The following is a 144,179-nucleotide window of genomic DNA, read 5'->3' on the forward strand; positions in this document are numbered from 1 at the left end:
AGAAAGTAGTACATGTGACTATGGAAACAAGAGGTTAAAGTGATGTAGGCAAGAGGCCAAGGAATGCAGACAACTCTGAGAACCAGAAAAAGGCAAGGAAACAGATTCATTCCTTGAGTTTACAGAGGGAGTGTGGTTACCCTGCCAATACCTTGCTTTTAGCCCGGGGAAACCCATTTCAGACTTCTGACTTCCAGAACTGTAAGATAATAAATTCGTGTTGCTTGAGCCTCTACGTTTGTGGTAATTTGTTACAAGGAGCAGAGGAAGCTACTACAATTCACTCTCCCTATTTCCTTTTGACACACTTGACTCTTGACGGCAGACTTCATTATCACCTGTAGCTACTCTCAGAAAAGCTGGTCAGCATGTGGGCCTCGGATTCTTTCCAAAGAGGCTCAGCTGCTTTCCTTGCAGCAAAGAAAGCCAGCTCCAGCCTATGTATACTTCCTTCCGGCGGGGTCTGTTGACTGCTGAGGCTACTCAGTTGTCTGTGGTTATACCATGGGTTGGAAGCTGAGAAACACGACACTCTATCTTTCAGACACTGTGAGAATAATTTCATTCAAAATATTTAAGATATAACCTAGAAAATTGTTTTAACAGTTACAAATAACTGGAAAAAGTAAAGTTCAATATCTTCTAATCCGGTTGGTTTTACAAAGGGTGCTGACCCCTTGAGATCATATGTGACACTGGCTGACGAACTTGACATTTGTTAGTAATAGTCATGAAGCCACCATCTTATATGTGGAGAGCAATTTACAGTTTGTATATATTTCTTCATCTTCACTATAATCCTACTGGGGGGAAATATCATTACCCCCATTTTATAGACAAGGAAACAGAGGCTGAGGGAAAGTTTCCCAGTGTGTCAAAACCTAAGGAAGTCCCAGACCATGGACCCCAAACCTGGTGTTCTGACTACAAAGTACACAAACTAGTCACTATCCAAAAAGATAAGTGAGTTGCCCCCAGCATTTCTAGTGACAGGATGAATAATATTTTATGAATTAATATATACTTGCTTAAGCTACGATATTTTATGAATTCATATGTACTTGCTTCTTTGTTATCTTCACAACTCAAAATCACTTCACTGAAGAGGCACTGTCATGCTCTAGAAAGAAAGCAAAATGTAGAATAAGGCACATTGGCCTTGAGACCTGACTGTGCCTCTTTTTATCTGTATGATCATATGACATCCAAAAGGTCACTTCATCCTCCAGGCTTCAGTTTCCTACAAAGTGTGTAGTATGTGGATAATCAACCCCATTTTACAGATGAAGACATAAACTCAAAGAGGTTATTTCCCCAAGTTCATATAGCTAATAACTAGAAGAGGCGGGACATCAAAACAGATCTTTTGAAATCATTCGTTTATTAAACAAACCATTAATAAGCATCTATATCAAGGTAGGCCCCGGAAAGACAAAGAGGAAAGGCCAACAATGAAACACCCCTCATAGAGCTTACAGTCTGATAAGAAGGGACATAAAGGCTAACAGGCAATTAGAATGAAGTGTGGTAAGTCTCAGAGCCAAAGCATGTGGGAGGACTTCTCAGAAGAAAACACACAGAAATTGAGATGCAGAGAATAAAATGTGACAGGCAAAGTGGGAGAGGGGAGGGAAGGGTTTTCCAGACAATCCACACATCTTGTGTGCAAAGCCTATACACACTGCCCAGTGCACATTCTGACCTTTCAGCTTAAACAAGTGCTCCTAAACACAGTTTGGGATGGCAAGCAGGGCATTCCCATGAGCCCGTGACGTTTAAAACTGCCAAAATGCGTAGAGCACACAGAAAATCAGTTTGCTAGCTCTAAGTGTCATACATTCTCTTCTTTAAATTTGTTTAATATTTTTGAAAGAGAGAGAGAGAGACAAGAGTGCAAGCTGGGGAGAGATTCTGTGTCTCTGTAGCAGGCTCCAGGCTCTGAGCTGTCAGCACAGAGTCCCACGCAGGGCTCGAACTCACCAACCGCAAGATCATGACCTGAGCCGAAGTCGGATGTTCAACCGACTGAGCCACCCAGGCGCCCATATATTCTCTTCTTTAAATATTGTTTGTGGGATAGGGATACCAGTTGGCTATCACATTTTGAAGGGATACCACCTTTAAAAATCAATGACGACTAGTTTTGAAATCAAAGCAGACTGAACACAAACATTCAGAGAATTCATACCAAGAGGGAACAGTTTCTGATTTCTTCAATAGGAAAAGCAATTGCGACTGCTATTCAGGACCACCAGGTGGGCACCTGGGTGGCTCAGTCATTAAGCATCTGACTTCAGCTCAGGTCATGATCTCACAGTTCCTGAGTTTGAGTCCCACTTAGGGTGAGCTCAAGTGCTGCTTCAGTAAAGCCCCCCAGTGAGCCCCGTTTCTCTCTCCATCTCTCTCTCTCTCTGCCCCTTGCTCACTTGTGCCCTCTCTAAAAGACCACCAGAAATATTTTCTACTAAACAAGATGCAATACATAAAAGTATCTGGAAAAGTTAAAGACAGAACTCAATAATTTTCATTTTTCACATGAAGAACACATTTCTCTGCTTTAGACACTTTCCCATCAGATCCAAGACAAAAAATAAATCAACTAAAACACTTTTTTGAAAGGTTCAATGCATCATTCTAGTGGATGCCTTCTTTCATTGTGATCACATTATCCCCTTTTCAGTATGGTGCATATGCCCTCAAATTTCTGAAATATATCTTTAAATTATAAAAGTGTTTTTCCTTTCCATGTAACTGACTTGATTTAAAGATAGCAAATTCTATATTCCAGAGTAACATAAAAAAAAAAGGAAAGAAAGAATTAGAGCAAAGCAGCACTGATGTGTTCACTTCATTATTCAACCTAATTTCTTGAAAATGAATGATTTTTTTTAATAAAAATGTCCTTTTCCATGACTGAACCCTTTAACAGACTATATTTGACTTTTGAACATGTGCGATCTGAACTGAATATTGAACATCTGTTTAATCTCAGACCAACTGGAAAGCCATCAAAGCCACTCCTCTGTGTCTCTGCTTGCACAGAAAAGAAAATGAATTCTCCTTTTTTGAATACTAAGTGAAATGATCTTTCCTAGATTCTTTCCTATATCTTTCCTGGGTGCAAATGTGAATAGGCCAACAGTGTAATCCAACATTTACCAAATGCCAGAACAATCTCTGTCCTAATTCTAAAATTAGAAAAGCAAACAAACAAAAGACTTGAAGCCTACACAATGCTGATTAAAATATTCATATTTTTTTTCATCCTCCAATTCAGGGGTAAAACAGTGACGATTGTTATGAAAATGTATAGACCCAACTAAAGAAACATGCCTCATCAGACTCCAGACCACGAGCTGGCAGTTTGAGCAAGTTACAGGCGAGGCGGGTGGTATTTAGATGCAGCTGTTTTGAATGAGCCATTTTTTTTTGTCTTCCACTTTAACGCAATGATTTTGATGCCTGGAACAAACCATTAAACTTTCAGCTTAGAAAAATCACTAAATGCGTGAAGCGGATATCCTCACCTCATTACGTGGCTTCTCCTTCTGGCCTACCTCCATCCCAGAACATGAAAGAAGGATGCAGGACGGACTGAATCTCAGAGATGGGGTGAGGTAGGGGACGGAGAAATGCCACACGGGGTAGATATCATCTGGTAGATAACTCACATAAAACCAGGAATCATATGCTTACCATATTCACTCCTCGAGTGAAGTGTCATTTATCATTTTAGCAATTTCTCGGAACACAATGGTTTCTGGCATGGTCTGCATCTCACGTTTTCAGATTCTGCCTTTGAAGTTATAATGGTCACATGAAGTCATTTTCTGAATATAGATATGGATATACAGATAGAGGTAGGTGTGGAGACAAAGAGAGAAAATCTAGTTGTCCTAATGGAACTATTTATTTGAAAAGATTCCTGAATATGAAATTTTATCGGTCATATGTATGACAGTGGGATAGAAGTAGAGGTAGGAATGAGAAAAGCTATTTGGACCCCAATGTAGTCTCTTATTCTCTGCTCCTGAGGGCACAGGAAATCCTAACGTGAAATGTCTACCATTTCTCTCAGTACGCAAATCTCAGCCACAAACTCTTGTCTAGGAGATACAGAACTTTACTTTTCTTCAATTCAAGTTGATTTCTACTTTGCAACTTCCTTCTTCCCAGTTGGTAGAAATTTAATCTCAGTCAGTTCATGAGTCCATCTTCTTTCACCCCTGTCGTATCTGAGTTCTATAGGGACCTCTATTCCCACTCTGCCATAGTGGGGAGTCCCGCTAGTTTTACCAACATCTCCCCCAAATATTTTGTTTGTGCCAGGAATATTCTCTTCCCCTAAGACTTAGGCTTTTGTAAACCATAGTCAGTTACCTCCTTTGTTTCTACGGCCCACTGGGTCAAATCCTTCCCCTGAGGCAACTTCATTCAACAAGTATTTACTGAAGTTCCACTACATTCCAAGCACCATTCCAGCAGTGAACAAAATAGGAAAAAATAAATCCTTGCTCTCATAGGGACAAACAGAAACTCTGCACACGACTACACAAAATGCAGTGTCTCAGTTGCAGATGAGGGCTATAAAGAAAAATCAAGCAGGGGAGGGCTGAGGAATGGAGGGTGCAATTTTGTAACTTTAGATGAGCTGGAAGGCTTCACTATCAAAGTGGCATTTCAATAAAAACCTGAAGGAAGGGAGGGAGTGTGCCCATGTGACTATCTGGTGGAAGTGCATTCCAGACCAGCGACCAGCCAAGTAAAGCCGGGAACAGCGAGGAGAATGGAACAGGTCAGTGAGGCAGCAGAGGACCAGATGGGGGAAGCCATCCGCACAGTATGGTCTTGCCCAGCTCTGTGCAAAACAAGTATAATGCGAGCCAGATATTAAATTGTAAATGTTTTAGTAGCCACATTTTTTAAAAGGGTGGAGGGAGGTGAAATTAATTTCGATATATTTTATTTGATCTACTATATCCAAACTATTTCAACAGGTAAGCAATATAAAGATTATTAAAGAGCTACTTTGCTTTTCATACTAAGGCTTTACGACGCAGTATGTGTTTCACACTACTGGCACATCTCGGTTTGGACTAGCCATATTTCAAGTGCCCACTAACCACATGTGGCTTGCAACGATCATATCGAATCGTGCAGTTCTGGATACCTGAATGAGGAGAAGGGCAAAAAGGGGAAAGATTAAGGGAAAAAAACAATATATCATTGACATCGTCCTGTCTACATACTACTTTCTATTTCCATATTCCTTTATTTTTTTTAATGTTTATTTATTTTTGAGAGACAGACAGTGAGAGCCAGGGAGGGGCAGAGAGAAAGAGAGAGACAGAGAATCTGAAACAGGCTCCAGGCTCTGAGCTGTCAGCACACAGCCCGAGGCGGGGCTCAAACGCACAAATCATGAGATCATGACCTGAGCCGAAGTCGGACACTTAAGCGACTGAGCCACCCAGGCGCCGCTCCTTTTTCCTTTATGATGCGGGTCTAGAAGGTTAGGAGTACCACATTAGAGGCAGAATTTTCTTAAATCTTTTCCTTTTCTGAGTATAAAAGTCATATGTACGCATAAATATTCAAATAACACAGAAGTGAAAGTGGATATTTGTTCAAATCAGGTAAAGGGTAGGGATGGAATGAGGGTCAGGCAGCTCGCGGCACACATTACACGCTCAGTACCTGCAGCTTGACATGTTGACCCATTGTTTTGGCGTGACAGTTTCGATCCATTTTTTTAAAGTTAAAGTTGAGAGAGCCCAGGTGCTAGGGACAGAAAATCTTTAATGAGAGCATGTAAGTTGCCATTACGAAGACATACCTAAGTAACTGCAAACTGATATACTAGAGTATTATCTAGAGATCAAGATAGTATTTGCGTCTCCTCTTTTGCACATCTAATCCATTCGGGGCACCTCGGGCTCATGGAGGGGTGGACAGACGCTTAAGGTCGCCATGCCTAGAAGCCGGAGGTGTGTGAGGTGGTCAGGGGAGTCAAGCTGGAACTGCACTGCTCAGGAGCGAGCCCTGGATGCGTAACTGACCATCAAATGCCCAGACATGATCCCACTCTTTTCCTCCAGCAGGCCTGTTTCAAGCCTGCTTCTAGCTCCTCAAACCTTGCATACCCACTCTTCCACACTTAGCTCCACTAGAATTTACATTCCACAGGGACAGGGATTTTAATCTGTTTCATTCCCTGCATTCCCCAGAGCCTAATGCAGTGCCTGGCACAAAGCTGGTGCTCAAAAAATGTGTTAAGTGAATGCACAAAGCAGGTCGCTTTTGGCTTGAACTCCATCATCTTCCCATGGCCAAATCTGCAAACCCACCCACGGTGGCATCCTTTTCTATTTACTGTGGCCTCCCTAAGGTAACACTTCCACTGGGGTTACGGGTCCCATCCCTCTTCTGGGCTTCTTAAGGCCTTCAAGTCCTTCCCTAACCACCACCACACCCACCCCCCCACCCCCCCACTCTTTCTGGCATCAGTATCTCCCAACTTAATGAAAATCCCCGTCACAACTACATATTCCTCTCCACCACATGCTCCCAACTTCTCACCTCCCATTTAAAGCTAAAGTCTTCAAAAGATTTGTCTATATTCACTGTCTCCAGTTCTACTCCCATTCTCTCTTTAACCCACTCCTGTCTTTTGCCCACACCAAGGACACCCGGGCTACCACAGATCACCAGTGACATCCATATTGCCTAACCCAAGGGCTATGTCTCTCTACTCATCTTATATATCTCCTCAGAATCCCTGACAGAGGGAACCACACTGCTGATTTTCCTTTTATCTCAATAGCCACTCCATGCTCACATCCACTGGCTCTCCTCCTGCAGAGGTCTCTAGAGGTCGGGGTGCTTCCCCCACCCCCACAGTCATACTTCAGGGCTCTCTTCCTCTCACCACCATGTTCGACCCATTAGCAAGCCCTGTCACCTCTATTCCCAAAATAGACATAGATCCCGTCAGTGTCACTCCCTCTTCGCCACCACCCCTGTAGCCCAAGTCACCATCCTCCTCACCTCAGTTGCATCCTCCCATCTGTTCTCTCTCTGCTCCCATCCTGGCTCCCACAGTCTATTCTCAGCCTGCATGCAGTGATTTCTTTTAAAATCCAAGCCAGACCAGTCACCATCCCACTGCGTGGCTTCCAATGACTCCCTGTTATGATAAGAGTAAAATCCAGGGTCTTTACTGTGGCCCCTCCTATCTGCCCAGCCTCATCTCCTACCATTCTTCTCCCCTTGTTCATTGGACCCCGGCCGCACTTGGCATTCTTGCTATTCCTCAGAAACTCTAATCTCTTTCTTGTCTCAGAATTTTTGTATACACTATTCCTTCTGCCTGCAAGTCTCTTCCCATTTTCTCCGTCCGGCTGGCTCCTTGTCTCCTGCAACTCTCGGCACACGTGTTTGCTCTGCAGAGGCCTTACCTGATAACTTTAACTCCCCTCCACCCTCCAATCTTCCCTCCCGAGCTAAGCTGTTCATGTGTTAACTCCATAGAACTTATGATAATTCATAATCATGTCACTTGTTTTTTTCTCTGACTCTCCCACTAGACTGTCAGCTCTTTCAGGTCACTATCTCCCAATCTTGTTCACTGCTGTATTCCCAGTGTCTAGCTCAGTACTTGGCTCATTCCATTCTAGGTGCTCAGTAAATGCTTGTGGAATACATGAACAAATAAAGGAATGAATGGGCACGTGATGACCTAGAAAGGAACTGGGGGAAAGGGGGCAGAAGGGAAGGGCGCCAAGTTCCAAATTCAAATAGTTGATCTTCATCCCTGAGACTAGCCCTCGCATTTGGACTGTGACAGGAAATGCCAGAGCCAGTGGCTCAGTAGGAAAACTGAAATGAGCACCTATTAGCTATTCTCAATCAAGAGTAGACACAGTCCACGGGCCCTGCCTTTATCTCAAGCCTGCACCTATAAACTGTCCAGTCATAGTTTGATGGTATTACTAACCCATTGGTGCTTCAAAGCCTGGGCAACCAGATTGTTTAGACACCTGTCAAGACAGTTTCTGCCTTAGGACATTCATAGGCTATTCGAATCAGCAAACGGGACACGAGGCAAAGAGAAATGAGAGAGAGACTGAGACATCCTTAAGCTGGAGGTAAAGGAGATAGGCACACTCCTATCATGATTAAATTTCAAGAGAATGCCCTTTTAGAATAAAAAAGCAAAAGAATGAAGTGTCTAGGTTCACTCAGTAGTCAATCGGTGTTGCCTCTACTTCCCTAATGCATACTCTGCAAAATAGTGGCATTCGCTGACCTTAATATTTGTAATATGGAGTTCATAATAACAAGAGCTACCAAAGTCATGAAGATTGAGGTAATTCATGTAAAACAATTAGCACAGTGTTTGGTACATAACAAATGCTCAATAACATTTATAATTTTTGATTATTAGTAGTGGTAATAGATACACCAAATGGAACGTTTCTCATAGCATGAGACGCAACTAGATGATGACTGTAACTAACCTAACCGAATGCCTACCACGTAGTAAGTGCTCAACAGATGATAATAATCACTAATAATATTTACTTGTGTATTATTTTATTATTATTACTCTCTCAACAGACATGTGAAGTAGGTACGGGAGGTAATGCCATTTTAGATACGCAGAAACTGAGGCTTAAAAGGGTCACACAGTTAGTAGATGACAGAGCTTGGACACGAGTCCAGGTCTTAAGTCTCTCGGGCCAATGCCATTATGATTACTATGTGACTGTGTCACAGGTTATATCAGTCTGGCTGTCTTGTAAATAAAGTTTTACTGGCACACAGCTACACCCATTTGTTTACATATTACCTACGGCTGCTTTTATGCCACAACTGCAAAGCTGAGTAGTTGTGGCAGAGACCATATGGCCCAGACTGCCTAATTATATTTACTATCTGGCCCTCTCCACAGAAAGCACAGACCCCTGCTCTTCTAAAGTTTATTGGAAGACACTGTGAACAAACCTATACGTTGTAAACAATCTATACACAATCATTTTGTAAATTACCAATTACAAAATGAAGTATTAGAAATGGATCATCACCTAAATTCAGTCTTTTCCCCAAAGCACAACAGAATGTGATAACATCCCTTGAGGTCAGTGCCTCTTGATGCCAAGCAGGGAGAGCCAAAGCATAAACAACAGCATTTTTCCACGTAGACCTCTCAAGGCTTCTAGCCCTTGGTGACTGGAGGTGCCCTTTGACTCCAGGCATAAGCGCCGCCTGCTGCGAACCTTCTCAGACACACCTTCAGACTAAAATCCACGTCATCCCCCCCTCCTTTCATTCTATTCACTTTAACAGCAGTAGTAGTAGTCATCCCAGCTTGCTTGACCCCAGGACTCCCAGTTGGCAGCACTTATCACTTGGCCCCAGCAAAAGAGCAAGAAACAAAGAGCACTGTAATTTGTTGTAATGGTGCCGGTCGCTCGGTCCTAGATGCATAAAATGTTTTTGATTATTAACACAGGGCCCTGTCCCATCTGGAGGTCAAGAAGCCACAATTCAATTAAACGTTCTGAACCCACAGAGACCACACTGTTCCCATCAAAGAAGAGCTTTCCTGGCTTAGTGTAAAACAGACTTGGCCCTTCCTTGTACACAGCTGGGATGGAGAAAGCGTCTTATCAATCAAATGTGTAACTTCACCAGCGGCCCTAGACAGCAACTTATGAAGAGGGATCTATAAAGTTACTGAGAATGACTTTAACAAAAGTCATTATGATAAACCCACTGACAGTCAACATACAGCTTGGAGTGTTTGAAGCTGTGATATGCGTCACTGAGAGTGATATCCTTATCACTGTTATCGAGCTTTTCCTTTGGGAACTTCCTGTAATTGTGCTGCACAGGAAGCTATCTTCTTCACTCTAACACTCTCACAATCAACATGCAGTTGATTGTGTAAGGAATATGCGGGCTGGGTGTCTTTCCCCCTAAATAGGTCACTATAAGAGAAAGTTAATCTATTGGTAGTAGGGATGAGAAGGCCTTTTCTTCCTGGGTGAAGGAACATACCGATGTATGAACGCAGTTGAAATTGGAATGTTTACACTGACTTACACTCTGTGTGAGAAATTAGTACACTCAGAGAGATAGAGACTGAATTCTGTAGAAGGGCCATTCTTGAAAACATAAGAAAAATTAACTCCAAGTAAAAGACAGTATCAGACCCTCAAAGGGGTCATCTTTAAAAAATGCAATGCACTGAGATATTTTGATTCCTAAATATCAGTCATAATCCAGACATGGCACCACTAAGGAAGCAACTGAGTCATATTTTACACTAATTATCTGAGCAACATTCAGGCCTTTGTCACATTTATTTTATCGTACTTCTTGAGGGCTAAATTCTGGTTCAGCTTTTTTCTGCTAAAATGAGATGTCAACCAGAATAACATTCAGGAGCTCATCCACAGTCTCTCTCGTCGCCAACTCAGGTCAAGCACCCTCCCCTTTTTCTTATGTGTACAGAGACAAAGACTAACTTAAGAAGCAGCAGCAATGTGGTTTTCTTGGCAAAGACGTGTGCCGAGAATTGATGTTTTAGTCACAATTAACCTTTTGGAAGAAAATACACACTCCATTTAAAGAAACCCAGGTGTCAACAGTGAAACCGTGTGGGAATGCAACAGGCATTCGTCATCCTTTCTGGAAGTCCGGGATACGAACCCCCTTCCGATGTATGCTGGGAGGCAGGGCCCGCCTTTCCCTTAGAGAGGCTGGAAATGCCAGACATTTGTCTTACCAGGCTCCTTGCTGCTGGAGTATGGTCATGTGTCCCGGAAGAGTACTTTGCTAACTAATGATAAGAATCACCTGAAGTTCTGGGCACCTGGGTGGCTCAACCATTCAACTCTTGATTTCAGCTCAGGTCATGATCTCACAGTTTGTAGGTTCGAGCCCCACATCAGGCTCCATGGTAGCAGTGCAGACTCTGCTTGGGATTCTCTCTCTCTCTCCCTCTCTCTCTCTCTCTCTCTCTCCCCCCTTCCACCCCCCGCTCGTGTGCGCACTCTCTCATGCAAAATAACTAAATAAACTTAAAAAAAAAAAAAAGAATCACCTGATGGGGCACCCGGGTGGCTCAGTCGGGTAAGCGTCCGACATCAGCTCAGATCATGATCTCACAGTCTGAGAGTTCGAGCCCCGCGTCGGGCTCTGTGCTGACAGCTCAGAGCCTGGACCCTGCTTCGGATTCTGTGTCTCCCTCTCTCTCTGCCCCTCCCCTGCTCATGCTCTCTCTCTCTCTGTCTCAAAAATAAATAAAAACATTTAAAAATTAAAAAAAAAAAAGAATCACCTGAGGTTCTTGATAATAGCTACATGGACTCTTGTCATAGAGATTCGGACTTAGTGACTCTGGGATTAGGCCAGGGAATGTTTACCTTAACAAGCACTCAGGAGATTCTTCTGATCAAAAAAGCCTGGTAACCAAACATTGGCGTGAAGTAGACAAGTGGTTCTTTATCTTGAGTGCACATTAGATCCACCTGTGAAACTTTTCAAACCTAGGCTTCCTGGACCCCACCCTGGACCAACTGAATCAAAATCATCTGCAGGATGGAGGGGAGGAGAGGGGAGGGGACAGAAGTGGAGGGGAGGGGGAGACAGGGGTGGAGAAGAGAGTGAGAGAGGGAAGAAGAGAGACAGACACAGAGATGGAGCCAGAGAGACAAAACCGGGGGGGGGGGGGTAGGGAGGGGGAGAGAGAGAAAGAGAGAGAAGCTTCACAGATGATTCCACTGCACAGTGAAGTTTAAAAAACCCCTATTTTAAACCAATGTCACCAAACAGGTGCTGGGACTTTGCTGTAGGAGTGACTCCAGAGGAGAGTGCGGCTATGAGCAGGGATTAGTAGTGACTGCAGACAAGTGGGTTGCTGAGGTAGCAGGGATAGCAGTGCCAACGACAGCACCCATCCTCAGTGGTCCTGTGTTTGTGGACCTCAGTGAAAGCGACAGCATTCAGTAATGTCCTCACTCAGTCCATTCTTTGGTCTGGATTTGAGTGAGCATTGCTCATGGCTGCATAGTTCTGAGACTCATATTCCAACATTCCTAGTGATTAAATCCCTTCTCCGTCTAAATCTGCCGGAAGTGTTTCTGTTGCTTGCAAATAATGCAAAGTACTGCAAATAGGGGAGGCTCTGACTCTGCAGTAAGGGTACCTGAATTTGAATCCTATATGACCTCTCTCAGTCTCTGATTCCCTTATCTGTAACATGGAAATGCTAGTTAGTCTTACAGAGTAGTTGCGATGATTAAATTAAACGGTAACTCAAAGTATTGTTGGCAGGCCCCAGAATCTCTCTGAGAGGGGCTTAGGAACAGCAATCTGGAAAGGGGGTGAGGGATGTGTCTTGAAACTCTATTTGCACAGCAGACACAATATATTTACTTTGACCATATATTTACCTGCAGTGACTTTGAGGTGGTTTTTAGAGATTGGTACCCAAAGCCACACCAGAGAACTACCACTGGAAAGAGTTTGGCACAAGCCATTAAACGTTATTTTCCTTCTTTCATTCCTTAATACTTAACGTGCAAATCTAATCAAAGAACTAGATCCTAGGATAGTAGGATTTCAGAACTTGCAGGAAACTACTGTTAGTTACCTAGTCTACTGAACAGTTTTAAGTTACAAAAGTTCCAGTATACTTAAAGAACATAATTTACACACCCCACATATTTTCTCTAATATGCTTAACTATCATCCTATTTCCTATTTATAGCCCTTATTTATGTGATTTAGAATCCAATATGTGGCCAATGTCTTCTAATCAGAAGGCTATATTTTGACATATCAAACGATATTAACTCACTCAATAAGGTCCTGCCATTAGTTGGCTGTTGCTATAGCAAAATGGAAATTAAAACTTGAGAATTCTAAATCTGATATCTGCCAGACGGGTAGGATGCAGACAAAATATATTTCCATTATGATGATGATTTTTTTGTAACTTGGCTCTCTATTCCCTCTTCTCTCCCCCTCACTCCATATGATCCCCAGCCCCTCCTCACAGGAAGATAAACCACTTTAACCACCTAGAATTTGATCATCCATATTTTTCCCCACTCAGTTCTATACAAACACATGCCTATATATACATCTCATATAGAATTTTTTTTCTGTTGATGATTGTTTCACATAGATAAGATCATCAAAAGCATAGTCTTCTGCATCTCGCAATTTTCATTTAATATTACTCTGTGGAAACCCCTTCAAACATTTTTTCTTAACGGCTGCATAATATTCTATGATTTAGATATACCATATTTTATTCAGCCATTCCCCTATTGATAGATGTTTGTTTTTCTTCCACCTTTTTACATTATCAAAAAATTCAGTGCTTATGTGTGTGTATATATATATATATATATATATGTTCATATATTATATATATATATATATATACATATACATATATATATTCATATGTTCCTATATGTGGAGGTATCTAGTAAACCTAAAAAGCGAGAGTTGTTCAGGAGCTTGACACATCCCACTTCCATGGGGACAGAAGCTCCTATGCTCATGATCCTTCTAGACCTCACCTTATGTACCTCTTCATCTGGCTGTTCATCCTCTATAATAAACTAGTAAACAATCTTGTGCTCAAGATCCTTCTAGATCTCACCTTATGTACCTCTTCATCTGGCATGCATCCTTTATAATAAACTAGTAAACAATCCTGGAAAAGCCCAGGAACTAGAGATGGGAGGTATCACTGGTGGTAGGATGTGGAAAGTTCTGAAAACCAGAAGGATTAATTGAAAGTCTAATTGAGAAACCCTTACATATATTGACTGTGGTAGACTGTGGAGAATCTAGAGAAACTCTGGATTTTTAAACACCAATCAGAGCTAAGGATGGAAACACCAAAAGAGGAGGAGATTTAAGGAAAAGATAGCACCCTGAGCAGAGATACCCCACTATGGCTATCAATGAACAGCTAAGTAGCACCATACACTTGAAGAACATGAAAGGATCATACAAAAAGAATAATAAATTTAGAAGAAAGATGAAGAGGGGCACCTGGGTGTCTCAGTCGGTTAAGTGTCTGTCGACTTTGGCTCAGGTCATGATCTCACAGTTTGTGACTTCAAACCCCACATCAGTCTCTGGGCTGACAGCTCAGAGCCTGGAGCCTGCTTTGGATTCTGTGTCTCCCTCTCTCTATTCCTCTCCCCTGCTTGTGTTCTGTCTCTGTCTCTCTCTCTCTCAAAAATAAATAAACATTAAAAAAATTTTTAAAGGAAGATGAAGAAAAGAATGAATACAGGAAACAATATAAAATTATAAAACAAAAATAGAATCCTATAAGGCATATCCCAAAATAGCTTTAGGAAATTAAAATATGGTAACAGAAAGTTTAACAGTCGATAGAAATACTGGAAGATAAATCTGAGGAAATCTCCCAGAATCTATAACAATAAAGCCAAGACACAGAAAGTAGGCATTTTTCAGAATATGAGGTTGCAGAAGTTTAATTCCTTCAATAACTTAGGTGAAGCTACCAAAAGGAAATATACCTATCTTTTAAGAGAATATGATGGTATAACAGTGACAGGTATATGAGAGAAGAAAAGATAATTGTTAAATTCATGGAGATTAGAGAGTTACATAAGAAAGGAAATATAATCATAATATACTACATGATTTAACCATCATTAAAATTTCTATGATAATAATAATGTAAATAGGGACTATAAAATTAAATAGAATTGTAATATGACCATAGTAGAAGGATGGGATAGGAGATATGTATTAGGCTAGAAAGTCTGCAAGCTATGTAAGAAATTCAAGTCCTTTTATTCATATTTGGAAGTAAAAGAAAACATGTGAAACTTCAGTATAAAGAAGTATAAGTAGTACATGTTATTTATACATATGGAGATAAATATGACAAGAAAGAGCTAAAAGAGTTTAAATTAACTACATCTGGGAAATGGTAATGAGGTTTGGGAAATACTGGATAGTTGACTGCTATTTTTATAGAATTTATACAACTATTTGATTTTAAACTATAAGTACATAAAACTTTGACAAAAATAAAATGAATTTTCAAAATAACACTGAAAAGAAACAAACCAAAATGTTAATAGCATATATCTAGGTGGTAAGATTATGAGTATCTTTAATTTTCTTCATTATACTTCTCTGTATTATGAAATTTCTCTTTAATGAAACTGGATTATTATTATAAGCAGATAAAAAAGACTGAGAGAAAAACTGAGGAAACTCAGCAATTACAATTATGAATACCTTACTATTGGGGTTAATATACAAAATATAGTAAGAACTTATACAAGTCAACACCAAACAAACAATTCAATTACAAAACAGGCAGAGGACCCGAACACCTTTCCAAAGAAGACACATAAAAACATGCTCAACATCACTCGTCATCAGGAAAATGCAAATCAAAACCATAATGAGATATCACCTCACACCTCTCAGAATGCCCAGTATCCAAAAAACAAGAAATAACAAGTGTTGGCGAGGATGTGGAGCAAAAGGAACCCTCTTACACTCCTGGTGGGAGCGTTAAGTAGGTGCAGCCACTGTGGAAAACAGTATGGAGGCTCCTCAAAAAATGAAAAAAAGAATTACCATATGATCCAGCAATTCCACTACTGGGTATTTATCCAAAGAAAACAAAAACACTAATTTAAAAAGAGATATGCACCCCTATGTTTAGTGAAGTATTATTTACACTAGCGAAAATATTAAATATGGAAGCAACCTAAGTTGCCATCTATAGATGAAACGATAAATAATATGTGGCCCACACACAGACACACACACACACACACACACACACACACACACACACTGGAATATTGTGCACCCATAAAAAAGAATGAGATCTTGCCATTTGTGACAACATGGAGGGAATTAGAGGGTATTATGCGAAGTGAAATAAGTCAGATAAAGACAAATATCTTATTATTTCACTTATGTGTGGAATCTAAAAACCAAGACAAATGAACAAACAAAGCACATAGACCCATAAATACAGAGAACAAATGGTGGCTGCCAGATGGGAGGTGGGGGGATGGGCAAAATGGGTGAAGCAGAATGGGAGGTAGAGCTTCTAGTTGTGAAATGAGTAAATCATGAGGATTAAAGGTACAGTGTGGGAAATAGGGTCAATGATACTGTTACAACATTATATGGTGACAGATAGTAGCTACACTTGTGGCAAGCATAATATAACCTATACAGTTGTTGAATCACCATGTTGTACCCCTGAAGCCAGCATAACACTGTATGTAAACCATACTTCAATGAAAAAAATAAACTAAAAATGCCTTACTATTATGAGAAAATTATGATATTAAAGATGAGTATATTCTGAAAATAAAGAAATCTCTTGACTTTATTTTTTTTATTTTTTAACATTTATTTACTTTTGAGAGAGAGCACGAGCAAGGGAGGGGTAGAGAGAGAGGGACACACAAAATTTGAAGGAAGCTCCAGGCTCTGAGCTGTCAGCACAGAGTTGGATGCATGGCTTGAACCCATGAACTGTGAGATCATGACCTGAGCCAAAGTCAGACGCTTAACTGACTGAGCCACCCAGGTGCCCCAGAAATATGTCGATTTTTTTAAAAAGGAGTTGTTCAGGGGCACCTGGGTGGCTCAGTTAAGCATCCAACTCTTGGTTTCGGCTCAGGTCATGATCTCACACTTAGTAAGATCGAGCCCCGCGTCAGACTCTACACTGATAGCGTGGCGCCTGCTTGGGATTCTCTCTCCCTCTCTATCTGCCCCTCTCCCGCTCACACTCTATCTCTCAAAATAAATAAACATTTGGAAAAATGTAGGAAAAAAAGAGTTGTTCAATGTGTGATGCTTTTGGCTGCAAGTAACAGAACTCTAACCAACAACAGGTTATGCCAGGAAGACATTTATTGTTTACTGAACTAGAAATCTAGTGGAAAACAGTCCCAGGGTTTGAGCGCTCAAAGACATGATCCACAATTCAAGCCCTTTTTATCATCCTATCATACCATTCTCAGGTTTGTCGCCTCTTGGTCACAAGATGCATCCTCTAGCTCCAGACATTCATACAGGTTTCAAAGCACAATCAGAAGGAAGAGGGCTCCCCCCAAACCCTTTTTACACAACTCTGTATAAGGAAGAAAACTCTTTCTCACATGGCCCTTGTAATCTAGATGGCCAAAAACTGTGTCATACATACTTATCTCTAGATCTTATCTAGTCAGTGGTCAGTGGTAATTGGTTTAGACTGAGTCCATTATCCCCTGAACAAGACCCAGGATTCTGTTAGCAAAGGAAAACAAGGTGGGAGAAAGGACTGTCAGAAAGGACATCAAAAATGCCTGCCACGGTAAGGCATGGAGCTAATATACTATTTTAGAGATTCTCACTAAAATATCTAACCAATGTATATCTGGAAGAAAATGATGATTCCATTGCACCAAAAAGACACACACCAATATTTTAGTACAGCATGTTCTCTAGAGATTGAGAACATAAGGAACATTTCCTAAGGAACTGCTAACTGCAAGGCACTGTGCTAAGCTTATCGGTGGGAATAAAGATGAATAAGAAATAGTCCCTGTCCGACACAACCTCAGTATAGCTGTTCCAGAAGAGACATGATAGATCGAGTGATGGTTCTCAACCCTGGCTGCACATTCCAATCACATGGGAAGCTTGTAAAATTCTGACTCCAGGGCCATGCCCTAAATCAATTAAATAAAATCCACACAGGCAAAGTTGGGCCAAAGGTTAAAGCTCCAGGGCAATTTTAATGTACTGAGAACATGTACTAAGACTGAGAACAACAGCCCTTGCAACAGTCAAGAATCAAAGCTTTCTGGGACATCTGGGTGGCTTAGTTGGTTAGGTCATGATCTTGTGGTTTGTGAGTTTGAGCCCCATGTCGGGCTCTGGGCTGACAGCTCAGAGCCTGAAGCCTGCTTCGGATTCTGTGTCGCCCTCTCTTTCTGCCCCTCCTCTGCTCGTGCTCTGTCTCTCCCAAAAATAAACAAACATTAAAAAAAAAGATTTAAAAATTAAAAAAAAAAATCAATGCTTTCTATCTTGTTTTTACCCCTTTCCTCTACCTGGCACATCTCTTTATGAGGGGTTCTCACACACAACTTGGAACCCCCACCCCTGGTAATACCCCAGGATTTATTCACTTTCCAAACTCCCCAATCCCTTTCATCAAAATGACCTATCCTGTGGCCATGTCCTGTCACGCATGTGATGTAACAACAACTGACCTACTTCATTAATTCCCATTTTGCATTATATGGCTTACTGACAGAGTCAATGGGCACCCTTAGCCAAATGGTAGGAGCCAAGGGTAGGGCTTAGAGCTGGGTGAGGGAAAAGGTTGTGGAATGTGACTTGCCAGTGTTCAGGGCAGAGAGATTACTGCTGTTTGCTCTCAATGGATCAGTACTCTCCTGCTTTTCTTCCCCTGGCCGAGATTTTGCCCATCCGTCAGAGGATATTTCAGATAGACTGTGTGGCCTTTTGGATGACCCTCAGGCATGATTTACAATACCTTCCTCTCTGATCCCATAGCACTAAATTCCTAGCACTCAGCTCATGCTGTACCGCCACACTATAGCAGACTGTTGCCACCCACAGTAGGCTTCTTCCGGTAAAGACCTCCTCTCCCTGCTCTTTGTCCCCCATTCTAGTACTTCTGACCAAATTTCTTTTCTTTTTTTTTTTTTGTTGTTAACTTAGATTTTAAATCTCACCCTACACAAACTCTAAGATCTGACATCAACTCTCCAACCACTGTTATAGAATTCTCCACTGCAATAACAAATTTTTCTTTGCTCAAATTTTCTTTGAGATTCTCTTACTTCTTTCATAGGTTTTCTTAATTCTTATATTTTAATATCCAGCCGACTTCAGCAACATAAGAGGTGATGGGAGAAATGAGACATATGTTGCGAGAACTTGATAATTTTTGCATCTGACTAATCGGTATGTGTAGGTTTATTGTATATAATATTGTTATTTATTTATAATTACACATATCAATTTACATATAATATAAAATATTTAAGTATATGCTAAAATATATAGGGGTGCCTGGGTGGCTCTGTCAGTTAAGTGTCCAACTCTTAATTTCAGCTCAGGTCATGATCTCATAGTTTGTGAGTTCGAGCCCCAGATTGGGCTCCATGCTGACAATGCAGAGCTTGCTTGAGATTTTCTCTCTCTCCCTCCCTCTCTCTCTCTCTCTCTCTCACAAAATAAATAGTTTTTTTAATAATGAATAAGATACATAGAGTTAGATTTATAGATATAAATGTAAAATATATACATATATAAATAAAAATATACAACATATAAATATTTTCAAAATAAAATTATATATACAACATTTTGATAGTAAAATAATTTCTGTTCCTAGATACTTATAATTGCTTTCTAGTGTGTTAATACAAGTTATTTTATCAGTATTTACACAGTCTTATGACCTTTTTTTAATAGCTATATTATCTTTGGGGCTTAATTATTTTCTGCTAACTGTGTAAGGCTCAAAGGAGTTCTTGTCATTTTTTCTAGGTTTTAGGGATTTTTTTTCTTGGCGTTTTATTATTTCTAAATTACTTCTTAATCTCATAAGACATTATAAGCCTACTTTCTCTTTCGGGTTGTTTTTAGTAACACTGAGTAGATACAAAACTCTTATGAAACCTACATATAATGAAATAGAAGTTACCAAACACTGTCCATCACCTGATTTAAGTATCACTGATACTGATATTCCCTGTGGGATCCCCCCTGCTCTCCTCCCCCTCCCCTGGCCAGAGATAGCCACACATTGAATGTTGTGTTCATCATTCTCAGAATGATTCTTTACCGGTTAACCACATGTTTGTCTCTAAATAATATGTTGTTTAATTTTGCAGATTATGAATTTCCTGTAAAGAAATCTATACCATATGCATTCTTTAACAACTTGCCTTTGTTGCTCCAATTATGCTCTGTTGCTGCGTGAGTACTTTTATCTCTTCAAGGACAATGCATAAACTCTATACTAAGGTTTTTGGGTATTTCAATTACATGTATATTATATATGTGTGTGTATGGAATAGATATGCTACATATATATACATGCAATATGCTGTTATTATTGTTATTATACTCGCTTTAAAATGTTCATTCAGATTAACCAATGTTTTCTACTTTTATCATTCTTTATTCTTCCCTGCATCTCCACACCTTCATTGGGGATTATTTCTCTTCTGTATAAGTATTACCCTTTAAATCTGCTTGTAAGAGTTTCTTTGTTTTTGTTACTCTGAGATCTTTATTTTGTCTTTATTCTCTTTACATGTTTTGAAAAATTCTCAGCCATTATCTCTTCAAATATTGCTTTCTCCCGTTCTTGTTCTTGGACATCAATTTTGAATATATGTTCAAGCTTTTCTCTGTATCCTCTATATCCTATCATCTCTTCTATTTTCCATCTTTTTTGTTTCATTTTGGATAATTTCTCCTCAATCATTGTCTATTTCACTCACCAATTCTCTCTCTCTTCTAGATGTTAAATCAACAACTGTATAGCTTAATTTCACTTACTTTTTTTTCTGTTCTAGAATTTCTATTTGGTTCTCTTTCCAATATACATATATACATATATATTCTCATTTAATCTTCATATCAATCCTATATGGGAAATGCTGTGATTGTCCCTTATTTTATAGATAAAGTAACTAAAGCTCAGATGGTAAGTGATTTTTCTGAGGTCACATATCTTATATCCCCAAACCCATATGTAGCTACTCATTTCCCAATTTGTAGAGCTAAAAACCCTATCCTCAAGTATAAGTGAGAGTTAACTTCATATAGACTACCTAGAAATTGAAGTCATAACCTGAAATCTTACATGGCAATACATTAAAACCCATCTTCCTCCAGAACATCCAGTCCATGCCACAACCTAATGTATAACTATCTTCATCCCACCTAACAGCAATAGACAGAAACTGGCCACAGGCCTCCTCTGGGGAAAAAGAAAGCCCTAGCCTCTACTCATTATTTAGACAAAGAGTGGGCCCTGACTCATAACCAATAAATATATATTAACTGGTGTTGTATGAAAGTGCAATGATAATTCACTAGACCAATCAGTCTCATCCCCAGAATGGAAATTAGGAAAAAAAAAAAAAAACCAGGTAAAGCCATTTGGTACTTTATACATTCATTCAACAAATATTTATATTTATAAATTAGTTGCTGTATTCCAGGCATTCTTCTGGGAACTGGGTTTGCAATAGTTAACTTAAAAAAAAAAAAAAACAAAAAAAAAAACAAAAAAAACAAGATCTTCGACCTTGCAGAGCTCACTGTCTAATGGGAAAAAGAAAAAATAGCATCATAGGTGATATAAAAGCTATGGAGAAAAGGCAAAGAAAGTAGAGAGAGAGATCAAGAAAACTGGAGTGGACTAAGGTGGAAGTGGTAGGTGATGAAATGAAAACATTTGTTTTTAGGAGAGGTAACAGATGTCTTGTAGGCATTGTTGCCTGTTTGAGGTGGTAAGCTACTGGATGCTTTGGAGCAGGAGACTGATATGATCTGACTTAAAATTTAAAAAGATCACTGGATGCTACATTGAGTAGATTATAGACAGAAAAGGTAGAATAAAGGAGACACATCAGCAGGCTGTTACAATTAACTCAGAAAGAAAGTAGTGGACATTTGGACCAGAGTGGTCCCAGGGTAAGAAGTGGTTGAATTTTTGGGTTTCAACTGGCAGTAGAGACATAAGATTTGCTGACATATTGGATGTGGGATGTGAGAGAATAAAAAGAAGAGTGAGAATAATTCCAAGATTCTGGCCTATGCAACTAGAATAATGGGCTTACCATGTCCTGACTGTAAGAAATGCTACAGATTGCTCAAATTTGGAGCAGAACATCAGGAGTTCTGTTTTAGATGTTGTCTCACTCTGTTCAGGCTGCTATAACAGAATGTCATAGATTGGGTGGCTTATAACAAGAGACAGCTACTTCTCACAGTTCTGCAGGCTGGGAAGTCCAAGATCAAAGTGCCAGCAGATTTTGGTATCTAGTAAGGGTATCCTTCCTGGTTCACAGATAGCTTTCTTCTTACTGTGTCCTCACATAGCAGAAGGGCTGAGAAAGCTCTCTAGGGCCTCTTTTATAAGGCATTAATCTCACTCATGAGGCCTCTGCTCTCATAACCTAATCACCTCCCAGAGGCCTCACCACCAAATACCATCACATTAGGGATTTTGTTTCAACATATGAATTTTAGGGATACATAAACATTCAGTCAGTAACAGAAGAATAAAGTTTAAAACGTCATTATCTATTAATGTGAAGATGTCAAGGTCACTGGATACATGAGCTGAGCGATTAGGGAAGAGGTTTTGGGCTAGAGGTACAGATTTGGAAATCATTAGCATAGAGATGGTATTCTAAGCCATAGAAATGGATAAGTCAGGAAGGATTAATATACAGAGAAGAGATCTGAGGACTTAGTCCAAGGCAACCCAATCCTTAGGGGTAAGAGAAATAGAGGAATCAGCAATCAAAACGGATAAGGAGTGGCCAGTAAGATAGAAGGAAAACCAGGAAAGCACGAGTCCTGAAATCCAGGTTGAAGTGTTTCAAGGAAGAAGAAATGATTAACTGTATGAAATGCTACAGATAGGTCAAGCATAATGAGAAATGATAATTGACCACTGATTTCAATGAAAAGCTCTTTGACCTTGGCAACAGCTGTATTAGTAGAGTGCTGAGGATTAAACCCTAATTTGAGTAGGTTCAAGAGCAAATGTGAAGAAAGGAAATGAAGACAGTGAGCACGGGCAACTCTTTTCATGCATTTTTGCTACAAAAGAGAGCTGACAAATAAGACAATGTCTGGAGATGGAAGTAAGGCCAAGTTTGTGTTTTGTGTTGTTTTTAAGAATGGAGAAATTACAAGATATTTTTGTGCTCACAGGAATGATGCAGTTGAGCTGGGAAATGCTGATGATAAAAGGAAGAAAGGGAAAACTGATGGAACGTTGTCTCTGAGCAAGCAAGAAAAGCAGCACATATGGAAGGTTTGGCTGTAGTAGGAGCTCATGTGGGTCCTCCATCGTACCAAAAGGAGGCTGACTGAGTATATGGACACAGATACAGAGGCTGGGAGGTGGGGTTCATCAGATAGTCTATTCTGGCATAGGATAAAAGAGAAGCAAAAACTGAGAAAGTAGCAGAGTCTAGTTAACAACAGAGTTCTGGAGTGGAAATCCATGAATAGTTTCATCTAAGGGTGTATGACAAGAAAACCCACCCTTGGAGCAGCTTTCTTGGATACCGAGTGACAGCTGTCAGCCCAGTGAGGTTACTCCTAGTCTATAGTCTTACAACAAACCCTAATTACTTAAGGTATCTCAAGTGCTTCTCTGCTCTTCAAAATCAAGAGAGATTAACAGACCTGCAGAAACTTTAGTCCCAAGTGTGGTATCTGAGCCTGCCTATTCTCCACTCTACAGGATCTTGAATTGCATTTATCCCAATCCAATATGTTATGGTTTTAACACCAACCTAATAATGTTAACTGCATGACTTTTTGGCCCCTCCCAACCCTGTGAGACTTTGATACTAGGAATATCAGGCATTATAGCAGGTACATAATGAATTTAAATCTGCTATTCTGTTGTGGCTATTTTGGCACTAAGCTATTCTGAGTGCCACTGTACCCTTCTATTGCCATTATAATTTTGCCACAACTCTTCATGCAAAATAATTTTAAGAGATGAAAGTTTTTGTGCCCAGATTTTGATGATGGTGAAGTTCCCATAAATTTTGGCGTCTATGATAATAATTTTACACTAATACAGAGCTCTTTTAGTACACCAACAGCATCTGACATCTTTTATGCAACTCATCAGTGGTTTTCATATCAATTCACAGTGTATTAACAGCAATTTGGCACAAATTTTGACCATAAGTAAAAGGGAAAAATTAGTTGGTTCTGACCACGAATTAATGGGAAATTCTTTAGCCAACAGAGGTATCTGTTGCATTTCCTCTATGAGTTAAATAGTTGAAATTTTTAGGATCTGCATTTTAGTGTCACCACAAAGTAGGCATGAAAAATATGGTGTATGGTATTTTTTAATATAATTTATTGTCAAATTGGTTTCCATACAACACCCAGTGCTCATCCCAAGAGGTGCTCTCCTCAATGCCCATCACCCACTTTCCCCTCTCCCCCACCCCCCCATCAACCCTCAGTTTGTTCTCACTATTTAAGAGTCTCTTATGTTTTGCCTCCCTCCCTCTCTGTAACTTTTTTTTCCCCTTCCCCACCCCCATGATCTTCTGTTAGGTTTCCCAAGATCCACATAGGAGTGAAAACATATGGTATCTGTCTTTCTGACTTATTTCACTTAGCATAATACCTTATTTGGACCTCATCAAGATAAAAAGCTTCTGCACTGCAAAGGAAACAATCAACAAAACTAAAAGGCAACCGACAGAATGGGAAAAGATATTTGCAAATGACATATCGGACAAAGGGCTAGTATCTAAAATCTATAAACAACTCACCAAACTCCACACCCGAAAAACAAATAATCCAGTGAAGAAATGGGCAGAAGACATGAATAGACACTTTTCCAAAGAAGACATCTAGATGGCCAACAGAAACATGAAATGGTGTATGGTATTCTTATACATAGGATGACAATCAATGCCAATTAGCCTTCATCAAATACCACATTTCCTTTTCTTCTAATTTTTTTGAGTATAGTTGACATACAATGTTGTATCAGTTTCATGTGTACAACACAGTGATTTACCTTCTCTATATATTATGCTATGCTCACCGTACCTACCATCTGTCACCATAAAATGCTATTACAATATCATTGACTATATTACCTAAGTTGTCACTTTTATTTCTGTGACTTATTCATTCTGTAACTGAAAGCCTATATCTCTCACTTCCCTTCACCCATTTTGCCCACCTCCCCACCTCTCTCGCCTCTAGTAAACATCAGTTTGTTCTCTGTGTTTATAGATCCGATTCTGCTTTTTTTGGTTTATTCATTTGTTGTTTTTTTTCTTAGATTCCACATATGAGTGAGATCATATGGTATTTGTCTTTCTCTGTCTGAGTTATTTAACTTAGCATAATACCTTCTAGATCCATTCATGATGTCCCAAATGGCCCAATCTCATCCTCTTAATGACTGTGTAATATTCCATTCTGTATGGAACATCTTCCTTATCCATTCATCATCGATGGATATCTAGGTTGCTTCCATATCTAAGCTATTGTAAATAATACTTCAATAAACCTAGGGGTGTGTATATTTTTGAATTAGTGTTTTCATTTTCTTTGGCTAAACATCCAGTAATGGAATTATTGGATCATATAGTATTTCTATTTTTAATTTTTGAAGAATCCCCATACTGTTTTCCACATTGGGTATACCATTTGCATTTTCACCAACAGTGCATAAGGGCTCATTTTTCTCCACATCCTTACCTGCACTTTTTATTTCTTGTCCTTCTAAATTTAGCCATCCTGATATGTATAAGGTGATATCTCACTGTGCTTTGATTTCGATTTCCTGGAGGATTAGTGATGTTGGGCATCTTTTCATGTGTCTGTTGGCCATCCATATGTATTCTTCACAAAAATGTCTATTCAAGTCTTCTGCCCATTTTTTGATTGGATTGTTTGTTCTTTGCTGTTGAGTTGTATAAGTTCTTTATATATTTTGGATAGTAACCTCTTACTAGATATAACATTTGCAAATATCTTCTCCCATTCAGGTTGCCTTTTTGTTTTGTTGATAGTTTCCCTCACTGTGCAAAGCTTTTTATTTTGATATAGTCCCAATAATTTATTTTTGCTTTTGTTTCCCTTGCCTTAGAAGATAGGTCTACAAAAATGTTGCTATGGCCTATATCAGAGAAATTATTACCTGTGTTCTCTTCTAGGATTTTTATGGTTCCAGGTTTCAGATTTAGGTCTTTAATCTATTTTCAGTTTATTTTTGTGTATGGAATTAGAAAGTGGTCCAGTTTCACTCTTTTGCTCATAGCTGTCCAGTTTTCCCAGCACCATTTTTTAAAGAGATTATCTTTTCTTCATTGTATATTCTTGGTTCCTTTTTCATACATTAATGGAACATATAAATATAAGTTTATTTTGGGGCTCTCTATTCTGTTCCATTGAGCTATGTATCTGTTTTTGTACCAGTACCATTCTGTTTTGATTACTATAGTTTTGTAGTATATTTTGAAGTCTGGAATCGTGATACTACTGGTTTTGTTTTTCTTTTCACGATTGCTTTGGCTATTCATGGTCTTTTATGGTTCCATACAACTTTTAGTATTATTTGTTCTAGTGTGAAAAATGCTGTTGGTATTTTGACAGGGATTGCACTGACTATAGATTTCTTTGCATAATATGGACACTTTTACAATATTAATTCTTTTAATCCATGAGCATAGAATATCTTTTCCTTTATTTGTGTCATCTTTAATTTCCTTTATCAGTGCCTTATAGTTTGCAGAGTACAAGTCTTTCACCTCCTTGGGTAAGTTTATTCCTAGGTATCTTACTCTTTTTGGTGCAATTATAAATGAAGTTTTTTCTCAATTTCTCTTTTTGCTATTTTATTATTAGTGTATAAAAATACAACAGATTTCCGGGTATTAATTTTGTATCCTGCAACTTCAGTTAATTCATTTATTTCTTGTAGTAGTTTTCTGGTATAGTCTTCAGGGCTTTCTATGTATAGTATCATGTCATCTGCAAATAGTGACAGTTTACCTTCTTCTTTACCAATATGGATGCCTCTCATTTCTTTTTCTTATGTGATTGCTGTGGCTATGACTTCCAGTACGATGCTTAATAAAATTGGTGAGAGTGGACATCCTCGCCTCATTCCCAATCTTAGAGGAAAAGCTCTCAGTTTTTCACCATTAAGTATGATGCTAGCTGTGGGTTTTTCATGTATGGCCTTTATTACATTGAGGTATGTTCTCTCTAAACCCACTTTGTTAAGAGTTTTTATCATGAATGGATGTTGGATCTTGACAAATGCCTTTTCTCCATCTATGGAGATGAACATATGATTTTTATACTATTTTTTGTTGATGTGGTGCAAATACCAGATTTCTTTATTAGTGCAATAACACTAGGCTATGGTATCAAATATAATCCAAATTTCCATGTACTTAACACATCATAAGTTTATTTCTTATTCATATAATAGTGAAAAGTGAGCATATCTGTTTTTACTGACAGCTTTCCTCCATGCAGTATTGCAAGGACTTAGGCCTCTGCTAATCTGTGTCTCTGTCATCTTCAAGATCTTACTATTTGCATCTAGCCAATGAAAAAAGGGAAAGGATAGAAAAGTCATCCATTTCATAAAAGCCTTAACTCTAAAGTGAAATACATAATTTTCATTCCCATTCCAAATAATTAGTCAATGGCCACAAGAAGCAATGAATTCTAGAAAATACAGTTTCTGACTGGTCAGCTACCATTCAGCAACACCTGAAGGGATATAAATTGTGCTACCCAGCATGGTGGTTAATCCAGAGATGGCTCCAAATGAACAATTCTTCACATTACTCATGAATTTGGGTAGGCCCCACCCATAGCAAATCTGGGATGCTCTGTGTCTTGTTTTAATCAACAGAATACAGAAGTGACCCTGTACCTGTTCTGAAACAAAACCTTAAGAATGCCTTACTGCTTCTGCTTTTGTGCTCTCGGATGTACTGAGCCACCATGTAAGAAGTCCAGCAACCATGATGATGAGACCACATGAAAAGGCCATGTGGAGAATGGGTGACCTAGATGTCCCCTCAGCCCAGCCAAGCCCAGCCTTCAGCAATACCCATCAAGGTATCAGACTATGTAAGTTAAAACAGCTTGGATAATTTAGCCTCAACCATCATCTGACTGCAGTCATGTGACAGAAGCCAAGAAAGTCCAGCAGAAAAATCACTAGACTGAGCCTAATCAATCTACAGAGTCATGTGAAATAATAAGATGACTATTGTGCTAAGTCACTGAATAGGGGTAGTTTGTTATACAGCAATAGGTAATTGAAACACACAGCTAAGCTATCTTTGCTACAATTTCCAGACAAATGACCATCCTTTACTTGAAATGTTTTTCCTGACAAAGACCAAAGACCATATTTTTCTCAAGAGAGAATAAAAAAACTCTTCCTCCCCAGAATAAAGCTTCAGTATCACACAAAAGTACCAAAATACCCATGGCATCCAATGGCCACACCAAAATGTCCTTCTTTGGAGGGTCAGGCAGTTTTCTTTGGGAGCAGAGGGTCCTATTGATATTTTCTAGTACTACTTCACAGGTAGCTGAGTAAATTGCTTACTTGTAAGCCCAGTGAAGGAAAAAAGCAGCAGGGAAGAGAGAGAGAAAACAGGAGAAGAAGTAAGAAAGGGGGGAAGGAGAAAAGGACAGAGAGAGATCTCATGAATTGCCATGCAAATCTCCTGAGGAAGAAAAAGAAAAAAGAAAACCAAAGAAGAAAAGAGCTACCTATTGAGTCAAGAAGATGAAAGAAACTTAATGTCATGTTATGTAGTTCAACATGGGAGAGTAAAAGAAAGAGAAATAGTGTATTTTATTTATCTCCGTGTAGCCTGAGTTATAGTAATCTGAACCAAGTATGACATACACATTTCTCTGTAGTGTGTAATAATTTCCAGTAAGTATGCTCAATTTTGAGGGAATTTTCCTGTTGAAACTCTTTTAAGCCTGTTTAGCATTTCTCTGTAGCCTACTGCATGTTTGCCACAAATCTGAAACAGTAGAGCAGCTTCAGTTAAAATTCAAAGATTGACGATAATCCATGCACTGAAATCCCACAGCACCAGGATGAACCCTATGTGAAAAGTCCTACACTATACTCTGATAGGAAAAGCCCTATTAGACTAACATTATCTTGATGAATTACCAAGGTAGTTCAAATGTCTGGACTTCAATGTTCTAGACTCTGAAATTTGATTTTATCTTGTATTAGCCCACCTGAAATGGAATGGATTCATCTCCCCAGGGCAAAGCCACATTAAGCAAATCCACAGATACTGACTTATAAAACCAGAGGTCAATATACTAATTTATAAGGAATAATATGATTATCGCTAGTACATCTTTTGTTAAGCTTCTACCACTAACAACCCAAACAGCTTTTGTACATACACATTCTTTCATTTGATGTGTTACTATCAAGCTACATTCAAGTCCTGCTGGCCCCTGAATCATTGCATTACTTTAAGGTGACTTTGCATGCCATATCTCCTTTATTCAAAGGTACCTCTGATTGAAATGTACAATTGATTCAATAACAGCTCCTAGGAAATAAAAGAAACACTACATAGAATGTACACACTGTAAATGGCATGCAAACTTTCAGCTACATTATTTATACCTCACACTAGGTAAAGGGTTATTGGTTATATTTACCCAGTACATACTATGCACCAGATGTTTTACAAGGCTCTAAGCATAAAATATTGAGCAAGAATTTGCATGACCTCTGCCATCATGAAATTTATATCCTAGTGGGTGAGTTAGACATTATATCAATCACAACGTAGAGTAAGAAACTATAGTGAATGCCATGAAGGAAGCCAATGGAATGCTATGAAACATAAATTGACTGAATGGAGGCATAGACAAGTAAGCTATGGCCTAAAAGATAGGTAAGAGCCAGTGAGTAAAGAGCGTTTCTAAAATATGTTCTCCACAAAACTCCTGAGGCAGGAATTGGTCACCTTGAAGGAACTGAGAGGCAGCCAGTTTAAATGGACCAGAAAGGGCATGGAGGAGAGGATGGGAGTTAAAATGACCACAGGATAACTATGTAGGGATTTTGAGGGACTTTGGCTTTTAAAAACACTGAGTGAAATCAAGAGCCATGGCAGAGATCTGAGAAGTAACACGATCCTGACTGCAGTTGCTAAAGAATCCCTTGGCTACTCCATGCATGTTAGACTGAAGGGGCACAAATGAGGAAAAAGAAGTTTAGTGAGGAGGCCATTGCAGTAACTGTAAAAGAAATAATGATGGCTTAGAATATAAGGTTGAAAGAAGGTTAAGATGTGGAATGGATTTAAGATAGTTTCAGGAAGAAGTGACAAGCCAATATCCACTCAACTGATGCTAGAGGGAAATACTTGCTCAATCTTAACTAGTACCTTAGCTTCAATCCACTACTTGCAGCCTTGCAATTAGCAGGCATTCAAGAAATATTTATTGAGTTGAATCTCCTGAATATTAGGATCTACCCTTATAGCAGCATGTCTTCCTCACAAATGTAGGCTTAATGGCTTAGTGAAGGGTAGTGGGCAGAGAAGGCAGGAAAAATCTTTTCCTCCTTTTTCTTTCTCTCTTTTCTTCTTTCTTTCTTTCTTTCTTTCGTTGAGAGAAGGCACAAGTGAGCAAGGGGCAGAAAGATAGGGAAAGAAAGAGAGAAAATCCCACAAGGGGCAGAGAGAGAGAGAGAGAGAGAGAGAGAGAGAGAGAGAAGTGGAACTCGTGCTCACCCAATGTGGGACATGAACTCACGAACCGTGAGATCATGACCTGAGCCCAAGTCAGATGCTTAACTGACTGAGCCACCCAGGAGCACCCCCCTCTCCTTTTTCAAGGCACTGAAGTGAAAAGAGGGGCCTGTCCAGAGTCTTTCTGCTATCAAGTCTATCAAATTGTCTGGTATCATTTGTGTAGCAGAAGGGACTATGATGCCCCACTGGATCCCTCCCCAAAAAGCCAAACACATACTTCACAACACAGACCATAATGTTTCTCAAGGCAAAACACACTGCATCGGGATAACAAGCAAATTTTTTTAGTGTCTCAAATTATCTAACTCTGGTCAAGACTTAACTACTTACTCTCTTGCCTTAATATACCAAATATGCAAATATGCTGCCCCCATCACTTCAAAATCCCTCTAAATTTTATCTTCAGTCAAGCATTTCCTGCATTCCTATTTTATGCCTGTGGTGCAAGATGAACAAGACACAGTCCTACTCTTTCAGAACTTGGAATCTATGAGGGTTAGAAAGTATGCTTCCCTTATCAATATTAACTGCAGTTTATAGGTTTTATTACAAGGCTGTGATCTTTTTCACTTGCTTTCTCTCAAGGATTGCTAAGGGTCTGGTATTGAACCCTACTCTGGTATTTTAACTTGCTCCCCAATAAAATGAAACATGTAAAACCTAACTTCTAAAGTCCATTTACCAGTATGATTTTAGATTTGCTTTGTCTTAATTTCTGATTGACATTTCTTCATCAGGGGCTTTTGGTTTCTTACTCAGTTGAGTAATTAATGACCTACAAGCAAACATTTGAGAGGTCCTTATTTTAAAGGACCTGCCATCCCTTTTGTAATGAGAGAAATCCTTTTGTTAGGTGACTACTTTCATCTTCATAATGCATTTTCTTCCAGCCAGCAATTAGCCAGACTTTTACCCCCCACTTCTCTTTATCATTTACTCAGGAAGCCTGCATAAAGAGCAATTAATTGGGTTAACCCATTCCTCCTGAGAGCCCAGAGACAGCTACAAACCATGAAAGCCAACTCATGGCTTGTGAGTGGTGGGGCACCTCCATGAAGGACACCTGTGGCAACCTCTTAGGAACAGAGCCCAAATCACTTCCTTTAATGTTTCCAATTCATGTTTTCTTGCTATTTTAGACTTTTTCCTTCTAAACCAATTATATCTCTTACAGAATTTATGTTCTGAGTTTCCAAATTTTTTCTGCCTCTTCCAGTTTTCCTTTTGATTTCTCAAAGAAACATCTCCAGTAAGTGGATGTAAGACAAAAATAACAAACATACCTTCCTAGAAGTGCCTGCTCTCTTGGCAATAACAGACTGGCAGTGGATGGAAACATGCCTTGGAAATTGTTAAGCCCTAAAATAATGTATGTGCTTATTACAATGACAATGATTATAATGATGAAGGCAGCAACATGGTCCTGATATCATTGCTGATCGCAAAACCCCACCTTTCCTTCATGGAATGTCCATCACATCCTTACTAAGGCTTTGAAAACAAAGCAGTACAACCATTGGACCAATACTACTTAAACAAGTCAGTGAAAATACACTGCTATATACCACTCACGCTGTTTCTAATCACACAGTGTATGCTACACTCTGTCAGCTGCATCCAAACCTGAGAATTGAGAATGTCTGACTCTTGTAACTGACCTTGATGACTTACATACACTCCTAAAACCAAAGTTCTGTACAAATCACAACAAATGAATAGACTTATCAAGCAGAACTACTAAATCATACCTCTATATCAAACCAGGTTGAGAGGGCATTCATTTGTTTCACAACATGTTTTCCTATTTCAGCTAAAAAGCAATTTCATAACAGCCCTCTCTTATGGGTGCTATCATAGTGAAGGCTCTTCTGCCATTCCTGGAAGCCAAATCCTGTACTTCTGAGTGTGTGAAAAATGGAGATGGTAAAATGCACTTCCCAAGTGTGCAATTAGATCACCTGCCCTTGCTTTCTCACATGAGTGTCCCAGCAAGTCAAAATGAATCCTCTTGAAGATAAGCCATATAGTACTTTCTGTTTTCTATCAGACAGTTTGCATGACTGCAAAGTTGGGAATAGGGTTTGTTCTCCAAGGATGAGAACATTTCCTTTGTGGTTTCAGCGAATGGAATGCCAAGCGTGAATAGAGAAGGATCTATAAGAGTAGTAAGAGTCTGATAAATGTGTTGAAATAATGCAAAAGAATTTCACAGGAACAGATTTATGGTTCCTCTTCTGGACAGGAATAACTATGGACAATTCAACATTCAAATTCAAAATCATTTACTGAACCCCATGCTAGGTGCCATGCACTGTGCTGGGATCAGGAATGCCTACATCATTTACAGATCCCAGGGCAAAATGAAGATGAAGGGCCACTTTTTCAAAATCATTATGAATTTGAAGACGGTGACAGCAGAGCATTAAACCTTGTGAGGGACTCCTCTATGTGTAGGATGCTGTGTGACTGTAAAGATCATACACTCGGACTGGGGTTCTGTAAGAGTATAGAGAGGGAGTGAGGAAAACTGACTTGGCTCTGTCCATGGGTTTCAGGCAAGGTTGCTCAAGGGAGGTAGTAACTAAGCAGGACCTTGAGGAGGAGGCTTTCTCTAGAGAAAGAAAGGAAGAGGACCCTGGGAATAGAGAGGCATTCTACAAAGAGGGAACAGCATTTAAACATTCATTTACCAGATACTGAGCTCCTACGTTGTTCTAGACACTATGAGGACCCAAAGATGAAAAACAGCTCCTGCTCTTCAGGAATTTATAGGCTAGTAGAGAAAACACACAGAAAACACAAGCTTATATGGAGGCTACTACAGACTGAATGTTTGTCTCTCCCCAAAATTCATATGTTGAAACCACATCTCCAGTGTGATAGTGTTTGCAAGTAGGGCCTTTGGAAGATGAATACATCATGAAGGTCAAGCTCTCATGAGCGGGATCCGTGGTCTTATAAGAGATGCCAGAGACCTCCCTTGTCTCTTCTGCCATGTGAGGACACAGCAAGAAGACAGCCATCTATGAACAGGGAAGAGTGTTTTCATCAGATACCAGCACTTTGACCTTGAACTTCCCAGTCTCCAGAACTGTAAGAAATACGTATTTGTTATTTATGCCACCCGGTCTATGGTATTTTTGTTGTAGCAGCCCATATGGACTGAGACATTCATCCATTCATTTGATAAATATTGAGCATCAACTGTGGGCCAAGTACTGGGATAGGTACCTGGGGTACCATTGTAAGTATCTAGACCTGGTCCTAGAGTCTATTGGGAAAATAGAGCAAGCAATTTAGCAAGCAATGATAATGAAGTATATGTGCTATGATTGGAGAATCCAGAAAAAAACATCTTAATCCAGTGATGGTAGGCATGGAATGGGAAATTAAGGAATGCTTCCTACAAGAGCTGGGAGAGGGGAGTTGTTAATCATGTTTTAAAACGTAGACTTTATTCTAAGGACAATGGGAAACATTGAAACTTTCAAATAGGGGTAGGACATAATGATTTTTAAATCATTCTGGCTACTATGTGGATTGACAGGGAAAAGCACAGTATACTTGAGGAATATTCTGAAGGGGAAAAAAATGCACATTTCTATCTTCCTATTAACCACTAAGCAAAAATGGCCTCTCTCTATAATCTGCTAAGAAAAAAGCATCACCGTGGCACTTGGGTGGCTCAGTCGGTTAAGCGTCCGACTTTGGCTCAGTTCATGATCTCAGTTTGTGAGTTCAAGGCCTGAGTCGGGCTCTGTGCTGACAGCTCAGATCCAGGAGCCTGCTTCAGATTCTGTGTCTCCTCTTCTCTCTACCCCTCCCATGCTCATGCTCTGTTTCTCAATAATAAACGTTAAAAGAATATATAGAAAAAAGTATCACCTATGACTTTGTGTCATATTAGCCAGGCTTGGACAAAAAGAATGGCTGTGTGTGTGTGATGTAACAAACCTTATGGTATCATCAAAACTCATCATTAGCTCTTTCAAAATGCAGGCGTTCTGCCAGATTCATAAGTGATTACAATGTACATGCTGAAATAAACATGGTGCCCAGATAGGTTGTAGACTAGATCCAGTCATTCTTCAGCAAGGGACCAGGTTTCTTATTTTTGTTTTCACAAGTACAGTCTTTGACAGAAAATGAGTGCTCAATAAATGCTTGCTGGCAAATTCATCTGCTTGGCATTTAAGAACACTGCTCCAAATGATTTGATGTAAGATTACATGGTCATGCTTGCAAGCTATTTCTACATCTCCGTTATCTAACACAACAGGAGAATGTCTGCCATGATATTTGAACAATGTTTTCAAAGAAATTGTTCATGAGAATCTCCTTTTAAATCAGTGGCAGATGCGCATTTGGCAACATTATTTATTAACAGTCTTTGTGAAGAGATAATATGGTTTGTGATGTGACCACTGTCAGGACCGGGATAGGGTAGAATTGTAGTAAAACACCCCTAAGAACTTAGAAATGGGGAAAATAAGGCTACCCTCTGAGTTAAACTTTAAAATCAAAACATAATGAATCACAGCAGGGATATGCAATCACCTTTACAATACAGAAGACCTCCCAAGCCTGCAGGACTGTACAATAACCAGAATGAACCCGTTAACATGACTAAAGAATGTGTTAGTCAGAAGAGGACTTGGTTACCTAGGAAATCAGGAAGACATTAAGAGTAGGTGAGGCAGGGGCGCCTGAGTGGCTCAGTAGGTTGAGTGTCCGACTCTTGATTTCAGCTCAGGTCATGATTCATGAGATCAAACCCTGTTTCAGGTTCCATGCTGTCCACAAGCATTGGGATTCTCTCTCCCTCTCTCTCTGCCCTTCCCCCGCTTGTTTCTCTCTTTGTGTATCTCTCAAAAAATAAAATAAAAATAAACATTAATAAAAAAGAGTAGGTGAGGCAAATGTTAGCTGGATCATCCAAACTCTGTCACAAGCTAAGACTTTCTAACCCCATCAACAAGGCCATCGAGGCCACCCTTGCAGTGAACATGAATGCCTGAAAGCATTATTCATTCAATTCACATAACTCATCCACTAGGTTTTGGTTCCATTCTCACCATGTAACTTTCTGATTCTGGTCTACTTCCCCTGGAGACTGGCCTATAGCTGCCATTCTCAACCTTGTTTGCAAATTGGAATTGCCTTGGGAACTTTAAAAAAATACAGATGTCTCGGTCCTACCCCAGAGATTCTAATTTAATCTGCAAAATGATCTAGTTTAATCTGCAAAATGACCTGGGATGAGGATTTTAAAAACTCCCCAGGTTATTCTAATATGCGACCAGGGATGTGAATCACTGAGTTAATAAAAAAGAATATGTGCTTCTACAGACTTAAGGTACTCGAAGTATACGCTGTGACAGGTGGCAGGTATGAATTACTATCCACAAACTCAGAAGTATGGTAAAAAAAATAATTGACTTTACTTTTTTCCATAGCTATGATTAATTGCTATTTTGAATCCCAGGTGGGAGTATTTAATCTTGGCTGCATCCCTTTCTCCTGAGTTGCTAAATTGGTGAGAACATAATAGCATGATTGGTTCAGTCTTGTCCTTAGTCTCATGTTCCTCACTCACATCCACTGAGCCATCTTCATTTCCAACTGGCTTTTGGTCCTCCCTCTGTCCACACAGATCACTGCCACATCCTCCTTGCCCTGACCACAAGACTTCTTCAGGTTTACCATTTCTCTGTGCCAGTTCTGTGTATCTCCCATGTACTCAATAAATATTCTGCTGCTCCTGCACTGCACTGGACTCTGGACAGTCTATGAGGCTGTCTCAAGCCCACCCACTAGCCATACCATTCAGACATTTCTATCTTGGCGTGTCATTGATTCACTGGACTCTATCTGGGAAAAGGGAGTGGAAAGTGCAGGTCCTCTCTGCTCTCCAATAACCCAAAATTATTTACAATGACAACTGTGCTCCTCTACCTGGAGGGCTCAACCTGAAGAGGCAAGCATAATGCCACTTACTCAAAGAACCCACCAAAATCGAAACTCTGGCTTCACACTGACTTCCTGTCCCTCAGTCTGAAGAATCCTTAGCTGAGGCAAATAGTACTCTCATCACAGCCAAATTTGGTGTTCACTGTTACTGCTCTGGTACTTATTTCCCACCCACCACCCTCCCCAAGGCTAGACTTTTTGAAACTCAAAAGCCAAGAATAAATTTCTCCAACCTAGTCTGTCATCTTTCCCCTAAAGCAAAGAATGGTACAGCTGGAGCAAACAAAATGAGGAGGAGAGGGAATGTTGAAAATACCAGAAAAATAAGCTAAGGTTAATTTTTCAAAAATATTATCTTGTCATACCATTAACAGTTCTCATTAAAGTAAGAAAGCAGGGGCGCCTGGGTGGCCCAGTTGGTTAAACGTCTCACTTCAGCTCAGATCATGATCTCATGGTTCATGAGTTTGAGCCCTGCATTGGGCTCTGTGCTGACAGCTCAGAGCCTGGGGCCTGCTTTGGATTCTGTGTCTCCCTCTCTCTCTGTCCCTCCCCCACTTGTACACTGTCTCTCTCAAAAATAAGCATTAAAAAATAAAGAAAGGACATTTAGGCTCTTTCCATAATTTGTCTATTGTTGAGAGTGCTGCTATAAACATTGGGGTACAAGTGCCCCTATGCATCAGCACTCCTGTATCCCTTGGGTAAATTCCTAGCAGCACTATTGCTGGGTCATAGGGTAGATCTATTTTTAATTTTTTGAGGAACATCCACACTGTTTTCCAGAGTGGCTGCACCAGTTTACATTCCCACCAACAATGCAAGAGGGTTCCCATTTCTCCACATCCTCTCCAGCATCTATAGTCTCCTGATTTGTTCAGAGCCTAAATGTCCATCAACTGATGAATGGATAAAGACATTGTGGTTTATATACACAATGGAATACTACTTGGCAATGAGAAAGAATGAAATATGGCCTTTTGTAGCAATGTGGATGGAACTGGAGAGTGTTATGCTAAGTGAAATAAGTCAGGCAGAGAAAGATACAATACGTTTTCACTCATATGTGGATTCTGAGAAACTTAACAGAAGACCACGGGGGAGGGGAAGAGGGAAAAAAAAGTTACAGAGAGGGAAGGAGGCAAACCATAAGAGACTCTTAAATACTAAGAATAAACTGAGGGCTGATGGGGGGTGGGAGGGAGGGGTGGGTGGGTGATGGGCATTGAGGAGGGTACCTGTTGGGATGAGCACTGGGTGTTGTATGGAAACCAATTTGACAATGAATTTCATATTAAAAAAATAAAGAAAGGAATTTAAATTATAATTTGGATTTTCCTGTCAGTGTACCTACAGTGATTCTCAACCTTTACATCATTCATAGACCTCTTTAGGAATCTACTAGAACTATAGACCCTCCCTCAAGAAAAATGCAATAGACATATATTTTGCATACCATTTTCAGATGTCCTATGATCATCTGAACCCCAAGACGCCAGATTAAGAAGTGCCAACCTAAGGGAAAAGAATATGTTGGTCATGCCATTCCATATTTTCACTCCTGTGAAGATTATTTCTCATTGTATATTAGTAACTGCTCATTCTGGCTTTATACATCAGTCTTATGAACTTGGTTACTATGAGTTCAGCTCTGAGGACTGAATTTGCTCTCAGTGAGCTAACTAAGCATGTTTCTGTGCTTGCAAGATTGACAGATGGCACTGGACTAATGCCAAACACTGTAAAGCCTCCTGTGTTAGAACAACAGCCTTGCCTCCAGCACACATAATTTTCCTCTCATTTGAATTTTTAATGAATGAAGCATCTTATCCCCATGGCAAAGCCACCTAGCACCAAGGATGCATAGAGCACTGCTATGTGTCAAAGACCGTGCTAGAGAAAATAGTCATGGCCCTCAAGGAGTTTACAATCTAACATAGTAGGAAAAAATAAACTACAGTCCATCTAGGACACAGCTTGGCCAACTACAGCCTATAAGCAACATACAGCCCAGCACTGCTTATTTTTGTAATACACTTTTATTGAAACATGGCCACACCCCTTCATTTACACGTTGTCTGTGGCTGTTTTCATGCTACAAGGCAGAGCTGAGTGGTTGCAACAGAGACCATATGGCCCGCAAAACCTCAAATATTTACTATCTAGCCTTTTACAGAAAAAAAAAAAAGTTGCTGACATCAGCCCAGAGCCATGCTTCTCCGACTTTCATGAGCCTATGACTCACCTAGGGAATATTGTTGAAATGTAGATTCTGAGTCAGTGGGTCTGAAGTGGGAGCAGACATTCTACATTTCTGACAAGCTCTCAGATAACATCCGTGCTGCTAGTCCAAAGACCACCCCTTGGGTAGTGAGGATTTAGAACTCTGAACTGCTTGTTGGGTTCTTCACTGAAGACTTCCCCTGTGTCTGAGGAAGTTCCATAAGGAGATTTTCTCATCTTTACAATAGGGCAAAACATTTACCTTGCACAGTTGTTGATTATATACAAAATATATTTAAAACCTCACACAGTTCCTGGAACATAGTTGTCTCTTCATAAACAGTAGCTAGTGCAATAGAATGTTTTGCATTCTATCTCTCCTTTTCCTAGAAGAAGAGGTGATGGAAAATTCTCACATTGGGAAGGACAAATCACTGTAGAAATATTAAATAATCCTATTATTTTCCATAGATCTAGGCTTTCAAGGGGTAAGTTCTACTATCCAGTTTTCTAGACCTTTCCCAAAATGGTTGAGGGTCTTGAAGATCTATCTTAACCTTTGTACTATAAGCCCAACTCAGGCCCAATTTATAGAAAGAGAAAATATTACTCCTGACTTCGGTTTTCCCTTTCAACTACTCTTTCTATTCTTTTAGAACGTATTAAAAGAGTCTTATGGCCCATATAGAGCCCATAACACACAAGGTACAGGTATGTATAAAATGCCATATTCAGAACAGGCATGACAAAATATATACTGTACCCTGAGTTCAAACGTCTCACACTGTTCCCTATCAAATGTTCCCTATCAAATGGCAACTAAAAACAAAGAAAAAACTGCTTTCATATGTTCTGAAAATGATGCCTCAAGTTGTCTCAGTTGCCAGTGAATGGGGACAAAAAGTATTTTGAAGTATTAGGTTATTTAAATAACATGACCTTTCAGTGGACCTTGAAGGTGATACACCCCCTTAAGATATTCGTATCTGGGAAAGGCATGTCTGAAGCTGTCCCTTGGTAAATAGCAGTTCCAAAAGCCTCAGTAAAAAATACATCAGATATACAGAGTCCCAGCACATGGCAAGCCACAGACCTCAACATGATACTGGTCGAATTCCACTAACCATAGAAAACTAAAGATCTTCCTGAATTTAATGTATTCTAAGAAATAATTATGAACAATCAATCCAGATTTGCCAAACCATTTCATGACTATATTCATTATTTCCCAATTTTCTTTGATCTCCAAGCCCACCCTTCTACAGTTGGTTCTATGATTCTGGGGCTGGGAGTCTGCATACCATATTTTCCAGATTTCCATGCCAGCTGGTTCCTTGATGGTTCTGCTGATGAGGAGAACCAGCAAGAGACTAGAAGGTAGGAGGAGGGAAGAACACACTTCTTTATTGTTTGTGCTTACCACTGGCATGGCTTCAACAATAGAGAACAGCTTTGGGTCTAGCATCCTGCTTATTTGGGAACCCCAACATTGCTATAACCAGTTCCCCATATTAAATCCCTGCTATTTGAAACACCTAAAGTGGATTGGTTTTCCTGACTAGATCTAAGTCAAAGTTATCCGGTCGAGACCAGTAAACCAATAAAGGAAGAAGTCCCCAGGACAAGATTATCAGCCTCCTCAGGCTCTCTCCAACTTCTTCAGAGGGAGAGAGAGGTCTGTGATCAGAGGTTCACACAGTGATAGGATGTTGTATACAGGCATACGTTCTAGCACTAATGGCTCTACTAAGTCCTGTACTGTGCACATAGACACCAAATTTGAAAGTTTAGATGGGTTGCTCAGCCACTAAGACAAAGGGAAAGGCACTGAGAGTCATTCACTGTGAGAAATACTTCGGCTAGAAAAGGTATGGAAATCCAAGGTCACTATTTACCACACACATGAAATCTCCAAACACAAAGGTTTTTCTTAAAACCTGTAAATTAGGGGCGCCTGGGTGGCTCAGTCGGTTAAGCGGCCGACTTCGGCTCAGGTCATGATCTCACGGTCCGTGAGATCGAGCCCCGTGTTGGGCTCTGTGCTGACAGCTCAGAGCCTGGAGCCTGTTTCGGATTCTGTGTCTCCCTCTCTCTGACCCTCCCCCATTCATGCTCTGTCTCTCTCTGTCTCAAAAATAAATAAACGTTAAAAAAAATAGAAAAAAAAAACCTGCAAATTAAATTGTGGGCACAATCCCAGACTGAGCAAAAAGAAACCAACATGACATTTTAGAACATGACTGATAAGTACCTGGAATGATACCACAGGATTTACCTCATATTTCTTGATATGTAGGGGGGAATCTGTGGCTGCTATTCAATTTCTACTTTGGAGGAAGTAAGGCTAGAGAGACTTCTGGGAACCTGACTCAGAATACGTAGGACCTTAGAGACCAATTATAGGACTCATGTTGGCCAACTTCTGAAAGAACACATCTAATTCCTGTGTTCAGGTAGCCTCAGGAGCCTTCCTGTGCTCAAATACTAAGGAGTGAGCGAGAAAGGTGAGAGCCAGCCGCAGGAATTGCTTCACGCCGCAAGGAGAACTAGTAGGGGAAATTGCCCCCCACCCATATATGATGAATCAGAGTCAGGGAGGTATCTGGGTGCAGCCACCCAAGCAGAACTTGAGGGTGTGCTTCCAGACTGAGGGTGTGGGAAAGAGGAGTGAAATTAATAAATCAGTAAGGAGATTAGGGTAGGAAAACTACCTTTGAATTATAGGAATGCTATAGAGGTAAACGGAGAACCATATAAATTAAAATTCTGGCCCCAAGTGGCAAAGGAAAACAAGAAAATCATCCAGCATCCAGGCTCAGCTACACAGCACTTGGGAAGCCTGGGGAAAATACCACCCACATACCAGAGCAATGCTTTCTATGTGCAAATTTCCATTCTAAGGATCCGGATGGAAAACAGAGCTAGGAAGACCTTGGGAAAAATGTTTTCCATTCCCTGAAGACAAACTAAGGAGGGAGATGAATACAAAAAGATTTTTAACCTGGGCTTTAAGTGAGAAGGGTACCAAGAAGTCACCTTGGTCATATCTCAAAAGACAATCACAGTAAGCAAACAAAACAGGGATAGGCAGAGATAGAGAATCCACCGTGCCCTTCTTCCCTCACCCAAACATGTTGAAAATGTGAGTCCCATCTTTTAAGAAGACATAATAGGATTCTGAGGCAAGAATGCAGGGCGTTGCTCAGGACAGTAAAGGATGGGCATTTGAGTACATCTGGCCCTGCACTGTAGGCTGAGGCCCCAGAGACAGATGCCAGCACCTGGGGGAGGGGACCTATGCTGAGTGCTGAGCAATATCACAGCCTGGGTCATAGCCCGCCGAGGCAGTCCACCACCATAATGACCCTCAACCAGGGCAGCTGCAGGAGACAAAGCCAGCCCATCAGCAGTCACTACCTCCCCGTGCCTGTACTTAGGTGGCCGTGTTCACTGTTTCCCTTAGTCGCTATGTGTGCTGGGGGCTGGAGCTTACCTTGCACACTCTAGGGATGACTGGAGAACACTAGTGCCCCCAAAGCTGGCAGAACAAAGGAATGGCCATCCTGGTTCCACCTTTCTTATGGTGACCCAGCATGGTTTAGAAGAAAGCATACAGCCTCCTGAGCTACAAGGAGCTATTTACATGTAAAGAAATTCAATTCAAATTTTAAACGAAGTTCCTCAGTTGCACTAACTAGTGCATAAGCACTACAGGAGTTAGTGTAAAGATAGAACATCTCCCATCATTGCAGAAAGTTCTTTTGGCCAGTGCTGCTCCAGAATCTGAAATCCTAGCCCTGCCACCTCTTAATTATGTGTTTGGGCAAATGATTTTGGCTCTCTGAGCCTCAGTTTTGTCTGTGAAGAAAGCTAGGAGGAGAAGCAAACTCACAGAGAAGGATCCAGTGAGGTCACAAAAGTGAAGTACTCAGCAGAATGTCCGGCACATAAATAATAACAAATCATTAATCATCTAAGTAAACTAAAAAAATCCTTGAAAGGAAATACCATGCAGTCTGGTTCACTGGCATGTTCTCCGGAGTCTTGCATAGGGCACACACTTGGCAAATATTTACAGGATGCCCTGCTAGACAAAACAGTTGGTAAGAAATGGAACTGCCCTTTTCAAACTGTACCCAAGCAGACCAGGCTGCCTTTGACGCTTCCTATTTCACAAACAACTGTGAAGGCTTCCAGTGAGCCGCTGTTCATTTTGAGAAGTGCCAGATTATTCCAGTTTCATAAGAATGAGCTTTTAACCACGAGCAAAGCAGAAAACCAGCCAGGTTTAAGATAAGCTTGGAAATTCTTAAGTAACAGATAAATTACCTCAGATAAAAAGTAGCCAAGGAAAGAGGTAATCTCGTGGGAATGATGAGCTTGGAGCATTTGTATTCAGGCATTGACATTTTCCCCAAACACTTTTAATTATCGTTATTCCCAGTACATTTGCAAGAGAAAGCCTCAAGCAGCCTCCGGAGCTAAGAGGAAATATTATTGGCAATCCTGGCAGCATCGGTTGGGACCGGAGTCCATCAGCTGTGGCCAGTCACATTTTGCAATACGGGGGTCAAGCTATGTGACTTCCTCCACCCCCTCCTCACTCTATATCCGTAGCATTTGTCCCAACCCGCAATCCTAGCCCCACATTCAGAGTATGGCACCCACTGTCCCTCATCCCACATCTCTCTTCAACTGCAGCTGCACTTCTCTGCTCCCCTTAACAGCAGGACCATGTTTTCCTCAACCTGCTCCAATCAAGCTCTCTGTCTTCATTTCGCCATTGAAACCATTTCCAGAGCAATGACTTTTTCCACATTGCCAAGTCTGATACCAGTTTCTGATTGAGAATCAATCATTGGACGTAACCTCTCACTAGCGATCAACACAGTTGCCCACATGCTTCTTTTTGAAACTCTTTTTGTGGCCTCTTCAGCTCCTGGTTTCCCTCCAATGTCCCTGGCTTCTCTGCTCCCTTGCTCAGCTCCCTTCTTCACATGCCAGTCAGTGGAAACTTGCTCAGAGTTCATTTAGATTATGTTATTTCCCTGCTTGAAGCCCTCAAAAATCTTCCTACTACACTTAGAATGCAATCCCGACTCCTTAGCTAGGCCAGCAGGGCCTTCTGTGATCTGAGTCCTAACTCCCTCACTAAGTCCCTTCTGCCCCTTTCATCCTTGCCTGTCTTCAGCAACACTGACCTTCCCTTTGTTCCACGTGTGCCAAGCTCATTCTCACCTCTTGACTTCTGCCCTAGCTTGATCCTTTACCTGATCCTTTACCTTCCTCGTGATCTTTACATGGCAGGTGCCATCTTGTCATCCAGATCTCAGCTCAAGTGTTACTTCCTCCACAAAGCAAAGATGTGACCTGATCACACATTAGGCTATTTATAATGTCTATCTCACTCATTGTGAATATTCATACATTTTGCTGCAGAAATATTAATGTATTTGATTACAGGATGTTGTCCCTAACCCTGTTGAAGGTGTTACATGATACAAGATGAATTACCTTTTAGTATTCTGAAAAACTTTGAAATCTTCTTCATATCTGGCAAGAGCTTGGGGTAAGAGACAACAGATCTGTATAACTCCATATTTATTACACACATGAAGAAGCCAAAGTTCCAGAAAAAAGGGAAATGAATTGTTTAAGGTATCATAGCTAGATTGAGAACTCAGCTCTCCTATTCATTATATCAATGTTATCTCCACTATACCATGATACCACCCTATGGACCATGCTACATACCTGGGGTGTCTTGCAAGAGAAATTTGTCTTGCATCATTTGAGAAACAGAAAAGCAGGTTAAAAGAAGCCAATTCCCTTAATCCCCATTGTTCACTTAATGTTCTCAAGAGACAAAGAAGACAGTTATACTTCCAAGAAGTGATTTGTGGGTGGGAAAGGAGAAGTGAAGATGTTAGAGTTTAGAGAAAATACTATTCTTCTCTCTCTTTATCCTGTCAGTTTCCATACGGGTGAGGACAGATCAGAATATTGAGAAAAATTAAGTCCCAAATTGCGTACATGGGAAGAAGTAGAGGCAGTGCCATCCACTGTCTGTAATGACAGAGCACTGTTAGCACACATCAGTCTGGAACAGTACTGGGGAACTAGGTGGATTTTAGCACCAGGACAAGGTGGAGTCATCCCTTTGGTAGCTGGCTGTCTCTCTATGTCAGCTGCTCATGAAGCGGAAGGCCCTAGGCTGTCCTCTCCTTATTCTACATTCCTCCTCTGAAGTTCAGACTTCATCCTTATGAAGCTTCTTTACCTGGACCTACTATGCCTGGTCCAGCAGTCAGGACAGAGAACCATGGCCAACTGTCAGAGCTGGAGCAGGCTGGAGCCATGGAAAGCACAAACCATCTTCCAACCAATGGCCATACTTCAGAGGCTTCTGAACAGAGAAACGATTCAAAGGTACAAAGAACACGGGCTTTTGTTCTGAGACAGAACAGTTAGAGTAAGTAGTTAGTTAGGCTTTAACAGGATGCATGGAGCCAACAAAGGGAGGGTCAAGCCCCATTATTGAGAAAGTTAGCAGCCTGTTCTGGCAGTACTCTACAAACTCACAAGAAGCCAGATCAAACCAGACAGGCCCAAGACAAAGAAGGCCACGGAATCCTTGACCAAGTAGAAGAGAAAAGGTGTGAACCCCTGCTGGCAAAGAAATCTCCTTTCCAAATATTAAATATTCCTCCCCTTAGTTAGCAACTCTCGATAAAAGATAAAGAGCCAAACCCCAGGCACAACCCTCCCTTGAGCTCAGTGCTCTCATATCTCGAGAGTGTACTCTCTCTAATAAACTCTTCACTTGTCCCGCTCAAACGCTGTGTCTGGTCCATCCTTGAATTCTTTTCTCATCTATCAGACTAAGAGCCTCCAGAAAAGTCCCAGGGATAGACTAGCAGAGTTGTGAGGGTCCAGAGGTCTCCCCAGTTCGCCCAGTACCAAAATGAGAAACAGAATAAATCAAGGCATTCTCCTGTTGATTATAACAATAAGGCAGCTACTGTGGATTGACCATCTGCTTGATGCCTGTCAGGTTCTGTGGTGAGTGCTGTACACATAGTATGGATTTCATCCTCACAACCACTCCAGGTATCTGTTAGAGCTTACCAGGAACACAGAAACTCTGTATGCTAAATAGAAAGGTTGAATGCAGGGAATTAGAACCTTTGCAACCTTTGGCAGGGCTAAGGGAGTGAAAGTCAGGAAGGCCACTTCCCAGAAATCCAAAAGCGCAGAAATCTCACGAAGGCCATTGTGATGATGTCAGCTGCTACAGCACTTCGGGGTGGGAATCTCAGAAGGACAATGAAAACCGAGGGAAGCATCTGCAAAGGATCCAGCTTCTCTTCCTCTTTCGCCTTTCAAAGCTCACACAAGTCCCTCCCAGTGGAACATTACAAACCCAGACTCACACCAGAAAGGCATTCTGTGAAACGTTGCTCTAAGTGTCTCCCCTGTGAGCCAGAGAAATTTTAGAGAGTGGCGAGGATGATGCTAGGTTGACAACAAACAATCCAACCTACTTATAAGATAGGCATCTTGACCCCAATTGACAGATGAGGAAACTAAGTAAATGTCAAAGGTCACACAGCTAGAAAGCAATAGAGTTAACACCAGTCTTTTCCTATTTTGTCAAACTGTCTTTCCCAAAAAGAAGACCAGCCAGTGATCACGTTTACTGGATGTGAGAGGCTACGGGGAACCCAATCAGAAACAAATACAGTCCACGTTCAATGCAAGTTTAAAGGAACTTTATCCGTGAATGTAATGGGTTTTCCTAAATTGAGTCAAACATAAGATGCCCGGTTGTCCAGGGCAGTCATAGTATATACCTATTGTTCCAGAACCCCCATGTCATTTAGCATTTGCTCTGGTGATTTTTAAATGAAGCATTAGTAGTAGTAGTTGCATTAAAATAAGCTGGGATGTGTTTGGTACCCTCTACTTTGTGGATCCAGCTTCTGCCATGGTTTCCTCTCGAAGTGTGTGAGAGGCATGTACCATGCACGGAGTGCTCACTTTAAAAAACTGTTAAATCTCGGGGCATCTGGGTGGCTCAGTTGGTTAAGCGTCCCACTTCGGCTCAGGTCATGATCTCACGGCTCGTGAGTTTGAGCCCCACGTCAGGCTCTGTGCTGACAGCTCGGAGCCTGGAGCCTGCTTTGGATTCTATGTCTCTGTCTCTCTCTGCCCCTCCCCAACTCATGCGTGTGTGTGTGTGTGTGTGTGTGTGTGCGCGTGCGCGCGCGCGCGCACGCGCTCTCTCAAAAGTAAACGAACGTTAAAAAAAATTTAAAAACTGTTAAATCTCAAAGATAACCATCTCTGCCGATCCATGATCAACATTTCCTATTCGAGGACATAACTGGAGCACAATCACTGATGAAATGAAGTGTTCTCTGACATAAGGGCTTAGTAACAGCTCCTTCGGCCTAGCCAGACAACTTGATGTACAAGCAAGTTCTGCTGTGGCCCAGGCCTTGACCAGCAAGTGGCTCAAAGCAGGATATGTTAGGTGTATATAAACAGGGAATAGAGACAGTAGCCTTGCACTAGCGTATGGAAAGTAGCCTGATTGCTCCTGCTACAGTGAATCTGTTATTTATTGTATGGTGTAATATTGTTTGGCAATGCTTTTTTTTATTTTGCAAGAATCCTTCTGGGAATCAATAAACTCAAAATATCAAAGTGCATATTTAATGAAAAATTAAGTACCAAATTTCTATTTCTCCAAAAAAATGATGATGAATGGGAAACTTGCACAAAATGCTTGACAGCATTTACTCTCCACCATGGGAGCCAAAGTGATATCACTGTGCCCACAATGACAACCAGAAGACACAAATATGCTGAAGAAGCATCAGCATCTCCTTCAAAAATGAGTAGTTATTTTAAGAAGAATCTGCCCAAAGAAAACGTGCAGCTGCAGAAGGTAGACTTACATAACACTGTGAAATGTAATTTTCATTTCGATCCAATGACTGCTCTTAATTCATATAAATCATTTTCCATTCCAAATTTCCTAATACTTTGAGGGAAAGTACAGCTGTTAATATATCAGTTCCATTAGCAGAAAAACTTCACAAAGAGTTAAAAGATGCTAGTTGTATCTGGGCCACCAAATGTTTCAAATAGAATATCCAATAATTATTTGATTTCTTTCATTCAATTCACAGAATCACATTAAAGATATAGAAGGTGATTCTGGTGAAACATCTGACTTCATTGTGAATTTGTAAATTCCATAAGAAGTTTCAAGATTGAACATAAAATATTTGTTTTTGAGTGGCAATACACAAGGTACAATGTCACTGTAAAAACGTTGTTTTCACTAATTCAAAAAGAAACCTATGGAGGATAAAATGTACTCTGATTTATTTGTGGTACACACATCATTCATATGTACACCCAAAGGAATCAGATGTCTTCCAGTTGAACTAGAAGCTGTACTTCTCAAAATGTATAAATAGTTTTACATATACACAGTTATACAAGTCAACTATAGCACTTTCATCAAGAAGCCAACTGTAACACCAAAAGTTACTCCACTATATTGGTATGTGCTTTTTCACTTTGAACACCTTCATCTATTACATTTTAGACATTTTTGAGCCTTTAAAGAACTACATTTTAAATCAACCTAAGTATCCTCTACAAATTGAACTTTCTTATAAATTAGTTATCTAGAGTTTGGTTGAATTTTGTTCAAAATCATCTAAAAATTTTATCTGAGTCTTTAAGGGGACTGATAAAAACTTTACCTTTTGAAGCTTTTCGCGAATTCTATTTACTGAAAACGAAGTCTGCAAAAGATACTAAAATATATTTCCACAAAAGCAAGGAAGAGACTGAAACAAATCAAACAATGGCAGGGCATATGGTGAGCAAATTTTGATTTTTAAATTCTATAACTGGGTTTTGGATTATTCTTATTTGTAAGAAGAGTTATTTTCAAGGAAGTCCTTTTTTAATTGGATAAATATACATTATGTACCATAATGGAATGAAACCTAGAAGGCCTATGATCTTGTACCATTTAAAATTGGCAAAGAATTCCCAAAATATCATAAATTCAGACAACTTACTTAACAAGTTTTGTCTTATAAAATATTTGCTTAAGAAAGCATCTCTGAGAAGAGATAAAAAGTCAGTACCTGTGAAAAAGTCTGGATGAAAATATTTACAAAATTAAATATGAAAACATAAGAAGATTATCCTCTATTTAACAGAATTTGCTCTGAATTTACCATATACCGGATACCTCTGCAACCACGGAGATTGAATGTTCTCAATTAAGAATTTTATGGCCCACAGAGAAGAGGTCATTAAAGGTATCAACAGGACCCTCTCTATTCCCTGCCTCTGGCCTTCTTTGCTCATCTATTGTCGTCTCTCACTGCAAACTCTATTTTTTCATATGGCAGAAAACCTAGCAACCAATGTTCCTATGTTTTACATCTTGTAGATGTTTTACATCTTGTAGCTTCAGCCATTAAGAGGCCCTCTAAGTCCCAAATCCAAAAATCCAAGAGAATGGATTTATTGAAGATTTGGTCAGGTGCTTTGGGCCACGCAACACAGAATGTCACTGCGCAGCCATGTAAAGGGCTGAGAGAAGTAGTTTCTGGAAAAGTGTGCTAGGCGAGAAATTTATAGGTGCCCACTACACTGAAGACTATGGTCCTATTGGCAAATCAGGAAGGAATAGCTGGTGTGGGACCAGTGAAGAGATTATAAACATTTTGCCCAATTAATTATTATTAAATGTTTTAAACATACCAAAAAAGGTCACACAATGGCACAATGAGCACCTCTCTATAGCAACTATCTAGATTCCACAATTGTTACCATTGTGTTATATTTGCTTCCTGTCTCTATGCATGTTTGTGTGTACGTATATCTTTTCTCAACTATTTAAAAGTATGTTGCAGATATCATGACAATTTACTCCTCAATACTTCAGCATACATCTCCTAAGAATAAGGTTGTTTTCTTATAAATCCACAATACTACTATCACACCTTGAAATTTAATAATTCCCTAATATCGGAGTTAGTTCATATCCAAATGTACCTGATTTTACAAATAATGTCTTTTATAGTTGGTTTTTAAACCAGGATCCAATCAAGTAAAATATCTGTTTTTAGATATGTAGTTTTGAATTACTGTTCAAATTTAGATGTTCAGCAGACAGTTCAAAGTGCAAGCCTGGAGATCATTCAAAAGGCAGTCTCCAGTTAGAAAGGACATTAGAAAATGATGAGCTTCCATAAGAAAGGGGAGAAAAGAGATGAGAAGCTATTGAATGGAGTTTTAGTGAATCAAAGGAAGGAAAAAAGAAGCTGACAGTATCCAATATTGCAAATCAGATGAGGTGGATAAGGTCTGAAGGAAAATCCATTCACTTGGTAAGCCAAATCCTGTGGACCACAGTTCTGGCAACACAGGAAGTCAGACTACAAGGGGTTAAGTACAAGTGAGTTGTGAAGAACTAGAACTGAGTATAGTCCTCTCTCCAGAAGTTTCCAGTAGAAAGGAAGTAAAGAAGTTACGTGGACCAGAGTTCCCATTTTTTTCCGCACCATGAGCCTTTTTCATATTTCTCTCCCCTTACTAGCACCACTACCCTGGAGGCAATGTTTGCAAAGTTACTGTTTATCAAATGGTGTTTAATGATAATGGAGTTCATAATTTTTCTTAATCTAGGCAAGTTGCTCACTAGAGCTTCTCATTATCACAAATCAGAGTTCCCCTAAAGGGAACAGTTGGTAAGCAGTATAGTTAAGCCCTGGCAAAAGGCGGGGGAAAAAAACATCATCTTCTCTAAAACACAATGGAAAGAGAGACAAAATGTTGAGGTAGAGAGGGCACCCATAGATACAAATTTAAGCTGTAAGCATGAGAAAAAAGATGTTGAGGAAACACTGTCAAAGGACCTCAAGCTAAGTCATGTGATGAGGGTATGAGGAATATGTTGAAAATATATGGAAAATAATTGAGAAAGCGGCTGGGTCAACTATGAGAAAGTAGAAGTCAGATTAGCAAGTTGCCTGTTTCAATTCAACAAATATTCCTCGAGCCTTTGTTACAGCCCAGGCACTCTGACAGGCCCTAGGTTACAAAGACACACAAATCCAGATTTCACCTCCTTTCTAAGAAGACATAGCACCTCCCTGCCTTGGTACTCATGACAAAACACTCTGCTGCTTTTCTTCCTGGTTCTTGACCCTCCTTAATTCACTTGGATGGCCCCTTTTCTTCTGTAGCTCCCTTAGAATTTAAGGCTTAAATGTCTTTGGATCACAAGTTTTCGTCCTAGGCCACCTGCTCTTCTCATTTTACATGTTCTCGATGGGTGCTCACATCTACTTGTACTGCTTCAAATAGAAGCTCTCTGTTGTTGACTGTCAAACCCCTACCTCCAGCCCACTGTCAAGAGCCAGAGTTATATAACGAAGGGAAACAAATGAATATTTAAAATAAAAACGAGCTGTGGCCATTTCTCTTCTAGGGAGTACTATTCCTATCAGTGGTGAAATAACTCATACCCCTTCTTCTCCATACAGAGATGTGGTAGCTGGAGGAAGAGAGGAGGGACGATTGGGGAGAACTCAGAACATACAGACCACTGTTAGCAGAAGACATTATGAATCTTTGGATGTTCAAATATGGCTTGAAGAAAGCAACTATAAAGAAATTTTGCATAATAAAATAGGAGGCTTGGTTTTGTTTTACTTGTGTTTGTTTGTTTCCATTGCTAGGAGGCACTGAGAGAGACAAAGTAGAGAGGTCAAAGCAATTTAGGAGGAGGCTGACACTGAGGTTGACAGGTTGGCCCAGGGCTTCTCAAGAACAAGGATGACAGTTATTCATTTTAAAATTGCTCTGCATTGCTGCCACCGAACCCCCTTGCATCTCCACAAATCACTGAGTCAAACCTGCTGCATATACAATGGCCTTGTGTGATTGAGTTTTTGGTCTGGGCTTTGTGAAAATTAAGGCGAAGTAGCTGAGTTCAACAGCTGGGGTAATGTGGCACGAAACCAGGGCAGAAAAATGATCCATCAACTGAACCAACTCAGCAGAGGCAAGAATTGAGGTCTAGAGGCAAGGAGGAAAAACATTAATCACCCCCTCAAGAATCTACCGAGACTTAGGGAAGGATGTAGAGCTCCCACTGCATGTGGAATGTGGTTTGAATCATTTCCATTTGAATTTCAAAGGCCAGTGTATCTCAGCAGACTCTAGTTACACAGAAATCCAACCAACTGCAGGACATACACACTTGGAGCCTGCCCATGGGACACCAGCTGCAGAACGTCCACAAGTGACCTCATGCTCTCATCACCCTCTCTAAAACCTGCTCCACCTGCACTTTTCTGTATTTTAATGAATGGCAGTTACCACCATTTACCCAGTTTTCCATGTCACTCCTCCGTATCCCTCTCCCCTTACATCTCATCAAACACTAAGTTTTATTATTTTGACCTCCATAAATACCTATTAAATTCTGACTCCCTCCCTTCAGTCCCTTGGTTCAAGCCCCCAGTGTCTCCAGCCAAGACCTCACTGATTTCAATGCTTCCATTCTCACCCTTCCACAGCCCCTTAACCTTGAAGTCACTGAAGTGTTCATTCCAAAATGCAACCAGATCATGAAACCCCCCTGCATAAAATATTGGAATGATCACTCATTGTCCTGGGGATAAAATAAAGTCCAACTTCCTCTTTATCGGATGTCATTTGCAAATAATTTCTCTCATTCCATAGGTTACCTTGTAGTTTTGTTGGTTGTTTCCTTTGCTGTGCAGAAGGTTTTCATTTTGATGTAGTCCGAATATTTTTGCTTTTGTTTCCATTGCCTCAGGAAGCATATCTTAAAAGAAGTTGCTCCATCCAATGAAAAAGAAGTTATCGCCTGTGTGCACTTCTAGGATTTTAATGGTTTTAGGTCTCACATTTAGGTCTTTAATCCATTTTGAATTTATTTTTTTATAGTGTAAGAAAGTGGTCCAGTTCCATTCTTTGGCATGTTGCTGTCCAGTTTTCCCAACAGCATTTGCTGAAGAGATAGTCTTTTTCCCATTGGATATTCTTTCCTGCTTTGTCAAAGATTAATTGACTATACAAAAGTGTGTTCGTTTCTGGGTTTTCTATTCTGCTCCAATGATCTGTGTGGCTACTTTTGTGCCACTACCATACTGTGTTGATTACTACACCTTTGTAATATAACTTGAAGTCTGGAATTGTGATGCCTCCAGCTTTGCTTTCTTTTTTCGAGGTTGCTTTGGCTATTTGGGGTCTTTTATGGTTCCATACAAATTTTAGGATTGTTTGTCCTAGTTCTGTGAAAAGTGCTGTTGGTATTTTGACAGGGATTGCATTAATGTGTAGATTTCCTTGGGTAGTATAGACATTTTGACAATATTTGTTCTTCCAATCCATGAGCATGGAATGTCTTTCCATTTCTTTGTGTCATCTTCAGTGGCTTTCATCGGTGTTTTATAGTTTTCAGAGTACAGGTCTTTCACCTCTTTGGTTAAGTATGTTCCTAGGTATCTCATGTTTATTGGTGCAATTGTAAATGGGATTGATTCCTTAATTTCTCTTTCTGAGGCTTCATTATTGGTGTGTAGAAGTGCAACAGGTTTCTGCACACTGATTTTGCATCCTGCAAGTTTGCTGAATTCATTTATCAGTTCTAGCAGTTTTTTGGTGGAGCCTTCCAGGTTTTCTATATATAGTATCATGTCATGTGCAAATAGTGAAAGTTTTACTTCTTCCTTACTGATTTGGATGCCTTTTCTTTCTTTTTGTTGTCTGATTGCTTTGGCCAGGACTTCCAGTACTGTGTTGAATAAAAGTGGTGAGATTGGACATCCTGTCTGATTCCTGACCTTAGGAGAAAGGCTCACAGTTTTTCCCCATTGAGGATGATGGTAACAGTGGGTTTTTCATATGTGGCCTTTATTATGTTGAGGTATGTTCCCTCACAACCTACTTTGTTGAGGATTTTTATCATGAATGGATGTTGTACTTTGTCAAATGCTTTTTCTGTATCTGTTGAAATGATCATATGGTTCTTATCCTTTTTCTTATCGATGTGATATATGACATTGATTGATTTGTGATTAGTGAACCACCCTTGTAACCCAGGAATAAATTCCACCTGATCGTGGTGAATGAGTTTTTTAAATGTATTGTTGGATTCGGTTTGCTAGTATTTTATCAAGGATTTTTGCATCTATGTTCATCAGGGATACTGGCCTGTAGTTCTCTTTTTTAGTGGTGTCTTTACCTGGTTTTGGTATCATGGTAATGCTGGTTTCACAGAATGAATTTGGAAGTTTTCCTGCCTCTTCTATTTTTGGAATAGTTTGAGAAGAATAGGTATCACTCTTCCTTATTTTTTTTTTTTATGATTCCCTATGAATTTTTAAAAATTTTTAAAAATATTTATTTTTAAAAGAGAGAGAATGAGCATGAGCAGGGGAGGGGCAGAGAGAGAGGGAGACTCAGAATCCAAAGCAGGCTCCAGGCTCTGAGCTGTCAGCACATAGCTCGATGTGGGGCTTGAACCCAGGAGCTATGAGATCATGACCTGAGCCAAAGTCAGACGCTCAATTGACTGAGCCACCCAGGCACCCTTCATTGGATAAATTTTTAAATTTTTAAAAATAATTTTTCATTTAAGTTTTAGTTAACATATAGTAAAATATTGGTTTTAGGAATAGAATTTAGTTATTCATCACTTATATATAATAGCCAGTGCTCATCACAAGTGCCTTCTTTAATACACATCACCTATCTGGCCCACCCCCCACCCACCTCCATAAACCCTCAGTTTATTCTCTATCATTAAGAGTCTCTTGTGCTTTGGGGCGCCTGGATGGCTCAGTAGGTTGGGCATCCAACTTTGGCTCAGGTTCATGATCTCACAGTTCATGAGTTTGAGCCCTGCATTGGGCTCTGTGCTGACAGCTCAGAGCCTGGAGCCTGCTTTGGATTCTGTCTCCCTCTCTCTCTGCCCCTCCCCCGCTAGTGCTCTGTCTCTCTCACTCTATCAGAAATAAACATTAAAAAAAAATTTTAAAAAGAGTCTCTTGTGGTGTGGTTTCCTCTCTTCTCTCCCTCCCCTTCCCATATATACCTGCATTTCTTTTCTTGAATTCCACATTTGAGTGAAATCATATGGTATCTGTCTTTCTCTGATTGACTTTTTCACTTAGCATAATGCATTCTAGCTCCATCCGTGTTGTTACAAATGACAAGATTTCATTCTTTTAGACGGATGAGTAATATTCTATTGTATATATATACCACTTCTTTATTCATCAGTCGATGGACATTTGGACTCTCTCCATCGTTTGGCTATTGTTGATAATGCTGCTATATAACACCTGGGTGCACATACCCCTTAAATTCAAAAAATGTATTTTTGTATCCTTTGGGTAAATACCTAGTAGTGCAATTGCTGAATCATAGGGTAGTTATAATTTTAGTTTTTTGAAGAACCACCATACTGTTCCCTCTTCTTTAAATGTTTGGTAGAATTTGCCTGTGAAGTCATGTGGTCCTGGACTTTTGTTTGTTAGGACTTTTTTGATTACTGATTCAATTTCATTGCTGGTATCAGTCTGTTCAATTATCTATTTCTTCCTGTTTCAGTTTTGGTAATTTATATGTCTCTAGACATATTATATGTTTCTAGAAATTAATCCATTTCCTCTAGGTTGCCCAATTTGTTGGCACAAAGTTTTTTATAATATTCTCTCATAATGGTATTTTTGTGGTGTTATTTCTCTCTCCTTTGTGATTTTATTTATTCATGGGTACTTTCTATTTTCTGTTTGATACATTTGACTAGAGGTTTATCAATTTTATTAATTTTTTCAAGGGGCCAGCTTGTGGTTTCAGTAATCTATTCTTTTGTTTTTTTGGGTTTTTTTAGTTTTTATATCATTTATTTCTGCTCTAATCTCTACTATTTCCTTTCTTCTATTGGCTTTAGGCTTTGTTTATTGCTATTTGTCTGGTTCCCTTAAGTGTAATTAGGTTGTTTATTTGAGATTTTTCTTGCTTCTTGAGGTATTCCCCTAATGCTATAAGCTTCCCTCTTAGGACTGTTTTTGCTGCATCCCAAAAGTTTTGTACCATTGCATTTTCATTTTTGTTTGTTTCCATCTGATTTCTAATTTCTTCTTTGATTCCTGAGTGACCCATTCATTGTTTAGTAGCATGTTGTTTAACCTCCATGTATTTGTGGTCTTTTCAGATTTTTTCTTATGATTGACTTCTAGTTTCATAGCATTGTGGTAAGAAAAAGTGCATCGTAGACTTTAATCTTTTTGAATTTGTTGAGACTTGTTCTGTGACCTAATATGTGATCTATTCTGGAGAATGTTCCATGTGCACTTGAAAAGAACGTGTGTTGTGCTGTTTTAGGATGGAATATTCTGAATATATCTGTTAAGTCCATCTAATCCAGTGTGTCTTTCAAAGCCATAGTCTCCTTGTTTATTTTCTGTTTAGATGACCTGTGGCTTGATGTGAGTGGTGTGTTAAAGTCTCCTACTATTATTGTGTTATTATTGATTAATTTGTTTACATTTGTTATTGTTTTATATATTTGGGTGCTTTCATGTTGGGTTCATAAAGATTTATAATTGTTATATCTTTCTGTTGGATTGTCACTTTTATTATTATATAGTGTTCTTTGTCTCTTCTCTAAGTTTTTTTCTATTTGAGTGAGAGAGAGAGACAAAGAGAGGCAAAGGGAGAGAGAGATAGAGAGAATGAATCTTAAGCAGGCTCCATGCTCAACATGGATCCTGAAGTGGGGTTCAGTCCCAAATCCTGGGATCATGACCTAAGCTGAAATCAAGAGTCAGATCTTCAACTGACTGAGCCACCCAGGCACCCCTGTCTCTTCTTATAGTCTTTGTTTTAGAGTCTAGATTGTCTGATATAAGTATTGCTTACTCCACCTTTCTTTTGACATCCATTTACATGATTGATGTTTTTCCATCCCCTCACTTTCAATCTGCAGGTGTTTTTAGGTCTAAAATGAGTCTCTTATAGGCGCCATGTAGATAGGTCTTGTCTTTTTTATCTATTATGACACCCTATGTGTTTTGATTGGAGCATTTAGCCCATTTATAGTCCATGTAATTGTTGATAGGTATGTATTTATTGCCAGTTTTAAACTTCTTTTGTGATTGTTTCTGAAGACCTTCTCTGATCCTTTCTTGTATTTCTCTCTTTCTTGTTTTTCTGACTTTCTTTAGTGATATATTTGAATTTCTTTCCCTTTATTCTTACATGTATATTAACGGTTTTTATTTATGGTTACCATTAAGTTTGTATATAAACCTTAATATAGACTGTCTATATTAAGTTGGCCCTTCATGTTTGAACCCATTCTTATCTCCTCTCCCCCCCCCCCCACATTTTAGGTATATGTTATTATGTTTTATATCCTTATTTTCCATGAGTTCCTTGATTGATTTTTACACAGATATTCATTTTTGCTACTTCATGTTTCTTGCCTTTATACTGTCACTTTTGGTCTCTCCTTTCCACTCAAAGATTCCCTTTTAATATCTCTTGCAGGGCTGGTTTAGTGGTCATGGTCTCCTTTAGTTTCTGTTTGTCTGGGAAACTCTTTATCTCTCCTTCTATCTTGAATGATAACCTTGCTGGATAAAGTATTCTTGGCTGTAGATGTTTCCCACTGAGCACTTTGAACATATCATGCCACTTCATTCTGGCTTGCCAAGTTTCTGTTGAGAAATCTCAAGCCAGCCTTATGGGGTTTCCTTGTAAGGTACAGACTTCTTTTGTCTTGCTACTTTTGAGATGTTTTCCTTATCACCATGCTTTGCAAATTTAATTATAATATGTCTTGGTGTTGGCCTGCTTTTGTTGATTTTGATGGGAGTTCTCTGTGCCTCCTGGATGTAGATATCTGTTTCCTTCCCCATATCAGGGAAGTTTTCAGCTATTATTTCTTAAAATAAATTTTCTGCCCTCTTTCTGTCTCTTCTTCTTCCAGGACTCCTATAATACGAATGTTATTCATTTGATGGAGTCATTGAGTTCCCTAAGTGTATTCTTGTGTTGCATAATTCTTCTTTCTCTCTTTTGTTCAGCTGCGTTATGTTTCATTACTTTGTCTTCTGGTTGTTCATTCCTCTCCTTCTTTAGTCCTGCTGTTCATTGCATCAAGTGTGTTTTTAATCTCATTTATTGCATTCTTCATATCTGATTGATTTTTTTTTATGTCTTTTATCTCTGAGGTAAGGATTTCACTAATGTCTTCTATTTTTTTCTCAAGCCCAGTGAATATTCTTAGGATTGTTGCCTTCAATTCTCTTTTAAGAATGTTACTTAAATCTGTTTCTCTGGCTGTGGCCTTATCTCTTCCTTTCCTTTGGGATAAATTCCTGCATGTTTGCATTTTGTCTAAGGTTTTGCATTCTTCTCTGTTAGAGAAGCGAGTTATGTCTCCTGCTCCTGAAAGCAATGGCTTTATGAAGAAGATGTCGTACTGTGCCCAGGGCCTACCACTTCAGGAATTGCCTCTGGTGTGTGCTGTATGTGCTCTGCTGTTGTGTTCTGGCTGCTCTCTCCTTCATGCCAGTCATCAGCAGAGGCTCTAATTGCCTGCCATGGGCAGTATTTGGCACCTGGCCTGAATGTGGGGGAATTTTAACTAGGCGTTCTCTGGTCTGCCTGTGAAATGAGACCTGTCATCACTTCCACCAGAGCTGAGGCCTTGCAAAACTCTCTGGTTGGGAGATGTGTTGTGGGCAGGGGTTTGTACTGTTCTTCTGGGAGAGGAGCCCACTGAACTGGGACTGAAGCAAGCGGTACAGAGAAGGGCAGCCCCATTGGAGCACAGGATGGTGGAATTAATGTAAGCAAGTTAGGCAGCCAGTGCTGGTGCTGTGCTGGTTCCAATATGTGACTCTGTGTTTATGCTAAGAGGTGGGGGAGGATAATGGCACTGTAGGCTCCTCTGTTCTCAGTGAGATGTCTCTGTGAATGCTGTGTCTCGGGGACATGCTTCAAGAAGAGCAAATACTCTTCCCCCTGTGCCTCAGGTGCTCTTCAGATCACTCTTTCCATACTCTCTGATCCCGGGTTCTTTGCCTGCCTTCTCTCTAGGATCAGGATAGTGCCCTCTGGGCTCTATCCCAGCCAAGCCCCACTCCAGGCTTTAATCCCCACTGGTTGCAAGGACTCAGGAAATTTAGTCCTTCTCATTTTCCAAGCAAGTGCCTTTGGGAAAATGTTCTCCTTGTGCATTCCCCTGTGTGCTCTCCTCTTTCTCGCCCTTCTCTGCAACCACAGCTCCCTCCCCTCTGTAGCAGCTGTGATCTATATCTCCCCTAAACTACATCTCCACATTTCCTACCTTCTTTGATGTGGCCTCTTCTGTCCCTTTAGTTGTGGAGTTTGTTCTTTCAGTCTTCAGGTTGCTTTCTGGGATATTTAGGATGATTATCTACTTGTGTTTGTGGGATGAGGCTAGTCTAGGGTCCTCCTACTTTGCCGCCATTCTCCTGCCTCCCCAACTGCTGTGAATTTTTAAATGATAATCCTCCATCATACAAAAGCAAAATGTTTTCCTATCCATCAGCATTTCCATTTTTCAATTTTCAATTTTCAATTTTCCATCTTTCAATTTTTTTGTGTCATCTTTAATTTCTTTCATCAGTGTTTTATAGTTTTCAGAGCACAGGTCTTTTACCCCCTTGTTTAGGTTTATTCCTAAGTATTTTATTATTTTGGGTATAATTATAAATGGAATTTTTTTTCTTAATTTCTCTTTCTTCTACTTCATTATTGGTGTACAGAAATGCAACTGATTTCTGTACATTAATTTTTTATCCTGTGACTTTACCGAATTTATTTATTAGTTTTAGTATTTTGGTAGAGTTTTCTGTATATGGTATCCTGTCATCTGCTAATAGTGAAAGTTTTACTTCCTTATCAATTTGGATACCTTTTGTTCCTCCTCACCTGATTGCTGTGGCTAGGACTTGCAGTACTATACATGTTAAATGAAAGTGGTAAGAGTAGACATCCTTGTCTTATTCCTGATCTTAGTGCAAAAGCTCCAGTTTTTCAGCATTGAGTATGATAGCTATGGGTTTTTTATATATGGCCTTTATTATGTTGAGGTATGTTCTCTCTATACCTGCTGTGTTGAGAATTTTATCATGAATGGATGTTGTACTTTGTCAAAATATGTAAACAAATAAATACGTAGATGCATGCATACATACATACATAAAAAAGTCCATACTACCCAAAGCAATCTATAGATTTAATGCAATCCCTATCAAAATATAAACAAATTTTTTTATAGAATTATAACAAATAATACTAAGATTTGTATGGAAACACAAAAGACCTTGAATAGCTAAAGGTGTCTTGAAAAATAAGAATAAATCTGGAGATATCACAATCCCAGATTTCAAGATATACTACAAAGCTGTAGTAATCAAAACAGTATGGTACTGGCACAAAAATGGACACATAGACCAGTAGAACAGAGTAGAGGGCCCAGAAATAAACCCATACTTAATTGGTCAATAAATCTATGACAAGGGAGGCAAGAATATACAATGGAAAAAAGGTAGTCTCCTTAACAAATGGTGCTATGAAAACTGGACAGATAGGTACAAAAGGATGAAACTGGACAACTTTCTTACACCATACACAAAAATAAACTCAAAATGGATTCAAGACCTAAATGTGAGATATGAAACCATAAAACCCCTAGAAGACTACATAGGCAGTAACTTCTTTGATATTAGTCACAGATACAGTTTTCTTGATATGTTTCCTCAGGTAAGAGGAACAGAAGAAGAATTAAACTATTGGGACTATACCACAATAAAATGCTTTTGCACAGCAAAGGAAACTATCAAGGAAACAAAAAGGTAACCTACTGAATTGGAGAAGATATTTGTAAATGATATATCTGATAATGGGTTGACTGAATTGGAGAAGATAATTGTAAATGATATATCTGATAATGGGTTGATATCCAAAATATATAAAAATCTTGTACTATTCAACACACACACACACACACACACACACACACACTACATGATTAAAACATGGGCAAAGGACCTGAATAGACATTTTTACAAAGAAGACATGCAGATGGCTAACAGACACATGAAATGATGTTCAGCATCACTCGTCATCAGGGAAATGCAAATCAAAACCACAATTAGATATCACTTTCCACCTGTAAGAATGAGTAAAATAAAAAAGACAAGAAATAACATATGCTGGTGAGGATGTGGAGAAAAAGGAACCCTTGAGCACTGTCAGTGGGAATGCAAACTGGTGCAGCCATGGTGGAAAATAGTATGGAGTTCCCTCAAAAAATTATAAATAGAATTACTATGTGATCCAGTAAATCTACTATTGGGTATTTACCCAAAGAAAATGAAAACGATAATTCCAAAACATAATTCACTCCTATGTTCATTTTGGCATTATTTATAATAGCCAAGATTTGGAAGTACCCCAAGTGTCCATTTATAGATGAATGGATAAAGAAAGCATGGTATGTATATGTATACATATATATACACATCAGCCATAAAAAGAATGAAACCTTGCCATTTGCAACAAAATGGAAGGGGCTAGAGGGTACAATGCTAAGTGAAATCAGCCAGAGAAAGACAAATACCATATGATTTTACTTATATGTGGAATTTAAGAAGGAAAACAAACAAACAAACAAAGAAAAAAGAGACAAACAAGTAGACACTTAAATACAGAAAACCAACCGGTAGTTGCTAGAGGGTGGTGGGTGGCAGGATGGGTAACATAGATAAAAGAGATAAGAGCACACTTATCTTGATGAGCACTGAGAAATGTATAGAATTGTTGAATCATTATAATGTACATCTGCAACTATTTAACAATGTATGCTAATTATCCTTCAAAAAAGAGTAAAATGTTTTCTCTACTAGGTGCTTTCTACCAGTTATAAAAGAGAAGGATCATAGTTTGAGGCATTTTTGATGAAGGCCCTTATGATATAACTTCCTGGGACATTGTCTTTGGGAAAAGTCTATAACTCTTGATCTCTTTCCCAAGTTGGAATCTGAGGTATAAGTATAGTTTGTGTTGTCCAAATATGTGCACATCTAGCTTTTTAGGACTACAGTGATGAGGTGACATTAATGTACCCTGAATGGTCCTCTAATCAATCAGATTGCTGTATAAAATGAAATGAACCTGACTAGTTAAATAGAACATCCCTCTCGAAGGTGATGTCAAGCTTCACCCCTCATCCTCTTTCATTAATTTTCAGTTTTCAGTCTGGAACCAAATGCAATTCTACTTACACTGTTACCCATAATGAATTCATTGAGGAGTGCCTAGAAGGATACAAGCAGTTGTCTATTTTTCAGGGTTTTCTTAAATGGAAAATGAAAACATTATTTTAAATCCACTTGCATGGTGATTCAGTTTCTTATTACCAATTGGAATAAATGAAAACCTCATCTTAAAGCCTGAAGAGAACAACACTTTTGAATAAAAATATTATTAAGCACCCGGGAGCTCTGGTTTTCATGGTTCCAGCTAGGGTTGCCAGATTTAGCAAATAAAAACACAGGATGCAGTTAAATTTTATTTTCAAATAAACAAATAAGTTTTTAGTATAAGTATATTCCATGTAATATTTGCAACATACGTTTACCAAAAATATTACTTTTCTGAAATTCAAATTTAACTAGGTATTCTGTATTTATCTGGCAAACCTACTCCTAGCTTTGCTAGGTCTCTTGGGCTAGGTGGCTAGTATAAGTCTTAGGAGCAAGCAGTTAGCAGGCAGTTGGTATCAATCTGGTCCAACAGCAGGAAGACATTTTGACATTCGGTAGCATGTGGCAGGTAGAAAGTATGACAGTAAGTATTATAGACAGATGTTCAGGCAGGTAGACAGGCATGACCATGGTGATCCAGCAATAAGGATACTGCCTCAAGGTCTAAGGACCTAAGACCAAAACAGGACCTCAGTGGGAAAGAAATTGAGATATACATCATTGGATTAAGGCAGCCCACAGGAGTTAGGTAGTAATTGAACAGAGCCGAGTTTTTAGAGTGGGAATATATGTAAGGTCTCAGCTACTATAACCAGGGTACAAAGTTAAAGCAAGATCAGAGACAAAGTTATTCATATCCAGTTATTGGCACACAGCTCCTTACATTTCCTGATCAGAATAGGTTGTTAATTACATGGTCCCAAAGCCTTGGCTGGGGCTGAGCGTATGTTTAGGATTAAGTAACCATAGCTTCATAAACTGAAGAGCTATTAACATGTATTAGCTATTAGGGGATTGGGCTGCAGAAAGTTACAAGAGTCATTTACTGGCATTCAATTTCAATTGAGTTCAATTGAAATTCAGTTTTCAGTTGAAAACTGACATCAATTTTCAAATAAAGGGTATTTATTGAGACTCCACTAGATGTCCAACACTAGGTTAGGTGTTTAGGGCACTGGAAGATATTGCGCTTGTCTTTATTTTTTTATATATACGTTACTGAGTAAATGATTGGATTTGGACTTCAGTCTGGAGCAGGTTTCTTCCTGCTTCTCTTTACTAAGTACAGCTTTAATCTCTGGAAATAATGTAAGAGGCAACCAACAGGAACTTGGAAAAGTAGGGAGATTTGGTAAAAAGAACAGAAATTGGTGTTTGGACCCCAACATCCCACGTTTTCCCTTACCCAACAACATAGGCAACACAAACCCAACATTTACTGGCCCCCACCGTCTGGCAGCCAAAGGAAGTAACCTAGACAACACCGGGTGAGCCACTACCTTCAGGAGGGGGATAGACTGGTAGTCCCTCTTTGTTAGTTTGTGAGGGCTGCCATAACAAAATACCAAAGACTGAAGGAATGCTTGCAGCCTGTACATCTCATAAACTCCAGACTCAACTTTCTAATTAATATATTCAAACTGTTGGCTAATAAACGTCTGAAATTCAACACGTTCAGACCTAAATTGATTGTTTCCATCACTAAACCTGTTCTTCCAATATAGCCTTCCTTTCTCTATTGAGAGCAATTCCATCTTTGTAATCACTCAAGCCAAAAATTTAAGGATCACTTCCTGAATTTCCTCTTATATCCTGCCTCCAGTTTTTATTTTTTAGCGAATTTTATTGATTTCAAAATATAGACAGAATCTCACCATTTTTCACAACCTCTACTTCTATACTTGTTCAAGCCATCATCATTATCTCCCTGGATTACTATAATAGCCTATTAATGGTCTCCCTGCTTTTCCTCTATTCTTCAATTTATTCTAAATGTTTTGACACCAGTATGGTCCTTTAAAAACCTAAGTTTTACCATACCATACTTCTAACTCAGAACCCTCCAGTGGCTCGCTGTGCACTCAGTAAAACCTAAAGTCTTCAAAATGGCTTAAAAGCCTTAAGTCATCTGATCTCTCATCACCTATTGGATCTTATTGTTTCCCACTCCCCCTGTCACTCTACTCCAGCCACACCTTGTGGTGCTCTTCAGATACTCCTGCCTTTGCTTTGGCAGTTCTATTCTCCTACCATTTCTCTGTTTAACTAGTTCACTTTACTTACCTCTTTCGAATCTTTGCTCAAATGTCACCTTGTCAGTGGGGGCATCTTGGACCATCCTTCTTAATAATGCAATTGGCCCCCAATCTGACACTTCTCACCCCCTTTATCTTCTCTATTTATTTTTCCATAGTATTTATCCTTTTTAAAATATCCCATATAATTTGTTGTTTATGCATGCCTGCTTCTCCCCACTAGAATAGAAGCTCCTTGAGTGCAGGGATCTTTGTCTGTTTTGTCCACCATTGTATTCCAACTGTCTAAAACTGTGCCCCTTGCATAACTGATGCTCAATTGGTATTTACTTACTGAATGAAGGAATGGCCTGTATTCCTGAGAATGAGGTCGGTGGCACATTTTTGTAGGAAGAGTTAGGCCTTACACAACAAATGATAATTATTTGTCATCATTATTGAACATATGATAGGTGCCAAAAAACTTTCTGAGCAAGTGTTGTCTGCTCCCAGTTAGATGGAGGACCCATATGATAGGTGCCAAATAAAGTATTTTAGCTACTACACAGGTAGTAGTGGGCTCTAATTGAGCCTTAGAGTCAATTAGATACTTTATCTGGGAGCAGACAACACTTGCTCAGAAAGTATTTGTAGGACAAATTTATGCTTGAATTTGATTCTGTATCTGTAGCTCCTAACCAGATGCATAGTGGATATTCAATCATTGTTGGTCGATTGAGGGAGTTGGTCTGAATGGATGAATAGAAAAATCTCCTGATTTATGTTCCCATGTGCCTTCTCCTCCAGTCACCCTGGGTTATTTCCCTTTCTTCATGTATTATTTACCCTTATACCCTTAACACCTAGCATTTTGCCTGTCATATAGTAAGTACTCATAGTAGTTTGGATGGGTTGGCGAATGAATAACGAGTCACCGATGTACTAGAAATGTTCATTAAATTCAGTCAGATCATTGCTTTGTCAACTTCACCTGACCATGTGGTATACACAAAAGTTAAATCCATCTACACTGTTGAAGGATTCATGCTGTATCCTTCACTGATACTGGCCTGTACAGTTTCATCTATGAGGAAGGGAATGTAACTTTCCTAGTTTAACATGGTTATAGCCTCAGCGTTGTCACTCTTTTTAAATAATTCAAAAACTCCCTAACTCCAGCTTTTCCACTCATTCATTGTCATGGGTGCAAACTATATTGCCTCCATGGGAGGGCTGCCAGCATATTAAAAATAAGAATATAATATTTCCATAGAAGAACCTTTTAATATTAACATAAAATGTGTAAGCATTGACAGAACAATTAGATTAATTCAGCTCTTAGGGCTAGCTTGTTGGGAGCTGACTCATCTAAAATGGTGTTAAACGATTTAGTTATACAATGAATCTATAAAGAGCTGACATAAAATATAAGCTTCATTTTTATATTTACCTTTGCATTTTAACATTATTAAAATAAAAAATGAAAACATTCTTCATGAGAAACATTTGTATTAATTTAGGTTTCTCATTCATGTAACAGTAGCATTAAACTTACAAAAGATGTGTAATAGCACAAAGAATATTAGGCACTTGTCTTCTGGTTTCAAGATGGTATAAGGCTGTGTATTCACAGAGAAAAGGCTATTAGGAATTTTAATTCAGATGAAATAAAGTATACTGATTAAGGACATCTTTTACATCAATTAGGATTAGGTTTGTCTATGAGTAACAAATATGTGAAAATTAGTGCCTTAAACAAGATGTGGATTTATTTCAGTCTGGACAGAGGCATTTCAGGGCTAGGATGGCAGCTGCATGGTGTTGGGGACCCAAACTTCTCTTATTTTGATGCTCAGCCATGCTTGACTTAGATTCCCAATGTCACCTCAGAGACCAAGTTGGCTCCAGCCATTGCATCCACATTACCTATAGCAGAAAAGGGGAAGAGGGAACAAGAAGGGTACCACTTCCATTTTTCTTGGAAGTATCATGGCAGACTTCTGGTTGTCTTGAAGTCAGTCACAATGCTATTCCAAACTGCAAAGAGGTCTTGGAAATGTAGTTTTCTTAGCTAAGCAACAATGTATCCAGCTTAAAAATTGGGATTCTTTTATTAACAAAGAAGGAGAGAATGGAAGGCAAATGGTCTTTCCCTTATCCAAGGAAGGCCTTTGTGTCCCTTATCCAAGTGGACTGCTGGGAAAAGAATGCGTGCCTCATGTTGTCTTTACATGATGATTTCATTAATCTTCATCAGAGCTACAATGGATTCTATTGAATTCCAACAATGCCTCTGGGGTGATTGGACTTTTTCCCCCCCTTTCATGGCCATGTGAAGTTTGTTTCACATCCTGGGCATAAATATTTCTCAGCAGTATTCTTCATGATCAGCTAGCTGGCTTATGACTGATTTTGGAGAGAATTAACTGGTTTTTCTGTTTGGTTAAAAAGTCTTCTAAGAGAAACGTAACCTATTTCTACCTTTTAATTGACGCACTGACTACACAGGACTTCCAGATCACCAAGAATCTGATAGAGATTGAGTCTGTTATAGTCAGGATATTTTTTTAAATTTTGGATTTCTCTCCAGCTCCTCCCAGATAAATAATGGACAAGAAAATGAGAGAAATATCACTTGTTTTGATATTAAGCATTTTCCCAGTGATATAATAATAACAAATATATTCATACTAAAAATGCAGGACTGTTTGGCATGATGTAATATGACTAGTATTATCCGGTCATTGTTTCAGTTGACATTTCCTCTTTTATAAACTTTTATTGTGCTAAGAATACTTAAAAATTTGAGTGAATAGATCCCATGTTAAGTGTACAGTATAACAACACATTATTGTTGACTATAAGTAAAATGTTTGACAGCAGATCTCTAGAGCTTATTCATCTTCTTTGACTGAAACTTTATACCTGTTGATTAGTAACTCCCACCTTTCTCCCCTCCCCAGCCCCTGGCAACCACCACTGCACTCTTTGATTCAGTGAATTTGACTATTTTAGATATCTCATGTAATTGGAACCATGCAATATTTGTCTTTCTGTGACTGGCTTATTTCACTTAGTATAATGTCCTGAAGTTTTATCCTTTTTTTTTTAAGGCTGAATAATTTTCTGTTATATGTATACACAAAATTTTCTTTATCCATTCATCTGATGATGGGCATTTAGATTGTTTCCACATCTTGGCTGTTGTGAATAATGCCGCAGCGAACATGAGAGTGAACATGAGAGTGCCTTTTGAGTTTCTGATTTTAATACTTTTGGATAAATACCGGGAAGTGGGCTTTCTGGATCATATGTTAGTTCTCTTTAAAAAATGTTAAGGAACATCCACATTATTTTCCATAGCAGCTACACCATTTAGCATCCAATTGCTTCACATTTTTACCAATACTTGTCTTTTGTTTACACATTTGTTATTTATCTCTTTTCAGGAACCTGTCCCACCTTCCTTTGGGGAATTTTTTTCTGCCCTCATTGCAGTTTACAGGTGGATAGATAATCAAAACCAAGCCAATCATAATATTCCATCATCCTGGCCATATTGATCTGTCAGGGGTAAGTTAGAAGGATTAGAATTGAAGGCCAATTGTAGCTCTAATTTCTATAACAAAGAGGAATTCTTACTGTATTAGGAAAGAATGGAGTCAAGCAAAAATCTGTGATCTTTGGCAGGAATAGGAGAGGGAGAGAACCTATGTAACTCAGTAGCATGAGGTCTCCAGTGTAAACCCATTCTTTGATTCTTTGGTTCTGAGAGCCAATCTATCATTCTATGCTTAAGCTGGTTTGGATTGGGTTTTTGGCATCTGCAACCAGAAGAATTCTAACCATACAACTTTACTTTTTAGAGCATTTAGCCATGATCTACCTTGGATTCTAGTTATTTGTGTTTTCATCTTATCTCCTGCACGTAGGTGTGAACTTCTTGAGAAATAGAATCACGACAGACTCTTCCTATGTCTTAGATGATTCCTACTTCATACCAAGTGGGTCTTAATAAGCATTTTAATTTACCAAATTATGTACATATATATATATATACATATATATATATACACACACGCACATATATATATAACTTCTTTACCATATTATATATATATATACATGTATATATATTTATATATTCTATCCATAGAGTCATACTAGCTACTATTTGTTGAGTATTTGCTGTGTAGTAGGTACCTTCCAGAGTGATGTATATGTTATTTCATCTTTACAGCCCATTTGGGAGGTAGGCACTATTACTCATTTTACACATAAGTGAACTAAGTTTAAAGAAGTTAAAGCCACTTGCCCAAGGTATCAGTAAATGGTGAATGTTAGACTTGAGCCAGGACTCTTGATTACAAAGCCCATGCCTATAGTTATTGCCAATGGTTATTGGCCATTTACTCTCTAAAGGTTAGATTAGACATGACTCCCAAATACCTACCTACAATGGGATAATTTTGTGCCTTTAAAGAAAGTTCTGATGTTTGTTACTTTTTAAAAGATTACAGTCGAATTGAATATGGACTCAAAGGTAAAATTATCCTGTCTTTCCCTCATATTAGATTGGATTTAGACAAGTGGGCTTTATATATCAAAAAAGTCCTGCTTCCTGAAGGAAGAGAAACTGTTTGAGTACTTATTGTGCTAGAGGTCAGGTCAAATTTGACCATGAATGTTTAGGCTTACAGTACACTTTTAGGGATAGAATTTCATATTTACCTCATACCATAATAGTTTTGATTAAAAGGTATAGCAATTATAACTATGAGAAACATGCTTGTTCAAAAATGCTTCAGTTGAATATAGAAGTACTACAAAAGGCAAAGTTCACCATTTGGGTTTATTCAGGTTGCCTGTATCGTGTGGTATTCCATGAATTCAAGATGTTTCCAATGCTATGGCTAATTTAAATTAAATTATAGTACAACCCAAAGTACATGTCTACTCATTTATTTCAAACCTTTTACTTCAAACTATCACTCATATTTTTCAAACCATTACTGACTACGTAATGTGTATCAGGTACTGTGCTAGGTGCTGGACAGTCTCATGATGAACAAGACACATACAATCTCTGTCTTTATGCAGCTTAGTTAAGGTGACAGACAATAAAGGACTAAAGAAATAAAGAAGAAAATATCAGGTGATGATAAATATATATTGAAAATAGAATAGGGTAATCTGATTGGGAATGATTGAGCTATAATGTGAGGAAGCTGGTAAGGGAAGGTTCTTCTGAAGGCACAGAAACCTGAAATAACAAGAAGGAACCAGCCTGAGAAGGTGTAAGAGAAGTATTCCAGACCAAGGGAATGGCTAGCGCAAAGGTCCTGAGGCAGAAATAAACTTAGTGCTGTAAGGTGTTGGAAAGATGATTGGTTAAGTGTTATTTTTTGGAAAGAATATGATGCAATGACCTAATGGCCCTGCCACTGTTAACTGGAGAAAAGCCTTATAGAGATTCAAATCACTGTCAGAAAAACTTTGCAAATGTTAGCAGTGGCAATTCCAGAGGTGGTGGGATTAGGAATTACTTTTATTTTTGCTTCTCTATATTTTCTGTTTTCTCTTGCCATACATTGCCATACATTGCCATACATTTGCCATGATTCTTTTGCCAAACAAGACAAACCTAAGGATGGCCTCCATCCTTAGGATGGATCTGCAGCAGTCCCCAGAGCCTCAGTTGGCTCGTGACCAAGCCCCAGAGAGACTCTGACTTGTCAGAGTAGGTAGGGTATGAGAGCAAACCTGGGTCACCCAAATGCTGTCTGTTCCCTGCCACTCACTAGGCCGTGTGTGGGCAGGCTACTCTCTATCTTGGGAGTCTCACATTTTCTCATCTCTAAAATGAAGAGCCTGGACTAGAACATCTTTACGATCATTTCTAGCTCAAAATTTCTATTTCTATTCTAAACCCCTTACTATGAAAATTCTTGTGGCTATATTTTGCCCTAAGAGGAGCATAGCACTGACTGATAAGCAAAATTTGGGCCAGTGAAGCATCCACGCACAGACCAGGGAGAGAAAAATAGTTGATATGCTAATTTTTACTTTCCCTTTCCTTAGCCCTTTATACAGAAATGCTAATATTGCTAACATTCTTAGGGAACAGGAGCTGGCCAGTAGGCCTTGGATTCTGGCTTGTACATTTGGAGAGAGCTTCCTCATAAGCCAAGGCTGAAAGGGCCTTTCCAGAACATCTCTATTGTCTCCTAAAACAATATCAGGTCCTTTTCTGCTTTGATGGAAAGAAAGTTTAGAACAGGAAGTGCAGGGAACATAAAGAAGTGGAGGAATGCCACCGAGATGCAATGGAAAGACTTGCCGGTGTCGTCACACTTGCACTGAGGACTGATTGTGCCGTGTGTTGTTTGGGAATGGATAGAAGCTGCAGAGGAAATGGCTTCATTGTGTAAAGACACAGAGCCATGCAATATAGTAGGAACATTGCCATTGAGTTGCACAGTTCATACCAATATATGATTTGGCTGTTTTCTTTCACTTAGCATAATACCCTCTAATTCCATCCACATAGTTGCAAATGGCAAGATTTCCTTCTTTTTGATTGCCGCATAATACTCTATTGTGTATATATATACAATACTGGTAATGTCATAAGGAGAGCTTTATTCCAGTAGAGCTTATTAATTGACTGAAGCAGGATGAGGAACTGAAAACCTCTAAAAAAAAGAATCTAAAATGAGCTGGTGCCATTCCATGCTGTGAGGTATTGAGTTATTGATAATAGCAGTCAGCACTGCTCCAGGTACAAAAGATATTAAGAACATTAACAAATGGAAGAAATTAATTCACCAGTTCTCTGTACCTTGATTTTCTCATCTGTAAAATGGGAATTGATTTTGTAAATTATGAAGCCTTTAAAAATATGAATAGCAATCCCTATGAAAATAACACCAGTATTCTTCACAGAGCTAGAACAAATAATCCTAAAATTTGTATGGAACCAGAAAAGACCCCAAATAGCCAAAGCAATCTTGAAAAAGAAAACCAAAGCAGGAGGCATCACAATTCTGGACTTCAAGCTGTATTACAAAGCTGTAATTATCAAGACAGTATGGTACTGGCACAAGAACAGATCCATGGAAAAGAATAGAGAACCCAGAAATGGACCTACAAACGTATGGCCAACTAATCTTTGATAAAGCAGGAAAGAATATCAAATGGAATAAAGACAGTCTCTTCAGCAAGTGGTGCTGGGAAAAGTGGACAGAAACACGCAAAAAAATGAACCTGGACTACTTTCTTACCCCATTCACAAAAATAAACTCAAAATGAATGAAAGACCTCAATGTAAGACAGGAAGCCATCAAAATCCTTGAGGAGAAAGCAGGCAAAAACCTCTTGGATCTTGGCCGCAGCAACTTCTTACTCAAGATATCTCTGGAGGGAAGGGAAACAAAAGCAAAAATGAACTACTGGGACCTCATCAAAATAAAAATCTTCTGCACGCCAAAGGGAACAATCAACAAAACTAAAAGGCAGCCAACAGAATGGGAGAACGTATTTGCAAATGACATATCCGATAAAGGGTTAGTATCCAAAATCTCTAAAGAACTTATCAAACTCAACACCCAAAAAACACAGAATCCAGCAAAGAACTGGGCAAAAGACATGAATAGACGCTTCTCCAAAGAAGACATCCAGATGGCCAACTGACACATGAAAAGATGCTCAACATCACTCATCATCAGGGAAACACAAATCAAAACCACAATGAGATTCCACCTCACACCTGTCAGAATGGCTAACATGAACAACTCAGGCAACAACAGATGTTGGCAAGGATGCAGGGAAAGAGGATCTCTTTTGCATTGTTGGTGGCAATGCAAGCTGGGGCAGCCACTCTGGAAAACAGGATGGAGGTTCCTCAAAAAACTAAAAATAGAACTACTCTATGACCCAGCAACTGCACTACTAGGCATTTATCTAAGGGATACACGTGTACTGTTTCGAAGGGACACAGGCACCCCCATGTTTATAGCAGCACTATCAACAATAGCCAAAGTATGGAAAGAGCCCAAATGTCCATCGATGGATGAATGGATAAAGAACATGTGGTATATATATATACAATAGAGTATTATGCGGCAATCAAAAAGAATGAAATCTTGCCATTTGCAACTATGTGGATGGAATTAGAGGGTATTATGCTAAGTGAAATTAGTCAGAGAAAGACAAATATCATATGACTTCACTCATATGAGGACTTTAAGAGACAAAACCGCTGAACATAAGGGAAGGGAAGCAAAAATAATATAAAAACAGGGAGGGGGACAACACATAAGAGACTCTTAAATATAGAGAACAAACAGAGGATTGCTGGAGAGGTTGTGGAGGGGGGATGGGCTAAATGGGTAAGGGGCATTAAGGAATCTACTCCTGAAATTATTGTTGTACTATATGCTAACTAACTTGGAGGTAAATTAAAAAATAAATCAATTAAAAAGATATATAATTTATTGAACATTACTAATTATGACATGGAAACTTAGTGGAATGAAAGAGTTAAGGCAGTTCCTGAAATAATTAATCCCGTCCTGGGAGCTCATTTATTCAGCATGAGAGCCTCACTGATTTTTTAAAAAATATTTTTTAACATTTATTCATTTTTGAGAGACAGAGACAGAACATGAGTGGGGCAGGGGCAGAGAGAGAGGGAGACAGAGAATCCGAAGCAGGCTCCAGGCTCTGAGCTGTCAGCACAGAGCCTGACACAGGGCTAGAACTCACAGACTGAGATCATAATCTGAGCTGAAGTTGGATGCTTAACTGACAGAGCCACCCAGGTGCCCCCTCACTAATTATTTGACTAATGTCAACCATGTTATACGTACTCACATATATGCAGGTTTATATTGAAAACAATCATAAGAACATGGTGTATCAATTCATAGGAAGCTCAAAGCCCTCAGATGAATTTTGGCTGCCATGGATTGAATTTCTCTTGAAATTCACCCTCACTGACTAGGGTTTGGGGAATTGCTGGTGCTAATCAGTTTAGGGGGAGACAAAGGAAGGATTTCTCTAATTTATTGTATTAAAATAAACTTTCAATTGGAAGTAAGTGTTCATGTAAATTGGTGTCATGTACAAACCTAGGCATTAGCATTCCATTAACTGTTAGTTGTAGTTTTGTTGTCTTACGGTAGAATTGTTCAATTCAGGAAGGGGATAAAGAGTTAAAATGTACGAATGGCAAAACAAGCCCTCTTCATATGTGAGTGATGCTTGGATGGAGGCAGAAGATACTAGCAGCAGTTTGTCCTTGCCCTGTATGAATTAATGATTGAGATGTGAGTCACAAGGGAAGTAAGACTGTCCCCAAACAAGGTAACTGAGGGGACTCCCAGGGAGGGGAATGTGGAAGGCATTATGAGATAAGATATTCTTAATCTTTTCATAAAATCCATCAGAACAATTGGACAGTCCATTAAAACTTGGCATGTTACCAGCCACATCTAGACATCCAGAGGGTATACTGCCATCAGTCACAAAGGACATTCTGTCCTAGACACCCTAAGCCGACACCATGTAGCAATGGTAGTGTGTCAGTGGGATCATGGCACAAGTTCTGTCTTATGGCAGTCATGAGGGTTTCTGTGCACCGTATCCTAGATGTTACCAGAACTGTAACAGGAGACACACAGAGTTCATTTTATCAGGTCTCTTCATTGTATGGCAGGAGATATTGGCAAGCTGTCTTACCCAAAGATGCATAACAAACCTCCTGTTTCTTAGTCTGATGATCTTCCTATTATAAGAAATAACTTATTTTGATTCTTGCTTGTGTTCCTTAAACATACCTCATAAGGCATTTAAATTGTATGTTTAAAATATACAAGGAAAATCAATACAGAAGGAAAATCATTGCCATCACAGTGGCCATATAATAGCACTTTTCTTAGGCTGCTGTGGTGGTCATATCCAAAAGAATAGTAGCTTTATTAAGGAGACCAATTATCTTGACTCATTGTATGCCAACACCCTTCTACCAAACACATTCTTTCCTGTTTATGTCACACCACCTGAGAGGTCTTGAAATATCAGTCCAGCAAAAGAGAAATGTCAAGTTCTATTGCCAGTTGCTTCTAATCTGGATCATATCAAAGGTTGCATAATATTGCCCACATGTTCAGCATACTCCCAGGGGAAAGAATAATAAGTTCTGTCTGAAGGACATTTTGTTTCTTGAACATATTCCTTTTATGCCAATAGCTGTGGTGGGCTGGTGGGCTCCACGGCTAAACGTATAGACCCACAATGATTTCTTATTGGCAGACAAGTTGCTATTACTTTCCTTGCATGCTCTTTTCCATTCCCAAATGGTCTCCCTTTTGGGCCTCCCATGATTACCCCCATCCCTTTCTCTCCCCACTCCCTGCACCCCGCCCCCAGCCTTGAAAGCTATCTGTTGTATTACACAAGTCTGCAGTGTTACAGCAGTTTGGACCCAGCTCCCAGACAGATACTTTGATTCAGGAAATACTTATCAGAACGCAGACTCAGCTTATCTCCATTTGGGATGAATGAATTACAGGAGCAAGTCTTCTGTTCTTTTGCCAAGTTCACAGTCCATAAGCACAGAATGCTTTCAAGCATGCGTTGACTGGAGATGTATGTTAGTTATATGTTGTGATTCATGGAGGCATCCTTCCTTCCTTGTAACACCTCATGTGTCAAACTTTGGTAGGAAATGATCTATTTCACATATGTGAGTTATTCAGGTAGGATGTTACTCTTTAAGTACTAAAGCTTGACTTATTTTAGTTTCTCTCCTTTTTAAATGTATATATATATATAATTTTTTTAATGTTTATTTATTTTTGACAGAGAGAGAGAGACAGAGCATGAGCAGGGGAGGGGCAGAGAGAGAGGGAGACATAGCATCTGAAGTAGGCTCCAGGCTCTGAGCTGTCAGCACAGAGCCTGACACAGGGCTAGAACTCACAGACCGTGAGATCATGACCTGAGCCGAAGTCAGATGCTCAACTGACTGAGCCACCCAGGTGCCCCTATTTATATATTTTTGAGAGAGAGAGAGAGAGAGAGAGAGAGAGAACAAGCTGGAGAGGGTCAGAAAGAGAGGGAGAGAGAGAATCCCAAGCAGGCTCCACATTGTCAGTGCAGAGCCTGATGCAGGGCTCGAATCCACGAACCATGTGATCGTGACTTGAGCCCAAATCAAGAGTCAGATGCTTAACCGACTGAGCCATCCAGGCACCCCTATTTTAGTCTCTTTTATGGACAGGTTGCTTAAATGAATTGTATACTCCTCTGACTTATACACTGAATAGAATAGACCATACTGATCCTGTTGTTAAAGCTTAAGGGTGAATATGAGCATCAGTGATTTTATTGTGTCCTGAGACAGTGCTTTCCAAAGGAACTATTAAGGGGTGTGAGACAACTCCCTATACTCAGTGGCCCCAGCTTGTCATACTAGAGTATGTAAATTCTGGTTCCTGCTTTGGGAAATTATCCATGTTGCTTTCATTCCTCGGAGCTACCAGTCGCAAGAATCTCTTCTTTCCTCGTTGGCTACATGGCCCCCGGCATTTCCCCCTCCCCCTCCCAACTACACCGTGTCCATCTTCCAGTTTCCTGCAGCTGATATTCTGTTCACTGGGAAACCACAACCAAGCATGTTAGAATTGTGTATGCAGGAAGAGGGAATGAACAGATTCTGTAAGGTTGCAGAGAGCACTAATAAGAAGGAAGCGTGGGAACAGAAACATCTGAAATTTGACACATCCCATTTGAATGCTCAAGGTTTCTTTTTGTCTCCTTCCCAATTCTAGGCTGTGTTGTAGAGAAGTGTTGTTTACATTGTTTATTATGGCAGGGCCCTAGGATTCTGCTGAGGTGCCAGAGGCACGAGAGGTGTGTGTGTATGTGTAGGGGGATGGTTGCAGTGTTAGGGTTGTGGCTTATTGCAGAGGGAGGCCATTGATCACACTCTGTGTCCATTCTAACCAGAGCAGTATCCCTTTACATATTTTGCACATTGAGGGTAAGATTCATCAACAGACATACAGATGATAAAAAAACAAAACAAAAGCAACAATTACAAAAATAAAACAATTTATATTCCTTGGAAAAGGGGGGGGGGCACCTGGGTGGCTCAGTTGGTTAAGCATCTGACTCTTGGTTTGGGCTCATGATCTTGTGGTTTTGTGAGTTCAAGCCCCACATGGGGCCCTGTGCTGACAGTGAGGAGCCTGCTTGGGATCCTCTCTCTCTCTCTCTCTCTCTCCCTCCCTCCCTCCCTCCCTCCCTCTCTCTGCACATCCCCTACTCACACGATCTCTCTCAAAAATAAACATAAAGAAAAAAGATAAATTGGTATAACTAATGTGGTAGTATAATTAGGTAAATAAATGCTCAGTTACACTCTCCTAGAGCATGCTTTATAACCTGCTGTTATTATGGGTTGGAAAGGCATTTAGCATTTTCTAGGTATTAGGAAGCCATCTAGTCCAAAGAGTTTAACTCAGTTTTAAGGATAAATAACACAACATTTAAAAATTGCAAGTACCAGGACACCTGGGTGGCTCAGTCAGTTAAGCGTCCACCTCTTGGTTTTGGCTCAGGTCATGATCTCACAGCTTTGTGAGTTTGAGCCCCACATTGGTCTCTGCGGTGACAGTGTGGAGCCTGCTTAGGATCTTGTCTCTCTCTCTCTCTCTCTCTCTCTCTCTCTCTCTCTCTCTCTTTCTCTCTTCCCATCCCCTACTCATGCTGTCTCTGAATCTTTAAAAAAAATTAACTTAAAAATAAATTGCAAGTACCATTTTACCTAAACTGTACATTTCTTTTTCCTATCTGAGTTGAACAGTGGAGCATGTATAAGTCCAATAGAAACAGTGAAGTCCAATAGAAATGTAATGTTAACTAAGGTATGGAATTTAAGATTTTCTAATGGCCATGTCAGAAAGTAAAAATAAATAGGCAAAAATAATTCTAATAATTTTAATATTTTATTTAACGCAGTATATCCAAAATATCTTAATTTTAACATATAATCAATGTAAAAAATCATACTGCTTTAGTTTTTAACTTCAAATTACTTAAAATGATGTAAAATTAAAGATGCAATTCCTCATTCACACTAGCCACGTTCTGCCACATGTGTCTAGTGACTACTATATTAAATAGTATGATTTTAGAACATTTTGATACACTTAAAATGTTCAACAAAGATTGGCTGGCCCTTTCATAGGAAGAGCTTAAAGCAAAATCTCATTAATTTGGGCTCCACTAGTTTGGAAATATGATAATTTTATCAGAGTTCAGCTGAAGTTTACAGTCTGATTGCTCTGTGGAGAAAGGTTTGACTTGGCACATTCACCATATAAATCAGATCACAGAAGGCATGCTTAATCCACTTAAGAGTATTAAGCATTTTTTGGGACTTTAGCACATTTATGAATGCAAAAACATTCTGTTATGCATAGCAGAGTGTCCTATATTCATTAAAAGGCATAACAGGGTAACGTTTCCTTTGTGATACTTTGTAAGCAGTTAGTTATTATTACACTGTTTTTGAAGGATTTGTATAAGTCAGATTTCCTTTAAAGTTGTCCAAAAGTGTGATTTGTTAATATTTCAGTTAATTGTTACTTAAATAAAACTTCACAAATATAGTCTATGTCAGCTTAAATGTAACAGTAACATGGTGCTTTGTTTTGCGGTGATACTGTCTCCCGGGGCAGTGAAGTTAAAATGAGACAAGGTGCTTCATAACTTATAAAATATCTCATGCATGTTATTCACTCAATCAGTAAGGAGTTCTTTACTGGCTTTTATAAGCCAAACTTTGTAATAGATAGTAGGGATATAGCTGGGAACCAGATGGACACACATGACCCCAGCCCTCAGGAGCTTACAAGCTGGTGGGGAGATACAGGAAAATAAACAGGGAATTAACGTAGAGGGTGGTAAGCAATATGATAGGGGAAACTCCAGTTGCTAAGAAAACATATAGGAGAGCCATATAACTCAGACTAGTTGGATAGGATAGTCAGGGAAGCCTTCCTGGAAGAAATGACATCTAGGCTGAAACCTGCAAGTTGATTTCGAGTTACGAGGTGAAGGAGTGCACTGAATGACTCAGAAAGAGGAAGCAGCATGCACAAAACCTAAGAGGTGAGAAGGAGAACATGAAGTTGTCTTGGAACGGAAAGTAATTCTGTGCTACTGCAGTAGGGAGTCCAGATGAAAGAAGGAACCATGGTGAAGGTGGGAAGGCCAGTAGGAACCGGATCATAAAGGACCTAAGGAAGTGCGACTTTGTTTGTTCATCTGTTTGTTGGTTTGTTGGTTTATGGATTTATTTATCGGTTTATTATTTTAAAGTTTTTATTTACAAAAAATAAACTCAAAATGGATAAAGGACCTAAATGTGAGACAGGAAACCATCAAAACCTTAGAGGAGAAAGCAGGAAAAGACCTCTCTGACCTTAGCCGTAGCAATCTCTTACTCGACACATCCCCAAAGGCAAGGGAATTAAAAGCAAAAGTGAATTACTGGGACCTTATGAAGATAAAAAGCTTCTGCACAGCAAAGGAAACAACCAACAAAACTAAAAGGCAACCAACGGAATGGGAAAAGATATTTGCAAATGACATATCGGACAAAGGGCTAGTATCTAAAATCTATAAAGAGCTCACCAAACTCCACACCCGAAAAAACAAATAACCCAGTGAAGAAATGGGCAGAAAACATGAATAGACACTTCTCTAAAGAAGACATCCAGATGGCCAACAGGCACATGAAAAGATGTTCAGCGTCGCTCCTTATCAGGGAAATACAAATCAAAACCACACTCAGGTATCACCTCACGCCAGTCAGAGTGGCCAAAATGAACAAATCAGGAGACTATAGATGCTGGAGAGGATGTGGAGAAACGGGAACCCTCTTGCACTGTTGGTGGGAATGCAAATTGGTGCAGCCGCTCTGGAAAGCAGTGTGGAGGTTCCTCAGAAAATTAAAAATAGACCTACCCTATGACCCAGCAATAGCACTGCTAGGAATTTACCCAAGGGATACAGGAGTACTGATGCGTAGGGGCACTTGTACCCCAATGTTCATAGCAGCACTCTCAACAATAGCCAAATTATGGAAAGAGCCTAAATGTCCATCAACTGATGAATGGATAAAGAAATTGTGGTTTATATACACAATGGAATACTACGTGGCAATGAGAAAAAATGAAATATGGCCTTTTGTAGCAACGTGGATGGAACTGGAGAGTGTAATGCTAAGTGAAATAAGCCATACAGAGAAAGACAGATACCATATGGTTTCACTCTTATGTGGATCCTGAGAAACTTAACAGGAACCCATGGGGGAGGGGAAGGAAAAAAAAAAAAAAGAGGTTAGAGTGGGAGAGAGCCAAAGCATAAGAGACTGTTAAAAACTGAGAACAAACTGAGGGTTGATGGGGGGTGGGAGGGAGGGGAGGGTGGGTGATGGGTATTGAGGAGGGCACCTTTTGGGATGAGCACTGGGTGTTGTATGGAAACCAATTTGTCAATAAATTTCATATACATAAAAAAATTCTATTTAGTTAAATACAGTGTCATATTAGTTTCATGTGTACAATATAGTGTTTCAACACTTCCATATGACATCTGGTACTCATCATGAGTGCGTTCCTTAATCCCCATCACCTATTTCTCCTTTATCCCCTCTACCTCCCCTCTGGTAACCATCAGTTTGTTCTGTACACTTAAGAGCTTGCTTCTTGGTTTCTCTGTCTTCTTTCCCCTTTGTTTATGTTTGTTTTGTTTGTTAAATTCCACATAGGAGTGAAATCATGGTATTTGTCTTTTTCTGACTGACTTATTTCACTTAGCATAATATTCTCTAGTTCCATCACGTCATTGCAAACGACAAGATTTCATTCTTTTTGATGGCTGAATAATGTCCACTGTGTGTGTGTGTGTGTGTGTGTGTGTGTGTAATGTATGTATTGTATATATATATTGTATGTATGTATATACATATATGTATGTATGCATGTGTGTGTATACACACACACACACACACACACACCACTTCTGTGATGGATACTTGTGCTACTTCCATATTTTGGCTTTTGTAAATAATGCTGCTAAAGACATATAGGCCTATGTATTCCTTTGAGTTAATGTTTTTGTATTCTTTGGGTAAATACCCAGTAGTGTGATTACTGGATCATAAGGTAGTTCTATATTGAACGCTTTGAGGAACCTGCATACTGTTTTCCAGAGTGGCTGCACCAGTTTGCATTCCCATCAACAGTGCACAAGGGTTCCTTTTTTTCCACATCCTCATCAGTACTTGTTGTTTCTTACATTTTTGATGTTAGCCATTCTTACAGGTGTGACGTGATATCTCATTGTAGGGTTGATTTGCATTTCCCTGATGATGAGTGATGTTGAGCATGTTTTCAAGTGTCTGTTGGCCATCTGAATGTCTTCTTTGGAGAAATGTCTTTTCATGTCTTCTGCCCATTTTTAATTGGATTATTTGATTTTTGGGGTGTTAAGTTTATAATTTCTTTATATATTTGAATAAAAGTGAAAACATAATGGTCCAAAACCTCTGGGATGCAGCTAAAGTGGTTCTAAGAGGGAAATTTATAGCAATACAGGCCTATCTCAAAAAGCAAGAAAAATCTCAAATAACCTAATCTTGCACCTAAAGAAGCTAGGAAAAGAACAATTAAGAAAACCTAAAACAAGCAGAAGGAAGGAGATAATAAAGATTAGAGCAGAAATAAATGATATAGAAACTAAAAAAGCCATAGAACAGACCTATGAAACCAGGAACTGGTTCTTTGAAAAAAATCAATAAAATTGGTAAACCTTTAGCTAGACTTATCAAGAAAAAAAGAGAGAGGACTCAGATAAATAAAATTACAAATGAGAGAGGAGATATAACAACAAACACCACAGAAATACAATCATAAGAGAATATTATGAAAAACTATATGCCAACAAATTGTGCAACCTGGAAGAAATGGATAAATTCCTAGAAACATATAAACTACCAAACCTGAAAAAGGAAGAAATAGAAAATTTGAACAGACCAATAACCAGCAAAGAAATTGAGTCAGTAATCAAAACCTCCCAATAGCTTCTCCCACAATACTTCGTGCTTTTCCTTTCCAACTGGGGCCTTGCAGAATTGCTCCTGCAAAGATGGACAGCGAGGAGGGCTATTCTGCCATTGACAAGGTAATGACCAGGGAATATACAATCAACATTCACAACTGCATCCGTGGAATGGGTTTCAAGAAGCATGCCCCTTGGGCACTCAAAGAACTGGAAATTTCCCATTAAGGAGATGGGAACTACAGATGTACACATTGATACCAGACTCAACAAAGCTGTCTGGGCCAAAGGAATAAAGAATGTTTCATACTGTATTCATGTGCAGTTGTCCAGAAAATGTATCAATAATGAAGATGCACCAAACAAGCTCTATACATTGGTTACCTATGTACTTGTGACAACTTTAAAAAAATATACAGATAGTTAAAGTGGATGAAAAGTACCCACTGATTTTCAAATAAAGGTATAAAAATGCCCTCCCCAAACCTCCTGACAAACAAAAGTTCAGGACCAGATGGCTTTACAGGGAAATTCTGTATAACATTTAAGGAAGAATTAATACTTATTATTCTTAAACTATTTCAAAAAATAGAGGAAGGGAAACTTCCAAATTCATTCTATGAAACCAGCATTACCATGATACCAAAGCCAGGTAAAGACACCACTAAAAAAGAGAACTACAGGCCAGTATCCCTGATGAACATAGATGCAAAAATCCTTGATAAAATACTAGCAAACCGAATCCAACAATACATTTAAAAAACTCATTCACCACGATCAGGTGGAATTTATTCCTGGGTTACAAGGGTGGTTCACTAATCACAAATCAATCAATGTCATATATCACATCGATAAGAAAAAGGATAAGAACCATATGATCATTTCAACAGATACAGAAAAAGCATTTGACAAAGTACAACATCCATTCATGATAAAAATCCTCAACAAAGTAGGTTGTGAGGGAACATACCTCAACATAATAAAGGCCACATATGAAAAACCCACTGTTACCATCATCCTCAATGGGGAAAAACTGTGAGCCTTTCTCCTAAGGTCAGGAATCAGACAGGATGTCCAATCTCACCACTTTTATTCAACACAGTACTGGAAGTCCTGGCCAAAGCAATCAGACAACAAAAAGAAAGAAAAGGCATCCAAATCAGTAAGGAAGAAGTAAAACTTTCACTATTTGCACATGACATGATACTATATATAGAAAACCTGGAAGGCTCCACCAAAAAACTGCTAGAACTGATAAATGAATTCAGCAAACTTGCAGGATGCAAAATCAGTGTGCAGAAACCTGTTGCACTTCTACACACCAATAATGAAGCCTCAGAAAGAGAAATTAAGGAATCAATCCCATTTACAATTGCACCAATAAACATGAGATATCTAGGAACATACTTAACCAAAGAGGTGAAAGACCTGTACTCTGAAAACTATAAAACACCGATGAAAGACACTGAAGATGTGAAAGACACAAAGAAATGGAAAGACATTCCATGCTCATGGATTGGAAGAACAAATATTGTCAAAATGTCTATACTACCCAAGGCAATCTACACATTAATGCAATCCCTGTCAAAATACCAACAGCACTTTTCACAGAACTAGGACAAACAATCCTAAAATCTGTATGGAACCCTCTATAGCCAAAGTGATCTTAAAAAAGAAAAGCAAAGCTGGAAACATCACAATTCCAGACTTTACGTCATATTGCAAAGCTGTAGGAATCAAAACAGCATGGTACTGGCACAAAAACAGAAAAAAGATCATTGGAGCAGAATAGAAAACCCAGAAACGGACCCACAATTATATGGTCAATTAATCTTCAGTATAGCAGGAAAGAATATCCAATGGCCAAAAAAACAAAAAGCAGCCTCTTCAACATATGGTTTTGGAACACTGGATGGTGACATGCAGAAGAATGAAACTGGATCAATTTCTTCCACCATACACAAAATTAAGTGGCTTAAAGACCTGTATGTGAGACTTGAAAGCATAAAAATCATAGAAGAGCACAAAGCCAGTAACTTCTTTGACAATGGGCAATAGCAACTTCTTTCAAGATATTTCAGGATATGTCTACTGATGCAAGAGAAACAAAAGTAAAAATAAACTATTGGGAGTTCATCAAAATAAAAAGCTTCTGCACATCAAAGGAAACAATCAACAAACCAAAAGGCTACCTACAGAATGGGAGAAGGTATTTGCAAATGACATATCTGATAAAGGGTGAGTATCCAAAATCTATAAAGAACTTGTAAAACTCGATACTCAAAAAACAAATAGTCTGATTAAAAATGGGCAGAAAACATGAATAGACATTTTTCCAAAGGAGACATACAGATGGCTAACAGACACACGAAAACATGCTCAACGTTACTTATCGTCAGGGAAATGCAAATCAAAACTACAATGACATAGCACCTCACCGTGGTCAGAAAGGCTAAAATCAACAACACAACAAACAACAGATGTTGGCGAGGGTGTGGAGAAAGGGAAACCTTTTGGCACTGTTGGTAAGAATACAAACCGGTGCACTCACTGTGGAAAACAGTTTGGAGGTTCCTCAAAAAGTTAAAAACAGCACCACCGTACAGTGCAGCAATTGCACTACTGGGTATGTACCCAAAGGATGCAAAAGGACTAATTCAAAGGGATACATGCACCCTGACATTTATAGCCGTATTATCTACAAGAGCAAATTATGGAAACAATCGATGTGCCCATCAACTGATGAATGGATAAGGAAGATGTGGTATCCATACACAATGGAATATGACACAGCCACAAAAAGAATGAAATCTTGCCATTTGCAACAAAGTGGATGCAGCTAGAGAGCATAATGCTAAGCAAAATTAAGTCAGTCAGAGAAAGACAAAGACCATATAATTTCACTCACATGTGGAATTTAAGAAACAAAACAAATGAGCAAAGGAACAAAAATGAGAGGCAGAGACAAACCAAGTAACAGGCTCACAACTATAGAGAACAAACATAGTTACCAGTGGGGAGGGGAGTGGGGGATGGGGGACATCGGTGATGGGGACTAAAGAGTGTACTTGTGATGAGCACCAGGTGACATATGGAAGTGTTGAACCAGTATATTATACACCTGAAACCAGTATTACAGTGTATGTGAACTAACTGAAAGTTAAATAAACATTTAACAAGTTCCTAGCAGTTACTTTTCTTTTTCCAGAGTTAGAGAGCAATTCACTTCTAAAACAGTTTTCCTGCATTGTGGAAAAAAAATCATGAACTATCCTCTTTAAATTACATAAATGAAATCAGTATTCTACCATTGTTCTTAAATAAGGATGTAATTGGATACTGCCATAGAGTGGGAGAGGTAAACGAGACAATGGTTTCGTTTTTCAATAATCTTACTGAGTGATAGTAGATAGTGTTTTTCTTATCATTCCCATGCATATCGATTTGTACCCACAAGTTTATGTAGGAACCAAGGATCATTATGGCAGAATGAGTAGAATTTCCACCTTCCACTACACTGCAGTTCAAAAATACAGTAGTAAAGCCAATCTGATGGGTGGGATGGCCCCTAATGAGGCCAGATGGTGAAAGACAAAAAGGATTCCTGAGAGAGAAAAAAAGTCTGGAATAGTGACTCAAATGCAACACCAGAAGTCAAGCTAGTTCTGGTTAGAGGGGGTTGATGTTTCTACCAGCTTTTGCTGGCTTAACTCTATTGCTGGTTGGACCTTGGGAAAACAACTGGTGTGGGCGGGTGAGCTTGTGCACACGTGTCCTCATGTGTATGTGTGTGTGTCCGTGTCTGAGAGAGATTATCACAAGTTGTAACTCTTAAGGCCCTTACCAATTAAGATGTAGCACATCCTGAGATGATCATAAGGCCAGGAGGTGGAGTATGTTATCTTTTCTTCCAAGTTTGAATGGGGCAGAGACAACAACAGCGCCAGCAGCGGGAATGAGAGCTTAGCTTGCATGGAGATCCTAGACCTTCAGTGTAGAATAGCAGCAGCAACTAGAACACCTCTTTTCACAGTTTGTTCAATCTTCAGCAACAAATAAGAACATTAGGGATTAAGCCTTTGGACCAAGAACCCTGGGAACTTTGGGAACTATAAGAGGCCAAGTCCCAGAGAGAAGGGTCCCGGAGAGAAAGATCAGACTGCTTGAGCATTTGTATGGGTAAGGGTTCCGGGTCATTGTAATCTAAGGACAAAATAGGAAAGAAAACACAAAGTGCACTTATCTAGGGACCACAGACATAGATGTGGTCTGGCATCTATGACTGTTCTGGATATCTTACTTCTCTGGAAGGTAGAAGCCTTTCCTCAGAGACCCTTTCACTTGCATTCTCCCACCTGGCACACCATGTGCAGTAGTCAGGCCACACCCTAAAAAAGTGTACTATACTTGGTTTTGCTACAGGAAAGGGTAATATAAATGATCAAAAGGATGTATGCTTGCAGGAGGGCTGACTTATGAAAACAGATTCAAATATGTTCAGATTCTTTGCAGGGAAGGATGAAGACTGAGAAGGGATAGGTTCAAAATCTATAAAACTGAAAATATGGCTTGAGTGACCTTAGACTGGTTAACAAAATCACAGAATACCAGAGCTACAGGAAAACATTACTGTTTCCATCCTCACCCCACCCTAAAACTTTAAAGTGGTAATTTTACTACGTTTCCTTTATGTTCAGGAAGTAGTAAGTAGCGTACCCAGCAGAGAATGACAATGGTGAGTTGCATTTTTTTTAATTCCATTTGATGACATAACTCTGTTCCAAAAGAGATTCCCTTAATGTGTGGGTTCTTTCCAGACTTGGTAAGAAAGAGTGTGGTGACTACTCACTATCCTTGACCAATGCCCTAGGTCACGTTCTGAATGGAATTTCTCAAGTTCTTAGGAATCTGTATAATTTTGGATGTGTGTGTCTTGTATATGATAATTTTTAAATGTACTGGGATTATACTGAAAGAACTACTGATGGGGAAAAAAGATAAAGGAACAAAAGATTTAATAAAGAAAAATTTGCCTATATAGAACTACCTTACAAAGAATCAAAAACAGACCCTCTCCCAGAGATTTTTTATAAGGGAAAAAAAAAGCTGAGATTTTTTTTCTTTTATTTGACACACCAGTGAAGAGATTTCCTAAGGAATTCTCTGAGGTATAAAAATCAGGAAACTTTAAGCAGTAGAAAAAAAAGAGGCTCATGATGGTTATGCTAATGTGACAGTAAAAATTTGCCTTGAGTCTACAGGTCTTTGTATGGGACTCAAAATAAGTCTCATTTTCATGGATCAAGAAAAGAGCCTTCATGTATAGATCTAGCACAGGTCTAGCTAACAGGGGTCACTCTAGTTCATGATCTTTAATCAGCAAGGGGTGTGTATGTATGTGTGTGTACGTGTGGTTATGACCAATTGTGGTGAAAGTCAGAATTCAGTTTTGATTATGCCTTAGCAAGTACTGCCATAAAGAATTTTCCTCCTCATTTCCCAAGTGTCCATTTGGTGAGATAAACCTATCTCTTTCCCATAAAATACAAACAGGCTCATTATGGCAAGATTCTTTCCACCACAAAGTGCTTTCTAATGCACAAGGCTCCTTTGATGCTCTTTCAATTTGAGTCAAAATAGTTTTCAGTGCATAGCATCTCAGTGAAGTAGTCTCTTTGAGGCTGACCTGTGTCCAAAATATGCAGGGTCAATCCCTGGGTCCCCTGAGCTATCTAAAGCCATGAGGATCTGCCCAGCCAAGTTCACCCCACCCAAAAGTAAACGATAATTTTTTTTTTACTTGTATTTCTCAATAAGTCACCATACCCTTGAAACAATTTGCATTTCTTTCTGCATGGCAGTAGGAATAGAGTGTATCCTATCTAAGGAAAGAAACCACCAGGACAAGGTCCCTTGCAGGCAGGATAGGAACTCTGAGTAAGTCTAATGGAAGAGAAGCATGAAGTAAGGTAGGAAGTCTTGACACAGAAGGATAAATTCTAGTAGATTAGATAATAGGTTTTCAAGGATTCTCCCTTCTATTCCCATTAAAAGGATTATGGACCCACACCCATAGTGTCACGTGACTTGCAATGTCTCATATGGGAGGGCTAAGGGGTACACCTTCTCAGTCCATTGATGTAAATGGCCAATGGGATGTGAGTGGACATGACATCTGTCACATCTGAGCAGAAGTCTTAAGCTAAATTGCATCGTATGACTGTGACTCTTACTTCTTTCCCTAGGCCATGAATGTAACATATCCCAAACAGAATGAACATACTCCTTTAGCCTAGGTCCTAGAATGAGAAAATGCATGAAGCCACCTCACAGTCAAGAGCAGACCCAGACCCACCAGCATGTAACATGAACAAGAAAGAAATCACTGCTGTAAGTCACCAAGAGTTTGTGGTTGCTTATTACTGCAACAGAGTTGACTAATACGCAAGGGATGCCAAGGCTGTGTCCAGAGACAAGGTGGGAGGGTAGAGGAGTGGACACGGGAGACAAGTATGCTGCAATAGTTTTTTTCTCAATTCCCAGGTCCACTTGGGAAAATTCTATGTCCTTGTATCATCGAATGGCATGACATCTTTTGCTGTTGCCCCCAGGACTGGAGCTTTACCATCTCTGGGGGATCTAGTATTAATTCCTTGGGGTCATTCCCTGTTCCTTGGGTCCCCTGGATGAGGAAATTCATGCCAGTAGAGCCCTGTACGAATTGATTTTTTTCCCTCCTACTACCACCATCTTCACTGTAAAAACAGGAAATCAGAGCTGACTTGTTTCAGCAGTAGTGGAAAACCGATGCAGTTACCCAGCATAATATCTCCAGTGATTTATTAAAGTTCATTTAAATATTTACTGCCTCACAACACTTCCTTGCATCACTTGTCACTGGAACATGCTATTTTTTTTTAATACTCAGCAGTAGAAGCAGGTAAGCAGATGTTCTCAAGCTGTTACCAACCAATGGCCAATCAGTGTAATACAAGTCAGCTAAACTTGACCTTATGCAAATGTAGTTTCACATATGAACAAAGATCCTTTTTCTTTCTATTAACATCTCTTCTCCTCTATTTCTCATTCTGGTCCTTCCACCTATGAAGCTATCATTTAGTAGCTACCTATTATATGCCAGGCAATTCACAAATGTAATTTCTAATCTTTACAACAACCCTTCAAGGTAGGTATTGTTCCCAATTTACAGTCAGTAACTTACTATATAAGCTTTCTATGGCTGCTATAACAAATTACCACAAACTTAACTGCTTAAAACAACACCCATTTATTATCTCACAGTTCTGCAGATCAGAATCCAGGTATGGCATTGCTGAACTGGGTCTCCCTCTTAGGGTCTCACTGGTTGAAGTCAAGGTAGGGGCAGGGCTGTGCTCTTTACCAGGGGGTCTGAGGAGAATGGGCTTTCAAGTTACTTTAGCTTCTTGGCAGGATTCAGTTCCCTGTGGTTGTAGGTCTGAGATTCCCATTTCTTTACTGGCTGTCAGCCAGGAGTTTTACTCAGCCCCTTCAGGCCCCTACATTCCTTATCTCATTGCCCTTCCTTCTTCAAACCAACAAAGGCGGGTCCAGTCCCTCTCACACTTTGAACCTCTCAGACTTTCCCTTCTGCCTCCTACTTCCTGCATCTCTCTGACTTCATTCAGGTGGAAAGTTTTCTGCTTTTAAGGGCTCACGTGATTAGATGGGGCCCATCTGTATAACCCAGGACATGCCCCACCTCAAGGTCCATAACCTCAATCACATCTGCAAAGTCCATTTTGCTATGCAAGATAACATATACACAGGTTCTGAAGATTAGGATGTGGACGGAGGCCGTTGCAGGGCTTTATTCTACCTACCACTTTTCCCCAGATCACACATTTAGCAAGTGACCAAAGTTGATGCGAATCGGGTCAACTTGGCATTAAGGCTCAACCTCTTCCCATGTGCCTACCCTGCCTTTCTAATGTGTTTCATTTGTTAGAGTATATAATAAATAGGAAAACAAAGGAGGAAAACTGTCTTAAAGCAGAAATGCATTTAGTAAATACAGTCTGTTCCCAATTTTCAACATGACTTATACCTTTGGAATAAAGGACTCAAAACAAAGTTTCAAATAATTCAATGCTGTTTCACTCCACATTCTGAAGGAATAGTGAGTGTGTATATTAAATATACATATACTTTTCACAACAAATGTAGATGAAAGTTGTCAGAATCATTCTGCAAATTCATCCAAGACTGAAGATGCTTATTCCTGGCAGAATTGAAAGCACTTTAAACAGAAAATACTCTCTTAGATCCACTAATACCAGAAGATAGCACAAGGGTTTCGATACACCAGGCACACATTGCCTCCAATTGTCAGGAGTCACCCAACCCTCACAGTATTTCCCAGAAAGGCGCACACTGACTTCCTGGTAGGAGCAGGGTTTGTTTTTCCTCTTACCATGCACTTGATTATAATACCCACACTTCTGTAGATCCAAGTATTAGCAGAACCTCATCAGAGTTAAAACTGTAATGTCGAGCAGAATGATGACTGGGGCCAGGACAAATCACTTTTGAAGTTAATGTGCCTGTCACTAAAGCCCAACCACAGACAAGGGACACACACAAAGTAGGTGATTAAGAAATGCTTGCTTGCAAAGCTGTGGGAACTTCAGAGCAGTAGCTGAGACTGACTCTAACGTCTTAAATTTTGATCATGTGTCTCAGTTAAGCGGAGTCTGATCAAAAGGGAGGGAATTGTTAAAAAGAAAACCACAGGCCTAAAATGGTGTCACTTTGGGGTGCCTGGGTGGCTCAGTTGGTTAGGCGTCCAACTTCGGCTCAGGTCATGATCTCATGGTTCATGAGTTCGAGCCCCGTGTCGGGCTCTGTGCTAACAGCTCAGAGCCTGCAGCCTGCCTCTGATCTGTGTCTCTTTCGACTTCACCAATGAATTCCCATATCCAATGATGATTTATTCATTTATTTACTCAATATGTATGTTAGGTATTTTCAAGTGGCCATCCCTGAGCAAGACATTGGAGGCATGTCATGTCTTTGTTCTCAAAAAGCTCATGGTCTAGTTGGGCAATTCTAAGCCATGTAAGAGGATAAGGGTGAGTTGCCCAAAGTAGGAATTAGTAAATATCTGTTGAATAAACAATAGTTAGAATCACAATGGAAACACGTGAAAAGATGCTAAACGTCATTAGTCATAATGGAAATGCAAATCAGAACCACAGTGTGAGGGGTGCCTGAGTGGCTTCAGTTAAGCGTCCAACTTTGACTCAGGTCATGATCTCCCAGTTCATGAGTTTGAGCCCTCTGTGTTGACAGCTCAGAGCCTGGAGCCTGCTTCAGATTCTGTCTCCCCCTCTCTCAGCCCCTCCCCTGGTCACACTCTATCTATCTCTCAAAAATAAATAAAAACATATAATTTTTTTAAAAAAAGACAGTGTGATATCACTCACACCCACCAGAATGGCTATAATTTCAAAAAATGGAAAACAACAAGTGTTAGTAAGAATGTAGAGGAACTAGAATCTTCACACATTGTTGACAGCATTATAAAATGATGTAGCCACTTTGGAATATAGTTTCCTCAAAAGATTAACCAGATGACCTAGCAATTCCAGTCCTGGTGGAATTTATTAAAGTTCATTTAATAAAGTACATGAATTATGGAGTATATGCAGTAATGCTATATATATACTCCTAGATATATATATATATATATATATATATATATATATATATATCCCCCCAAAGAATTAAAAACAGACATTCAAACAAAAACTTGTACATGCATGTAGCCTTATTCATGATAGCTGAAGAGTAGAAACAATCTATTTATCCATCAAATGATGAATGGATAAACAAAGGCAGTAGAGCTGTATAATGAATATGACTGCAACAAAAAGGAACAAAGTCCTGATACATGCTACAACATGCATAAACCTTGAAAATGTTATGCACAGGGAAATAAGCCCCACACAAATGGACAAGCAGAGTATGATTCCATTCATATGAAATAGTCCAAAGAGACAAATCTATAGAGACCAAAAGTAGATGAGTGGTTGCCTAGGGCTGGGGTTGTTGGGGGGAACTGGAGGGTGACAGTAGATAGAGGGTTTCTATTTGGGATGATGAAAATATTCTAAAGTTGTATCAGGGTGATGGTTGCACAGCTCTGTGAATATACTAAAAACCACTGAATTATACATTTTTAAATGGTCAATTGTGTGATATGTGAATTATATCTCAAATAAAGCTATTATTTAAAATATTTTCTTGAACTCTTCTAATGGCAGGAACTTTGCTAAATTATTTACACCCATCTTCTCACTTAAGTCTGACTATAACCTTATAAGCAGATGCTGTGTTTTATTCCATTTTATAGTTAAAGGAAGTTGTAGCTTAGAACTGATCCCATATCACCTGGCTAATCAGCAGTGGACCTCAGATTCAAACCCAGTGAGCTTGGCGCCAGAGTCCTCTCTTTCCCTTCCTCTCTTTACTGAACTGAGTAAACTCTTCTGATCAGAGAGGCAACTTGGTAACACAATCTGGGGAGTGAGTCCAGACACAAATGGAGAGCTCTATTAGAAGGCACTTGAGAAGCAATGGAAGGGATCATGGAATCTGGAATCACACATTTGTGCTTGGCTTCTGTTCTTGCCTCCACTCAAGACGATGTGACTTATAGGTGCCAAAGATTTGTAACTTCTCTGACTTCAGTCTCTGACTCCATGAAGGGATACAAATAACCAGAACTGCCTCTCAGAGTTGTTAATAGCAGCCAAAAGGATAATAACTGTGGCCATTCTTGGAACGTAGGAAACACTGTGCATATGTTAGGGATTATTACATTCACTGCCTCAAATTCTTTCATGCAAAAGTCTGGAGCCATGTGCACAAAAATGTATACATAACAACAGTCACCAAAACATTGCTACTAATAGCAAAATCTAGGGAGACAATCTAAGTGCTTATCAACAGGCAAATGATTAAATAAATTGTGATACATGCATACTATGGAACGTTATGTCCACTGAGTTGGTAGTTTTGCATATAGTGATATTACAAGTGATAAAATAACGTCACAAAGTTACATGCATGCTACTATCCTATTTTAGTATTTTTTTAAAACTACACCAGTGATTTCTCTCTTAATCTAGATAATGGTTACATAGGTGTATACAAATATAGAAAAAAAAAGGGAATATATACTTAATACCTGTGCACTTTTCTTTATATATCTCAATAAAAAGTAATATATATATATGTATATTTATACTTAGTCTGTGCACTGATAAAAGTTTTTAAGTATACACATCAGACCGTCAACAGAGGTTACCCTTGGGAGTTAGACTGGAGAGGGGGTAGAATGAAAAGGGGCTTTCTTATACTTTTTTAGCCTCAACATCATTTTTAACTTTTCAAATTAACATATATATCTTCCATTACTTTCTTAAAAAGATCTTTAAAAGTAGCCAGGGATCAGGGGCGGCTGGGTGGCTTAGTTGGTTAAGCGTCTGACTTTGGCTCAGGTCACGATCTCGTGGTCCGTGAGTTCGAGCTCCATGTCAGGCTCTGTGCTGACAGCTCAGAGCCTGGAGTCCACTTTGTATTCTTTGTCTCCTTCTCTCTGCCCCTCCCCTATTCATGTGCTCGCTGTCTCTCTCTCTCTCTCAAAAATAAACATTACAAAAAAATCCTGAATTCTATTCGAACTTAATTCAGAGAGCACCTGCCCTCAGATACTTTCCCCAAAGGGCAAAATCCTTAGCTAGGTGGAAGAGGTGCATGGGCTTATAAGGCCCCTCCTTCTGCCTTGGCTTGAGGCACATGTAAATGGTAGTCTCTGATGCCGAAATATCCATTTTTAAAGGACTTCTGTTCACAGCCGTCAGACTGTGGTGGTACCTTCAAGTACCTGCCACTCATAAGTATTCAAATGAGTGTTTACATATGCCTAGAGGGAACCACAGCTTGGATTCAGATCTCCAGTGGGTTTTCCAAACTCCTATGAGGGCAGACATCTTCCAAGTTGGTGGCCAGCCAATGTATGACAAAAGGCTACAGAACAAACAAGGCATGAGAGTCCTGTCTGTTGGTAACCACTAATGAAGCACCTTTATCAGAGACCATCCTTCGATCTCCTGCTAGAACTTCAAATGAGTACGACTGGCTTCATTTGAGTGCTTAGTAAATAATCACTAGTGGGGCTCTGCCAGAATTTGCATTTTACCAAATACTGACATCTGCTCAAACGAGAAGGATAAGTGATTCCTGAAACACTCTCCTTTCTTCTCCCTTAACATTAATCGTTTATGTGGTAAAAACCAGCCCTGGACTCATGTCAACCGTCGGGGTGATTGTGGGCTCAAGCACATTCCAGCTGTATGCCTTGGGCAAGCTCCTTATTTCTCTGAGCTTCAGCTTCCTCTGCTGTTTAGTGGGGATGATGTTGCATGGGGTTGCTGAGAAGCACAAATGATGTGTGTGAATGTGTTTTACATCGGAAGGACATTGACTGTAATAATAGCAGAGGTTATTTCTGCATAATGGGACTATAATTTCTTTTTTTTTTTTTTTTTTTTTACGTTCTTCACTACGCTCATGTAGACTTCCGAGATTTCCACAGAAAGCTAGAGAGGAAAAGAACATGCTCTTATAAGATACAATGCAAATAGTAGACACTGCTTCTATTTAATAAATTGGATTAGGGAATCCAGCGAAATAGTTTTGGGGTAGGGAAACTGATTTGGGTTTGGCACACGAGAGAGAGCAGGCATGTGGGGAGCAGACACACTAGTCATAGAACCTTGAGTGGATCACTTAACCTCAGGGATCCTCAGTCTTATCTGCAACATAGTGATAAGTCCTACCTAAAAATATTTTGTGATGACTAAATGCATGTGAAAGCCATCTTCTAGCACAAGGGCTGATTCATAGTAGGTGCTCAATATATATGTCTGTTCTCTATACTTGGAAGGAAAGAGGGAGGGAAGGAAGGAGTTTAGCTCCATAAATCTACCCTACCCAACTTAGTGTAAGTACTTTTTAATTAATAGAGAGGGCTCTAATTGAGAAAGTGTAAAGCATTCTAAATCTCTCAGACAAAAACACATGTCATCTATTTCATGTGTCTAGGAAAAGCAAAATCAATATTTGAATTAATGGAAGAAATTAAATGGCTGCAGAAATAGTTTTTGAATTTAACAAGTTTCAACAAGAAAGTGGTTGGTAAATGATGATACAGAGACCCACAGAGCGCTTGCCTTTAAAACAGTCTTCACCAAAGTTCAGAAAGAAAAATCAATCTATCTATTGCCTGGTGGGTGCTCTGGCAGATTACCAAAGCTAATAGACCTGGGGTAAGCCCAAGCACCATTACTCACTTAAAAGTCAAGCCACCTAAGGAAATGTGATAAAAAGAAAAAAAAAAAAACAGATTAGTAGTTTAAGTACTGAGCTGACTGGGTTTAGGCTCTGTGGCCAGGTAGCACATAAAATCCTAGACTATCGCTGCTGAACAAGCCCACAGAGACAGAGTCCACAAGCACTTCGTCTCATTTTGGAGATGGGGGAATAAGACCCAGAGAAAGGAAACTAGCAGACTCCAGGTCCTTGAGCTACGTGCAAGGGTTGGGACTCCAGTCCAGAACTCCAGACACCCAGTTTGCTCTTTTTAACTCCCATTTGGAGCTTAAGGCCCAGCCAACACAAAAAGACGAGGTGAATACATGCCTGCAATTATTCTCAAGGTCGTTAGAAGGAAAATTACTTACTACTGCTCCCCGCTCCCCTCTGTATACTTCTTGGAAGCCTATCTCTGCAAGTCTCACCTGGAATATGCTGCCCGGGGGCTGAGCCCTGCCTCCCAACCAAGCTCCGGGACACTCACACACTCGACGACGTACTCCCTACTCCCGTAAGTGCCTGCCTTGCAGGGCATTTCAACCCACAAGTCCAGGAGCAAAACAAAGGTGGAAATGGGAAAGGAAACTTGAAAAGTCAATAGCCCCAGAAGATCCGAAGCTGGATAAAATCCAGCGGATTTAGGAAGTGGTTCAGAGCTAAGCCTGGGAGGGTGGGCATGGTCTGAAACTGTCCTCCTGTCAGTGGTTAGTTTGTGTCCTAGCGCAGACGGTGGCGCTTAAAGGAGGCAAGTAGGCCACACGCAATGCCTGTCTCGTCAGATGCTGTGGCTGTGTTCATCAGACAGATGTGTGGATCCAAGGGTAAACTTAGAAAATGAGAACTCTACAGTAGCTTGTTTATTGCTTTGTTCTGATTTCAGTAATGGTCCATGAGACACTTCTTCAAATTATACTGGTGTTTATTTTACCCTGACAATGGGGAAAACAAATCGTACCGACCACATCTCAGTTTCAAATGTCCTGGTCAATAAGGTCTGGCCACCAAAGCTTGGCTTCATCATATTAGTTAACTTGGTCTCCCTGTGCAAGATAAAGTGGCTGAGATAACTTCTCTGAGCAGGTCTTAGGCATAAATAGGGCAATAAGAAATAGGTCCCTTCTTGTCTCTTGCTTAACTAGCTCAGGTGACATGGACCCTGTCAGAATTCTGAGTCATAGCCACCAAGTGAGAAGTAGTTTCCCCAAGAAGGAGGGTGCTGAATAATTGATATCCTGTTACTCCCAGTCTGGTCCTCAGGCTAGAAGACTTGGTATCACCTGGGAGCTTGTAAGAAGTGCAAAATGAGGGGCGCCTAGGTGGCTGAGTCAGTCAGTTGAGCACACAATCCTTGATTTTGGCTCAGGTCATGATCTCACCATTGGCGGGGGATGGAGCCCCATGTCAGGATCTGTGCTGCTGATGGTGTGGAGCCTGCTTGATTCTCTCTCTCCCTCTCTCTCTGTCCCTCCCCCACTTGCTCGCGCAAGCGCGCTCTCTCTCTCTCTCTCAAAGTAAATAAAAAACATTTTTAAAAACCTTTTAAAAAAAAAAGAAAAGAAATGCAAAATGCTCCCCAGACCTGCATTTTATCAAGATCCCCTGGTGATCTGTATGCGCATTAAAGTCTGAGAAGCCCTGGTCTAATAGTAATAATACTAGCAACCAACATTTATTTAGTGCTTAGTCTTGCCGGACTCTGTGCTAAGTGGTCCCCACACATTTTCCTGTGGTGAAATGGGCTTTCCTGAATGCTAAGAGAGCTAGACGTGGACACAATGCTCAGGAAGCTCAGAGAGCCTATTTCTGTGTTTTAAGCCAGGTTTGAAAAGCTGTTACCTGGTTTTGGCCTGAGGACCAGGAAAGGCCAGAAGTCTCCAAACCTTCCTTGAAATGGGCAAATTTAGTAGGTAGACTATTTGAGGCAGTTCTTTAGGAATGACTCCCAAATATAAAAGGACTCTGATTCAACATAATGCTGAAGGCTCCAGCCAGTGTAATAAGGAAAGAAAATAATAGTCACACAGATCTTAAAGGCTGAAATAAACTTAAAAACATCACTATTAGCAAATGACATGATAGTCTTATATAGAAAATCCCAAGGAATCTAGAAAAAAAATACCTTCTAAAACTAACAAATTCAGCAAGGTCACAACATACAAATAATGTTTGCCTATGAAAGCGTATCACTATGTACAAAATTTCCTCATCACTGTAGCATGGGGTAGAGTTGAGACTTGGATGGAAGACTAAGCTGGAGGCAGGTCAACAGAATGTCATTGCCAGGAGTGGTGTTGGTGGGTCTTATCCTTTAGAGTTTTTAAGATATAGCAGCAGGCTTTGGGCTCCTCTCCTTCTCTGTGTACCCACTGCACATCCTGTGAGATTTTGGATCCTTCAGGAAATGACCTCACTGGGAACAAATGGACTTGTATGGTCTTTGCCCACACTCCACAGCCCTCCTAAAAACGATGCGACCTTGTCTGATTCTTCCAACAATACTCTAAGATATAGTTACTATTCCCATCCCAGTTTTTCAGACAAGTAAACTGAGGCTCATGAAGAGTAGGCAGGTTTCCCAAGGCTCCACAGCTATTAGGAATCCAAGTTAGGATTCTAACCCATTTCTACTTCCGAGTCTATGTTCTTAACCATCTGACACGGTTTTAGTCGTTCTTTGTTCTTCACAGACATGAAAAGAAGTCTTAATTAAACTACAGTATCTCAGATCCCTGGGTTTTTTTTTAAGCTTTAATGGGAAAAGACAGGGTTACAAGGTCTGCCTCATGAAGGCTACCCTTAAAAACAAAAGTTATTGGAATATCAGATTCCTCCCCCAGCAAAAAAGAAAAGAAAAGAAAAAAGAGGAAAAAGGCACCGTACCTCTGCGTCTTACCCAGAACACTGAATTTAGGAATAGTAGAGCTAAAAGGCTCTCTAGGGTTATTAGTCCATTTTCAATTCACAAACAGGGAAACAGGCCTAGAGAAGGGTGGATGATCCCGCATGGTGAATAAACCCCAGTCCCAGGGCAGTGCTCTTCCTGTGCATGTTCTCCAGGTGCACGCCAAAAGGTAAGTTGCCACTAGATTTCCAATTGTATGCTTAAACAACAATTCCTGGAATCGTGCATCCTAGGAGTCTAAAAGCTCTTCCATATGTCGAGGTGGAATTCTGCTTCCCTCAAACTCCCTCCCCATCAGTCCTGGTTTGACTCTCTGGAGACATATTCAGACATTCTTCAGACATTCCAATTTTAAAGCCAGGAAAATATCTGAGTTTGGGATATAAATTTAGCTGTCTTATGCCTCCCATGTGCTCATTTCCTCATAACTTCTGCAACTTTAATTTATGCTGCATAATGACAGTTTGTGCTGTCTGCTTTGCTATGGCCCAACGGATACTTTCCTGGTCTCAAGTGACCAGTGTAATACAATCTGACCCAGTTGGCCTTTGGACAAGGCAGACTAGAAAATCACTTCTTTCCAGTAGGTACAATACACACGGAGCCCACAAGCAACACTTTCCAAAATTGCAAAGTGAGCAAGGTTTCAGATTCCCAAAATGCAGCAGTCACTTGGGAAAGAGGGGGATGCTTGTAGGGACTGGCGCTCTTTTGCACAAGCTCGTTTTCCAGTGTCTTCTGCACTTGATCTGTGTAGCAAAAGCTATGTTCATAAGGTACATTATGAAGTTGAAGTTTCTGCCTCAATACAGGTACATGTTGCAACCACTCAACTATGCTCTTGTAGCATGAAAGCAGCTACAAACAATTCATAAACAAATGAGCCTTATAGTGTTCTCATACAATTTTATTTGCAAAGACAAGCAGCCAACTAGATTTGACTCAAGGGCCATAATTTGCCTACCCCCGGCCTAGACTGAATAAATTCACTTTCCAGGGGTGCCTAGGTGGCTCAGTTGGCTAGGCATCCAACTTTGGCTCAGGTCATGATCTCACAGTTCATGGGTTCAAGCTACACATGTAGCTCTGTGCTGCCATCTCAGAGCTTGGGGCCTGCTTCGGATTCTGTGTCTTCCTGTCTCTTCCCTTCCCATACTCATGCTCGCGCTCTCTCTCTCTCTCTCTCTCTGTCAAAAATGAATAAACATTTTAAAAAAATGAAAAAAAGGGGCACCTGGGTGGCTCAGTCGGTTAAACCTCTGACTTCGGCTCAGGTCATGATCTCACAGTTCGTGAGTTCAAGCCCCACGTCAGGTTCTGGTGCTGACAGCTCAGAGCCTGGAGCCTGCTGCAGATTCTGTGTCTCCTTCTCTCTCTGCCCCTCCCCCACTCATTCTCTCTCTCTCTCTCTCTCTCTCTCTCTCTCTCTCTCTCAAAAATAAACACTAAAAAAAATTTTTAATGAGAAACTGTTAAATTCACTTTCCAGAAGTTTGGCATTAAAACTACCGTAAATCTATAGCCTTACCAACATAAACCTTATTTTCTAAACAAGCTATATGTATATTATAGCTCCCTGAACATACTTTCTCAACCCCATGCCTTTTTTGATACTGTTCCCTCTACCTGCAATGCTCTGCCCTGCAGTCACTATCTCAACAGGCTTTGAAATGTGGGACATTAAATGTGCTGTCAGTTTTCAAGGACCAAAAATCAAAGCACACTAAAAGACATGATTTGTGAAGTTCATAAGCCAGGACTCTAGAGGGTGCTCACATTAAAACACATACGTGGCATTGTTGATGAGCCCAAAATATTTCACCTGATTTATCCCATACATCATGGAACTAAATATCATACCCAGCACTAGGTTCCCCAATATTGACAGCGAGCCTATAGAATGTAACGGGCAAAGGAGAGACATTTTGCTTTCAGGTGAATGTAATGACTGTACAATTTTATCTATATTGTGAATTCCTTTTTTCCTACCTGCTTTTGTTTCCAATGTGCTTTCTTTTCTTTTTATTTCTTTATTTATTTTGAGAGAGAGAGAGAGAGAGAGAGAGAGAGAGAGAGAGAGAGAGAGAAAGAGCAGGGTAAAGGCAGAGACAGAGGGAGAGAGAGAGAATCCAAGAGAAAGAATCCCAAGCAGGCTCTGCACTGTCAGTGCACAGCCTGATGTGGGGCTCGGGCTCACGAACCATGAGATCATGACCTGAGCCAAAATCAAAAGTTGGACACAACTGACTGAGCCCCCAGGTGCCCCCAATGCGCTTTCTTTTAAACATGAACATATTATTGTTTATTCTAGGAATACCACAAATGTAGAGAAAATAAGCAAACATGATTGTGAATTACATGAAAAGCAATAAGTTATTCCTTAAATACTTTCATGTGTAATTTTACCTGATAAATTTTCATAATTAGTACCTGTAAACAATAGCAGACTTACTTCCACAGGACTTCCAGAAGCTAAACAAATTGAGTGTGAAACTATATTACTCACTGAGTAAAAGATCCATTCAAGATGTGCCAGTTTGAAAAGATTTCCAGCTCACTATAATCTATTTGGAGAGCAAACAACCATGGCATCCACATTTGGCTAGAAGTCCTCAAGTGGTCAAGTTCACAAAGTGTACTCAGCACTGGATTCTCTGAATGTTTCTCTCTTCATCAAACAGAAAGAACCGCCATAGCTCTTAATATCTAATTCTCAATGGAAAGTTAGATATCAACATCAAGTATTAGTTTGATTCTAATAATCACTTGCACCACAAGGAAAGATATATCCCTTAGGACAGTTCCATAGAACACAAAATAGATTTTGATTTTAAGCATTTCAGTGACATGTTTTTAGGGCTGCATAACAAACACCAGAGTGGACCTAATTCTCTTAAATTGAACTAATTGAAATGGCACAGCAAGGAAAATATCATGCCTGTTAAATTGATTCAAATTATATAAAACCCAGGAGAACATCAGCAAGGCTTTCTTTCTCAGGGTAAAAAGAAAAGGTGGAAAGAACTTAGATATGGGGCCTAGAGCCAAAACTATTATGGACAGACTTTAGGAGAGAATACAGGACTGTCTGGTAGCAAAACAGCCCTGCTATCTGAAGGTTTCTCTGATCCAATGTTTCCAATTAACACTCTAAGCATAACCTTCAAGGAGGAAGAATAGGATGGCCTAGGCTAGAAATTAGGGTAGAAAATCCATGAGACCTTTATCAAGCATCCACACATTAAAATAAGCTGCATTTCACAGTTTATTTGGCAAAAAGCACCCCCAAAGCCTGCTGCTATGTCTTAAAAACTCTAAAGGATAAGACCCACCAACACCACTCCTGGCAATGACATTCTGTTGACCTGCCTCCAGCTTAGTCTTCCATCCAAGTCTCAACTCCACCCCATGCTACAGTGATGAGGAAATTTTGTACATAGTGATACACTTTCATAGGCAAACACTACTGTGTATCTTGGGCAGGCCTTGGCCATTATTGAGTGGAACTGATATATAGAGTCAATAATATTGGTTTTGCTTCAACCTCTTGAAGGCAGTAGATTGTGCTAATACAGACATTTTTTTTCCTGCATTAAGGCAGTTTCTCAACTGGATGTTTCCATATTTATCTTTATTAAATGCTTTAAGTAACACTCTCTATTTTCCAATGCTGAGCAGAATTATGGGAAAATTAATTAAAAGATGATATTTTTCAAAATACTTATTTCAGTCCCTTCAAGAAATGCATGAGAAGCTGCTCTTCATTTCCCAAGGATAGGGCAAGAATTAACTGTCACATTAAAATCCAGACTGGGCAATCTCCTCTCCGTTTGGAAGTTCAGAAAGTCTATGCAGAGGATAGTCAAATAAGAATGACCAGGAATGATTAGAAGAGCCCTTGGCAAATCCCATGTCCCATCCCAGCTTCTTTCGAGAGCGGGCACCATGGTCCTACAACTAGAGAATGATAACACTTGGACCGGGGTTGTGGATAGCCCCACCCTGGGTAGAGTAAAGGGCTCTGTCAGGGCGCCTAGCTGGCTTAGTCGGTTGAGCGTCTGACTTCAGCTCAGGTCATGATCTCGCGGTTTGTGGTTTCAAGCCCCATGTCGGGCTCTCTGATGACAGCTCAGAGCCTGGAGCCTGCTTCAGATTCTGTGTCTCCTTCTCTCTCTGCCCCTCCCCCGCATGTGCTCTGTCTCTCAAAAATAAATAAGTGTAAAAGAAAAATTTTACATCAATTTTTTAAAAAAGGGCTCTGTCGTGCTCTCACAGTCCCACTAGTACAGGGTATCACAGTGCTTGATTAGATGGAGCCTCTCCAGGGAAGACTAAAGCAAAGACTTTTGAAAAGCCAAAAGGACGTTGTGAAGGGTCTTTTTCCCCTTTGTGTTTCTGAGCTTTGTTTGGAAGTCATCTTCTGAGAGGTGTCTTTGGCCGAGAGAGAACAAGGCAGGGCCCAGATAGCAGATGGTGGGGAGCTGGATCCCTCAGACTGAGTACACGTTCTAAAGAAGACAGAGGAGAGAAATACAAGTTTTCCCTCTAGGTTGCCCATCCCAACCCATCAAAGAAAAGAAAATGGGGTTTTGTGGAAAAAACATGGCTTAGGAATGAAAACATGCTTAGTGAGAATGTCTCACATGTTTTTGGTCTCTCAGGAGCCTTAAACCTGTCAGTGCCAGACTGGAAGCCCCATCAACAGAAACAGGGACCCCCCCTCCCCAATAGTCCATATTCACACTCTGGAAACCTTCACCCTAAACTATACCTTTGTGGCCTGAAGAGACAGTTCATCAAGCAAGGCTCTAACCAAGAAAGACATCAGTGCCCAGGAAGAAGAGAGCGGGCTTATTTTGCTACAACAATATAATCCCAATACTAATTCAGAAACACTTGTAGACAGCAACTATAGGTTTTGAAGAAGGCACAGGATGGGATTTTTTAAAATAACATTTTACTGACTCTCAAAGTAGCTGTTACTGTTACTAAACTGTTGCTATTACCCACAATCGCTAGAATTTGCAAACAGACTGTTTTCTGTAGAGAGTTTACAATGTGCCTGATATGGGTAAAGGCAGAGGGTTATTATGAGATTATAGAGAAAACTGTTCGTGATTGTTCACTGCTCAACCTAAGGCCTTGACCAAGTTGCTGAGTTTGTCCTTCAACTTCACACTGTTAAGAAATGTACAGAAATGCGACTCAAACTGAAGAGATATTCTCACACAATGTTGAGGTGGATACATATTAGGGTCCAAATGTGTTATAGCACTCCCCATATTTTCTTCTCTATTTTTATTGCCTGGTGCTTTTATCTGAATAGTCATAGGCAGAAGGTTATTGCAAATCATGTTTTCAGTTGCCATAGTGCCTCCTATTTTAAAGGAATAAATGCAACTCCCTAACAAAAATTTTTCCCTCCAAGGAACTGGTAGATATGTGGTATACCACACGTCCCACCAGTGTCTGTTCAATGGGGGAAATTTTCAAGGGACCAGAAAAAAAAAAAAAAGGAAGCTTGAAATCTCATTGCCTTCATTCTATTCCATCAGTTGCCATTGTCTTGTCACTTTCTTAGGAACCATGATTAACATTCCTATCATTTGTTGGTTATATGTAAATACCATTAAGGATGTTCATTTTTAATTTTTAAAGAAATTACAAGTGCACATACAGGGAGAAGTCAGAAACAGTCTGTGTGTGCTGGTTCCTGACCTAGATTCTTCTTCTTAGTCACGTTGCCTAGACAAGGCACCATGAGTCTCCCTGTCTAGCTTGGTGACAGGGCTTGCATGGGTCCTCTGCTTTGAACATACCACTGAGACCTACTAGTTGGCTAGGGACAGGGTGTCAAGGTGACCAAAAACCTCCAAGAGGCCACACGTTAGTTACCTGATCTGTCTGCTGACTACATTCTGACCTGTCCCTCCAAGTCCCCCAATTCAATTCCATGCTTCTGTGGGAATGAATTTGGGAGTCCTCATGCCTGACTATGCCTGAACTGGTAACTGATATAATTAGCTACTGCTCACCCTGTGTTTCTTTCTGGCACTAGAAGGAAGAAGGTCTATTTCCCACATTCAGACACAGGGCAGTCAGGGAAGGTTTCAATTAGTCTGTGGCCTGGTTATTGTTTATGAGTGATCAGTGAGGAAGTTTCTCTCTGCAGCTGAGCACTGCAAACCCCTTGGACCACACAAAGCTGCTAAGGGGGTGCAGGAGACTCTCACTGCACTTCAACTTCCTTAAGCAGCTGACGTCTCCCATCCTGCTTACAAGCATAGTTCCTCAAGAACAATGTAAAGGGACAGAGGGATTCAAGAGGAAAGTAAAGCTTGCAATCATGTCCAAAACCTCTATTTCACAAGTGGAGATTCAGAGGACAAGAGATTAATGATGCCATGTGGCAGAATCAGACCAGTGCTGGAGATAAATTTGCTCAGGATTCCCTTTGAAGGCTGAGGTCGTATCACAGGCATGACTTCTGCTGCGCTGATCTTCACTGATGAATGCTTCCCCTGTATCTGGAATAAATACCTTCACTAACCTATCCATGAAGTTTCCAGTGGGATCCAAATGGAGTGGAAAAGGATAAAAAGGCAACGCTAGGAGTGGATTCCTCTGCAGCAAAGCGAAGACCTAGTCACGTGGTTGCCAGCTGGCAACGATCCTCACAAGAATAAATGGATGCCTCTAGGGAAAAGCAGTGAATGCTTAGACCTGAGAATGAGCGTAACTAGCAGTATGGGATGGTATGGAAAGCTTGGGCTTCAGAGTCGGGCTGACTGGGGTTCTAGTTCGCATTCTGCCACCTGCTAGTGCACTAGTGCTGGCTATTCTTTCTTTCACGCCACTGGCCATGAGGGTAGAGGAGTCAGATCCGACTGGCCAAATACTGCCTTCCTCCTTTTCCACACCATTTGCATCCTACTGGAAGCTCCATCAAGAGCTCAAAGAAAACAATTCTCCCAGACAGGAAAGGACTATTCATCAGTCAACACTGGACATTACCCTTAGATGGCTACTTAACCTCTCTGAACCTTGCTTTCCTATTTACATAAGAAGAATACTCAATGAAAAGAGGGCTAAAGGGGATTCTATCTAGGATGTGCCCTTTACAGTCACATCTCAGACTTAGTCATATTCCCAGCAGAGCCAAGTGGACTATTTTCTACCTCAAACACATGCCAACTACCTGACAAGAGGTGTTCTTTTGGCATGCAGTAAAGAAAGGGAATCTAGGAGCTGGCTGCTGCTGGTAGGGAGAAAGGCAGTGGTAGCTACAGTTCTATGAACAGGGAGCCACAAAACAAGCCCCACCCTTCGAGGGTGAAGCTACTACAAATCGGCATGTGGTAGAGGAGATAAGACACAAGGAGAAGACATATCTTGCTTAAAGCTTGGGGGATTTCTAAAGCATCCATAAAAGCACAGACTATTTCCTGGGAACTAGAATGTAACTGATGTGAAGATGTAATTTACTCAACTGTATGGTAACTGGACTGTCTGAAGCAACCATGTGGCAACAGATGGGTGAGGCCTGCTTGGAGTCCAGCCAAAGAAGCCAGAGTTGGACTGACTCCCAGGTCTGCAGCTTTGCCTGAGCCCAGGGTTCTGATCATTGAAAAACCAATTCTCATCTCAGTCCTAGTGTCATCAGGACATGATAGCTAATGACACTGACCATGGAGGTCGGCAGGTTTCCTCTACTCTGAGTCCACGTCCACCAAGACATCTCCTGATAGAAGCTTTGCTTCCTCATGTATGGTTTCCTAAAGGGCACAGGACGCAGTTGTATTTCCATTTAAATGACACTGTCGCACTGTGATCTATACTGTTGGGTCTCTTCAGCGAGAATTAGATTTCTGCTTCGGGCTCCACACTTAATTCTTGACAATCTTGACTCAAAGCCAGCCTAGTTACTATTTCTTGCCTGTTGTTCCTGGACTCTTGCATTTCTTTGTCTAATCAATTGCCACTGGGTGACTATCCGTGGCTTTTTTGTCCTAAAATAGTTTCCCTTCCATTTGATATGTAAGAATTCTAAAATCCTGGGAATTTGGCTAATTGATGCTGGATAAAGGGGAAGGGCCCACATAGATCACCAGGGTGACCGAGAAAGCCCTATTCCTCTCAGTTCCCTACCTGCAGAGCATCACAAGATGACAAAGCACCCGACAAAAATGTCTTTCAATTATTAAACATCACTCTGGAGTTAGGTAGGAAGCATTAATACCCAAACTCCTCTGGTGCTAAAGGCACTGTGACATCCACAGACTTTCTGAAGAGACTGGGAAAGCAGGCAGTTATTTATTTTCTTTTAAGCTTCCTCTAGACCCCAAGGGTCAAGATCACTGAAAAGACTGAGAACCCCATCAGTCTCTTGTGAATTTGGTTAACTGTCAGTCAGTCCCCACAGCTCAATTCCTTCCACATTCACTGACCCCATCAAAGTACTGAACAGGTAAGGCTAGGAACCAGACCAGAGCTATGGTGACCCTGCCATGGAATGCCACCCATGAGGCTCTCTCTTGAACTTTATTCTTACCTACCAGAGGAGGAATTTAGAAGGGGCTCTTGGGCTCCACCAAAGGAAACATTGGGATTTCTATAATATTGAATGCAAATGCTAGAAGGAATTTCACAGGACGATTCATCCCAATTTTATAGATACAGAATTTGCAGCCTACAAAAGTGATGTGACTTCCCCAGAGTCACAGGGACCTAACTGCAGAGCCAGTACTTAAACTCAGCTCTGGGGTGCCTCGCTGGCTCAGTCAGTAGAGTATGCAACTCTTGATCTGGGGTCGTCAGTTCAAGCCCCATGTTGAGTGTACAGCTTACTTTAAAACAAACAACAGAAACAAAACTCTCCTGGTTCTCCACCTCATCACACTGCCTCCTGTGCACAGCTGCTCTGAGTGACGGAACCCTGAACACAGTTGAGAGGGAACAAAGAAGAAAGAAGTAACCGTGAGGGCCTGCAAGCCCTGGGCCTTTTTCCAACCCCTGAAACAGGGCCAATTTAAGGATAAGGAATCTGTTTGGGATAACAGTCTCTTCCGGGTAAATTCTTGTTCTTTCGTATTTTTTCCTTACACCTTTGATCCTCCTCCTGTTGAGAAGGGGTGTCTTACTTCATGTCAACAGTGAAGGGAGAGAAGTGGGACCTCAGATCTCCCTGGGCTCTTCTCATGCTTTTTTAGCCTCTGCAGGAGAATGGCTGCATTGGTCTGGTCCTTGAACTGGTGATCACTAAGATGTAACCAGTCCCATCTGGCCTTTGGGGTTTATATACTCACCCCTGGAGCCCATTTGTCACAATCTGAGAAGTCCCTACCTACAAACCATTTCCTTGGCCTGACCCCAGGCTTCTATTGATCTTCTCGTGGGTGAGGCACTTGGAAATCTCTGAATCTGCTGCCTACCATGTGCAGGCCATGGAGAGCCAAAATCATCTATCTAGCCACCTTTCTCCATCACTCACTAGGGCTCTAAAGAGGGTGTGAGGAAAAAGCCTCTTTGCTTTTAGTTTTCCCTGTGTAATAACCTCCCAACTCCAGCACTTGATCCTATAGAGGGTGGTCAGGACTTGTTTGTCTCACACCACCTTCTACATCAGCCTTCTTTCTCTTCCCAAAGTCTACTTAGGCAGAAGGATTGGGCTTTCTTTTCCCTTTTCTTTTGTGGTAGAGATTTCCCTTAGGTCATAGCCAACTCCCTTTTCAGTGGGCACTAAGGTTAATGACTAAGCCTTAATGGTGAAAGAAACAACCTACACATATTATGGCAGAAACCCTATGATCCGTGTTGGCCAGGCATGGCTCTTGATTCAGAAATCTTGGGATGGCTGCGAACTAGAGATTAGCAAGGAGGCAAGTTTATTGGCTACCTCACAGATAAAAACAGAGATGCTCTGGTACAAAAACAGAAGAATAGACCCAGGGGACAGCCAATCAGTACCCCTCTCTCACTGGTGGCCCTGAATGTATGCCCAGGACTTACAAGGACTCCATGGAACACAGTTGGAAAAGGACAGCAACTGTGCAACCCTGAGGAGGTCCCTTTCCCTTCCTGGACTTCAGTTTCCTCAAACACAAAATGAGGAACATGAACTAAATAATCTCCAATCTTGTCAAATGTTCTGGTTAATCAAAAATTTTAAAAATACAGACACAGGGGGAAAAAAAACACTGCTTAACAATGAAGCTCTGCCAGATGAAACTGTTTCTTCTCTGATGCTTCAGGAGAGGATCTCCAGTGCCTGTGGATCATCAATAGGAACATCAATGCTCATGTACTGGAGCTGCATGAAAATGTGGATTTGCGGGAATTCCCAAGTGACTGAACATCAAATACATCAAATAAATGTTCTGCAGTAATCACTTTCATTTACTTTATCCTGGAACTTGTTTTTTAAAAAATAAATTGACAAGATTTGTATTTGTAAATTAATTTGCAAGGTATGCCCATATGATTCATTTTCATTTTCTTATCCTGGATATTTTTTTAAGATTTACGTATCTGATGTAGCTACAACAACAAAATTAATATACAATGAACTCTTTCTATTGAGGACATTACATGTGAAACCCCTCTGTGGAAGAAAAAAAAATGCTTGAAATTACCTTTGATTTGAATGTTCAACAAGTAAAATCTTTCCACAATGAACATCTTATTTTTGTATTTTGAGATTTTATTTTGCTAAGGCAACATGGAGCTCTAAACTTGATTAAAACGTGTTTATGGGCTCTTGTAGGGAAGGAAATAAAGACACCTGCAGGAAAATAACAATTGGGAACCCTTTTCTCTGTAGCAAAAGTCATGCTTCATTCCAACCTGTAAAGGTCAGTCCCTGTTGGAAACAACAGTATACTTATCTACAGTGAGATAGCAGCTCCCCCATGAGGCCTCATCCAGAACTGAGAGAAGAAAACCGAAAGATAGAAGAATTTCCAGTGTAAGATCTCACCTTGAGTTTGTCCCTTGAATCTCAGGGTGGCCTTTAGTGTGGGGAGGGTGGGGGCTTTGATCTAATGCTCCTTTGGAAATATCCTGTTCTCTCTTCTGTTTCACTACATTAAACTCTCTGGTTGAAAAGAAAGCTGGATTCTGGTGAAATATTAATAAACTGTAGACTGGAACAACTGAAAATGTACATGATCAGTTGACTTTCTCAAGGGTTTCTAAAGGGAGTTAGAAAGGGAAGAAGGGAGTACAAGGATGGGGGGTAAGGGGCGGAGAAGAAAAGAAAGAACAAGAGGGAAGAGGGAAGGAGCTAGAGACGGAGAGAAAGCAGAGAGATGAGAGGGAGCAAGTAAAAGCGGAGGGAGGCAGAGAGAGACAAAATGAGGACAGGAGAGAAGGAAGACAGAGACAGGAGAAGACCAGAGAAAACAGAGGGAGACAGAGAGAGAGAAAAGCCACAGCCAGCAGCTCGGCTTTGCTCACTGGGATGCTTTCTTTTGTCAAAGTCAGTCATCCTCTTAAGGACCTGCTTCATGCCAACGAACTTAATTGATAAAGCAGAAACCCACAGGTTCAAGTTGTGTGGAAGAAACAGTTCTGTGCCGTGTGACTGGTGTGCGAGGCCTTGCTAGTAATGAGGTAGCTGGGAAACCCAAGGTTCTGAAGGTTACTTTTCCAGTATGGAATGAGAGCAAAGGGACTGGCCTACTTGCAGGATCATTGTCTTCAGGCTGCGATAAGGGCTGCAGAATTAATCACCCCACTCCACTCCCAAGCACACTTCGGGAGCAGCACAGTTGTCTGCAAGACACAGTACCTGGCTCCCTTGGCCAGAGCTGGCTGGAGCCACCCAGCCAAATGCTCTCTCTTTAGCACTTGCTCCTTTTTCCAGCTGCACCCAGGCCCCACCCTTCTGATATGACAAGGCAGTACTACGTGGCATAAGCTCCAGCGGGCGTCCCTGGTTGAAGTCAGGGATTGCTCTAGTCTCATAGAGGGAGACCTTAGGAACGACCAGGGGTCCACTTCTACCCACCCAGTCCCAGCAGGAGCAAAGCTCAGCCTTCTGTCAGGTGGCTTCCTGCTAGCAGACTCTTTCTGCATCCATTCTTGCTTCATTTCACTTGGTTTCCTCGTCAGAAGGTGACTTCAATGTCCGTGATCCCTGCCTAGTATGGGCATTGCATTCTACTTCACTGAAATGTCCTTTAGCCATGTTTCCCCCATGGAAAGAAGGCCCTAGGTCCTACCACTGAATAGTAGCAGAGCTCTGCCTTCTGTCCACAGTGGCTTGCCTGTGACACTACCCTGGTTTATACAACAAATTCTGCTTTGGCCTTCCTCTGGCTACAACCCTTCTGCAGGGGTGAAGAGTGCACAGAGCTAGGAGGATGCACCTCCCTGGAGCCCATGCTGTGCTCTTTCAGCAACCAGTTAGAGCACCCAAGACCCAAGAATTCCCTTCCCAAATGACCTCAGCATGCTTCCTAGGCCTGCTCAGGTGTCTTCTTCTGGTCTGTCCTTCTGGGGCCACCCACACCAAGGCACATACACCCTACATCTGAGGGTTACCAAGGGATGGCCATTTAGAGGGACCTGAATACATGGCCTGGGGCATCCACGTGCTTGTGCAGGAGATCCTTCCTGACGTGGGGCTGAGATGGGTTGGGAAGAAAAGTGCACCATCACCCTCAGGCACAGAGCTCTGAGCTGCCCAAGAATTCAAAATTGGATCCTGCCCTCAAGATTATTATGAAGGTAGATTTGTCCAGGTGGAAGGATCGAACATATTGCATTCAATAGCCTATTAGTGTGATTTATAACATTTAAATATTTAGATAAAATGATATGCAGACCTCCCAGGCTTTGCAACTGTTAGGAGTGGGCCTGCCCGAATATGTTGAGTATAAGTGACTTGCCAAAAATGATGTCTATTGTTTTTAATGTTTCAAATTCCTATTTAAATTTTAGTGAATATACAATGTAAAATTAGTTTCAGGAATAGAATTTAGCGATTCATCACTTACATATAACACCCAGTGCTCATCACATGTGCCTTCCTTAATGCCCATCACCCATTTAGCCCATCCCCCCACCCTTCTCCCCTCCAACAACCCTCACTTTGTTCTCTATAGTTGAGTCTGTTTGCCTCTCTTTTTTTTCTTTCCCCATGTTCATCTGTTTTCTTTTTTTAAATGTTTTATTCAGTTTTTGAGAGACGGGGGGCAGGGGGGGCAAGGGGAGAGAGAGACAGAAAGAAAGAACATGAGCAGGGGAGGGGCAGAGAGAGGAAGACACAGAATCTGAGGCAGGCTCCAGGCTCTGAGCTGTTAGCACAGAGCCCATGTGGGGCTCGAACTCATGAACCACGAGATCATGATCTGAGCCAAAGTCGGATGCTCAACTGACTGAACCACCCAGATGTCCCTGTTTTGTTTCTTAAATTCCACATGAGTGAAATCATATGGTATTTGTCTTTCTCTGACTTATTTCACTTAGCATAATATATTCTAGCTCCATCCATGTCACTACAGATGGCAAGATTTCATTCTTTTTGATGCTAAGTAATATTTCATTGTATATATATACCACTTCTTTTTTATCTATTCATCAGTCAATGGACATTTTGGCTCTTTCCATAATTTGGCTATTGTTGATAATGATGCTATAAACATTGGAGTGCACATGCCCCTTCAAATCAGTACTTTTGTATCCTTTGGGTAAATACCTAGTAGTGTAATTGCTCTGTCATATGGTAGTTCTATTTTAAAATTTTTGAGGAGCCTCCATACTGTTCTCCAGAGTGGCTTCACCAGTTTACATTCCCAACAACAATGTAAGAAGGTACCTCTTTCTCTGAATCCTCACCAACATCTATTACTTCCTGTGTTGTTAATTTTAGCCATTCTGACAGGTGTGAAGTAGTATCTCATTGTATCTTTGATCTGAATCTCCCTGATGAGGAGAGATACTGAGCATCATTTCATGGGTCTGTTAGCCATGTGTATGTCTGCTTTGGAAAAATGTCTATACATGTCTTCTGCCCATTTTTAACTGGATTATTTGTTTTTTGGGTGTTGAGTTTGATAAGTTCTTTATAGATTTTGGATACTAACCCTTTATCAGATATGTAATTTGCAAATATCTTCTCCCATTCCACAGGTTGCTTTTTAGTTTTCCTGATTGTTTCTTTCACTGCAGAATCTTTTTATCTTGATGAAATCCCAATAGTTCATTTTGCTTTTGTTTCCCCCATCTCCAGAGAGGTGTCTAGTAAGAAGTTGCTATAGCGAGTGTCAAAGAAGCTGCTGTCTGTGTTCTCCTCTAGGACTTTGATGGTTTCCTGTCTCACATTTAGATCTTCCATCCATTTTGAATTTATTTTTGTGTATAGTGTAAGAAAGTGGTCCAGTTTCATTCTTCTGCATGTTGCTGTCCAGTTTCCCCAACACCATTTGTTGAAGAGACTTTTTTCAATTAGATATTCCCTCTTGCTTTGTCAAAGATTAGTTGACCATATAGATGTAGGTCAATTTCTGGGTTTTCTATTCTGTTCCATTGATCTATTTATCTGTTGTTGTGCCAGTACCATACTGTCTTGATGATTACAGCTTTGTAATGCAGCTTTAAATCTGGAATTGTGATGCCTCTGGCTTTGCTTTTCTTTCTCAAGATTGCTTTGGCTATTTGGGGTCTTTTGTGGTCCCATACAAATGTTAGGATTGTTTGGTCTAGCTCTGTGAAAATGCTAGTAGTATTTTGATAGGGATTGCTTTAAATGTGAAGATTTTTCTGGGCAGTATAGACATTTTGACAATATTTGTTCTTCCAATCTATGAGCATGGAATGTCTTTCCATTTCTTTGTGTCATCTTCAATTTCTTTCATAAGTGTTTGATAGTTTTCAGAGTACAAATCTTTTACCTCTTTGGTTAGGTTTATTCCCAGGTATCTTTCAGGTTTTGGTGCAATTGTAAATGGTATCAATTCCTTGATTTCTCTTTCCACTGCATTATTGATATATAGAAATGCAACACATTTCTGTACATTGATTTTGTATCCTGAGACTTTACTGAATTTGTTCATCAGTTCTAGTGATTTTTTGGTGGAGTCTTTCAGGTTTTCCACATACAGTTTCATGTCTTCTGTGAAGAGTCAGTTTGACTTCTTCCTTACCAGTTTTGATGCTTTTTATTGTCTGATTGCCGAGGGTAGGAATTCCAGTACTATGTTAAATAACAATGGTGAGAGTGGACATCCCTGTGGTTTTCCATAACCATAAAGGAAAAGCTCTCTGTTTTTTCCCTATTGAGGATGATGTGAGCTATGGGTTTTTCATATATGGCCTTTATTATGTTCCCTCTAAACCGACTTCATTTAAGGTTTTATCATGAATGGATGTATACTTTGAGAAATGATTTTTCTATGTCTATTGAAATGATCATATGGTTATTATCCTTTCTTTTATTAATGTGGAGTATCACATTGATTGATTTGTAAATACTAAACCACCTTTGCAGCCTAGGAATAAATCCCACTTGATCATGGTGAATAATTCTTTTAATGTACTGTCAGATTCGATTTCCTAGTATCTTGTTGAGAATTTTTGCATCTATGTTCATCAGGGATATTGGCCTCTAATTCTCCTTTTTAGTGGGGTCTTTGTCGGGTTTGGGAATCAAGGTATGCTGGACTTGTAGCATGAGTTTAGAAGTTTTCCTTCCATTTCTATGTTTGGAACAGTGTGAAAAGAATAGGTATTAATTCTTCTTTTAATGTTTGGTAGAATTCTGCTGGGAAGCCATCTGGCCCTGGACTTTTGTTTGTTGGGAGATTTTTGATTACTGATTCAATTCCTTTTCTGGTTATCAGTCTGTTCAAATTTTCTACTTCTTCCTGTTTCAGTTTTGGTAGTTTCTATGTTTCTAGAAATTTATTCATTTCTTCTAGACTGCCCAATTTGTTGATATATAATTTTGCATAATAATCTCTTATAATTGTATTTCTGTGGTGTTGGTTGTGATCTCTCCTCTCTCATTCATGGTTTTGTTTATTTGGGTCCTTTCTCTCTTTTTTTAACAAGTATGGCTGTGATTCTTTCAAAGAATCAGCTCCTATTTCCATTTATCTGTTGCACTATTTTTTGTTTGTTTGTTTGTTTCTGTATCATTCATTTCTGCTCTAATCTTATTTCCCTTCTACTGGCATTAGGCTTCATTTGCTGTTCTTTTTCTAACTCCTTTAGGTGTAAGGTTAGGTTGTGTATTTGAGACTTTTCTTGCTTCTTGAGTTAGGCCTGTATTGCTATATACTTCCCTCTTATGACCACTTTTGCTGTATTGCAAAGGTTTTGGACCATCATGTTTTCATTTTCATTTGTTTCCATGTATTTCTTTATTTCTTCTTTAATTTCCTGGTTAACCATCCATTCTTTAGTAGGATGTTCTTTAACCTCCATGTATTTGTGGTCTTTCCACATTTTTTCTTGTGGTTGTGCAAGTTTCATAGCATTGTGCTCAGAAAATATGCACGGCATGATCTCAATCTTTTTGTACGTGTAGAGGCCTGATTTGTGACCCCATACGTGATCTATTCTGGAGAATGTCCCATGTACACTTTAAAAGAATGTGTATTCTGTTGCTTTAGGATGAAATGTTCTCAATATATCTGTTAAGTCCATCTGGTCCAGTGTGTCATTCAAAGCCACTGTTTCCTTGATTTTTCTGCTTAGATAATCTGTCCATTGTTGTAAATGGGGTGTTAAAGTCTCCTACTATTATTGTACTATTGTCAGTGAGTTTCTTTTTGTTTGTTTTTAATTGTTTTATATATTTGGGTTTTCCAAAGTTGGGGGCACAAATATTTATCATTGGTAGATCTTTATTATAGACTCCTTTATTATGATATAGTGCCCTTATTCATCTCTTGTTACAGTCTTTGGTTTAAAATCTAGTGTGTCTGATGTAAGTATGGCTACTCCAGCTTTCTTTTGACATCCACTAGCATGACAGATGGTTCTCCATCCCCTCACTTTCAAGGTTGAGTGTCTTTAGGTCTAAAATGAGTCTCTTGTAGGCAGTATATAGATGGGTCTTGGGTTTTTTGTTTTTTATCCATTCTGATACCCTATGTCTTTTGATTGGAGCATTTAGTCCATTTACATTCAGAGTGATTATTGATAGATATGAATTTTGTGCCATTTTACTACCTGTAAAGTGGTTGTTTCTAGATATTTACTCTGCTCCCTTCTAGTCTTTGTTGCCTTTGATCTTTCTCACTCAAAGAGTCCCCTTTAATATTTCTTGCAGGGCCAGTTTAGTGGACATGAACTATTTTAGTTTTTGCTTGTTGGGAAACTCTTTATCTCTCCTTCTATTCTGAATGACAGACCTTCTGGAAAGTATTCTTGGCTGCATATTTTTCCCATTCAGCATGTTGAATATATCATGCCACTCTCTTCTGGCCTTCCAAATTTCTGTGGATAGTTCTGCTGCTAACCTTATTGGTCTTCACTTGTAAGTTAGGGATTTCTTTTCCCTTGCTGCTTTTAGGATTTTTCCTTATCTCTGTATTTTGAAAAATTTACTACAATATGTCTTGGTGTTCACCAGCATTTGTTGGTTTTGATGAGAGTTCTCCATGTCTCCTGGATTTGGATGTCGGTGTCTTTTCCAGATTAGGGAAGTTTTCAACTATAATTTCCTCAAATAAACCTTCTGGGGGTGCCTGGGTGGCTCAGTTTAGTGACTGACTCTTTATTTCAGCTCAGGTCATGATCTCACAGTTGATGGGTTGGAGCCCTGCATTGGGCTCTGTGCTGACACTACAGAGCCTGCTTGGATTCTCTCTCTCCCTCTATCTCCCTGCCCCTCCCCCACTTGTGTGCCACCCCTCACCCTCAAAATAAATAAATAAACCTTAAAAAAACAACCTTCTGCCACTTTTTCCCTCTCTTCTTCTTCTGGGAGTCCTATGATACAAATGTTTGCTTTATGGGTTGCTGAGTTCCCTAAGTCTACATTTGTGATCTAGTATTTATCTTTCCTTCTTCTTTTCAGCTTCATTATTTTCCATAATTTTATCTTCTTTATCACTTATTATTTTCTCTGCTTCTTCCATCCTGGTGGTCATTACATCCAGTTGTTTTCACATCTTGGTTATAGCATTTTTTATTTCGGCCTGACTAGCTTTTAGATCTTTTATCCCTGCAGAAAGCATCTCCTTGATATCTTGTATGCTTTTCTCAAGCCGAGCTAGCATCCTTATGATTGTTGCTTTAAAGCCTGGATCATACATATTACTCATATCTGTTTCTATTAGCTCCATGGCTGTGACCTTTCCTTGTTCTTTCTTTTGGGATGAATTCCTCCACCTTGGCATTTTGTCTAAGCTTCTGTCTTCTTCTTTGTATTAGGAAAGCCTGTTAGGTTTCCTGAGAGCAATGGCTTTATGAAGAAGAGGTCATATGCTGTTTAGGGCCTGGTACTTCAGGAAATGTTTCTGATGTATGTTGCGTGCACTCTGCTGCTGTGTTTTGGATGCTCTCTCCCTCAGGTCAATCATCTACAGAGTTTCTCCTTGCCTGCAGTGGGGAGTGTTTGGACCTTGATGAGAGTATGGCAAGTTTTAACTAGGTGTGCTCTGGTCTGCTTGTTAAAAGAGGCCTGATCCTCTTTCCACTAGAGCTGAAGTTTTGCAGCACTCTATAGTAAGTAGACTTTGTGTATGCCAGGGAGTCTATGCTGGTCTTTTGGGGAAGGGGCCCATCGCACTTGTTCTCAGGCACATTTTCCCTAGTAAAGGAGCACCTGAAGGGTGCAGGGATGTGGGGCTTGGTGTAAGCAGCTCAGGCTTCCACTTTTGGTGCTGTTCTGCTCACTAAAGTTAGTCTCTGCTGACGGGAAGGAGATAAAAATGGTGTCAGCCCTCTCCCTCATCCCTGGAGAGGGGAGTTCACACCTGCCACTGTTGGGGAAGCCCTCACAGAAGAAGGAACAATCTCGCCTTATGTGTCCCAGGCATCCTTCAGATCCCTGCCTTCACCATGTCCAGGCCATTTGCCTGCCTGGCTGCACAGTACCCCTGTGGTTTATCTCAGGAATGTCAGGTGAGTTTCACAACTCAGGATGGCGTGGACCTCTCCTGGTCGTTTGGAGGAGGGTCTCACCCCTCCAGTTTGTCCCAGAAGGGCAGTCACATCAACACACAGGAGCTTGGATTTTAGAGTAAAGTGCAGCAAAAATCCAGTGTCCAGGTTAGCTGCCCTCAGCAGGTATCTCTGCCCCTATGCTAAGGAACAGGGAAGCACAGTGGTGCCTACTGGCTCTTCTGTCCCCTTAGAAGCAATGCCATCTCTCCCAGATACACCGTAAGAAGGGGGAAATGTCTCTCCCCGCGGATCCCAAGGGATCCTCAGATTTCACCACCCAATCCTGGGTCTCTGCCCTCCTCCACAGGAGCACCACTGCATCTGCCAGGCTCCACACTGGCCATGGCATGGACTTCTAAAACTCTAGTCTTTGACCTCCACTGGTTTTAAAAACTCACGATAATCAGCCTATCTCATTTTCCCGATCAGTGGTTTTGGGGAAGAGTTTTTCTTGTGCAATCCCCTGTGCATTTTTTTGCTCACTCTCTCTCTCTCTCTCTCCTCTCTCCATGATTAGGGCTCCCTCCTGTCTGCAGCACCCACCACCCTTTCCTCCCCCAAATTATGTCTCCATGCCTCCTACCTTCTTCAACGTGGCCTCCTGTGTACTTCTAGTTGTACAGTTAGTTCTCTCAGTCATCAGATTCATTTCTTGGGTGTTCGATATGATTTGATATTTATCTAGCTGTGTTCGAGGGATGAGGCAAGCATAGGCTCCTCCTACTACTCCACCATCTTAACTCTCCAAAAATGATATCTAAATATGATTTTAACTGTAGATGCAATATTTCTTTTCTTGAATCTCTTTTGTATTTGTAATATACCTTCGCATCCAAGAAATTTGTAAGGGCTCTGTCATGGGCTGATAGTTTGGGGTACTTAGTTATGGCAACCTTAACCAACTAATACAAGGCTCTTAAAGGAAGACATTCAAAATGGAAGTCTTCAGTGTCCTGACATTTATGTCTCCATGTCCCCACATGAAGAAAACCTGTCTCATCCCAACATAGCATAATTTTCTTCTTCTACATTATCTGAAATTTCAAGGATTGCCATTTTCTCTGCTCAGCTGCCTCCACTTGGCCTTTACCATTGACATTGTCCTCCTTTTAGACCGACAACAGTGTACCTTGAGGATATCCAATTACTTCCTTACAAAGACTCCAATTGTGGCAACTAGTTAGGTATATGGTTAATCAACTTCTAGATTCTGTCCTATTGACCTAATCTAAAATGTCTCCCATAAAGAAAGCTTGCAGCCCTTCAGATCAGGAAGCCATTTTTGTTACTGGGAATCTTTTTGAAATTTAGGTCAAGGGGAACCCTTTAGTCAGCTGTTTCTTATCCTTCCCTCTCTTCTGACACAGTTAACATCTCAAAACATGTCACTCAACACTAGAAACAAGCTGCTGACCTGACTGTATGTATCTGTGTCTGAGTTTTCAGGAACGAAATATCCCAGAGAATTCATAATTTGTTTTGCCACTTTGTTGGTTTCTAGTTCTGAGATAGATTGTCAGAGTTTAAACTGTCAGGTGCCATTCTTCCTGCTTTGACAATATCATTCTTAATTAATGCTATAACTATCACCAGTCATCCCTTAATTAGTTTCCCTGTTAGATGATCTTCATGTGTGTTCAGAAATAGACGTGGAGGAGAGAGGAGTTCAGGTGCCATTCATATAGACTATAATGTGAATGGGGCTTCCTAGAGTTGTTCAACGTCCAACCTGCAACCCATATGAGGTGGCCTTGAGGGGATGGAGTGATAGGACAGGGGAAAATATGCTCAGGACCTCAAGTTCAGCTGCGGAGATGCTGACAACCTGAGACCAACCAGCCAACACTAATTTTAATTATATTTTATCATAAGTTTAAAATTTCACCAGTGGCTAAAAGGCAATGTTAGTTTGAAAAACTATCTTTACTGTGAAACTATCTTTCAACTGAGAGAAAGAAAGCGTATGTGTATCTCCTATTCAGTAGGTGTATACTTCATTGGACATTATCTTTTTCAATTTAACCATTGAAGAAAATCAAATTTGGTGACTTAAATGTTAAAACTCATTAGAACCATCATTAATTGATTCATAAACAAATAATATAGTGCAAAGACTGGTTTTGGAGCCAAACAGATCAGAACCGAAATCTTAGATCTTCTATTTAATATCTGTGTGGCCATGTCACAGTCACTTTGACCTACACATCAGTTTCCTCAGCTATACAATGATACCGGCTTGGCACAGTTAGTATGAGGATAGTCCATAGAGTGGGTGCTGTGTATAGGCAGTGAATAAACATGACTTATTCTATATGACTTTATGCTGGAGCAAGAGTCACAAAGTTTCAGGTCACTAGAGAGGAAAAGGTGTTAGGAGTTCAGTAATTATCAGGTCTGAACTTGTCCAAGGAGCTTTGAAGGATGCGGGAGGAAGACGGCGGCAATGTTAAGGAGAGCACTGGGTTGGTGAAGCCTCATCACACTGACCTCCTATTTGAGACACAGATCACATCACAAGGCTCTGATTTTCCATCAAGGCCTTCCTCTGTTATTTTACCCAGGGGCCAAGATTATGGCTTTTGAAAAAGATTGTATTCTGGGCTAGGGCTACATGGAGACTGTCAGATTTGGAGGAGGGAGGGTCTCTATAGTCTACCCCTTGTCACCATCTGCCCTCAGTCATGTGTGCACTTTATTTTTTCTGCCATACCAGCCTCATACTGTTCGCATCAGTAGATACCAGGCTATCAGTAGATAGCAGACAACAGGCTTTTCCGAAAGGCCAGTTTGCACTGGTAAAACTATCCAGTGGAACTGACAAAGCAGGCCCCTGAAACAAAAAATCTGTCAGGGACCTCAAGAGAACCACAGCTTTATGCTCCATTGGAAAAAATATATATATAATATAATATAATATAATATAATATAATATAATATAACTTCCTGACAGTAACTCTTTCTTTGTTAAAAAAAAAAAAAATCCCTAATCTCAGTCTAGAGCTTCTGAGTATTGGTAGAAAGAAAATCCTAACTTGTCAGTGGAAAGCAAATGAAGTTCAGTAGTTTGTTTTCATTCTCATCTTCTCTCTCTCACACACACACATTCTCAGAAAAAACTACTTAGATTATTTGTCATTAGGTAAACTCCCTTACCTACGATATAATTATCAATGTCCAAAATTTGTTCTCCAATATCAAAAGGTTTAACACAAACAGCATATCAGATGACAATTTTGGTAACAGGATTGCTTTTAAAATGGGAAATGGTATTAGATTAGTTAGACACACAGTTGCAGAATCTTAGAAGCTCTGCATTACAACAGACCTTGCAAAGCTATCTAATTCAATTCTTACATGATGTCTGGATACCAATTACTTTATCCCCAGCAAGGGGTCAGCTAGCCTGTGCATGACTGCCTCTCCAGTGATGGGGAAATCAGCACATTCTGGGGCAAACCAGACCACCAGTCTATTGGTGGCCAGTTTGGATTGCATAAAGTTCTACAAAATTACAAAATCATGACAGCTTCATAAAGAGGAAATGTTGCACAAGTAGAATATTAAAGACAGTTATTAACATTGGAAATAAATCAATTCACAAACTTTCTCTAAATGATGTTGCTTCCTATTACCAAAAGAAATCTATGGTGATATTATTCAAGGTTTTGAACTACATGAAACTATGCACAATGGGATAACAGAAAAGACCAAATGGTTCTAGAAAAAGACCCTAGGCTTAAATGGGATGATGTCTCTGAATTCACTACAGAGGAAAGTCTGCACTTCTCTGGTTAACAACAGCCTTACCATTTGCTCTAATTGACTCCAACTCCTACATCTTCTGGAAAGATCTCTACCAATTTTCCTCTGCAATTCAGTCATTCAACACATATTTATTGAATGCCTTCATAAGTGCCAAACACTGTTGGAGTCACTGGTAATGTATCAGAGAACAAAACAGACATTATCGTGGTATTTTTATCTTATCCTTCTTTGCTTGTTGATCCCACATTTCTACCTAGCTTCTATCCTGAACCTCTACTTTTCTCCTCATCCAAATGTCTCAGAAGACTTGTTCACAATTAGTGCCTCCACTTTCTCACTCACCATTCACTCTCCAACCCACTGCTGTCTGCATACACACCCACCATTCCACTTAAACTGCTCTCCCTCTGGTCATCAATGATTTTGTAATTTCCACACCTAACAGACTTGATCTCTCAACTGCATTTGATGCTGCCCATGACTCCTCACTTTTTTAAAACTTCAAAGTCCCTTGCTTCTATAACATTCATCTCTCCCGGCTCTCTGTTTTCTTCTGCCTATTCTTTAAATGTTAACAAATCTCAGAGTTCTTCTGATCTCAGCCAAATTCATTCTCTCTCTCTCTCTCTCTCTCTCTCTCTCTCTCTCTATATATATATATATATATATATATATATATATATACATACACACACACACACACACACACACACACACACACACATATAATTTTTTCCAGGGTAATTTCATCCCCTCTTTGGGGTTTAACTACTAGATAAGATCTTTCCTAGCTTCAAACCCATACACTCAACTGCCTGATGGACCTCTGTACCTGGATATCTCATAGGTGCTTCCATTATAAGTAGTCAGAATCTTCCCCCATAAAAGTTCCTCTCTTTCTGTTTTCCCCTTATTCATGAATACAGCAACATTACCCACCTAGTTACCTATGCTAGAGACTTTGACATTGTCGTGGACCTTCCCATGCTCTCAACCTCCAAATCTAATCAATCAAGTGCTACTGATGTTACAGTTTAAATGTTTCTAGACTCTGCACACTATTCTCCATCCTTGGTATCACTGCTTATTTCATGCCCTCAGCATAGCTTACATATACTTCTGTAATTGTTCTCTTATTAGTGCCCATGTCCTCTAGCCAAAGACCATCAGGAATATACCTGTAGTTGAACAAGTTGGGTTTCTTACTCATTGCAGTGAAGGAGAGAACACCAAAGCTAACCTATGGTGGGATAACCATGGGTTATCTAAGTAAGAGGGTGTTAAAAGAACCAAATTATAGGATTTGGGTTTGGATGGTCTAAGGAAGTAGGGCTTCACTCTGGAATGGATGCTGTCAGAAAATAGGGGCAATTTTATAGTTACGTGTCTCAATAAATATTATCTATATGAAAAGACTAGAGCAGAAATAAAGTTGTAATTGGTAAAGAAGTATCGGTCACTCATTTTAACAGAAACAAGACAAAGTTTGGTATTCTATAGGTGGCACAGCAAGCTTATTTTTGTCTGTATTTAAACAAAATAATGCAGTAGCCATGTTTTGTTTCACTTTATCATGGTCTCAGAGTAACTTTGCCTGATGTTAGTATTCTGTAAAATTGTTTATGTCCAACAGGTTGTGAAGGCCAGGCCAGCTTCCAGATTATCAATGGTTTCTCTTTGGTCTTTCTATCCCATATAGTGTGCCTATATTAATTTTTGTCTTCTTCTGATTCATCTTCCACACTTCAGCCACAAGAATGCCATCGAAACTGCAAATCTGATTGTATCACATCTAAACTCCTTCATGAAGTGTTTTCCTAACCCCCTTGACGGATGCAACTACTGCTTGCTTTGAGAGAGCAACTTGTCACTGCCATCATGGAGGCACATATATTTTGCCTTGTTACATCACAGTTATCTACGTTTGACTCAGTGTAAACCCCCCCACTACATTCTAATTTTTCAATATGATGAAAGATGTCTATCAGTTATTGTCTCAAAGTCATACCAATTGGGATGAGATCACAAGAATACAGGCTGATAAATCACAATGCTGATAAATCACCATAGATTTTAAAGACTGATGTATTCGATCAAAGACCAGTAGATGGTGTTAAATCATCATCAAAGACATTTTTGCTTATTAAGTGCACATTTGAAATGATGCTAAGAATACATCAAATTAGCTAACCAGACTCATCCCTATCCTCTAGGAACCTGCAACATAATATAATCAATCTAGACCAAGACACACATATTAAGAGTAGCCATTAAACAGAAAAAACTAAAATTATATATGTACATATGTTCATACAGAAGAAATAGGGAGCAGTGACAAGGAAAACAAGCATTATGAGATTTTTGTATGGGAGGACAAGTAACCACCAACTTACATTTTTTCCTTTAAGAAGTGATGAGGGCTCTGTTAGCATCCAGCAGACAAGCCAATGGTCAGGTGTTTGGCAGGCAGCAGAGGCCATGTGAGCAGGTCAGCATGAGTCAGGCAGACAGGCAGGCAACACACAAGGGGGATACAGTCGGGGGCTTCCCTGTAAGGTGAGGGGTGTGGAATCTGTTCAGCCACTGCTTGCTTGGGCCTAGATCTATGGCTGTAGAACTCAGTGTCCACCATGTGGAAAGCTGGCCTGCCTATGTCAGGCTGGCCTCCTTCTGGAACTAAAGCTCCTTTACTGTAAATATGGACATAGTGTCAGGGAGTGTGTGGATCTGCTCTCCCCAAACTGAGGAGGAATAAACGTTTCATGACATCCTCTTCAGCAATCCAACTGCAACCCTCAAACTCCAGCAGCTTGGTGAGGAGGTCTGGTTCAAAGGGCCTCAACTCAGAGAAATTCTAGAAGATATAATCAGAGTCCATTTAATAGTAAAAATTGATAAAGTGAAATTCAACAAGCATCAGTCCCCTATCATGGACAAGGCACTGTATTGTAAAAAAAAAAAAAAAAAAAATGCAATGATAAGAAAACCGAAGTTCTGGCTGTAAAGGAGCTTCTAATCTACCAGAAGGAGTAAGATAAGCTCACAAATAACTACCAGACCAAGTTTGATATGATGAGTATCAGCTAAGAGGTGAGAGCCAAATCCCATGGAGGTGCAAAAGAATGAGAAAGTGCATCCACTTGAGGCAGTCAAAATGTTCCACAGATGGGGGTTCTTTTTAAACAAGGCTTTAGAACAATTCCAATTGCCAATACATTTCCAAATCTCAAAAAAAAAAAAAAAAAAAAAAGTCTGGTTCAGGTTTGGAAGTCAGCGCAATGGGACAGAATAAATCTGTCGCAGGAGAGAGGGGATTAACACAGAGGAGGAAACTGTGAGTAACGCCTGTGTGTAAGGAGGTAGGCAGGGAAGGGGCGCCCGGGGGGCTCAGTCGGTTAAGTGTCTGACCCTTGGTTGCGGCTCAGGCCGTGATCTCACAGTTTGTGAGTGCCAGCCCCACATCGGGCTCCGTGCCGACAGCATGGAGCCTGCCTGGGATTCTCTCTCCCTCTCTCTCTGCCCCTCGTCTGCTCTGTCTCTCAAAATAAACTTTAAAAAAAAAAGAGGTAGACAGGGAAGAAGAAAGAGCAGCTGAATGAGACTGAGGAAGAAAGCAAGAAAAGTAGGGGGAGAACAAGAGACTGGTGTCCTGGATACTGAAGAAGGAGAGAATTTTAAGAACTATGAGATAGTCAACAGCATGGTGTCAAAAGCTTCAGAAAGGTTCAAAAGAATGAAGACTGAAAGGAGGCCACCGGGTTTGGCAATCAGGAGGTCCGTGATAACCTCAGTGAGCGCTTCATTGAAATGAGTTGACAAATGAATAGAACATATGAATGGAAACTTTTCTTTGAAGAAGACTAGCTTGAAAGAGAGAAAGAACAGAGTGAAGGAGTTCTTCTTCGAATGCTCAGTTATAAGTTTAGGAGAGAAGGGAGATGATTGCCGGAGAAAGGTCTCAAGGGGGCAGAAAGAAATGGAGTCCAAATGATACTTGGGTAAAATAACCTAGAGAGAAGGAACTACAGAAATCAGAAGGTAAGGCTATGAGTAAGTCTAGAAAAGGCAAGAGAGTGGAGTTGGGGAAGCTCATCCCTAGTTGTCTCTCATCTCTGATCTCTTCAATGTATGAAGGGGATTAGCATGGCTCTGGCCCCAAAGTCCTGGATTCTAGTCCCAGTTAGGCACTTGTAAACTCCATGGCCCTGTGTATATTTTTGACTCTCTGAGTCCCCAGTTTTTCATCTGTAAAACTAAGAAAACAATTATTTCCTTGCAGCAATCTTTCCATAATAATGCTGCATGTAAAGAAACCTGCAGAGGGCCTAGCACATAGGAGGTACACAACAAACAAGAGCTGTTATTGTCACCATTATTTACAGCATGAGATAAAAAAAAAAAACAGTTTTATTGTAATACGCAAAGTAGGAAGAAGAGGACCTCTCACACAGGTTTCCTGGGAAAATAAAGGATGATCTGTGTAAAGCCCAAGTCAGTCTTTTTCCTTTGTAAGGATCACCTTCTCGGATACGCTGAAAACGGGCTTATCTCACATCTGCTCCTGAATCTCCCACCTTGCAGCTGCTCCTCCTTGCTATTTTCAGCTCGGCCATGCGCCACCTCTTTCTTAGATGCTGGTCGCCTCCAGAAACACCGGAACACAGTCGCCCACTACATAGCATGCTGCTCCCTGCACAGGGGCATCAGCAGGAGGGCCAATGCAGGGCAATTCACACTTCCTTGTGCAGCTTTGTCCCGTCAGTCCTCACACCTCCACCCAAGGTGGTGGCAACTGAGTGTTTCCTGAGGAACCAAGAGTAACTAAAGGAGACCGCAGCACAGGAGGGAAAAGACCAAAAACTGTGTTCTCCATATGACTGTTCCCATGGCCCAGGAGTCAAGCTCCCCACAAGTTACTCTTTACAGAATTCCCGTCTAGAACATTCCCAGCTACCAGCCCTTCTGCTCATTCTGTAGGTCCATCCTCCTGGACTGTCAGCACAATAACCTGGGGGACCTTTTGCCCTCTAAACCTGCTCTCCCACTCCAAGATCCTCAAGCCGGTACAAAGAGAGCAAGGAGGAGTCATTCGGCCATCCAGCAGGCAATACAAAACCAAACACACACTTCTCCCCTCCCTCCCAAAAAACTCCCTCACACACCGCCATCAAGTCAGATTGAATGAATTATTTGAAGTTGCACTGTGCGTGTGTGTGTGTGTGTGTGTTGTCTGTGCGTATACCTCTCCTGCCTAATTTCTTGCCTTTAACCCCATGGTTACACCTGGGTTGACATCTGTCCCCCAGCCCCACCCCCAACCCCCAACACTGTACTTCAGTCACACTGAATTATTTGAAGGGCTTCAATATCTTATGCTTCCTACTGCCTCTGACCTTTCTTAAATGCTGTCATTTCACACAAAATCGTGCCTGGAAAGAGTTCAAGGGAGAACGAGAGAAAAGGGTGTAGGGAAACAGACAGTGGCACGTGTTGCCAATGTGGTGCACATAGTACAGCCTCTATAATGGGCGAGCCTACACATTTCAGCTGATTCTGGGACCTTAGGTATCAGTTATACTTTCACATGTACAGAATTACACACACTATACACACATACACAATACCTATCTATACACAAATTCATACATTATACACACACACACACACACACACAATCTAGCTCCAATCTGAGTAAGAAGAACATTTCCCTAAATTAAACATGGTCTACACAGATCTCTGCCCACAGTAGGAAGAGGCAGTGGGAGACACAGGACAGGACGAGGGAAAGGGGAACAATTGCAGAGCTATTATCCACCTGGCAATGTCTCCACAAACAACCTGCACAACCTTTGAAATGACCTCTTTCCCGTACCTAGGTGTCACATTCCTAAGTGTCACCAAGCTCTTTTCTCTAAGATGAAGAGGAGTAAAGTAAGGACTTAAGATCCTCCTGACCAAATACACCTCCAATTAATATGTGAAGGAGCTACTGTAGCACAAGGCACACACTAAACATTCAATAAATAATAGCTATTACCATTGCATTGTCCCAAACTGTATCACCCACAAATTGAGAAATACGAGCTTCACCTTTTCTAACAGCCCTGTACTTTCCAAAACCTAATTCTCTTAACAAAAACATAAGCCTCCCACACTTCACCATCAAGGTTTTATTTTCCCTTTGTAAAATGTGTCTTATTCATAGGTTGTTTGGGGCTTGTGGATACAAGCCACACGCATCACAGACTGTCAAATACGCTGCTCTGTGCCTGTTCTCTTTATAATAAGGTTTTGTTTAAATGAGTTGTTAAATGTTACTCACATTCTGCTATGCTTAGAGAAGATATAATTAGGTCAAGCCAAAGAAACTGAAACCCTGATATTTATTTAACCTCTTAAGTGAAACCTTTACAGAGTTGAAGCTAGTTTGTTGTTTTTCTCTGTATCATTTAAGTTTTTTTGGTGATGTATTTTTAATGAAAATAAACATAAGTTTCATCCAAATTGGTTAAAAGGCTCAGTTACAGGATGAAAAATATCAGATATATTGGCTATAATATCAGAAAATTGCCAGGGGCGCCTGGGTGGCTCAGTCGGTTGAGTATCCAGTTTCGGCTCAGGTCATGATCTCACAGTTCATGAGTTCGAGCCCCGCACTGGGCTCTGCTGACAGCTCAGAGCCCGGAGCCTGCTTCAGATTCTGTGTCTCCCTCTCTCTCTCCACCCCTCTCCCACTCATGTTCTGTCTCTCTCCCTCTCAAAAATAAATAAACATTAAAAGAAAAAAAAAAAAGAAAAGAAAAATGCCAGCAAGCTAACTGATGCGTTCAGAACTCAAAAGATATGACCTTGGTTTCTAATTTCCCATTCTTAGTATGGAGCCATATTCCTAGGACTTATGTCATGATCACGTTCTGAGGCTTAGTTTGGGCTTTCACAGAAACTAATGCATTTCCATAAATTCCACATACAGGAAAAGGTGAAAAGGAAACTATAGTTTATTTCATGATTGCTTCTTGCTGGGTTCTTCTATAAGCATTCTCTCATTTAATCCGCACAACAACCTTGTAATACAGGGATCATTATATCAACTCCAGGGCTGAGGAAATGAGCTCAAAGCCTTTAAATAATTTATTCAAGGTCACAGTCTTTGTAATTGATGGGCTTTACAACCAACCCCGAGTTACTGCAGGTATTGGAGAATTGTCTCTAATTCTGATGCTTCATTAATTCTCACAAGTCTGTTCCCAATTAATTCAAGTGAGTGATGCTGGACTAGAGTTCAAAAGCGATTGAATTTGCATGTGATAATTTAAAGCATCTAAAGAAGCATTATTCTACCTTTTCCTAAAAGACTTATACAATATATATACTGTTGTCTCTTTGGTCTTTTCCTCCTGAGGAAGATGTGCTCAACTCTCTCTCACCTGCACAAGTAGACTGTTAATATTAACTGATAACTGGCATTATTCATAATTATATGAATCTCAGTCCACAATGTCAAATGCACTGGAAATATCACTTTTTGTTTTCTATAATGCAAATGAAATTATATTTTGAGCTCCATTTCACTGGATGGCAAAAATATAATCTCGGTCAATTTGAGGTCTCCCTATTTCCCCAGGGATGTCTGTTGTTACCTTATGGTCTTGACTTTTTCTGCAGCTTCTGCGTCACACACAAAGGGTCATCCAGCTGCTTGTATGCTAGCAGGACACGAAACCCGCTGACACCGTGCAGATCCCTCTCACAATCATTCCTACTGCCACTCTAGGACTCTGCCTGGGAATGGGAAACGGGGTACGTGCCCCTCTTTTGAGGCCCCACCGACATCTTTACTCTAATCAAATTCCCTCCGTTGTTTCTTCCCTCCAGCCTGGAAGAATCTCTTTCTGGTTCAGTAAGGGAGACTCCCATCCCCCCATTTATTTCCTTCTCCCACCATTTGCTGCCCCCCCCCAGAATCTTCTAAGTAACCCTAAGGGCTGAGCCTTTTGAAGCACAAAGTAGAGAGAGGACTCGCATACTTTTTCTTTCTGCCCTGTCATAACCACCGCTAATAAGCATAAAGGCAACTGTGTGTTTGAAAAGAGAAATGAGAAAGAGGTAAATACCCGAAGGGAGAAAAACACAGCTTAGTATCTCAAAAATATTTTCCCACCATCTTTACATGACCTATTTAAAGGCACATTCCCCCATCTTTATTAATGATTCTTTTTTGGACAGCCTTCTTCATTTAGGAGGTATTCAATGAATGGTGCCAAAAAGCCACAAAATAGGGGCCCATAATCTCATCTAAAAGATAGGATATGGAGGTGCCTGAGTGGCTCAGTCAGTTAAACGTCTGGCTCTTGGTTTCGGCTCAGGTGATGATCTCGCAGTTTGGGGGTTCGAGCCCCACATCAGGCTCTGGGCTGACAGTACAGAGCCTGCTTCAGATTCTTTCTGTCCCTCTCTCTCTGCCCCTCCCTGGGATGCACATGCTCATGCACACATTCTCTCTCTCTCTCTCTCTCAAAATAAATAAATAAACTTAACAAAAAAGATAGGAGGGGCACCTGGATGGCTCAGTCGGATAAGCATCTGACTTGGGTTTAGGTCATGAACTCATGGTTTGTGGGTTCCAGCCCTGCATTGGGCTCTGTGCGGACAGCTCAGAGCCTGGAGCCTGCTTCCAGTTCTATGTCTCCCTCGCTCTCTGCCCCTCCCCCTCTTGCACTCTGTCTCTCAAAAATAAATAAACATTAGAAAAAAAGAGGGAGACAGAAAAGTCAGAGAGGAAGATGAAATGACAAAAGCAGAGGTAGGTGGAAAAGGCAAGGCAAGGATTCTTCCCTAGAGCCTCCAAGGAATGGAGCTCTTGATTTTAGCCCCATATTACCTATTTGGGATTTTTGACCTCCAGTGCAGTAATAATTAAGCTACTAATTGTATGGTAATTGGTTACAGCCTCAACAAGAAACTCATACACATAGGAATTTTTTTACTGTCTTATTTATTAAATTCTTTATGTTGCTATACTGTGGTAAGAGAAAATGACTTGCTTAGTTTCTCCTTGGAAGAATTTATTGTCTTTTCCATTGTAGCCAAATCATCACTAACCCTCATTAAAGTTTTATACTTGCTTGAAAAGAATGTGAAGTCTTTCTTTAATAAATATGTATTACATATATATTACATATTAAGAATGAATACATATAAGAATGAATCATTATATATAAGAATATAAATTCATGTATATGTATATATGATACATATATCATTCATATATTATATATAATTCATACATGTAAGAATCAATGTACATATATTTCATAATTCTGGTCAATCTTCTCTAATCTTAATTATGTTTTGTCTACTTGATCTATTAGTTTCTGGGAAAGAAATGTTAAAGTTTACTATATGTGTAATGGTATTTGTTCTATACATTTCGGAATAATACTGGTAGGTACAGAAAAGTTTATTATGTTGCATCTTCTGGGAGGATAATAGCTTGTATCAATACAAGACAGATCACCATGTCTCATTTGATTGTTTTTTTTTGTATCCCACATTTGGCATTTGGCCTTAAATTATACTTTGTACCAATACAGCCATATGCCACTTTCCTGAAAAAGTAAAAAAAAAAACATTTTCCTGGTATTTATTTCTATCTCTTTATTTTCAACTTCTTAGTGTCAGTTTATTCATTTGGCTTTTTTCTAGATGTCTCTCTTTATGATACATAACTAGACTTTGTCAAAAGGGTTGTTTTGGGTTTTTTTAATTTTAATTCCAGTGTACTTAATATACAGTGTTATATTAGTTTTACTTGTACAATATGGTGATTCAACAGTTCCACATATTTCCATATATTACTCAGTGTTCATCAAGATAAGTGTATTCTTTTTTTTTTTTTTTTTTTTTTTTATTTATTTTTGGGACAGAGAGAGACAGAGCATGAACGGGGGAGGGGCAGAGAGAGAGGGAGACACAGAATCGGAAACAGGCTCCAGGCTCTGAGCCATCAGCCCAGAGCCCGACGCGGGGCTCGAACTCACGGACCGCGAGATCGTGACCTGGCTGAAGTCGGACGCTTAACCGACTGCGCCACCCAGGCGCCCCAAGATAAGTGTATTCTTAATCCCTTTCACCATCAGTTTGTTCTCTACAGTTAACAGTCTTTTTCTTGGCTTGCCTCTTTTGTTCCTTCTTCTTTTCTTTTTTAAAATTTTTTTAAAGTTTATTTTTGAAGAAGAGAGACAGAGTGTGAATGGGGGAGGGGCAGAGAGAGAGGGAGACACAGAATCAGAAGCAGGCTCCAGGCTCTGAGCTGTCAGCACACAGCCCAATGCAGGGCTCGAACCCATGAATCGTGAGATCATGACCTGAGCTGAAGTTGGACACTTAACCGACTGAGCCACCCAGGTGCCCCTCATTTGTTTTATTTCTTAAATTCTACATATGAGTGAAATTATATGGTATTTGTCTTTCTCTGAATGCCTTATTTCACTTGGAGTTAAAGTCTCTGGATTCAATCATGTTGTTGCAAATGGCAAGATTTCATTCCTTTAGATGACATATATATATATATATATATGACTATTAGCCATCAAAAAGATAAAGAAGTGGTAGGAAGTATATATATTTCTTTATCCATGGACCCTTGGACTGCTTCCACATTTGGCTATTGTAAATAATGAAATAATGCTGCAATAAAAATAGGGGTGCATATAGCCCTTCAAATTAGTGTTCTTATATTCTTTGGGTAAATATCCAGTAGTGCAATTAGGGTACTTCTCTTTTTAATTTTGAGAAATCCCCATGCTGTCTTCCACAGTGGTTGCATCAGTTTGTATTCCCACCAACAGTGCACAGGGGTTCCTTCTTCTCCACATCCTTACCAACACTTGTTGTTTCTTGAGTTTTTTATTTTAGCCATTTTGACAGGTGTGAGGTAATATCTCATTGTAGTCTTGATTTTCATTTCCCTGACGATAAGTGATGTTGAGCATCTTTTCATGCATCTGTTGTCTATCTGTATGTATGTCTTCTTCGGAAAAATGCCTGTTTATGTCTTCTGACCATTTTTGAATTGGATTATTTGGGTTTTTGTGTTGAGTTGTATAAATTCTTTATATATTTTGGATACTAATCCTTTATCAGATATGTCATTTGCAAATATCTTCTCCCATTCAGTAGGTTGTTAGTTTTGTTGGCTGTTTCCTTTGCTTCTTATGTTGATGTAGTCCTCCTAGTTTATTATTGCTGTTGTTTCTCTTGCCTCCGGAGACATATATAGAAGGATGCTCTATATTTCCAATGTCAGAGAAATTACTGCCTGTGCTCTCTTCTAAGATTTTTGTGGTTTCAGGTTTCACATTTAGGTCCTTAATCCATTTTGAACTTATTTTTGTGTATGGTGTAAGGAAGTGGTCCAGTTTCATTCTTTGGCATGTTGCTGTCCATTTTTCCCAACGCCATTTGTTAAAACACCTGTCTTTCTCCCTTTGGATATTATTTCCTGCTTTGCTGCAAATTAATTGACCATATAATTGTGGGTTGATTTCTGGGCTTTCTATTCTGTTCCGTTGACCTATGTGTCCATTTTTGTGCCAGTACCATACTGTTTTGATTACTACAGCTTTGTAATATAACTTGATGTCTGGAATTGTGATGTCTCTGGTATTGCTTTTCTTTTTGCTTTGGCCAATTGGGAGTCTTTCTTGGGGTCCATACAAATTTTAGGAGTGTTTTTTTCTACTTCTGTGAAAAATGCTGTGGGTTATTCAATAGGGATAGCCTTAAATGTACAGATTGCTTTGGGTAGTATGGACATTTTAACATTTGTTTTTCCAATCCATGAGCATGGAATATCTTTCCATTTTTTGTGTCATCTTCAATTTCTTTCATCAGTGTTTTATAGTTTTCAGAGTACAGGTCTTTCACCTCTTTGGTTAAGGTTATTCCTAGGTATTTTGTTATTTTTGACGCAGTTGTAAATGGGATTTTTTTTCTTATTTTGTCTTTCTACTGCTTCATTATTAGTCTCTAGAAATGCAACAGATTTCTATACATTGATTTTGCATCCTGTGCCTTCACTGAATTCGTTTATCAGTTCTAGTAGTTTTTTTGGTGGAGTCTTTTGTGGTGGCTTTTCTATAATATAGTGTCATGTCATCTGCAAATAGTAAAAGTTTAACTTCTTCCTTACATATTGGATGCCTTTTATTTCTTTTCATTTTCTGATTACTGTGGCTAGGAATTCTAGTACAGTGTTGAATAAAAGTGGTGAGATTGGGGGTGCCTGGGTGGTTCAGTTAGTTAAGTGTCCAACTCTTGATTTTAGCTCAGGTCATGATCTCATGGTTGTGAGAGTGAGTTCTGTGTCAGGCTCAGTGCAGAGCTTGCTTGGGATTCTCTCTCTCCCTCTCTCTCTGCCACTCCCCCTCTCATTCTCTTTCTCCCTCTCTCTCTGTCTCAAAATAAATAAATACACCTCAAAAAAAGTGGTCAGAGTGGACATCATTGTCTTGCTCCTGATCTGAGAGAAAAGGCTGTTTTTCCTCATGTAGTATGATGTTCACTGTGGGCTTTTAGTATGTGGCCTTTATTATGTTGAGGTATGTTCCCTCTAAACCTACTTTGTTGAGTGTTTTTATGATGACTATACCATGAATGAAACCCAACTTAAATGTCTGTCTTTTCTCTGAATAGGGGAATGTAATCTATACATATTTATGTTATTTTAATGTTCTATTTCATATTTTATATTTTCCATGTTCTCTCTTTCTCTTCCTACCTTTCTTCCTCTCCCTCTTTTCCCTTTCTAACTTTACCACTCTTTGTTGACTTGATTAGGTTTCCTTGTTCCTTTCTTCCTCCTGTAGGGATTTGTTATATAGCTTCTTTCTGTTCTTTTAGTGGTTACCCTTAAAATTTTAAACATTAAAAATTACATCTTCTTGGGGCACCTTATGGCTCAATCGGTTAATGTCCGACTTCGGCTCAGGTCATGATCTCACGGTTCATGAGTTCGAGCCCTGCATCAGGCTCTATGCTGACAGCTCAGAGCCTGGAGCCTGCTTCAGATTCTGTGTCTCCCTCTCTGTGCCTCTCTCTCTCTCTCTCTCAAAAATAAACTAAAAAATTTTTTAAAAATTACATTCTTCCTTCATCTTATAGAACTTATCAGTATCTATACACTTCCCGTTAAAAAAAAAAAAAAGATAAAATTCTTGGGGCACCTGGGTGGCTCAGTCGGTTGGGCATCCAACTTCAGCTCAGTTCATGATCTCATGGTTTGTGAGTTCAAGCCCCACATCAGGCTCTGTGCTGACAGCTCGAATCCTGGAGCCTGCTTTGGATTCTGTCTCCCTCTCTCTCTGCCCCTCCCCTGTTTGCACTCTGTCTCTCTCAAAAATAAACTAATTTTTTTTAATTTTAAAAAAAGATAAAATTCTTAGCACCCTATCTTCCTTTCCCCTTCTTGTCCATGTCTCAAATTGTAGTAATCTAGGATTTAGTTCTGAATATTTTTAAATTAGTTGTCAACTGTTAAACTTAAATATAAGTATTACTGGTCTCTTTACATACTTCTGGCTCTTGTATTCTAATTTTCTGCTTTGGATTCATTTCTCTTTTTACTCCAGTACATCCTCGAGTATTTTTGTCAGTGAAGGTTGTAGGTAATAACTTTCTGACTCTCTGCATGTCTGAGAATGTCTTTATTTTGACTCACTAGATTCCTGGTTTGACTAAATATAGAATTATAAGTTAATTATTTCCTTCAGAACTTTGAAGATACTACTACATTGCCTCTTTTTAATTTTTTTAATGTTTATTTATTTTTGAGAGAGACAGAGCACGAGTTGGCGAGGGGCAGAGAGAGAGGGAGACACAGAATCCTAAGCAGGCCTCAGGCTCTGAGCTGTCAGCACAGAGCCCAATGCAAGGCTTGAACTCACGAACTGCAAGACCATGACTTGAGCCTAAGTTGAATGCTCAACCAACTGAGCCACCCAGGCACCCCTCCATTGTCTTATTAAACAAATTTTCTCCTTTAGATAAACTTTTCTTTCTCTCTCTCTTGATGGAAGCCTTTGAAATTTTATCTTTGGAGTTATGAAATCCATAAGAATGTGCCCACATGCGGGTCTTTTATTATTCTTTCTGCTCAGCATTGAATGACACATTTATTCTGAAGATTCCTGTTCTTTTTCAGCTCAGGAACAATTTTTCTGTTTCATTATTTCTATTATTGTTTCCTCCACCTCACTATGTTATCTCTTATTAAATGGAGAGTAAACTTCCTAGAGTAATTGACCGTATTGCTTAACCTTTCTCTAAAATTTTCATGTCTTTGGTTTATAAGATTTTTTCACTTGTTTCACTTTTTAATCTTTGATTTTATTGCGCAGAACACTAATTTGGTCTTTGGTCATGTATATTCTGCATTTAACCCTTTTATTATGCTTTCCTTATTTTGTAAAAGTGTAATTTCCAAGAACTCTTTTTTGTTCTCCGAGCTTTTCTTTTGCAGTAAATTCTATTTTGTTTATCGGGTGCAATACCTTTTCAGATGTCTCTGAAAAAGTTTTCTTGTTGTTACTGTTTTATTCTTTGTGTGTTGCATCCATTACTCCTATTTCTTCTGGGATCAGTCTTTGTCTTTCCAGTGGTACTTGGCTGTTGGCTCATGTTTATAAATGAAGGACTAGGCTATAAATACAGGTAGTTAGCATGGTTTTTCTCTGCATTTGTGTAGGTATGTTTCCCCAACCGGCTGCTCTGGTGAATGGGAGGTAACTTGTGTGAGCTCAGCTCTATATAATTGGACAGGGCATAAAGCATGTCTTTGGACACCTTTGCTTAAAGTAGAGCACTGTTACTGCAATTGCCAACATATTAAAGAATTTCTCTTTTGAGTAGAACTATCTTTCCTTCCCATCTGACTCTCCTGGGCCTGTCACAGAGGCCACAGCTAGCTCAAGTTCTGTTCTACTTCTTGTGACTGCTATATCCATACTAAGAGCAATTCCAAGGTGGCTCATTCAGTTTTGTAAAGTCCAGTTTCCTTATTGTTTTCCCCTTGTGATTATGTGTGTGGCAGCCTTCAGCTCTGCAAGAATGAGAGTATTGTGGAAAGGGGTTGAAGAAGAAGAGCAACTAGTCCTATTATTCTAATGTAGTTCTTTAGTGAATTTTACTGGTGGTTACCCCAAGGATCCCTTCTGCCTCCCAGCATTTACTGAATGAATTTAGACTTGCTTTGGGTTTGTTCTTACTCCTGTATGTGTCTTGGGATGCAGTCTCCTTTCTTCTCATCTATGTGATCCTGTCTGCTTTCTATCTTCTAGGAATCCCTCAAAATTTCTGGTCTACCAGTGTTACACTCTTTTGTTTATAGGCATTGTTACTCATACAACAAATATTTATGGTGCTCCTATACTATACCAGTCACTGTTTTAGGTACCAGGGATACAACAGCAAATAAGAAAGACAAAATCCTCAGCTCTCATGAAGCTTACCTTCTAGTAGAGGAAGACAGAGAACAAATATATCACTAAAATGCTCAGTTTATCAGATGGTGATAAGTGCTCTGGGGCAAATTTAGCAAAGAATAAAGGGACAGAGTGCCTGCTTGGGTAGTGGGGTGGCAGTATAAAGATGTGCATATTTACATCGAATATTAAACATTTAACAGAATACTGCAAATCAAAATGCACACATGACCAATTCTGAAGGCACATACTATTATTCAATTAAACAAATATTTTTGCAAAGGAGATAAAGTGACTAAATGGGCATTCTGTAGTCAGAGCTCTCTTGTTCTGTCACAGCAAATTCTTGCTCATATATGAGGAATGGGAGCACCACCGACTGAAATAAGATTCAACAGGAAGGTGCCAGATCAAACAAAGAAAGATGTTTATCTGAAGCAGGCTAGGAGGGAAAAGCCAAGGGGTGAGGTCAAGGTCACAGCAGGGAAAACGGTGCCAAATATCAATCTTCAAAAGGCGCAGCTCTGATGGAAGTGAGAGCATGAACCGTGTAGTGCATAGCCAGGGAAACTGATCCCTAGGACTGAAACAGGTGCTTGGAAGGGGTCAAGGAACTTGATTCCAATATAAGTCTGGGGAAAGCCACTGTGGGCTAGAGCCAGGCAGGGCTGGACCCCTTACATAAATAACATAGTCACTTCCTGTCTTGATACATTACTGTATTTAAGTCTTCCTGTCACTACTTATACAGAGTTGCATGACAAACTATGGTAGGATTAAAGCAATGCTCCTTCTCTATCAAAAAAAAAAAATCATTTGAAATCCTGAGAGGATTAAGAGCTAATAACAACTAATAAGCATAATAATAATGAAAATTTGGGGGCACTTCCTATGTACATTGTGATAAGCATTTTACAGGTGTTATTATATTTAATCTTCAAGAAATTCTAGGACATAAGTAGTATAATTAGTTCTATTTTAGGATGAAGAGACTTGCCTGAGGTCATGAAGCTGCTGTGGGGTCAAACCGTGACTTGACCCTGGCCTGAATGACTTCATACTGCATATATATTCTTAACCATAACATACTGTCTCCTACGTCCTGCTAAAACGGTACCTCTGGTAGCTTCACTTCACCATTTAGAGCCCTCATACCATGTGCTATTTTCAAATTAGATTAAAATGGATTACTTTTTTCGATTTTAATGAAGGCAGATATGAGAATATTAATTCTGACAGTGAGATGTTTTCCTAATTACACTTCAGTTTAATAATATCAGCGTGGCTGAAATTTGAGCTCAACTTGTCTTTGCAGGGCCTCTTGTGGTACAACTCAACTACTACAGTTTGGATCCTTCAGCTATCTTATACTTCTGGAGATTTTCCAAAAGTGAATTGTAAAAGAAAAAAGAGCAAAGTCAGCATTTACAGGCCTGGAAGTTTTTCTCTAAGAAATATGTTTCTGACAATTTTTTACATTCACTTTTTTAAGTTATTATGTTAATAGCTAAAAAGTAATTCATAATATATCTGTCTTTCGGATGCTGTTTGTGCCAGATTCTCAGTTCCAGGTATGATACCGCTAGAGCTACACTGTCCAACATGAGGGAAATGTTGTAGATCTGTGCTGTCCACTAGTCACTAGCCACACGTGGCTAGCGAGCACCTGAGATGTGGCTAGTCCAACTGAGAAACTAAATTTTGTGTTTTATTTCACTGTATTTGATTTTAAGTAATTTGAATTTAAAAATTGAAGCAATGTGGGGCGCCTGGGTGGCTTGGTTGGTTAAGCATTTGAGTTCGGCTCAGGTCACGGTCTCACAGCTTGTGGGTTCGAGCCCCAGGTTGGGCTCTGTGCTGACAGCTCAGAGCCTGGAGGCTGCTTCTGATTCTGTGTCTCCCTTTCTCTCTTCCCCTCTCTTGCTTGTGCCCTGTCTGTCTGCCTCTCTCTCTCTCAAAAAAAAAAATTAAACGAAATAAAAATAGACTGAAGCAATGTAAAATATTTTTGCTACATTTGCATTATTTTATTTCCTCTATTTTGATAGGACTACATTTCACCTCGGAATTGAGCATCGGAATTGAGATGTGCTGCAAATGTAAAATATATACCAGGTTTCAAGTATTTAATATGAAAAAAAAAGAATGTGGAATTCTTATTCATAATTTTATATTGACTATATATTCATATATAAGTATATTGCTTTAAATAAAATAATCACATTAAAATTAGTTTCACCTGTTTCTTTGTACTTGGGTGATGTGACTAGTAGGTTGTTTAAACAATATACGTGGCTCATTTTATATTTGTAGAACGTTGCAGTATTAAGGACTTCCAACACACACCCTGTTTTGCAGACAGAATCTATGTCTGGGATATTACACCTGCAGCAAGGGTCACAGTCAGGCCTGATCTTCATCATAGTCCCAGCAGCAGCTCTATCAGCTTTGTATCCCAACTGGGTTGCAGGAACGCAACACAGGATGCCATGACAAATTGTCAATTTGGCTGAAACAGCATATTCTCATGAAAAAACAATATTGAACTGTGCCTATTTATATAAGACCTTTTAATAAAATCTCACAACCCCCAAGTCATAATGGCGAGGTCTGTCTTTCTGGGGCACCCTTTTCTAAACGTTGCACTGTCCTCGTCTCCCCTATTTGCTGTGAGGATCAGAATACCCCTGGGACCAATGTCAGCTTCTACAGTCTTCTCCGTAACTCTTTGTAAGCGGTCCAGGGATCCTTACTCAGATGCTATCCAGGGCTTGCCCTGAGCATCCGAAGACCCTGCAGTGAGTTATGTTACCCACACATGGAGAACCCCACTCAAGCACCTTTCTGTAAGGCAGTGCTTCCCACCTTTTTGAAACTAGGGCACACATAGGAAGTGATATTTGCACAGTGCAGTGGGGTAAAGTGGACCACATGGGGGGTATCTCTAAGAGGGGGGTTGTTTAAAAAAATACTACCCTTTCTTGACATTATATAATTAGAAAATATATTAAGAAAACTAAAATAGCAAGCACTAGGAAAGAAATTAAATACTGAATTTGATGAAAATAATGACAATTTTAAGTTTCCTTTTATAAATACAATTTTCCATCTGCTTTGCAGCAAAGTTTTGCAGCGAAATTCCTCAAAAGAGCTGTGTATACTCTCTCCAATCCTTCTTTCAATTCTAATTCCTTTTCCTTCTTTCATAAGTTTGTTTTATTAACTCTCCCTGCCCCATCCACCCTTTTCCTCCCCATAGGCAACTATGTGTATTATTTTCTTTCTTATCCTTCGGTGTGTCTTTATAAAAAGAAAGCATTTATGAACAGAGTCTTATCCTCCCCCACCTTCTCTTATGCCAGAGGTAGTATGCACTGGTTTCGTAGATGGTTTTATACACTTAGCAACATATCCTAGAGATCTTCCAATATCACTGCATGGAGATCAACCTCATTATTTTTTTTCTGCTGCATCCTATTCTATCTTGTGGGCGTTCCATAGTTTCTGTAAATAGCTTACAAGTGGCAGAACACTTGGGCTCTTACTATTACCAACAATGCCAATAGATAGAGATATACACATAAATTCATACATATACAAACTCTGTACATGTGAAAGTATAACTGATACCTAAGGTCCCAGAATCAGCTGAAATGTGTAGGCTCGCCCATTATAGAGGCTGTACTATGTGCACCACATTGGCAACACGTGCCACTGTCTGTTTCCCTACACCCTTTTCTCTCGTTCTCCCTTGAACTCTTTCCAGGCACGATTTTGTGTGAAATGACAGCATTTAAGAAAGGTCAGAGGCAGTAGGAAGCATAAGATATTGAAGCCCTTCAAATAATTCAGTGTGACTGAAGTACAGTGTTGGGGGTTGGGGGTGGGGCTGGGGGACAGATATCAACCCAGGTGTAACCATGGGGTTAAAGGCAAGAAATTAGGCAGGAGAGGTTTACACACACACACACTCCCTCCCCACCCTTCGCAACTTCAAATAATTCATTCAATATGACTTGACAGCAATGTGTGTGTATAAAGGAGAGCAGGAAAACAGATGTAAGCACAGGTGTGGAGATGAGGATAAAAACTGAATAATATATAATGTATTTTTTAAATAGACGAGCGAACTAAAAACAAAAAGTTAAATGGCTACCTATAGAGAGACAGGAAACATGGTGGAAGGGACAAAGATAGAAGCTATACTTCTCTGAATATGCCTTGATTTGTACATTTCATTTCAAAACTACAGAAATATTTTACGTAATTATAAGACAAAAATAATTTTTAAAACAACCCATAAAAACTGAAAGCAAAACAAAGAAATGAACCTAACTGTATACCGAGTCCATGGCCAAACCTGGCAGAGAGGAACTGTACTATTCTGTTTCTGTGTACATTTGAAATTTTCCCTGGGAGGGAGGGAGGGGAGAGAGAGGGGAAGAGAAGAGGGGAAGGGAAGGAAGAGAAGAGAAGGGAGGGGAGGAGAGGGGAGGGGAAGAGACAGAGGCTGGCAAAGAGATGGCAGTAAAAGATAAAGAATGTGGAGCCAAAGAAACCTTCTTTAAGCAGGAGGGGATAATCAAAACAGTCAAACGTTGTCGAGGTCAAATAAAATAAGAATTGTGAAGGATCCACCTCACTGAGCAATACTTGAGGAGAGTTGATTAAAAAAACATCACCTGTAGTTTGAAAAGGGCAAATGTGCTTACAATACAATAGAAGGTAAAATCCAGAATGACTTGCATAATGCAGGATGTGTGGGTGTGGTTCTTTTACTGGTGGCCTTCCAAGCTTCCGGAATCTAACCAGACCCCATTCATCTTATCCCCTCCCCATGGACAAGTCTGACTCCATCAAAATGAGGTGAGCTCCTTCCCTGAGCCTCCAAGTTTCGAAAGGCCTGTGGAAGTCTCTGAAGACATCAGGAAAGAATAAAGTAGGGAAGATCAGATCTGCTCGAGTCGTAGCGTGGCATATTATTGCTGTCGCTGCTGGCATTTAACATATTAATATCATGCTTACTTAGTACCAAGCACTATTCTAAGCACTTTATAAACTTACTTTAATCCTCTTAACAGCCCTATAACATGGACACTATTGATGAACTTTTAGGGTGATGCGGGGTTCGTGGGGTCTGGAGCCGACAGCCAAGAAAGAATTCTTGAAGACCTCTTTGGTGCAAAAAAGGTGATCTTATGAAAGCAAGGGGACAGGACCACTGGGCAGGGCAAGAAGAGCTGCACTGTAAATATGGGCGGGGGTGGGGGGAGTGACCATTTTATGGAGTCAGGGGGGAGGGAGTTTCCAAAGAGACTTTCACAAGCTAAAGACTTACTGAAGGCCTAGCTATTGTTAAACTAAAATTGTTTTTCCCTCTAGCAAGACATTAACATTGAGACAGTAGGGAGTTCCTGGACTTTGGGCTATGATAGGATTGCCTTTTTCTGGTAAACTGGTGGAGACTTTTATCAGTGTCACCAATTGTTTTTTGTCCTTCCTTGTTTTTGGGTAGCCGGGAGTGTCCAAAGAATATCATCCATGTACCACCTGGGGGCGGGGGTGGGGGGAGGTGGGGGGAGTGCAGCGTGCTAGCTTGTGTTTTGGCCCTCAGCCTGCCCCAGGCTCCCTCCTCACTATTATTACGAGTTTTTGCTCTGGATCTATTACTTTCTCACCATGTGACATTGATGGAGTCATTTCTCGGCGCTGAGCTTCAGTTTGCTTCTCTGTACCAGGAAAGCTTTTGGACTGGAGATTTCAGAACTTCTTTACAACTTTAACATTCTATGAGCTGTGGTGGTGATAAATCAGCACTGACCCAACATGGTATGTGGGGGGGGGGGGGTGCGTAAATACTGACTTTCCCCCTTTTTTTCTTCCCCCAGCTTAGAGTCCTATTACCTTTATTCTGGCATTCTCCCTACAGAAGGCAGTAAATGTTTAAAACTATAATGCCTGGCTTTCAATGGATGTTTCACAAATACTTGTTGGCTAAATTAATGGGTGAAAAATTAAATTATCCTAGCCCCCATTTCTTAGAGACCCTGCTATGACACTTCTCCATCCAGAGAGTGCTGAAATCTTAGCTAAGGACATGTGTGTATAGGCACATACCCACGTGTGTGTTTCAAAAGCCATACTGCATTCCTGTCTGGATTCTTTATATTCATGAAAAAGATTGTTGTAACCATTTCAAAGCTTTCAGTAAAGAATTTTTCTGCAGCAAAAAAATCAAGGCCAAACACTAAACGAAAAGATTTGTGGGAGTAGTCAGAAGCAACTTGAGGCTCTTAAGAAAGTTGACTACATAGTCTCAACCCTAAGAGAAAGCTGCACGCCAAGCTCTGTTGTTGACGGAATCAATGAAATGGCTGTTCCTTCAGGCCCTGCATGGGTTTGTTAAAGCATTCTTATGTATGTTTGCTTTTGATCAACCAACAAATAATTAAAACTGGAATCTCCATCCCTTCAATGTTCTCTTATGAAATGATTGAGGTAAAAGAAAAACGTAGGGGCCCCATACCTTATGAAACCGAAACTCACAAAATAGATATATTAAGAGATTATTCACGTTACCCCCCCCCCAAAAAAAAAGATTCACTGCAAACAGAGTTCCTTTAAACAACATGCTCCCTCAGTGCCCTTCAATGTGACTGGGCTTTCCAAAATTGTATCTACACAAAGATTTTGAGGAATACATGTTTTATAAAACGAGGCTACTCTCTATCCAACATTTATCAATTTTAAGCCGTCACTGCACATTCATGAATTTTAACATTAATTTGGACTAAAAGCTCACTTTGGAGAAGTGAAAAGTACCATCTCCCCACTCGAAGCTTTCTAGTAAACACACGACAGAAAGTTCCCATCACTGGGGGAACCTAAATTCAGTTTAATTCAATACTCGGTTGTCTCACGTTAGAAGCAATGCATTTGATTTCACAGTTGCACATTACCTTCTGGGTGAGATTTTCCGTGAGTACATTTCAGTAGAACTCCTTCTAGGTCAGGGTTATCAGAAAGCCTCGGAAATTCCTCTTTGCTCTCCATTACTGTTTTGTTTTTGTTTGTTTTTCCAAGGTGGCAGTCATGATTATCTTGACATCTCTTGGAATTTTTTCTTTTTGTGGTATACATGCAATACCAGGACCAGTTTCTGTTATAGACTGTAAGGAACTATTAGTTTCTGTCATAGATTGTATAGATTGAAAAGGAACCTGCATGCCATGGTGGGGAAGGGAAGGGAGATTTAAAGCAGGAACATTTGAAAATGAGAAGCAGAAAAAGTGCTGCTCCTGAGGGAATAGTCTTTCTCATGGCATGCTGCCCAGAAGCTGCTATTCCTTCCTGGCTAAAGCCACAGGGAAGATGAAAAGCGGAGTCTGACAAACAGAGCCGAAGGATGGTGGGGAACAGAGCTTCATGGAGGTCAGCAGTTTGCAAAGCTGGGGTGTCTGGTGTGAGAGCAAGGTGAGCCAGGAGGCTCCACTGCTCACAGGGGTCAGGGATGTCACACAGACCAGAAAGCAGTGTTCGAAGGGAGGTGCGACCCCATGGTCACGCCACCAAGGGTGGAGTTTCTCGGGAGGATCCTGAGACCTACAGCCCACCTTTGGGGGAACAGAGCAGCACTGAGAGATTATATCAGACAAAAGATAGGAACACAAGGAAGCCTGCACCCAAAAGACAACACAAGGCACAGACGTGCAGAGGCCAGGAGAAAACCCTATAAATGACAGTAGTCACGAGCACAGTGGTAACAACAGCAGCAGAGAACTGGCAGATAAAACATACGATTTTGCATCACAATCACAGACACTGGGAAATGTAGAGGGAATCTGAGAGCCCCGGATGTCCACTAGCAAGTAAGTATTAACGAGGTATCCAAA

The 144,179-nt window shown here is 40.0% G+C and overlaps 1 pseudogene; it reads left to right on the forward strand.

The window, feature by feature from the left end:
* Positions 1-47,688: 47,688 nt before the first annotated feature.
* LOC115506919 lies at positions 47,689-82,061 on the forward strand (annotated as a pseudogene).
* The last annotated feature ends 62,118 nt before the right edge of the window (positions 82,062-144,179 follow it).

The sequence above is a fragment of the Lynx canadensis genome, chromosome X (genome assembly GCF_007474595.2).
Source record: "Lynx canadensis isolate LIC74 chromosome X, mLynCan4.pri.v2, whole genome shotgun sequence".
Classification (NCBI taxonomy): Eukaryota; Metazoa; Chordata; class Mammalia; order Carnivora; family Felidae; genus Lynx; species Lynx canadensis.